Here is a 144,179-nt window from a genome sequence, read left to right as displayed (position 1 = left end):
TATACACAGGGTGATTCAAAAGTCACAGTACACCCTTTTATTTCAGAAACTCTACAGGAAATTGGGAAACCTGAATACTCCAGTAAGGTATGGGTGACGTGGTCTATCTTTTACGGTATGTACCAAACATGGGCGCCATCTTGAAATCGGCCCAATCCCTGTAGAGTTTTTGAAATAAAAGGGTGTACTGCGACTTTTGAATCACCGTGTGTGTGTGTGTGTGTGTGTGTATGTATATATATATATATATATAGTGAAATAAGCATGAGCATATGCAAAGCCAAGCATGCATATATGTACCGAGGTAACCCTATAGTAACGACATTAATAAATCCTGTGCTTTTAAGTTCTGCCTATAAATTAAAGCAGCAATTAGCAAATGAATAAAAAAAATTAGGTGTTTTGTAACATAAATCTTTGTGGCGGGCTATAAGAATCATCTTGCTTGATTTATTTCTTCAGCTGCTATTAATCATTGATATTCTTCAGATTTTCTACAGTGTTTTGTGACTGCCATGGCAACCACAGTCACATGGCACATGATGTATGAGTAGAAAGGCTTTGGAATGCCCCTCTGTCTGTTTTCACTGTTACATCCTCCCAAGCCTTCTCCCCCCCTCTGCCATCACATGACATGGTGATGAGAGCTGTGACCCTGTGGGTGCAATATTTGTTTGCCCTCCAGAGAGGTATTGAAAATAAGATAATGATTTGTAGGAGGATGCAGATGCATGCTTAAAATGTACTGTTTAAATGAAATAAAAACGGTGTTTTGATTGCTGCTTTAGGTAATAAAACATATCTATATATGTACAGTATAGTAAATAAATTTTACTTGTAATCCATCTAGACAAGTGCAGTTGTTGAAGTTCATGTGGTGGTCATATATAGGTGTAATGCAAAGATTAAAGAAAAGTTGTGCTACAATGGATACATTATTCTCAGGAAATATAAAAAAAAGACTTGAATGCTTACCAGTTAAATCCAAGGTTTTGGTTGTTAATAATCTTGGGCCTCCACATTTAGTTAAGGGGCAGGTGAAAAGTAAAACCAAATCATACTTTTAAAAATATGGCAAATATAGTTAAGATAAATATACTTTGTCCATGCAAATCCCAGTCAAATCCATAGTCTTGTTGTTTGAATACACAAATCATTAGAGATCATTTCTCTAATGTAGTAGAAGATTCCAAGCCAAACCCTCGGATTTACAACACTCTAAGGGGTATATTTATCAAGTGTCGGATTCCGAAAAACTGCTGATTCTCAGAAGTTTGCCGTCCTTATTTAAATAGGCAATTTTATTAAAGGCAAAGCCCTTCAGGCGCTAAAAAATTACAGCAAACTGTTTTTTTCAGAACCGCCGCGTGGTAAATATACCTCCTAGATATCAATGCACTGATCCTCATGCCCAATTCAGTATTCCAACAACCACTCTCAGTATCTGCTTGCGTTACTTTTAACCTAGACAAAAAAGTTTTAACCAGACAAAGCTTTCAGTATGAAGTACAATTATAAGTTTACTCTTAATATTCAAAATAGCTTGTTTTAAATGAAAAAATGAATATAGTTGATATGCTTACACACACGTGGTCATGTGTGTGTTTGCTGAAAGTATACAAAGGAACAAGGCGCAGTTACTTTATACTGTAATGTTTGAGGGTTTGGTTTAATCATAAATATGTATACTTAATACCATAATAAAATATATATAATTCATACATTGATATAAAAAACAAGTTAATTTCATTTATAAACTTTTTATCACTACTATAGAATATCCAAATTGTTCTATGATGAGAAATAATTTGCACAAAATTAGTTTTTTTAACAGTGCAGTCTCTTTATTATAATACAATACATTTATTGTCATTGCAACAGTAGTCAGTATAGTAGAAATGTTCATTTTATGCTGGCTTTATTTAATATGGCTACTTTTATGTTTGCTATGTTTGTTTCATTATTGTTTGTTGCATATACTCTTATGTGTTTTCACTCAACATCATCTGTTACAAATTTGTAATTTAATTTTTTTTATTCACATGTTAGTGGTCCTTGTTATCCGGACCCTAGAGGTTACTCTAATATACACTATACTGAATATGCGAAACAGACTGATTTGTCCAGTTTCAAATATTGCCAAGCCAGTCCTACAAGGACACATATCATTTGTTTTTCTACGTGAAATGTGATACATGGAGAGCATTAGATTAAATAACCGTGTATCACTGATAAATCTCAAGCTTTTCCCTTCTAAAAACACTAAAAATCCAGGGTGCACCTAATGGTACACACAACACCTAACTGCAGAGGCCACCATGGACCCCGTAAGGTTTTGTTATGTACACTTCATGCGCCTTTTGACTGTCACGCCCATTTTATATAGGTATATTATATTTCATATAGACGTACTACATATCCGCACTGTCCACTTACATCCCCAGTGTTGAATGTACAGTTTTGTTTTGTTCACTATGCAGGTTGATTTATTATTGTTTAATATTACAGCAGCTAAGGCAAAATAACTAGGAACATTATAGGAAGGCATAGAGTGGTGTGCGAGACTTGTAGTACACGTTATTACAGGGCCGTCCTGTGACATCACACGTTGACTGAACCACTGCAACTTATGCAGGGGAGACTTGAATCCGATTTTCCTTGCAAGACAGTACTAGTAGATTCATGTGAACTGGATCTAAAAGTACCTGGATTATTGATTACTACTGGATCCAGTTTATTCACTTCTGGTGGAGATTTCCTGCTGGCAGTGACCAACTGTTCACTTAACTTGGTAGTGGGTTAGGTGTGGAAAGAGACACACTTGCAGCAATTTAGAGAAAGCTGGATGGAACTATTCTTCTTGTAATCTCCAAACTCAGTGGATACCGGTTATATGATCTTCCCAGGTTCCTTCAAGAACTACTAGGCTGTCTGAAAGCGTCCTAGCAAATTCTAGCTGCTACGTCCAGCAGAAGGACTTGCTACCTGCCACTGCCCATGAAGCAGATTTATATTGCACCAACATATTTTTTTTAGATCTGTACAAATTTTACACAACATAAAAACAACAGAGAAACATGCATTGAACATGAAGTGAGTGTTTACAGTTTTAAGAGTAACTTATTTCAGAAGATCACTACTTTTCATTGCATTAAATAGTACCATTATTTTTCTGTAAAGGGGACACACATAGGCTCTACCTGTCTTCATTGTATGTACTAAACCATTTCTACTTTTTGTAATCATTATTTACTTTTACAATCTATAATTGCTTTTTGTATCTCATGTATAATAGTCTTTTGTTGTTTGACTTGTGCAAAAGTCACAAATATTACAGTTTTAAGAATAACTTATTTCAGAAGATCACTATTTTTCATTGCATTTAATAGTACCATTCTTTTTCTGTAAAGGGGACACACATAGACATCTCTGGTCCTACCTGTTTGTTCTGTTAACTACTAGCCCATTCTCTAAAAATGCTCTATGGTGTCAGCATCTCATGTCTAAACTAAGGAATATGTTTAATGAAATAAAGATTGTATTCAATTCTAAATTGTAGTTTGTCTTTTTTGTTGGACTGTACTATATTTTGGCAGTAAAAATCCAGTGGTATATTCATCATCATCATCATTTATTTATTTAGCGCCAGCAAATTCCGTAGCGCTTTACAATTGGGAAAAAACATTAATAAGACAATACTGGGTAATACATACAGACGGAGAGGTAAGAGAACCCTGCTCGAAAGCTTACAATCTATAGGACAATGGGAGTTAGAACACAAGGGCATGTGCTACATCATATTGGACAATGGACCAGCCAGACTGCATGGTATATTAAAGGAAATCTCCTGCTGTACCTGCCCCATTATTCCACCACTAACAATATGATGTCAGTGTAACCTCTGGATGGTAATGCTGTCTTCTCCAAATCAGCACACTACAATATTTCAAGCAGGGCTGTTGTCCTGCACAGCTGCCCGATTGATAGGACTTTCCAACCTGTGACAACGAGGCGGAAAAAAATACCCTTTGTGACAATGCACAATCAGTATAAAATGTGATTGTAGTTTACAAATAACCAGAAGTTTATTGTTAAGAGCTGGTATGAGCTGAGGTGGAATCTTTTGTTATATATGTTGGGTGGTAATTATGTCAGAGAACATGTGATCCGTTGTAGAAGGGATATGAACAAAGTAGAGATTGTTTTAAGACTTCTCATAAAATCCATCAGTTTCCTCCCTAGATGAACAAACTGATGCATAATCTGTGCTGGGAATTATTGGCTTGGATTCTACTGGCAGCAACCAAAACTTCTATTTTAATAAATAAGAAAAGGTCATGTGTGGGCACAACAAGCCTCCAGCTTCCAGACTATGAAACCATCTACAATAAAATGACTTTCTGTAATACCAGTTCTCATACTTAAAGGATTATGCAAATACCCACCCACAAGGCTGCACCACTCATTCAGTAGAAATATGTGCTATTAGTAGAATTGCATATTGGCTGATTATGATGAAACACAATTTTTGGGGGGAAAAATATATTATCTTTCTATTTAAAATTTCTGTGTAACCCAGATTCTATATCTGGATTCTAGATGCATGTCGCATTAGAAGTAGGTAATTTCGCCTCACATAGCCACTACTCTCCGTACTCTTATTTCAACTGCTTGCTGTTATTTACTGCAGAAAGTATAGACCAGTACACAATGGCTATTTGTATAATTTCCACTGATTACCACTAGGTTAATACTTCTACAATACTAACAATACTTAAGCATATATTGCAGTACAGCTCATTAGAACTCTTACAGAGGACAATGCGCCATCGGACCATTATAACCAATGGGGAAATCTGCAAATGGCGTATCCAAGATAATTACAATTTTTTGAACTCCACTCAAAACTATATATTTAGATTTTTTTACATAACCACAACTGCTAATTTGTGCAGGCCCCACCTTAAATATTTTTTGTGCAAAGCTCACACACTTAAAAAAAATAATAAAAAAATAAGTTGCTTTTTCCTAACGTGGCCCTGGCTGATATGTTTTGGAGAATTGTTTCCAGGCCCGCAACTCTAGAACCCTACAGGAATGTTTAAGAGCTTGTATTATTTGCTTTATATTGCTAAATATCCTGTCTGATTCCCTACATTCTGACTTTGCTGGTTCTGACTAAGTGTGCCTGCCACCAACCCAGACCTCTGCCTTGTCTCTCTGCCCCTTATCTTTGATGTTACATTTTTACCCTGTGCCGTCAGCCCAATACTCGGCTTGTTTTCTGACCACCCTAGTGTTAGGCTACAGATTCCTTCTGAGACTCGCTTCAGTGTCGCAACCTACAGGTTACCTGCGTCAAACCCATCACACATTTGCAGGGCTTCATTGGACTTCACTTTCCAGGTTAGTCAGCGCAAATTGCAAGCGACAGGGCAGGTCCACATCTGGACCAAATGTTACAGTTGCAGAAGCCGTAGTCTATGCTGACTTTCTACTTCCAGCTTTAGCTCTGCAGGATCTATCCGAGCAAGTATAGATACAGGAAAATTACCAGGATCAAGTAATCCGATTTCTGCAAGATATCTAGCCACATGAATATACTTCAGGACCCTTTGGCCACCTTGTGTGGAATTATGTTTCACTTGCAAATTTAGTCCCTGCACTTATTTTGTTTAACCCAGAATTAAATAGGGTTAAATTGTATAGCCCTCCATCTCCTGTAGGGGCTTTTTGAATTAATGTTTTGTTTATTTTGAACTTATGCTTGGAAATTTAATTTTTGACCTTGCCTAATTGGCATTCTCAAACTGCTGTTCAGGCTGTTGCTAAAAAATAAAAATACATTCTCCATAATTCGTTTGCCTTTCAAGGTGGAATTGACAAAACTTTTCAGGTTGCATTTTCTCATACCAGCCTACTACAGCTCAGACCGGTGGTAGACCGTACTGACCAACCCGACAAAGAAGAAGACGACAGGAGGACACCGAATGCCTAGTACAGCGACCTGAAAAAACCCTACCAGGATGCAGATGTCTTCATGGGACGACTCGTTGTGTTGCCGACTTGTCTTAAAGCAGCGATGGACGGACCCAGCTGTCATTGAGGTAATGTAAGTATTATTTTAGGGGTATTAGGGTTAGAATTATTTTAGGGGTTAGGGGTATTAGGGTTAGGGTTAACCCTAATACCCCTAAAATAATACTTACATTACCTCAATTTGCTTTTCTCCACCCATGGTTAATGATTGTTTATTCCTGGATGTATCACAAATGTAGAGATTATCTGCAAAACTTTCAGGTCTCCATAAAATGTGAAGCAGTTTGTCTATACATAAGCTCCATTTTTCAAAATGTCCTAACTTGTTCTTCAAAGATCTTCCAACTACTTCCTTTCTTGCCATCTATTCATCAGATGTTTTTCATTTACATGGTCTACACCTTGAAATTGTATTCAGACCATGGAGTGTAATATGTAGAAATGTCCACTGAACCCCGTGTTGTGGTTTTGGATCTATATTAATATCGTGTTTTTTGGGTTTAGCAAAACCACCCTCTCGTGTTTTGGTTTTGGATCTGTATTTTTTAGAAAAATTGCTAAAATCACATAATTTTGCTCTTTTTTTTTTTTTTGTTCCTACATTATTATTATCTCAATTACACATATTTCCAGTCATTTCCAGTAAATTTTGACCACCTCACAGGTCACAATATTATTTTCATACACTTTCGGACAAAGACTGCAGCGAGCTGGCTGGATGCTAAGTGGCAGAGCAATGACACAAACACAGTTTATAGCACATCTAGGAATCATTGCCACACAGCAGTGGCAGAAAAGAAAAGTGGTGCAAGATGGAATTGTTCTTGGGACCTCCCACCCATATGTTTAAAGCTTTAACAAACACACACAGAAACACACACAGAAACAGGAGGGGTAGCAATTCTAGTTTAACAAAGCAAACACTTCAGCAACAAGGAGTTTCACTTTTGTGGCTGATGTGCTTGTTTTGTTTGGGCCCCCCCACAAAACAAGCTAACAATGGGCTTAAGGCAATTAAGCCAATAAGCCAACAGTTCTGTCAATGAACTCTACAGTGTCATGATGTTGTTGTCATCATCTTCATCCTCACCCTCATCAGTGTGTACATCATCCTCACACAATATTAATTCATCCCCCCAGGAATTCATCATTATAGAAATCTGTAATATAGATGTAAAAAACACAAATGTAAAAAAAAAAGCTTTTACCCTTTTAAAGCAAAAAAACACATCTTTAATAAAGATGAAACGTTACTGTAGAAAAAAACATAAAATTGCCAACATGCCATTATACCCAAAATATTAATAAGCATTCCAGCATCAGCTAGCTTCCTTCTCTCAGCTAGATCCTAGCATCGGCAATCTACACTGTCATCATCCCCACCCCCATCAGTGTGTACATCATCCTCGCACAATTCTAATTCATCCCCACTGGAATCCACCATTTCAGAAGTCTCTATACTTTGATGTAATTGCCGGTAAAGGCCTTCCTCATGGAATTTGTATTTCATTTTGATGAACATCATTTCCTAATTTTTAGGAAGAAGCCTCCTCCGCCAATCGCTGACAAGGTTCCCGTCTGTGCTGAAAACGCTTTCCGAGTACACACTGGACGGTGAGCAGCTTAGGTATTGCAAAAATAATTAGTGCATGGGTCTCCAAATTGCCTTTTTTTTTTCCTCCCAGTATGTAAAGGGACTGTCTGACATGTCCTATTTGTACGCTGTTAATAAAATAATCTTCTACTATTCTTTGGATGTTGATAGTAGGATCCGGTGGAGTTACGGCAGAGGTGCCACGATTTTTGGGAAATTCTTTTAGACCAGACCAAATGTCAAAATATTGTACTGAGTTATCTGCATCACCACTGGGTCTCTTGGAAAAGCTTAGTTTTTTCCTAGCAGCAGTAGCCTGATAAACTGAAGGAGGGCATGACGTCTGTCATGTACCACATCAGCTTTCAACATTGCATCTCTTGTGATCTGGGGCAGTTGGAATGAAAGCAAAGACATAGCTCTTAAACCTAGGTTCAAGCATAGTCGTCAAAATGTAGTTATCCGATTTCAAGATGTTGATAACTCTTCAATCCTGGCAAATCGAATAAAGTACTTCATCTAAAAGTCCGACATACTTAGCGTAATTGCTTTGTTTCATCTCCTCCTTCAATTTCTCAAGCTGCTTTTCCAAAAGTCTAATTAAGGGAATCACTTTGCTTAAGCTAGCAGTGTATGAACTCACTTCACCGGTGACTACTTTGAATCGTTTCAGCACCTTGCATAATACGGAAAGTATTCTCCACTGCGCTGGACTAAAATACATTCCCCCTCCTTTCCCAATTTCATGGCTTGTGGACTAAGCATGCATGGCTTTTTGCTGTTCCTCCATCCTCACAAGAATATACAGGGTGGAATTCCACCTTGTTACCACCTCTTGCCTCAGTTGGAGGCAGGGCAAAATAAATTGTTCTTGCAGCTGCTTCAATTTCCTGCATGCTGTTGCAGAATGCCGGAAATGTCCCAAAATTTTTCGGGCCAGAGACAGCATCTCCTGCACGTCCCTGTCATTTTTCAAAAAGCTCTGTACCACCAAGTTGATTGCGTGAACAAAACAGGGAATGTGATGGATTTCACCCAGCTGTAATGCTCTCACAATATTGGTGGTGTTATCAGAAATTACATATCCTCTGAAGAGTCCAAACGGGATAAGCCATATTGCAATGACATCCCTTAGTTTTTCAAACAGGTTGTAAGCAGTATGCTTCTTAGTGAAGCTGGTAATACAAAGAGTAGCCTGCCTCTGAAAAATCTGGCGTTGGGTACATGCTGTTGCTGTTCCTGCTGTTGAAGGCGATTCACCAGCCCAGTATGCTGTAACAGTCATATAACCTTTACTTTGCTCAGTTGCGCTCCTCCACATATCTGTGGTTAAGTGTACAGTGGGTAGAATGGCATTTTGTAGCCCAATAATTACATTTTATCGAACCTTCTGGTAGAGGTGAGGAATTGCTTTTCTAGTAAAATGTGGTCATGATGGAATTTGGTAAACGGGACAAAGGACCTCAATTAACTGTCTAAAACCAGCTGCATTAATTGTGGATATTGGACGCAGTTCTAATACTAGCATAGCCACCATAGCATCTGTGATCCGCTTTGCAACTGGGTGACAGCTTTCATACTTGCTTCCTCTTGCAAAGGACTGTTTAACAGTCAATTGTTGAAATCTACTACTAGTCTTCTTCTTGGTCTACTTCTGGGTTGAAGATCCACCCCCAGCAGCCGCAGCAGTGGGACTAACGCTCTAGAATTCTTTTCCTGGATAGGGTTGAAGTCATCTAGCCTTAACAACTTGGATGCAGGACTAACTCCGATCACTAGTGAGGATATTGGTGAGGAAGGTGTTGTCGGTGTGGCTTTACAAATGCTAGACAACTGTTGTCAGGATTGGGTAAAAATAATTTCGCACATAAGAGGTGAATTTTTTGGGCTTATGCCTTGGCATGACAATGGCCTTATTATCACTGGCAAGAATTTCTTCCACTGGTGCAGGACTTACACAAACAACATTATCCTCATCAACATCCTCATTAGCGCCGTTGTCAGCTACACAAATACCCACCTCATCCTGTTGCAAATACAAAGTGGTATCCTTCATTTTTGTATTACCGGCTACACTAAGAGGCATACCGCTGACAACCTGTTTGAAAAACTAAGGGATGTCATTGCAACATGGCTTATCCCGCTTCTAATCTCCTGAGGATATGTAATTTGTGATAAGGCCACCAATATTTTGACAGCATTACAGCGGGGAGAATTCCATCACATTCCCTGTTTTGTTCACACAATCAACTTGGTGGTACCGAGCTTTTAAAAAAATGTCAGTGACATGCAGGAGATGCTGCCTGTGTCCAGAAATAATTTGCAGCTGCTGCAAGAAGAATGGAATTTGAAGGGAATGTACTTTAGTCCAGCACAGTGGAGAATACTTTCCGTGTTGTGCATGGTACTGCAACCACTGTAAATAGTCACCTGTTCAGTGAGTTCAGACACTGCTAGCTTGAGTCAAGTGATTCCACTAATTAGACTTTTGGAAAAGCAGCTAGAGAAATTGAAGGAGGAGATGAAACAAAACAGTTCCGCTAACTATGTAGGACTTGTAGATCAATTATTTTATTTGCTTCGCCAGGATCCAAGAGTTATCAACATCTTGAAATCGGATCACTACATTTCGGCAACTGTGCATGATCCTAGGTTTAAGAGCTATGTCTTCTTTTTTTCTGTATGAGTAATGGCACAGAGCAATGTCACTGGAGAGGAGACTGATAAGAACACTGCCTTCCCTCCTGTTTCAGTGTGAGCTATCGCACAGTAAAGTGTCACTGGAGACTGCCAAGAACACTGTCACCCCTCCTCTTCATGCTTTAGCTATGACGCTTTCCAACTACACTGGAGACTGCCAACAGTGCTGCTATCCCTTCTGTGTCTGTCTGTGAAATGTTGCCGGACCTCCGTGGAGGTCAATACTTAAATAATCCAAAACCAGCGAGATCCGACGACGCAACAATGACTTTTTGCCACGTTTTCTATTTCGAAGGCACGCAAAAGTTTTGAGCCGGCTCGGTACTCGGATCTGCTAAGTTCAGGTGGGCTTGGTTTTCGGAAAACCGAGCCCGAGCATCTCTAGTAATATATGTCAGTGTTTTGGAACCATCTAAAAAAAAAATGTATATATCTGCTCATCACAATTACTGGGTGGTTCTGCTTTCCTGACTGAAGTTTGTTCATAAGAAACATATTAATGACTCCATTGACAAACCACTTTCTCTCATGGTATATGGTACTTATCCCAAACTCACCTAATCTGCCGCCACCGCCTTCTTCTTTAGTTCCTGCAGCAGATTTTGTTCTTACTCATCTTCAAACTCTCTAGTTTAAAGTTGAAGCAGCATTCATAAAGCTTTGTCCTGTCAAAAGAGGACATCTGATAAATACCGTAGGAAGTTACCTCTATTTAACTCTGGCAACAGGGTATGGCTTTCAACAAAGAAATTTAAACGAAGAGTGCCTATGTGATCAACCATTTTTCTTCCATAAGTGTCCTCCTAAGACTAATCTTGTGGACAATATAGTGAAATTTGAAATTAATAGTATTCTGGGCTCCAAAATTTCTGATGTGAAGCAGTGCACTGTAGTCTTTCTTTTGAAAAGAAGAGTTATAGTCCTGAACAATGTTACTGGATCATTCATGACCCCATTGTGATTAATAATTCCATTCTGCATATTTTCATAACTCTACTCTTATGTCCATGCCTGTTTCTCAGATACTAAGATACCTCTACAAAACCTCATAACACAGAAGCACGTTTTTAGGTATATGTCTGTGATGTCATTCTCTAGAATGAACTAATGCTGCTTTGACTGACTGTTAAGAATAAATGTGAATTATAGTTACCATTAATTCTTTTAACACGACAGTAACACGATAGATGATGCAACAATAGGATACTGATGGAAGTTCAACCAGTACTACTCTTGGCAGTAGAGAGCATGGAGTATTATAGTGAGCCACAAAGTAATGTGCAAGTTGAAATTCCAGTGTTTGGTTACTTGTCTTTACCTAAGCTGGAAAAGGAACCTACCCATTGTAATTTCTGCCATAAAGAATTGAAGATGAAGAGGGCATTCCAACACTCAGTAATGATTAGTTATCTTCACAGTTCATAGGGAAGCAGCAGGTAATAATAATAATTATCATTCATCTTCTGTCTGAATTACAGTGCCTGAGGAACAGGTTCTATACCCTAACTGGCTTATTCTTACTATGTCTGCCAATGACCCTGACCTCGGCTTTGTTTACCATTTACCAAACTCTGCTGCCTGCCCCTAATCTTTGGTGTGCTTTACTGACGTTACCTTGTTCTGCCAGCCCTGGCCTTGTGTCGTTCTTTGACCATCTTAGCCAAAACAAATTGCTATCAGTATATTAGTATAGTAGGTACATCTGGACCATATGTTACAATTTCTCTGATAGAGGTTTGCAATCTGTAAGATTCACATTTCTTGCTTCCCTCTCCTGCCCAGCAGAGCTTCCTCTCTCTAAGTACCACAATATCCAATTTATATAGCATAAAAAAATGTATCCTTCCGGAAATTAAAGATGATCATGGAATTTGTATCCCTGCAGATGTGTATCACCACACACCTGCTCCCACACTCATAATGAGTAAAATATTGAAGGTCATTTACAAATCCAATACATTTCTATTTGCATAAATGCTCCTAATTGCCTGCCTCATACAGAATAAAAAATACTCACACAGAACACCTTAATTGCAGATATTGGAACTGCACCTGTAAACACACTCTCTGTGACCTTTTTACATTCTGAGAGTCTGTCTGGAAATGTGCACTCTACAAATATCATCCATTTAGTTGAAACTTGCCACTCAGTTCATCCTTTTTATATTTCAAATTAATTATAAGAGCAAGGGACACGGGGGGGGGCGGGGGTTAGAACCAATCCTATTCTAGTGATCATTTATTTAGTGCATTCTACAAAATGACAGCTAGAATCTGATTGGTTGCTATAGGCAACATCTCTACTTTTTCAAACCCGCTGCTTGATAAATTTACCCCCGGGACTGTATTTATAACATGGGTTACTTTTGTGTGTTTGAATGTTTTATTACTGGTCAGAATGTGCTTAGAAGTGCACTTTCCTGGTGTTCAAATGGTACCATACTTATGGGTTTGACATCTCCACCCCAATCCCAATAGGACAGTTACGTCTTCCTAGCTATATACAAAAGAAAAACTCCTCTGTCCTTAGCCGTTCTTTTTTCTGTCCTAAGATTTTAGAACAACCTCCCTCTTTTGGGGGGAATATTTTATTTTCATCTTACCTGACAAATACACCTTCAAGCAAGGTTCAGCCTCTTCTGGCTTGATGTCTCTGGTGTAAAAACAAGCTTTTTCCAGGGAGAACAAAATGTAACTAGGGGCTTATTGATAGGCATAAATGGTGCCTTCTCTTGTTATCCTTGTAGGAAATCGAGCAGTCTTTTCTTTTTTCTGGTGCCTAGCTGGTGTTGTGTAGTGGATTTCAGTGCAGAAATCCGTGAAGTTGTGTTCTGGTTACATTATTACATTATTGTGAATAGCTTCTCTTTAGGTTATGCCTATTCAGTTAAGAGCCTTGTAGTGGGAAGTGTATCTACCTCCACTAGTAAATGGATCCTTTAACTAAAGTCACTCAAGACAAAGAAATGTAATCCTACTCTCAAAAAAGACTGAGGTACGTAAGCATCTTGCTTACATGTTCTCCCTATGGAGGAATAATTAAAAAGCCTGAATGTAGACAGAAGATCAGAATTCTGATAAAACCACTGTTTAGGGAAACCAGACTTAGGGGAAGAGATTCCAGGAGATGAAGATGATTTTATTTTCTGAGTGGAAAAAGACCATAGCCTGAGTTCTGTTAATGTTTAGATTTCTGCATCATCAGTCATTGCTGGTACTGAATGAGATGGAAAATACCAATTTAAATACAATTTATTAAAGCAGTAACAAAGATCAGATCACCCATCAAGCCTGATTTGCTTCTAGTGTTGGAAGACTTAACGATGGCTCCTTTCAGCTGATTTGGGAAATGTCATCATTGCACTAATCCTAGGGGGGGAATTCAGTTAACCGCAAAGTGTCTCTGGAACATCCGTGAACGCACCCCATAGAGGTGCAAGGAAAAATTAGCATGATTCTTAGCGTAATTGCCGGCAATCTGTGCTGCGCGATGTCCACAAGCCACATTGCCGGCAATGGAATTGCCCTCTCAAAGTAAAATATCTGGTGACTACAGCCTTAACATGCAGGGTCTCAGAATTACATTGTTTGTGCTATAAAGTCCCTTCTCATTTTTATTTTAATATACATTAGTCATAAAAAACAACAGAGGAATGTATTCCCAAGGTGACAACTTATTGTTTTCATCAAACATAAGTAGTTTTTTTTGCAACATTCTTCCAAAATCTCCTTGAGAAAATTTGGATTGATAGTGTTTTTTAATGTTATGTGGTTAAAACTCAATATTTTAGGCTCCTGAAAAGGTCATGAAGCTCCTGCTTAGGCCATTTTTATTGGAAAGTAAAGTTAATCCAGTCAAGTTCCCATATGAGACGATCTCTGATTCCACAGGGAATACAAACACATTCCACAAAAGGCATATTAGCCTCTTTGGAGTCATCTCCAACCTGTCTGCAGAGGTAATTTTTGAGACATCTAACTGGGTATTTTTTAAACATTTCATCCACCACTACAAGGTTGAAGTGGCATCCTTATCAATGGTGTAGTTTGGGAAAGAAGATTGTCATGCTGCAAATAATTCCAAATAAAATATCTTTCTTTTTGCATAACTGTGCTACTTATCTAGAAGTTGTCTGGATGATGGCTCCCTGGATTCATAACCATATAAGGTAATAACATAAATGCACATATATAATTTGCTCAGCACGGCTTTCAAGTGAATGGTTATTTCATCAAAGCAGAAACAATAGCTTATAGTAAACATGGCATTATATTTACATGATCACACGAAAAGCACAATATTTTAATTACCCTTACAGTCATATAAAAATGCAAATAGGTGTTTGTGATATAAGTAGTAGTATTAGCTTGGTATGGCTTACAGGAACTCTGTTTCCAGTTGTAAAAATTAAGAGCAAGAGTCTAAATTACCTTGTTATCGCTTTGATTGTCTTTAAATTCTTCTGCTCTACTCATCAGATATTTATGGATAAAGATATTTATGGAGAGAGTTGTAGCTACAGATGAGGGTCCAATACAAGTCTATGGCATGATTGTTAAAAGCTAAAACCTCTTGGAACCTCTCTTTAAGGTTACATCATTATCCTCAATAATATCCAAATACAAACCCCATCACATTCTTCATGGTTCTGTGAAATCTCAGGACATCGGAACTGGGTGACAGGAGCCTGGGCAGCTGGGATAAGTTTGAATGAAAGGAAATAAGGTCAAGGGAAAATGACTTATTTTCTTAAATATCATACTTACAGGAGTCATATCTGGTATGTAAATGAAGGGAAACATGACTTATTGTGTGAAGGTAATATCATCATTCTAGGACATTCCAATAAGAAGTTAGGCCAGTGTAAAAATAACCTGACTTGAAAGGTGTTTGAAACTCATAAAATACTTTTTTTTCATTTACACAAACTTTCTAGTTCTGAAGGCGGGCTATGAGCACCTGAAGCTTGTTTAAAATGTCCTTTAAATCTAACAGTTTTTGTTGACTTTTGGATACCAATTTCATGTTGAGAAGTGTTCCAGTGAAATTCATACTCTTTTAGCAGACAGAAATCTGATCATTATTGAGTTTGCCATTATTCTGTAGTTATCTCCCTTTTCTTTTAAAATAAACTATTGTACAATACCTTTGTTACACCAGTTTAGTTAATTGTTTTCATCTTAAACATTGTGGATTTATTCTCCATATTTTATCACACTTATAACTGAATAAGTTCATGTCTTACAAATTCACTTGTCAGACTTATCTTGGTATTAGAACGCTACATAGCTGAATCAGATGAGATCATTTGTTTTATGATAACTCTGATTAAAGTAAGTTGTGGGAAATTAGTTTACATGACCTGAGAAACGAAGGCTTCCAGAGTAAGATTGTCAGCTCCATACAAACCTACCTTGGTGGTGGCATAATTGGTAAGGCAAAAGTCAGTGTGTGGGATAGAGAGGAAGACATTGGCCTTTATAACTCCATCCTTTCATGGTTCACCTCCTACTTCGCAAACTAGTCTTTTTCTGTTTCTACCTCTTGTTCCTCCTCCTTCCCCCATCCATTTTTCACACAGGAGTCCCACAGAGTTCTGTACTTAGGCCTCTGCTCTTTTCTCCACTGGTGAACTCATCAGTTCCTTCTGCCACCAGTACCACCTTTATGCAGATGACACTTAACTCTACCTCTCAACTCCTGATCTCTCCCTTCCCTCCTCTTTCTTTCCAGTTGCCTCTCTACCATCTCCACTTGGATGTTCAAACTTAACATGGCCAAAACTGAACTTATTGTCTTCCCTCCCGACCTCTTTATCACTGTTGACAACACTGCTATCTCCTATGTTCCCCAACTCCGCTGTCTGCAGTGGCGCACGCAGGGGGGGTTTCTGAGTCTCCAGAAACCCCCCCCCCTGCGCTAACTCAGTGCCCACCATATCGGCACTGTACTATACAGCAGCCGCGGCGCTGTCAAAGAAGCGTCCGCGCCGGTGCTGTATTGTATACAGCACCGCCGCGAACGCTTCTTTGGCAGCACCGCCGCTGCTGTATAGGACAGCGCTGCCAAAAAGGAGCTGCGCAGCAGCTCTCTCGTTTTTTTTTTATGTTTGTTTTTTTTCTTTGGTCAATCCTGCTTGCACCCCTAGTCTGGGTGTCATTTTTGATTCCTCTCTCTCCTTTGCCCCTCACATCAATCTCTTGCCCTTTCCTGTCCTTTCCAGCTCCTCAACTTCATATGTATTAGACCCTTCTCTCCCACTATGCCACCAAAACTATTATCCACGTACCGATCATTTCTCGTCTTGACTACTGCTACCTTCTCTTTACTAGCCTCCCCCGCTCCAATCTCGCTCCTCTTCAATCTATAGTTAATGTTTCAGCTAGACTTATTGTTCTCTCTCGCCGCACTACATATCTGCCTCCCCTCTCTGCCAAACTTTACAATGGCTTCCCTGCCTATACAGAATCCTCTTCAAACTTCTCACTCTCACATACAAGTTCCTCTCCAACTTATGTATATACATAAGGAAATGTTATTTATCTCTCACTGCCTAATTTAATGTAACCACATTAGACACAATAATAAACTGAAGCAGTTGCATATATGAATGTTCTTTTCATCACTATACTAGAGTGTTATATTTTGTCTGAGTCTCATTTTCTCTAAAATGAAAATGTCTCTCCTGTGCTGCTCCCCACTTATGGAAATCCCTACCACGCCCAATCAGACTTTCCCACAGACTTCAAATCTTTATATGCTCTTCGAAAACCCATCTCTTTTTTTTAGAGGTGACCTTATCCCCAATAACACTATTTACACTAATGCACCCTCACAACTGTCCCAAGCTCCATTGTGAGCCACATTTGCTCCTCTTGTTTCAGATGTGCCCTCTTACACTTATAATGTATGCTCTCTAATGAGCAGGGTCCTTCATACCCTTTGTTTTCATGTCTGGGTTTATTTTATCTACTTTCTATGTCCCTGTTTTATGTATGTACTCTTTTCCCTACTGTACGGCGCTGTGGTGCCTTACAAATCTACGATATAATAATAATACTAATAATAATAATTAAAATGGAATGTCTACTGACAATTCTTCCAGCTGATTGAGCTGAACTTGACTTGTTGCTTACACTGTGGTCAGACATGTCACCTGACATCTCATTTCCCTTGTCGATGTCATGTCATTTTGTTCCATCTGTTTGTTTATTCCATCCAACAATTGGATGACTGTGACCCAGAAAGCCCAGCATTGGAGCCTCTGGATGGTGAAGTAAGATGTCCTTCAGAACTGCAATCCACTTTAGATTTTCAGGTGATACAGACCACCACCCGACAGAAGGAACTGGAACTTCATTAGACGTAGCTTGAAGGAGGCCCTTGTTCCTAGGCAGACCCTGAAATGGATCACAGGAAGTTTCTACGAAGGGTGCATAGTACTGTGTTATTATATACCCATAATAGTTCTTGAATATGTCCTGACCAATTTTTCTCTTGTTTCTTAAAGTGATATCAACATACTTGTTTGCAGTAACATTGCTATCAAGTGACATTTCTTTTAAGTAGTGTGCGTTACCTCTTCATTTGGTGTAATTGACACAATTTGACCACCAGTGTTGATTCAGAGTTCACTCCTGATAAAAGTGAAATCTCTTAGGGATAAATACATTTCTCTCACAATGACTTAATTGTCGTAAGTGCAGCCTGAGTATCACCTTCGTAAAGTCGTCTGCTATCTCAAGAGTTTATTTGTAGCCATGGTTTAAATCTTCCAGGATCAGATAGCTGATAGCTATTTCATTGGTTTCTTGTGCTGTATATATTGAATGGAAGTCTTTGGCTCTAGTCTGCTTACTTTCTTTCTCCACATCTAGGTGTAGATTAGGTGAGTGGAAATAACATCTTATTTGTTCCATTGTCTTTTCTTGACTAAAGTGTCTTCACAAACTTAGTTGACAATGCCATTGTCTGAGCTGACACATGTCTCTTCCTTCTGGAGCTTCGTAAATCAATACAACACCTGTTTGTGTAGTTCCAAGCCATCCCACTGATTTAGGATAGCCTTTTGGACTACTGAAGGGCCTGCCCTCTCATATATTTGCAAACAAGCTTATATGACTGGTTTCCATATATTAAGAAGCCCAGGCAATCAAGTATTTAATCCTTCTCTCCATTCAGACGGCTAACAGGATTCATAGCACGACATCCACATTTGCTTGATTTTTTTACTGGATAAAATTGGATGGTGAAATTGAGACAAGCTAGACAAGCTGTCCATCTTTGTTGTAATGCTCTAAGCTTGGCTGTCTATACATGGGCCAGTGGATTATTGTTAGTCACCAATTCAAAAAGTAGAGGCAAACGTTTTGGTCACTTCTTAAAGGAGGGCAAAAGTTCCAGCTTGAAGGAGGTGTAATTCTCAGCGTTCCACTTTGTTGTAGACTCCTGCTAGTGCAGGCAATGACATCCTCCTCCTTCCTGTGCCAAGGCCGTGCAAGGGGCAATGTGACTTTAACTTCCAACTGTATTAACTATAGACCTAAGCTGCTTAACTCCAAAGTTTGTCTGCAATGACCTGCAAGCTGACTTCAACACATTTCAAATACAACTCTTTAGAATAAAAAAATAATTGTTTGATGGCAGTGATACAAAGGTGATTCTAATTTCACTTATTAAATATGTAGCCTACGCTGCTCTAGCTTATAGGACTCTCCTTATAGGAGAAACACTGGGATTTCTACCACAATTCAAATACCTGGGAGGTTGGCTTGACTTCAAACTCTGCTTTGCAGACCACTACGAGGATTTGTTAAAATATTTGAGGCAGAGAATAGGTCTGTCTATCTACTGAGGCCAGGAGACATCTAGTCAGTCTACGTTCCTTTCCCTAATCTACTACAACAATTTTACGCACAGCCCATGTGCTAATTCATACCTTAATAAATCGTCATACTTACATACCACATAGACCTCCACTTCATTACTGCTCTTTACATATGGCTATAAACTGGACCTCCCTACATTAGACAAAAATAAAAAATGCAGCTCTGGACATAAAGAGCTGTCAGTGGCAGTATATTGTTGATTGTCTCCTAATATCCTTGGAACCTCTGCCCTCACAAGCTGTCCACTGATTATCTGAAAGTATCCCAACGCATGTTGGAACTGGGATTCGTCCTACCGTCACTCTGGAATGTGCCGCAGAAATAACGGAATCCCAGAACTCTGTTTAAAAACTTTAATACTTAAAATACATGATGGAGGCCTGCTTGTGCTTTCAATGATTTTAGCATATTGCACTCCTCTTCCACTTGTTTTTTTTTTCCCACATCCTCCTTCCTTCAGTGCAGAACATGCCTCTGAGTTACCTACTTATCAATTGCCCTAAACCGTCTCCTTACTTACCTACCTATTTCTTGTATACTTGTAGCACCTCATTTCCACCTTCTTATATTCTAGAAGTTCCAGATTCCGAGGACGCAAATAAATTCTATATTAAAAATTCTCTATATCTTGTTAGCATGAGGGTATGGATCTCCTCTGCCCAACCTTCCCTGACTGGCAGCATCACACCCAAGAAGTACAGATTACCTGTCTTCTGTTTGAAAGTTCCAGATGCCCCCCACCTGTTCCCATGTCTCCCCCATGATACGCCTGAGTACCTTATATACTATATACATCACTTCATGTGCAGCATCAACTTTAACGAATCGCCTCATTGGACTATAATGCTTTTTACTTTACAGGAATACTAAATAATGTATGTTGTATTTAATTTCAATGTTATTGACTTGCTACCCCATTATTTTGCATACCCTACTGACTGTATGTTAGCTGAACCCAAATGTATTTTTTATTGATCCTGTCTATTGCAGGTGTAAGTTACTGTGTGTGCTTGTCTCTAAATAAACATATTGTTACTTGACTTAATGAGAGTCTACCTCAATGGATAAAGGAATTGATTGATTGAAAGTGTCTGATTACCTTGCTCATCTAAATCATCTCATTTGTGCACTTTATTTCTACTGGTGAGGTATATCTCGTGCATAATGTCTTAAACAGTGGATAATAAATAGTTGTGTGTAAAAGATTATAGACTATATTTTTGACATCTGTATTTGTTGTTAGTAATTACACATATGAAAGTCTAATTTTTTACTTTAGAATTTGTAGTGTTTTGTGACATTAGTCATGCACATTGTACAGTAAATTACTGGAAATATTAATAGATGGAGGACACTGAATAGACCTTTGTTATAAGCCCACGTCAGAGAGGCTCAGAGGGAATATTTAACACGCTCCGGGGCCGCGTGAAAGGAGGTTTTGTTGAGAGCGATATAAATAATCTGCCCAAAAGAAATGCTGAATTTGTGAACTGTTATAAATAGACCTGGAATTGTTTCCACTCTGAATTGGCCTTTTAGAATACTTCAAAACACTTGTTTTTTATGTAATGTCTGCTGAGTTCAAAAGTACACACATTCAGTGTTAAATAACCGGTAAATCTAAAATGCACATCACTTTGTATGACATTGCAATTAATTATATTAAATGTACATTTTCAGTAACTGAAAGAGTTGAAGGTATTCAATTCATGGAGGTACTACTTTTTCTAATGCACATCAGACTTTCTTCCTGTAATTCTAAAATGGAAATATACAAGTGATTTAGCTTGCACGCAGCATTGTGTGGAAAGATTTACATATATTTAGGATTTTTGTATTCTCATATTAAGATAACCTGTTTTTGTTTGGCTTTATTGCCTGGCCCACCTTAAACCCCACTGCACATTGCAGATCTAAGGGAAGGGTTTTTCAAACCTTTTCTGTTTGATCTTCTTGTTGCTTTGTATTGTACAGGGTGTGATAGGTATTTTGCAGTTTTGTTAATGTAGCATTTTAAACAGATCAGCCACAACATTAAAACCACCTGCCTAATATTGTGTAGGTCCCCTTTGTGCCACCAAAACAGATCTAACTTGTCCTGGCTCGGACTCCACAAGACCTCTGAAGGGATACTGTGGTATCTGGCACCAAGATGTTAGCAGCAGATCCTTTAAGTTGCGAGGTGAGGGATCCATGGCTCGGACTTGTTTTTCCAGCACATCAAACAGATGATCAATCGTATTGATATCTGGTGAGTTTGGAGATCAAATCAACACCTTGAACTCTTTGTCATGTTTCTCAAACGATTCCTGAACAATTGTTCCCTGACACACTGCAACATTATCCTGCTGTAAAAGGTCACTGCCATCAGGGAACACTGTTGCCATGAAATGGTCTACTTGGGCTGCAACAATGTTGAGGCAGCTGGTATATGTCAAAGTAATATCCACATGAATGCCAGGACCCAGGGTTTCTCAGCAGAACATTGCTTAGAGCATCACACTGCCTCCGCCGGCGTCCCTTCTTCGCATAGCACATCCTGGTGCCATCTCTTCCCCAGTTAAACAATACACACGGACCCGGCTGTCCACATGATGTAAAAGAAAACGTGACCAGGCCACCACCTTCCATTGCTCCATGGTCTAGTTCTGGCATTCACGTGTAGGCACTTTACGTGGTGGACAGGGGTCAGCATGGGTACTTTGACAGGTCTGCGGCTTTACAGCATCTGCGATGCACAGTGTGTTCTGGACACCCTTCTATAATAGCCCAGATTTAACTTTTTCAGCAATTTGTGCTACAGTAGCAATTCTGTGGGATTGGAACAGACGGACTAGCCTTCGCTCACGCGCATCAATGAGCCTTGGGCGCCCAAGACCCTGTCTTCAGTTCACCGATTGTCCTTCCTTGGACCACTTTTTTGCAGGTACTAACCACTGCATACTGGGATCACCCCACAAGACCTGCCATATTTGGAGATGCTCTGACCCAGTTGTTTAGCGATCACAATTTAGCCATTGTCAAAGTTACTCAGATCCCTACCCTTGCCCATTTTTCCTTCTTCCAACACATCAGCTTCAAGAACGGATTGTTCACTTGCTGCCTAATATATCCCACTTCTTAACAGGTGCTATTGTAACAAGATAATGTTATTCACTTCACTTGTCAGTGATTTTAATGTTGTGACTGATCGGTGTATATGAGATCATGCATTGCGTACTATAAATTCTAAGGGTATTAAGAGTCACCAAGGAGTTCTAGGACCAAAGCTGTAGCCACAGGGCTTTTATATACGGCAAGAAATCAGAGATTACTTATGACTAATCATAATACACATTTTCCTAATGACCACTTAAGTGGGGACATTAGAATTCACTGTTTGTACAGATATTAGTTACTTGCGTTTATACATTATTTGTACAGTATATTATATAAGTACACTATATGGACAAAAATATTTGGCCACACCTGTTAATTATTGAATTGAGGCGTTTCAAGCAGACCCATTGCCAGAAGTGTATAAAATCAAACACCTAGCGATGCAGTCGCCATTTGCAAACATTTGTGATACAAAATGGGTCGTTCTGAAGAGCTCAGTGACTTCAGGCGTGGTACTGTGATAGGATGCCATCTTTGCAATAAGACTGTTCGTAAAATTTCATCACTTCTGGATATTCCACAGTCAACTGTAAGTGATATTATTAGAAAGTGAAAACGTTTAGGAACAACAGCAACTCAGCGGTAGACCACGTAAAATCACAGAGCAGGGTCAACAACTGCTAAGGCACATGGTGCGTAAAAGTCGCCAACGCTCTACTGATTCCATAGCTGAAGAGTAAGCACAAAAACCGTGTGGAGGGAGCTTAATGGAATGGGTTTCGATGGCCGAGCAGCTGCATGCAAGACTTACTTCACCAAGACCAATGCCAAGCGTCGGATGGATTTGTGTAAAGCACACAGACACTGGGCTGTAGAGCAGTGGAAACATGTTCTGTGGAGTGACGAATCACGCTTCTGTTTGGCAGTCAGATGTGCGAGTTTGGGCTTAGCAGATGGTAGAACGTTACCTGCCTGACTGCATTATGCCACCTGTGGAGAAGGGATAATGAAATGGGCCTGTTTTTCAGGGTGTGAGCTAGGCCCCTTATCTCCAGTGAAAGGCAATCTTAATGCTTCAGCATACCAAGTCAATTTGGACAATGCTATGCTTCCAACTTTGTGGCAACAGTTTAGGGAAGGCCCTTCTCTATTCCAACATGACTGTGCCGCAGTGCATAAAGCAAGGGCTACAAAGACATGGTTTGATGAGGTCAGTGTGGAAGAACTTGAGTGGCCAGCACAGAGCCCTGACCTCAACACCTTTGGGATGAACTGGAACAGAGATTGCAAGCCAGGCCTTCTCGCCCAACATCAGTGCCCGACTTCATAAATGCTCTATAGAATGAATAGTCACACACTCCCACAGAAACACTCCAACATCTTGTGGAAAGACTTCCAAGAAAAGTGGAAGCTGTTATCGCTGCAAAAGGGGGACAAACTCTATATTAAAGTATATATATTTGAATGCAATGACCATTACACCAACAGCCACTGTAATGGCAAGTGTCTGAATACTTTTGTCCATATAGTGTATGTTCTATAACTGGCATAAAGTTTGACTTGTGTTAGAATAGAAGTACTAGACCAGTGCTCTTACTACTTACCTGCACAGCCAAAGCCAATAGAGAAGAGGGCATGGACCTCACTAACTGCGTCCTGTGCTGTATTACCTCCCTGTTTGCAGAGAAAAAGTAAGATCAGGAGCAGCAGGCTGGAGCCTGCAGGTGAAGGCTTGGAGGGCAACTTTTTGCCCACCACTAGACTAGCTTTGCCACATGTAGCATTTAAAGGGATGTTGATCAAGTTACACATTTAGAAATATTATCTGAATAAAACTTTTGTATGGTTATGCCCCTACTTTGCAGTAGACAGCTGCAGAGATATTGGAGTATCCCCATCACTATTTTAAATGTTGCTCTGTGGCTCTTCCTGCATCTGTCTCTGTTCTCCCCTAAACAGGCATTTCTTCATAAAGACCAAGTAACAGAAACCATGTTATTCATGGCATATCATTAGGTTGATGTAAATGTTGATAAAATTACTTACAAAGTGTAAATAATTAAATGACAGCACGGTGCAGAGGAAAGTCCTGTAGTTTTGGGACAAAGAGGTTCAGCTTAATGACAAATTAGGGTAATCGATTGGACCAAGGAAAGATTAGAACACAGCGGACCTCAATTTTTGAAGCACATCACACAATGCCTTGTTATCCACCAGTATGAATAGATGGTCCACTCAGCTCACTTCATGGTACACGCCTACTCCCTGCAGTTGGGAAGAAATAGCCGAGCTCTTGGACTTGCATGAAGACAGACAAGTCTGAATATGGACACTGTGCAAAAGTCTAAATGTCACACCAACGTCCAACCTCCTTCGTATTTCATTAAATTAATTACCCCATGCATCTAAACTCTGTCTGCAGAGTGCCTCCAGAACAGCCGCGGGGGCACTCCTCAGTGATGTAACATTTAGTATTTCTCCTCGCACCCCTCCATCGCAGACACGTTATTTAGCGGCACATTGCACACAGTTGAATGTGCCCCCTCATAAATGGCTTTTAACTATTGCATCCCATGAAAGGTGTATGGGCAAAACCTGATCTCTGCAGGCTGAGAGCTGGCGCACAATTAAAGATCTTTTGCGGAGTGGCAGTAACTGTACCTTTCCACAGACAAAGGAACGCCCATAAATACCCTGTGACTTTTGGTGAAAATCTAGGCTCACACTGTGCTAATTAAGGTGCACAACATTTAATGCCTCAGGCATTTTGACTTCTAGTGGAGGCATCATTGGCACAAGAGACTTCAGGTACGGGAGGTCCACAAAAATTATGTTCTATTTTACATAAGATATTTAAAATCAGATATTATATAGGGGAGCTTTGAGGGTTTCTGTATATCTGAAGCACTACCTAACTTTACAGGAAGTCAGAGTGATATTACCACTTCCTCAGCCTGTGCACATAGAAAAGTGCATGTTCTATTTTCCAACCACATCCCACAAACTGCACATTAATACAGCAAGGGGCATGCACCTATCCCAATGCAAACTTATAAATCTATTTCCATGTGGGCAAATAAAGAAGCACGGTGTCTGGTATTGACATTTCGTGGAGAGCACTTCATTTAGAAAACAAAGATTTACTTAATTCCTGACATCTGCAGTTAAGCTCGGTTACTGCAAATATTTTCTTACAAGAACTGTCTGTAAAGTCCATTGAGCAACCTAGTAGAAATTGTTGCCAACACCCTAAAGCTTGTAGATAAAAACAACCGTAGGACGCATGATTTTAAACACTTGGGGGTATATTTACTAAACTGCGGGTTTGAAAATGTGGTGATGTTGCCTATAGCAACCAATCAGATTCTAGCTGTCATCTTGTAGAATGTACTAAATAAATGACAACTAGAATCTGATTGGTTGCTGTAGGCAACATCTCCACCTTTTCAATACTGCAGCTTATCTCCTTGGCAATTTTTATAATTTAAGATATAACCGTAAAAGAAACAAGGAAGGGGACTGCGTGTGTGTGTGTATGTGTATATATATATATATTTTTTTTTTTATAGACTTTCATGCTTCTCCATTTATTCTCACTAAACACCTGTGAATACTGAAAGGTGGTTGGTTATCGGAATCAATGACGACACTAGTGTGTGTACTAAGAAAGGAGCACGAATGGCAAGGAGAGGGCAATGGATTAAAGGAAAGTGGGTGCGGGATAGTTTAATATAGAATGTCCATCTTCTGCTTAGTTAAAACATGAGGAGGAGGACAGACAGTTCCAAGGGACTTTTTCTAGGGGTTAAAATATGCAAAAAGCAACCCCAAAAGGGGTTTATTTACTCCTATGCTATGACCACTAGTGCTAAAGTATATCTAAGCAAATTATTAAATGCATATAGCAATTGCCTTGCTTGCATACTCTAACTTTGATAGGCCATACACATGCAGTCCACAAACCAGACATCAGTCGTGAAAAGCTTTTTTTGTCTATTCAGCCCCAACCTAACATCTGCTTGTGACACTGGTGGGGACTAGGCATAGACACCCCCCCAGATGATGGAGACTGCAGGTAAGGTTAGTGCTAGACAAGCTCTGCTACACCTATCAGACAAGTAGACATACTTTAGGGGTTATATTATGAAATACATTTTTGGGTGTACTGTACAACGTCTATAAAAATTAAACTTCTTCTTAAGAAAAGTAGGAGTGTGGTAAGGAATAGAGGGATAAAAAGTGTAAGATAGAAGGGGAGAGGGTATGAATTTTAGTAGTAGGGACAGCTGGGTTAAGGCAGAATGAATTTGCTTTATAGGGGAAGTTTCACAATAATGACATTAAAATAAACACACAAACACATAGTGTGGTTTAAGAGCACTTTATTGTTCTTTAAGGCTACTTTTAAGTACAAAAAAAAGATGGCCTGCCAAACTTTTTTTTTTTATTCTGTTTCCAGACGAAACAAAGGCCACAACAGAATACTATATTACAGATTTACAAACATGGAAATGTTGGAAAAAGTCCTGCGGATTGTTCCCCTTTGGGAAACACAAACCTTTGTATTTTATTTGTCTATCGCTGGTTTCAAGTACACATTGATCTTAGAGCCCAAAAGTCTTGTTTTTCTTTGTTCATTACAAAATAATTGCTGAAAAGTGGAATTTAAAGTGAACCTGTCATCTGTACACAATGGAGGCAGCCATTTTGTAGGCGGGATTAACATTCATATCCCACAGCTGTCCTCATTTCTCAGTGAAATCAATAGTCTATATTGCTGTTATTCCATACACAAAATGACTGCCTCCTCTGCACATGGGTGAAAAGTGGACTTTAAAAATAGATTGTACATTTAATGAGTGGGAGTGGAGGGGCTAAAACATTGGCATCTTTCCTTCTCTGTGCTAAAGCACCTCCAGTTTTACAGCCAATATTTAAAGTAATTTATCCAAATGCAAACAACTAAATCCATAACCTCACTCTTCCCATTATAAAAATATTCAGGATGTTACTTAGTTGACATTTTAGCCATGCGAGTTTCATTTTACACAACTACCAGTGTAGTAGTCTTATACTCTGCTACCTAGAGCAGAGTGTGTCTGTGTATTAGAACCAGTGATGTTACACAATACATTATCAACAGTTAATAAAGACCAACTGACATGGTGTGCAGTTAGACGGTACATATAACCAGCGCACATCAATACAATGCGTTATGGGTTAATAAACAACACAACAACAAAAATTGTCAGCTGAGTGCTTGTGTTTATTTAAGTGTATTGTTTGGCCACCTGTGCTGTACAAGCACCCATCTAAGACAGGGCAACAGAATCAAGCAAGATTAGAAAACCTTCCTCGTATACACACACAAATAGGAGATGGTTTCAATGAAAGTCACATTTTCTGCACAACTGGAGTGGCCAGATTGCCCTTTTTACACAGGACATTTACAAAAAAAAACACTGCAAATCAGTCCGTGGGGGTCGACGTGAACATGGAATAAGTACTTTTTTTTTTTCAGACATACTTCCAGGACAACAAACATCAATGTGTTCACTTTACAGAAGAGTCCACCTCCGTATCCCAGATCCCTGCAACAGTCAGTAGAATGCAGTAACAACACACTAGTGGCTATCCAATATTAATGCAGCGTTTCCATAGAATACAAGTGTACCTGCACATCACTGTATTACAGACACATCTAAACAAGGATAAGAAAAAGGATTAAAAAAAAAAAAAACTTTTATTCCAGACAACCATAAAATAAAAAACTCGACAAAAAAACCCCCCAAAAAAACCAAACAAAAAAAACAGTATGATTACAATTAAAGAGCAAATTAAATAGCTACATATCATTAACAAATTAATTGTTCTTCAAAAAAAAAAAAAAAAAACTACAAATTTTTCTGTACATTCTTTACGCACAGCGCAACGATGGTCTTAAAGTTACCTATATAAAAAAAAAAAGTGTTCATTTAAAAGTTTGTTTTGCCTTCTCATTTTTTTCTACACTGAATGCTAAACACTTAAGCGTTGGCTACCCAGTAACATAGTAGTGAAATGTCTGAATTGGGGCTAGTATAGAATGTAGGACACCCACATGATGACCGTATAGTCTATAGGATTCAATGGAGCAGCTTGGGTGAGAGGGGCAGGGGGCCACATACTGAGAGAGGGCCCACTAACTATTTAACTTTTCTACCAATAAGTTCACTCCTGCACTCTGAATACATGCCAGTAATGTGTGTATATATTAAAAAATAATATATATACACACACTTGTATATAAACAATCTTTACATTTTCACTGGGAGGCTGGAATGTATGGATGTTACACATAGGGGAGAAAAGACAAGCAAGTTATATATATTAAACAAAAGCAATAGTTTGCTTTTTACTTTCAGGTTCGGAGCGATTTTACAACTAGCAAAAAAAAATAATAATTGATTTTGTTATGAAACCCAAGATAGGTTCTCGAACAAGAGGAATGTAAATAACTTATAAGTTTATACGAAGCTTCAAACGCGATCCGAAATCTCAAACAGCAGATTAGTCTGACAGTGACAGGGGGACACGTCCTTAACTAATCTGATGTCATTCCTCTGTCAAACTGGAGACATAACACAGAAACAAAAAACGGGAACTACAGCAATTGCTTACCATAGACACACAGCATCCTGTACCACACATTTATCAGAATTAATTAACCGATTTACCAACGCCTGTCCTGAGGCTCTAGCTGGTCACCGCTAATAGTGAACACCAAATAAAATATTACATGAGTACAACTGTACCAGCAGTAGGTATGTCAAAGGACTATACTGAAAAATAAACTAAATCTGAAGAGGATAATAAGTATTCTGATCTTTACTTGTCTCAAAATTAATAGTTACCAGCTATTTTATTTTCATGAAACATGCACTTAACGCACTATTACTCTCTCCGACCTCTACACCTGCAAACTGCAGAGATGGTAGACTGCCGGTGTCTTGTCTTCAATGATTTGCAGTCCAGTTGCAAGAGACACACCAGCCTGATCTATACTTCCTGTTCCAGACCTACCTTTCTAAAAAGGATGTCTTGCCTAAAGATGACCAGTCACTTACACACAAGGTAAGCGGCCATTTTGTGAGCTAAACAAATATTCTTGAGAACGCAGCTCATCAGTTCCATTAGAACCAGCGACAGCACTGCGGAACGCCCGCAACGGCACTGGCTCCTAGTGAACTCAAACTGAGTAAAAATCGGTTTAACCCACAAAGAAGCTTCCTCCATTACATGCACTAGTTGAGCTCACAAAATGGCTGCCTCCACTATAGGTAGGTGACCGATATACTTTAATCCCTACATGGTCGCAGTTTGCCCTCTAAATTGTAGCATCTCAAGAAGTCTTAATCCTCTGTAAATAGTGCAAATCAGACATGACAATTCTTTTCAAGTAAATACATACAATATTACTCAGAAGGGAAAAAAAGAAAACAAAAAGACAAAGCGCTCTCTAGTTCTACAAGATGGTAAGCAAAAAGCATTTGGATCAACCAACTGGTGTAATGCAATGTGAATGGGTTTGTAAGGTGGGTCAGTCAGTGGGTAGCAGGCTTGCATTAGAGGTTCTTTGGTAACAGAGGCAGGAAGTTAAGATGCTACATTACAATACAAAATAAAAAAAGAAATAGTTCCTGCTATAGGGTTTTTGTTTTTTTAGAGGCATCCACTTTGTGCCAAACAAGTAAAAAAAAAAAAAATGAAATAATAATTCTCCTCATGACATTAATCTTTAGCATTTTTCAAAGCCCAGTGAAAGCAGCTGCTCCTGATCTCGCAGAGATTCTCTATGACAGTACAGATGGGGAGTGATTATGGTTGACCATGTGGGAGGAAGGCGAGGACTGGCCCCTTCGAGAGGCGGATTCTGGGCTGCTGGACACTCCGTCCTTGGCTGCTTTGATCTGGAGCCAGGTGTCCCCCAGCGCCTTGGCAAAATGATCATCCACCGAGCCGGTGATGGACACAGAGTTTGCCACTGGCTCTGGCTCTTTGTAGTTCTTGCCGAGGCTCCGGCGAAAATGTTCTTCTACCACAGGGTCACAGGCAGTTGTAGCTAAGGGGGGAAATAAAAACATTGATGAATGGTTAGAACATTGTCTTTGTTGCCAAGTAGTAATCACAATTGTGCTTTTACTACGGTAACAGTGATTCAGGAAACAATTTGGTTTAAAGAATCTGAAAAATAAAAAAAAAAAGGCCACAAACTACATATAGGCCAATTTATTTAATATATTGAACTCTGAGAAACTAGCACATTTTCTAAAACTGAAAACAAACCAAGGTCGATCTTCTCTAGTCATGTTTCCATGTTCATCCCTGCTAATGACGACCTCACTAAATATTATGCATGGCTGTACAACCAGTGGTGCTCCCTTATTTACTGTACAATATAACAGTAATAGGAAGTTTCCTGTGCACACATACAGCCCTGATGGATCTATACGTCTGACATGACAAAGTACAATGCTACGGTATACAAAGGCAGGAAGTCAAGCTGTTAGTCTATAGTACAGACGCTAAAGTCATAACAGGTAATGACTCACTTTTTACCATCAAAAACAAAATATTTTCAGTAAACTGCATTTGCTTAAAGTATTTTAGAATCTACACCCAATTATAACTTACTGTTTGACGGCCGTCTGAAGTTTGCTGGCATAGCCGAGACACACCCACTGTGGGCGACCGGGCAGTGAGACAGGTTGCAGTTCCGGTTGCTGGCTGGTGCACAGGTGATCACCGATGGTCGGTTCTAAGTTGAGAGAATAGAGTTAAGATTACTTGTAGCAAATGCAACCACTCAATATCTATATATTCTATCTATACTGAGACTTGTATATTAATACTATAACTCCTAAGTTAACTAAGGACACCTCAGAGTTCCATGACTTGTATAAAGCACGTCCAATATCCTTAGATCATACAATAGAGGTAAATTCTTTATATAACATACCAGTCGCTGATTTTATCCCAACTTTCAGATTTCTATAACTTCTGTAAACACCCTCAAATCGTAACTACAAGAATCAGTCAAAAGATAAATTCTCTCATCTTATAAGTTAGAAATGAGCCGATTTCCTTATTAGAAGGTTTGTTGTATCAAACATTAAGCGTACAGTACACTCCAGGAAAAGTGGAGATGTTGCCCATAGCAACCGGACTGTAGCTTTTAACTTGTACACTCTGGAAAATAGCTAGAATCTGATTGGTTGCTATGGGCAACATCTCCGTTATTCCTTTTTAGAAGGTTTGCTACATCTACCCCTTAGAGTTCACCACCATTATAAATCGTTCTTTTACAGAAATGTAATTTGATCGGAAAACATACCAGGATTGTTTTCGCTGCTTAAAAGTACAGGCTAAAAATAGAGCTGTAATCCCTAAAACACAAAGTTAATTTCACTGCGCTCCTTATACGAGAAAAAACAACAATTAAAAAGTAAAACATCTCAGACGCAAGCTCCAAAATTCAGAGCCAGCAATGGGAAAGGTGTGTGGAAGTCACCTGCCTTACATTCTATTGTACAGACTGGACAAACAGCTAGGAGTCTAAAGGGTAAATACATGCAGATACTCTCTGGCAGTAACCCCCTCCGTTTAATATTGGGTGTAACATTGATTTAAAAATGGAAAATGCCATCCTGTCTGCCCTGCAGCTGTACAATTGTGTATCGTCTATATGTAAAGTGCCACCTTATATCCAAATTATCATGGAGTGGTAACATGCTTCCATGGCTTTATCTGGTCATAACCTTTGAAAGGAGTATTTTCCATACACAGAAGTACCCATACGTCCTTTACAAACACCAGCACTTTATTCAGTAATATCACTTTTATATATAGACAGGTGCAGATTTGTTACCTGCTGCCGTTCCACAGGGCCCATGTTAGGTGTAATTCCCAAGCTCCGGGAAAGGTCGCTGTTTTTGGTGAGTGCGAGAGGTTGATCCATACCAATGGTTGGAATGGAGGCATACATATGACTTGCATGTAAGCTCATGGTTGGAGCTGCCGCGCGTTCTATTGGACTGCGACTTTGGTCTCGTGGATCTTTTCTGTAATCGCCATTGAGAGCCTTGGTTCTAAACAGTAGGAGAAAAAAATATTTTAGCCATGTTGCTCTACAATTGCAGGGTTATTATATTTTTTCTTTTATGATGTTATTGTCAAAATAACTTAATTTACTAAATAACCATTTGATTTCTATGGGTTGATCAAGAGACTAGTCTGAAGCAAGAATACAGAGGCACTGTAATACTAATGACCAGTAAACCTGTCACCTAAGACGCAATGAAGGCCGAACCAGTATTAAGAATGCAGCAGGAACTATTGACATGACTGGGGCATAAGCTACAACTCGTCTGACTCTGCTGTACCACTACCATTGTCAAACATTTATGTGAATTGAAGATATAGGCAGTAGTCATAGGGAACTGCACACCGCTGGGAGCCAGTCTGTACTGAAAGAGCCATTTAAAGTGGATTAAAACTTGCGTTCAGGACCAACAGATAACGTTTATCAAGCATGTTATAGTAGAGAATGAGAACACTGGATGAAGGTTGTTTCTATAAAAAGACAATCAATCTATGGGCGATATTGTAGAACTCATGTAGGTCAGTAACCGTGGATCTTTGGGAGCGGATATGATTATCCGTTAGCTGTTATCAGCGCAGTACCACCATCTAAGAAAATTCCATCATGGATTATTTTCACACCCCAAGTCAGCAATTTGGGATGTGGGATGGATCATTACAGAATTATAGCTGTGTTTAATGACCAACCAATAAATTAAGTGTAAAGTATAATCAGCTGTTCTGACAAACGAGAGGTGAAACAATAGAATACATGGTCTTTTATGAGCGGAGTCAATATTCATGGAATGCAGCCTATCCATTCCCCTGGAACCAGTGCCTCGTGGAGTTAAAAGGCCAACAGAACAGAGTACAAGACCTTGGGCATCCCCAGAAACACTGAGGCACCATTATGTGCAGTTTAGTAAATATATAAAGCACAGCATTTTGATGTGAATTCAAAACCAGAAAGCCTCCTATATATGCCAAGCAGGCAGTGCTGGTCACAAAGAGGGGACAAGAACCAACCAACCTTGATCCCATGCAGCATCCACCCCCCAAAAATGGTACCACTGCTACTCCTATTGCCACCAGCCTCATTACAAGCCCCCATGAAGTGCCTCAGTAATGTCACAGAAGTAACACTATTCTTGTGAATATTGGTTTGGTCACAAAATAGCAGCCTCTACTGACTAGGTGACAAGTGAAGCAAACAAAATGGCGGCCTCAACTCAGGTGCCTCTCCAGTGCTCAAAGAAATGTCATGTAAAACCACGTCTTCATGCCATGGCATTCATGTGAAAGCTGCCACATTTATAATGAACAAACAAACCTCACGTCGGACAAGAATGCATGCTGTAGATTAAGCCCGAATCAGATAATTACAAATCACATACAACTGAAAAGTCATAAACACCAAACGCTTAATCTCTTCCAAAACTAATGGTGCGGTCTATTAATGAGACATCTACCTGCTCTCCCATGCCATAATCACAGCTCTCTATGGCCAGCCTGGCTGTACACAGACTCGGTACCTATTTGATGACTTCAGACCACATTTTCCCCCTGCAGAGCCCCAGTAACCTCTGACTGGTTCACAGTATTCAAACTGTTCCTAAGGGAGAGGACAGCAACGCAAACTGCTAAGAGCTTCCAGAGTTGGACTTGCTGCATGGGGTAACACCATAACATAAGTAATGGGTGCAGTCTCTGCCCTTTATAGTATAAATCTCGGGCACTAGCTCACATTCTGTTTTATAGACACAGTGTCTTTTGCCTCAATGTGTAGTATGAACACACCCACACTCCAGGACTAAATGTTAGTGGTTATGACCTTCTGCACATACCACACATCCACTGTAGTACACACTGTGCTTTATAAGCGACTAAAGATAATGACGTAAAAAAGTTGCAAGGAGACATTCTCTAAGGCCCCTTATTAAAACCGATTCAGCATTTCTTCATTACTGTACTGCCATCACCATGCTTTACTTTCTGAAGCTGTAACCCTTCCACTCCTGGAGATAAGGCCGACACTGCCTACCTCTCCCCTATAACAGGACATCATTCCCTGCTTGTTGTCTCTCGGGTTTAAAATTAACAGCAGCTGAAAATATGAAATTGCCATCTGTGGCGAAAAAAAGAATATAGGATAAGGGAATGAAATGAAAGGTTTTTCCCTTGTTTCATTTGTTGTTTTTTTTTGTGTTTTTTTTTTTTTATAATACTAACCTCACTTTAATCATTGCCACAGAGCATGAAGACAGGCCAGCATCCTCCCACCAGAGAGCCTTGGGCCTCATAAACTTGGCAAGCTGTCTGCTCTGCACAAAGCGGGCTGGCAAGCACCCTGTCAAACTAAAAGTCCTCTCTGAAGTAGCATCAGACCATTAAAAACACAGAAGAAAGGAGACCAGAGTAAAGTAACAGCAATATAATGCAACTCTGAGATGTGAGTATTATGCAGCAATGCACAATGTTTATGCCTTTCTTTAAAATAAATAAATATGGTGATAAAGCAGCAATAGAAAGCTTTCATCACAAGGCTAGAGCAAATTTAATATAAAAAGGAGGGTAGTTTATAAAATACACTGCTTAACGTTAACTTTGCTGTGAATATAAGACATATTGCTACATTTGTTTAAACTGAAAGATTTACAGTTATTTTATTTTTAAAACAGGAAATATTCTGTTTCTTTTTCCACCATGAACCTGACACAAGTACAAACCTGATATAACATATTGTAATAGCTGGCCCACACCATTGCTCCACCCCTAATGACATCACACAAATGTGGTATTTATGTGCCCCGCCCCATTCCTACTGAATAGTCTTTAGGGCTATTTGTGTAAACATGTGCATGTACATGAGAAGTATTTCTACTACTACATTGTTAACATTCTGTTTTCTATGGATTTTTTTTTTTTTTTATGGAGCCAAAACAAAACCAATGCATATAAGGCGTTTAAATACTTTACAGATGGCTGTATTGGGAGCTACGATCTCCAGTTTGACATTGCATAGCTCAATAGAGTATTCTGTATGGGCCTATTTTATAGAGCTCCACAATAAAACGTTTATAGTCACTTTAATTTCATAAACTTTGTCTAGTATATGCACCTGCCCAGTACCAGATATAAGATCACAAATAAAAGGTTTCCCTCTATACAGGCTGTGCGCCAAAATAAGTTATGTGTATGCCACCTTGGCACGATCCCTGTTGAGCTACGAGGATCATGGGGCACAGACACACAAACAATGCAGGTGCTCTACAGTTCTATCTTATGAATATAATGTATTCCCTTCTAAATGTTCCCAATAAAAAGGATAACTTCACACAAAACGGCTGAATGGAAAGAGGATGATGGGAGGGGGGGGAACCATTGACCCTGACAGATCCAGAGAGAAATTGGTTTTTAGGCCCCTCTCCACCCCAAAAACATTTTGCATTTACCGTATATACTCGTGTATAAGCCGAGTTTTGCAGTACATTTTTTTATGCTGAAAAAGCCCCCCCTCGGCTTATACTCGAGTCAATTAGTTTTCCCAGTTTTTTTGTGTTAAAATTAGGTGCCTCTGCTTATATTCAGGTCGGCTTATACTAGAGTGTATACGGTATATTTTTAGTTACCTAACAAATGTAATATTTTTAATTATATTTATAAAGTACCTCTTGAATCTATACTTTGGCATAGATGTACGACAGGTTGAGAATCTAGGGCTAGGCCACGTTTATCAAATGTAGAAAAAGAAAAAAACATACCCCCAGCAACTCCACATTTTGGCTTATAGTTTGAGCATGGGGCAGGATCAGTACTCAGACATTTTCACTAATATTTACAGGTTTTCATAACAGGCTAAAATTTCTTGATGACATCCAGGCCAGTCTAAGACCGGTCGACTCTACCAAGAGCTCCATACACAGATCTGTCATTTAACTGAATCCATGCAATATGGATCCAGTCTATGAGAACTCTGCAACATGCCATCAGTCTGACCAAACAAAAGAAAGTCTGTACCAGCAATCTGGAACGTCGCTTTCGTTTACCTAATCTGCACTAGCTAGATAGACAAAAGCACAAATCTGACTGTAGTCTTGTTTTACAAACACAGAATTCTTAGTCTCTTATAACCGGGATTCACACCATGTCCGGACTTGTCCAGGACAGACTGCAGCATTTTAGAGAGGTGTCTCCTAGTAACAGCCGAGAGAGGCAGTGACCATTTTCTTGGCACATTAATAATGAAAGTGGGTCATGGTAAAGATTACCTCTTCTGCAGCCTGACTCCTTAGAACTGTTAGTGCGTGCAAGGCAAAAATTATTAAAAGCACAGACTGGAGTATACGTTGTTTTAAAACCTTCCCGAGAATGAATGTCTGTAGCAACAGTCTCCACAACAACCGTCCTCCCAGGAGTCCAACTTTCTAGTAAATGTTACATCTGACAAATCTCAGGAAACATCTGGGAAATCTGCTAAATGAAAGTTACAATTTATGGGGTCTTTCATTAAAGCCTGAAATACAGGTTGCTCCTAGACCATTTCAGATATTTATCGAATGTTTGATTTGTCCAACAACTAACCACCTGTTTTAAAAAACAAACAAACAAACAAACAAACACACACATTAGATGCAGGTAAGTGACCGTTACCAGCAATAACACATACAATGTTGACGGAAGGATATTGTTCTCTGGTACGACAGGTTCACATCCTAATTTGTGGGTTTAAATCAGCCATTGAATTAGGAGTATTCCCAGTAAAGCATCTCCTTAGTTACAGTATTGGTGGTGCTTACATCAGCGGTTTTATGTTCAGCTGCATTAAATGTGCTTTGTGACATGAACAAGCCTGTAGACAGTGCAATGTTTGCACGCTTTGGATATCACAATATTAGGAGCAATGCTACAATAAAGCCCATCCAATCTGCTGGGGTTTGTAGTTCAGGAACAGCTCTACCTATTATACAGCAACCTCCTTTTTTTATATACTTAGTTTTGTGGAAAGGACAACATGGGCTTGGTTGCACTGTTGCTCTTGGCAGCCGCTCTATACAAGGAACTGCCAGGAGAAGAGGCTGCGTGACCCATTCCCTGATCTGCAGGAGGACTCTTAATTTTGTAACACTGCCTGCTGGGAAAAGGCTGATGTCAGCCCTAAGAGCAGAGCGTTTGGAGAGGATAAGGGGCCCTTTGTTTTCAGCTGAACTGTGAAAATAAGAAAATGGCTCCAGTCTGACAAACAAGAAAACCACACAACTGCAGGTCAGGCCTCAGTCCTCTATTTAAAGCGACAACATTTCATTAGTGTTGCTCTTGTGTCTACACAGCTAGAAACTAAGAAGAAAGGAGCTGTGCATCAACATTAAAGATTTCTGGGTAGCTGAGGGGTGTGTTGTGGTTGTAACAGAATAAATAGTATTAATTATTAATAAATATTAATTGTAGGCTCTATGAAAATATATTATTATTACTATTATTAATTATAAACAGTAATTAAAATTGCAATCCTGTTTTCTAGGTATATCCCATCATTTATATAGCACCACCAATTTTGCAGCGATGTACAGAGAATGTCATTCACATCAGTCTCTGCCCCACTAGAGCTTACAGCCTATATTTCCTTACACATATTAGGGTTAATTTTGCCAGCAGCCACTTAACCTACCAGAATGTCTTCTTATCCCAGAATTCATCCAGTATAATAGGGTTTCCTATCCCAAAACCTACAGATGTTGGATAGTGCTGTAGTGATACAGGAGGAACTGAACAATCCTGCTCAGCCTGGCCCTGGTTGTCACAACAGAAACCTAATGTCCAGCCCTGCACACCCCAAAACAGTAGAACTGACGGTTATTGAAGCCGACCGGACAGAGGTGGGGTTTATCCAATCAGGCTGCATTCTCACAAACACAAAATGGCTGCCACCACTGAGTTTATGCAAAAGGTCAGACTACATTAATGCGGTGTGAAGCACACTGATTCATGTCCACTATGCTAGCCACTATATCAATTTCTATACATATTTAACACAAATACTGTCAAGTACGTAAACATTGTAAAAATTTCAAACAGGACCATATTCTCAGAGTCATTTTGCAATAAAATATCCACATTCACCAAGATATATGGATACCCAGGAGATATGCTAGACGTAAACATCGTATGCAAGATGGATACTTTCACTATTTCACAAGGATTTAAAAAAAGGACAGCATACAAATCCTTTACTATAAAGACCACAAGGAATTAGTGTACTTATCATATACAATAAAATATGCAGCCTGTGTTTGTAGGATATTTACTATAAAACCAGCAAATACAAAAACTGCTAGAGTTATGTAGTGGAAGTGCACGGGATATCAACATTTCCTGTAATAGAATAGGGCTCTGTATTACATCCCTAATACATAGTAGGATTTACTTACTGCAGTCCTAGCATACACTCAAAGCACAGCCACTATCAGAACACCATCAGAAACCATCATAGATTGCCTATTAGGCGATTCATAAATTTAATACATACATCCTTAACTTATTGGTTCCTACAGAGATGTTTGCATAGATAAGGGATAGGAAATCTGGGAAACCCCACAGAGGTCTTCTATTATGGTGGCTGATGTTGGAGCAGACCGCAACTTAGGCAGAATTAATGGTTTGTTTGCGTTTTTGTTTTTTTTAATTACACCTAGGTCTACAGGTAATGTAAATATTTTTCAAAAGAAGTTATAATATACAACAAGGTCCGATCTAGTAATACAATTAATGAACAGGGAACACAGCAGGTAAAAAACAGAAATAAAAAAGTGTTATATGCTTTATGGACAAGTAGACAGTGTCCAATATATTCCTGGTCACATTAGAGTTCCCCCATTGTGTGTATGGAACCAACAATCTACCAGGAACCAGTAACATTCTATGCCTCAGTGATGTCACAGTTTCATAGTGATATGGTGCATTTAGTGAATGCAAAATGGCTGCCTCCACTGTGTGTAGCTTGTGGGTGTACATTAAAACAATTGTAAAATTGATTTCTGTCTTAATAACCAATAAGGAATAGAGAAAATGTGGTATTTTTTTTTTATTTTTTTTTACAGATAACTAGGCTGACATAATACAGATTTTAAACTGTCATATTTGTAGCCTATTTTCATTGTGCTTATCCAAATAAGAGTATTTTTCTTTTCTCGCGTCAGGTCAAACTTCCCATTTTACTCCACAATGCAGTCACAAGGTGATACATTTACAATTCCTCTCAGCAGACTAGAGTATATATAATGGACAGATTGACAGAACAGACCTCTCTATACAAACCAAGTATTACTATTCAGTAACACAAACACTCAAATATTTGGGTTCTAGATTAGGTTAGAGGAGAGATTGTGGCATTAGCTTAATGAAAAAGAGACTCGTCCTTCACATAAAACCATTTCGAACAGCAGAATATCTCTTTATAAAAAAAAAAAAAAAAAATTAAAAACATGGTGTAAATAGCAAAAGTGTGCTGTACATAATAGCAAACAATTAGACAAATTGATCAGAACTCTATTATGTTGAATGAATGGGGAAAACACATTAAGAAAAAAATAAATAAATGAAAAATGTAGTGTTGGGAAAAGGCCATAATGTATTTTACTGTTAACAAAAAGATGTAAATGGGGCCATGGAAAGGTGTGTGTGTAGAACATGAAAATCTGATGAGAACGGCATAGATGTGCATAAGTCTTTATAGTGGAAGCACTTATTTCAATATGTACTCATGATTCCTATATATATATATATATATATATATATATATATATATATATATATATATATATATATATATATATATATATATATATATATATATATATATATGTGTGATATCACTCTGAAATGTACAAACTGCATTTTTAATATATTTAGAGGGGTGCTAGAATATCCTGTTAAAATATGAAATTTGGGCAACATGGCTGCATGGCTGCAGAGACACGCTTGCAGTAGTTACTGTACAAACATGTAACGTACATATGAACTGCACACAATTCAGCATCAGGATTTCATAATTCAGTGCACAACAACATTGCCTAAATTGCTTATCCCGCTACCAGAATCCCCTACATCATTATTTTATTTGAAAAAAAAATAGGTGGCAAGTTAAGACCAAGACGACAGAATTTTAATGGAAAAGGAAGAAAAAAAAAATTGGGTCAGATAAATGGATAAAATACACAATTATTGTGCATTTTCTAGTCTCCAGCATCTGCAGCTATAAACCTGTGCACAGTGAATATACTGGGTTCCAATATAAACCTTTCCAAGGATCAGCGATGATCCATAAACTTGTGCAAGAACTACTGTATGAAAACAAACCTCCAATAAGGGCCAAAGAAAGGACAAAGTTCTGTAAAAGTCACTTAAGGCGTTAACGACTGTAGGGCCCACATAGATCAGGCTGCCTTGCAGGACTATAAGGAGTTACTGTTCCATTAACCCTCTTCCTCACCGGTTCAGTTTACAGAGTGTTTCCTTCGTTGGAGACACATGGTGGAAGAATGTCAACAGTTGCGTAAAACAGAAAATATAAATAAGACTCTCTTGGTTCTGAGCCCTTATTGTTTCACTACCTTGGGCTCTGGCTGGCCAATTTGTAACACATTCCTGGGCTGCAGACTGCAGGCCCAGCCTGTGACTAATACTGCCATGATTTATTGGAGGATAAATAAAACATTGCCTGTCTTCTGATGGATGTGAGCAGGCCAGAAGCGAAGGAATGCCTGGAATGTAACTAGCTGCTTGAAACTCAGACAGCCAAACACAGTTCTCCCTTATCAAATAACCTCTGATCGCTTCCTTCACAAAGGAATGAGAAGCATCCTGACATCCAGCTCTTTGCCAGGAAGACAAAGAAACAAAAACATTCACAGGCAACGCTCCTGAGCCGGCCATTTGTCGTGTGGTTTTATTCATCTACACTACAGTTCTGTAAGAGAACACACGTCCCAATTAAACCTAGTGACAACTGCAGTGTCTCCTTAGTGTCAGCTAAGCAGCTGTACTCCCACCCTGGCCAGGTCTCCTCAAAGCAGACTAGGCTGACATTTGGTGCAGGATACACTTACTGGGTAACCGATACCAGCGACAGGACTAAGTCATAAGAACTGAAAGGTAGAGTGCATTTGTCACATCTGTTGTGCTTATTTGTTTCAATTAAATTGTATTTGCCACCTCTGGGTGGAGGCATCCATGTTGTGGGTTGAACAAAAAAAACAAAAAAGCAAAAAAGCAAAAAAAAAAGCTTTTTTTGTTTTTATATCATTAGCACAACAGACAGAACATTAGTCACAGCATGTAGCGAGAGCCACTGAATCCTACTATACCTCATCTCATGGATACCACATGGGTACCCATGTTGCCACTTCCCCCATCTCTCTAAGCACCTGAACCCACACTTTAAATTGACACCACAAGCAACCGATTCCACGAGCCAGCAACACCATCAACAGTCTACCAAAAAAAGCGGTGGCCTTGTCTTACTAGTAGGGAAAATGTTTTAAACTCTCCTGGCATTAAAAGTGTAATATATCATCTATTCAGAGATCTGTTTAATGTTTAACAGATGCAGTTTAAACGGAGGGTAGACTGGTTTATAACTACATTATGATGCCTGATGTTTACGCATGTTGTACAGCAACTAATCTAAAACAGCAGACCAATGTCCCCAAACAAAGTCAGTCAGCACCTCAAAAGGTCCATTCATCACTAACGGACGTTAATAAAACTAGCAATATTAAAGCAGTTTCATTTTAATAGAGGTCTCTAGTTTTAAGACCAGCTGCCCACTGGTAAAAGCTTAAAAACCAGGTATGAGGATGGAACACATTGGTTCCAAGGACCACAGTATCCCCTTCCGCTTGCGGTTGGGAGCCTCTGACATGTTGTGTCATGGAAATTTTCTTAATGCTGCTGGGCAAATGAACTTACTTTGAACAAGTTTCACACAAAATGTTCCGGCCCGTCAGCAGAAATGTCCATAAACTGCACATATTTAAACTGCCACAGGCACTACTACACTGTTAACCATAAACGTGGCACGTCACAGCTCAGTCACACCCCCTGTGGCATCACAAGTGTAATGAATGCATTGTCTGAACTTTTATCCCAGGTCACAGATATTTATGAAGCAATGTAACAGGAACACACAGGATCCCCGCTCGGATGTTCTGGATTAAACGTTCAGATTTAACCAATTGCAAACCAACGTCCTTCTAAAGACACAATTACTTTTGTTTATACAATTAAATCAGATATTGCAGGAAAGCATCATCTTCTAGAAACAGCAGACACAGCAACATTTTATTTTAAAAAATAAAATAAAAATACTCAATACAAAGAATTTCAAGCCCCTTAATCTGTGTGGTAAGTAAACTTACTATATATCTGTGGATGTTCCAAAACCCCTTTCCCATTGGATCAACTTCTATTTTAGATTTAGTCATAATTCATACCACAGTACAGCACATTTGTAAGTGGCATAATCATCGAAGACTGGTTGACAATGAACCAAATGCAGCTCTTAACTTTACTGTATGGCATTTTAATGGTATTCAACCCACAAGTACATAGTACAGTATAATTCCTCTTTATAGGAATACTTGGAAAGCTCCGCTCTAAGAGAAATGACGGCGTACCAGTATTATTACAGAAAGCACTTACAAGTGAGGTGGAAACATTCGACTCATTTTGGAGACATGGTCATTTTCACAGTCTAGTTCATCATCTCCTTGGTCCATACTGTACTTCCTCTTGCTGGGGCTGATAGGCGGGGGGCCCGTCCGATGATTGGTGAGCGCAGCAGACATCGGAAGAGGCTGCATTCTGGGTTCACTCCGCAATGCCGCTTCTCCTGCAGATAGGATAGACAGGTATATTAGTTTTAGGCAGGAAGGAGTGGTTTAAAGTCAACAGTACCAAACCCCACAGTAAACCAGAGAGGCAGTCCGACAAGTACCAAGAGCGGTACAATAATACTGATGCTGCTCAGTCTCTCTCCTCCGCCACCAACCTTCTACCTACTCTATCTTCTCATGGGGCTCTAGACCTTGTGCACAGTTGGTGGATGGTGTGTGTGTGTGGCCTTATTGTTTTGGTTTGCTTCTTCACATTTATGTACATATTCAATCAGGTTTGTGCGTTTTCGTGAAAAGTGCGCAGTGTTCACGGTAATACGGTACCGCAATAACGCAGATTTTCCTTCACAGCCCTATGGGGTGCGCACGAAAATCCACATTATTGCGGTACCTTGGATTGCCTTCACGGTCCGTTCCGTTACCGCGGACTGGAAACCTAATTGAATATGCCCCTTTATGTTTAACATTTAATGTGACTGTCTAGTACATTTGTTTCTTACACTGGTAGTTCTCCACAAACTGCCTGCAGGACGGTGTTTGGCACTCAATTATTTCAAGTAATTGAAGGGACCCAGAACACACCACAGGGCCGGGGATCTGGCACAGAGAACACATTGGAACTTTCCATTTCAGGAGACCGGAACAGTGAATGATCAAACCTTGTACAGCCAGATGCTCCATAGAGCTTTCCTCGCTTATTATGCTTCACCAAGAATACTGAATGTTTGCAAAAAATTTATTGTGAAAGCTGCTGTTACAGAAAGCAACTATGTATATGCAGAACACAACCGAAGCAGAGCTGCAACCTCCCAGGTCACACTGCCTCTCGTCACTGCTCACTTGCAGCAGGGTACGTACACTTCCAGGTTAGTAAAGGGTGGAGGGCGCCATTGTCTGCATTTACAGAAAGAGTGGAGGGGAAAGGATTGGGAGCTCAGCTTTCCTGTACGATGCTTACACTCCCTTAGGAAACATCCTCAATGACCAAGTTCCCAGCTGTTGTCACACCCTTTACCTGCAGATTACAAGACAGCATATAACAGCCAGCAGCACATGCTCTTAAATGTAGTCTCCCAGAATGGCTCCACGGCAGGGGCCAAGGGTACGCAAACCCAAAGATGGAAATTTCCAGATATGAACCAGTCGGATAAGATACATTGTTCAGCATTAAGATAACATTCCGCTGTAGTTCTGTTAAAAAAAGCAAAGTACTACCGTACCACTACATTACAGACAACTGAACGCCTCCCACATATTTTAGGACAGCGGCTTAATGAGATAGGAGACAGATAAACACAAAAAACAGACTAACACCAATTCAGTTGCTCATCACTGGACTAGTCACTGTGAATGAAGCAACCAATCCACACACTGCATTAATGTAAAGCAAGTTCTGCTTAGCCACCAGGTATAGTCTGCTCAGCCACCAGGTATAGTCTGCTCAGCCACCAGGTATAGTCTGCTTAGCAAATTAGAAAAGCACCTCCCCCTTAACATGGAACCTACTGACATGAGAGCTCCTGGTGGTCATATTTAATTATACAGTAAATTTATGTATATTACTCGGATCCATAATATACAGTCTTTGATGTACATTAGTGTCAAGCACCGGCTTAATTGTGGGATGTAATCTACTGCATTGTACAGCAACAGCTCCATGTCCAAATTATATTATTAGTGGTATATAAAAAAGGTATCACTGCTTACACTCAGATGAGGCCGTTAATGGTGCATGGCGACTTGTTATGCAATTTCAAATCGCTCAATTGCAGTAGTAGCTCATTGTAGTATTGGTGTGAGCTGTGAGAAGACAGCATCTTAATGAACATTAGATTGTAAAAGCCAAATGTGTTTTTTAGAGCATAACAAAAGTCCACGTCACTCTTTGTTCACGAGTTTGGGCTTTGTAAAGCCAACCAAGTAATTATACAATTTGTATGTTCTGAAAGCAATGGGCGCTGCCGCATTGCAATCTATAAAGGATCAGTTCTCACCCCATGGCTTTGATGGTGCTCATTTCACTGCAGAGTGAGCAGTACGAATATGTAGAGTCCTTAAGGTGCCAACACAGGAATACATTCATTTCATAGGATTCCTTTAGTGCTCTTAACAGGACCAGCACACAAAAGATCTTAATAGACAAATATATTGAAGATATTCCAAAAAGTGTTGTAAGGCTCTGTGTGTGGGTAGATAATTTGCTTAATTATGGTGAGTGGGCAGGGTATATTGTTTAATTAATTATGCTGGCTTAATTGTTTGTGTGCATACATACTCCCTACCATCAAGTTGATGAGCATTCGATTGTTTACGTGTGTGCACAAGCCAATCGAATAAAAAAGGTTATTGGTTATCATATATCTTTCAATCATAATTTCTAGAGTGTTGGCACTATCCAACAGAATGACTAGATATACAACAGATATGGTTTTTCAAAATAGATCGATAATCTTAAAAGATCATTGGACGCTTACACATGGGAAGCTAGACCAATCTTCATAACAATTCAGCCCATCAATTTGCTAGTAAGCCTTCCACTATGTGCAGTACTTTAACACTGCAGAGTGCCAGGCCAATGGGTGACTGACATTTGTGAAATAAGAAAGTCTATATTTAGCAAGATTCTCTGGTTGTCTATCCAAAATGCAACACAACAGATAACCTGCCGCTTTAATAAAAGGAGTGCACTGGTAACATGTCCATAATCAAAACATAGGTGAAACGAAAAACAAAAACTGGCATCTATGAAGCAAAAGATTTGCCTAGATGTAAATACCTGCGAATACTCCACCTAAAAACAGTAAGAGAGAATTATCTTTTTATTCTATCCCTAAGTTGATCTACACGGACCATACACTGTGCAATATCTACAGAGATAATTGGGCGATTGGCCAACATCAAACCAACCCTTATGCCTTATAAGCCAATTGAAATCCATCAGATCGCATTTGTGAACGTGTGCAATAATGAACAGAAAACGACTGATATTGGCTTGTGTGTGCAGTCATCTTCTAATCACACAAAATAGATCCCAGTAACAACCAGGAGAGATCCAGATGTTTGCCACTCACCCAACCTGGCCCCTTAGGTGTGTTGTATGAGCCAACTGCTCAGGCCGAGAAATAGGCGCATATCATGCTTGGCAAAGTTTTAAAAACTACAGTCATTACAGCTGTGTTATATTACTGTCCCTGCCCCTCTTAATGAACCCCCTAATGCACACTGTGCATTCAGCAATGCAAGATTAGAAGACTGTCAGTCACTGTCTACCCATTACCTAACAACCTGTACTCTGCTCCAGTGGATTGAAGGGAGTACGACGAATATAAATTTAGTTAAGTGTAAACCTTCAATTACTCCATTTATATCATTCAACTCATTCATACACAGCTTTTAATATATAGTAAAAGTAAAATAAGTTTTACTTGCTCCTTAATTGAAATGAGAGGAAGCAGACATTAAGCACTTCATGTAAATCACATATTTCCAGTAGCAAATAACTGAATAGTTCACCAGCCCAGCTTTAAATATTGTCCATATACACAGATTGAGAAAACCTGTTGTGTTTGAGCCAATTTATCTGTACAAAGCAGAGAGCAAGCTTCCACTCCAATTTGCTACATTAAGAGGCCCTAGTAAAACAAATCCCTGCAATTCACTTATACATGCTGTATTCTCTTCATATCTAGAGCCATACAAGTGTAAAATACATTATGTAAGTTATGACACCGTTATAGGACCTAGAAATGAAATACTTTTCATACTGCAGGAGAGGCATGGTTTACATTCAACAGTTTGCTTTCACCCAGGAAAGTCCTTGGCGCAATTATTGTACCACCAGACAGAATCCTTTTAGAGAACACAGTATTTACTTTGTACTCTGTATAAAGAAAAAACAAAAAATGCCCCAATTCTAAACTGTAGCTCATTAGAGTAGGTTATTTGACATAATACAAAACCAATAGGTTTATATAGAGCTGCATTTAATGCATTAAACCAGGCCTGTCCAACCTGCGGCCCTCCAGGTGTTGTGAAACTACAAGCCCCAGTATGCTTTGCCAGTAGACAACCTGTTGATAGCTGGAAGGGCATGCTGGGACTTGTAGTTTCACAAACAACTAGAGGGCTGCAGGTTGGACAGGCCTGCATTAAACTCTCAGGATCATCTACAGCAGAATGATTGGTAACTTTCTTCTATACTGGGTAGATGGATAGTTTTCTTTCCCTTGTTTTTCCACATCCAGGAAAAACTGGTGTTTGAGTGTCTTTATTTGCAGTTAATCTAAAACCCATTCTAGTGAATGGAGAATTACTACAAAGAGTGTTACTGAAGCATCAAATCATGTCAAACATTCAAATACCTTCTTAAAACCAACCAGGTAACACATACTTATATTTTCTGTTTCAAAAGCATATTAAACAAGCAAAAACCATCCTCACCTTCGTGTGAAAATGTCTCAGTACAACTGGCACATGTTAAAATGTAAAAAAATAAATAAATTTGGGCCCTGCCACTATACTTTGGAGACCACACTGTAAATGTAATTACAATGATCCTTTTTTCAGTTTTAAATAGACATCTAGAAAAACGCTTTGCAGATTATTTTTATTTCGTTTTTTTTTTAAAATTCATTTATAGGACTATGACCGCTAATAAATAAGACAGTAGCTCAGATGACCCACAACAATGCAGGGTCCCTGCAGTCCTGTAACCTCTATATCTGAAGCCTAGAGCCAGCTTGTGCTATCATAGCACAAGATTATGTGTGGTGCAGTATCCGGCTTCTGGTAAGGGGATGAGCCCTAATCGCTGAACAGAGGAGGCATCATGCGTAAAGATACCACACCATATAGGCCCAAACATATTGTTTTTAATACAGTGTGAACCACTTGAATAATAATCAGATTTGTTTTCATATAATTTCCTAAGCTAGACATTTTTAGCTTGTTGTTACAGGTTTAAGAACTGTGTAGAAGACAAATGCATTTACCACATTCTGCAGCTATGTGGGAGGAATTATTGTCACATTTGCAACATATATATTAATAAAAAGAAAAAAAATTCTATATACTCCAATAACATACTGGTAGGTTAATTGGCTGTTAACAAATTGACCCAAGTCTGTGTCGTCTGTGTCTGTGTGTGTTAGGGAATTTAGACTCTAAGCCCCAATGGGGCAGGGACTGATGTGAGAGAGTTCTCTGTGCAGCGCTGCGGAATTAGTGGCGCTATATAAATAAATGATGAATATATCTCATTGTCCAAATGTTAAAATATAATCAGACTTGGGATATGGGTTATCCTTATTAACTTTTCTGCTGTCGTCTGGTAGAAAAGTAGCCCTATACTAAAAGTAATTCAATCTTGAAATAATATCCCCAGGAATTAATTTCTTGTTATGAGCTTGTGCGAGTTTTTGAATCCTGCTTGCACAGATCCATCAGTTGCGAATAAAGTAATACAAAATGACATTTGAGATGATAGGGAGGGGCAGGTCTGACAGTCACCAAGGCTGCATAACGGTGCGTTACCAAGAGCAACCAAATTAAAACCGGATTACCCCACAGGGTGCCATGCAGTGCTCGATCTTCTAAACTAGAAGGTCACATGTACTAAGTTGTACTAGAAGGCAAAGGTTTCCTTTATGGCAATTACCCACTTTTTTACTAAATACATACGAGAATGGGACCCCTTAGTGCTAATGACCTTATACTACAGTACAGCAATTGCACTTGTGCTTGAAGTGCGCATTTCAGAAGCGGTAGGTAATGAAATATGTTTGCACAGTTTATTTTAGATTTAGCAATAAAAATATATACAATGTTTTTTTTATTTATTTGAGAACATTTAAATCAAGAATATTACAAGAGATGGGACCCATAGTCCATCCCGAGATGGGGTAATCTTTCTAAATTCCCAGGAACTTAAGGCTTTCAAATTAAAAAACCAAGCAAGACATTAATGGCCAAGAGAATGGATAACCTAAATACAGGATTAATAGACGTTCTATACAGTATCAGTAATTCACACCTAGATCTTCTACTCAGGGATACATACATGGATGTTACAGAGAGAGTCAGCACGGGTTAACATAATTTATTAAAGCACAAAAAAAACAAAAAACCAACTTCTTGTAAAATGAGCCACTCTCTATACATCATCAACTCCTCCAGCTTCTCTTTTGTGACAATAGAAGTGGTACAAATTTGTTCCACAATTATTTTGTTTTGAAGCTAGAATGCAGACAATAGCTTTCAATCTGTAAAAGTTCAAATGTTGTCTTTTTCTGCTTTGTGACATTTTTCTCCCCAAATGGCAATACGTTTGGAGTAGGAATAAAAGCTGTATGTACAATTCTTACTAACTTCTTAGAGGGCTAAAACATTTACTACAGTTTCAGACCCAGGATTTAGCTATAATCACCAACAAAATAAAAGGTTTGCCAACCCAAAAGGTCAAATCTAAACGACAGCTTGAAAAAAAAAAAAAAAAAAAAAAAAAGGAGTGCTTTAAAATTTCGCTAAAAGCAGCCTCAGAGTGAAATATCTGACTGGCCATATCAGGCTTGTGGGATATGCAGAGTCTGAGGTGTCCAAAAAGGGCAGTAAGGGTTAATACACCTACATGCTTGTACTTTCAAGTTTACATCTGAGTGCTGAGCCATAAAATGTTTCTAAACAATTAGTTGTGTAAACAAGTCTCACCCTATTTAACTCTATGATGTCATATAGAATGTACAATCGTTGTGGTGTAATCCCCGATGTACTACACAGCCCAGATCTGAGGACACGCTGTTTTTTGACTTCCATCATTCAGGCCTTCAACCTTAGTGAACCACATACGTACAACTCCAACAACTTGTAACATGTATTCCATATTCTTTTAGTCAGCAAGACAGAGCTATCTAAGCATGTCCAGGCGCGGGGCTTCTTCAAGAAGGATCTGGTGCAGAACAGTGTCCAAAGTTTATTGAAGTGTGTGGTGTGTGGTCTGTTCGAACTTGTTAGAAATACCTGAAAATCATATGCATTGCAGGGGATTCTGGGTATGTTCACACAGATAAAACATCTAATGAACCGGAAGGCATTGCTCCTCCAAAAATAATTAGATTAATAGCCAAACTATCATATCTACTGGTAAAATGCAGCACACCAACAGGAATAGCAATCTGCATAGTTAACCAATCCAGAACAGATATGATCGCAGCAGTGCAAAACTGCATTCACAAAATACCAAATCAGTACAAAATGCAGTCACATTCCTTGTTTAGCACAGGTAAAGCACCGAGGTATTTTTTTAGACTGGGAACACTATTCTAAATTGAATACAAATAGCATAAAATTTGCTTAGAATGATTGGTTTTACGCACAGGGAAAGATACCTGTAATTTGGTCAGACTTTAAGCATCTCCAGAATACACAAGAAAAGTGAACAACAAAAAGGTATCAATTTTCTGTAAATAAAATACCATGTATAAAGGGTAAGTTCTGATGTAATTGCTTATAATCAGTGAGTTCGCCTCAGATTTTTGTGACCTGTAGAATAGAACCTTGTGCCTTTATATGGTCCTTGGTCACTCGTATACAGTTTTCTGTGAAGTATAAATTTCATAAATATATTACGGTATATTATTTCCTAGTGTGAACATACGGGAATGGAAATTTGTCAGATACTAGCCTTTTAAATTTCACAATTTCTGTAAAAATCAAAATCTATACATTCTACAAAATTATATGGAAAATGTAGACCGAAGATATCTACATTAAAAATATATTTATTATTTTTTCAATGTTCTCTAGAGGAAATTAATCAATCTTCTCCAAATGCCAGTATCAGATGCATCCCTGTGCTTTTGTGCTTCTGTTTCTCTCAAGTTTGACCCTTTACAAGGGAGCCTCTCTGTCACCTATATACAGAGACTTGGTGTGAAACGTAAGACATCACAAAGTGGTGGAGATGAAAAGGAAGACTTGTTGTTAGGAGAAATGATCAAAGCCAACAAACTGTTATTCCTCTCGACTTCAAACATTAATGCCGTGATGGGGTTGTGTTTCCAGGGTAGAGTTCTAGATCAAAAGTTTAAAGTACTTCTCAGCTAAAATAATTACTGGTATTTTTACACTCCATTTAATTTGTGCCTTTGAAGGAGGAACTCTGCTAGACGGGGTCCAGAGATTTGATTTTTTTTTACCTTACCATATTTGCTTAGTAATTTTTCTTTGAGAGCACCCACCCCACACACAAAAAATATTTTTAGACTTTTTTTTGGCCTTTACTGTGTATAACCAAATAATTATAAATCGCAAATTGGTCAAGCCTCTTGTAAAGGGTGCCCATAAATGGCTGTATTGGTAACAACTTGGAACAAACTCAGTAAAGCTGGGTACACACTACAGAAATTTCGACCAACTTTTTATGCCGAGCGCTTTTACATGCGATCGATGTTCCGATCGCTCGGTCCATGGACTGCATACACACTAGCCTTGTTTAGGACGATAAAGGGAAGAGCGGACGTCCCTTTAGCGACTTTTTACAGCTATGTTGTCGTGAGCAATGACTAATTTCGTATTCACTGTTGTGGATCGGTCGGAAGTTTATACACACTACAAACGAGATTGGAACGAAAATATTAAACGGTACGACCAACCAAATGAGGCGACAATCGTCCATTTGGGTAGACTTTCGACCATCGTGTCACTGCACATACTGACCCGACTTTTGAACGAGCGGTCGTATGTCGGCTGTTTGAGCCAATTATTGGACGAAAACAGTGTAGTGTGTACCCAGCTTAAAACATAAGACTAGGTTTTAAACCGGCAAAGAGGTAAGTGGGCCATGCTTGCAAGTTTCTAATCTATAGTGATTGCAACCTAAGGAGAAGAAATATTCCAGAGAATCAATAGTAAAACTGGCTGCATTTTCATTAATATAGGATCAGGTGTCAAAATGTCCTCCTCATAGGCAAGTTTATAGAAAAAAAAACAAACAAAAAAACAAAAAACATAATGCAAACATTACAGCTGCTTCCAGAGGTTTACATTTGAAATGCCCACAAACTGATTTATGCATCTGTAAGTATACATTCATATTACCCATAGCTGTTGTATAATCTGGTCATCGCAAATGTTATTACAAAATGTCTCCAGCACTTGGACAAAAACAAACTAAACTTCTTAGTAGCTCAGTAGCACAGAATACACATATATACACACACACACATACATAAAACACGACAGGAGTTGGAGCGGTTTGCCTAGGGCTCACAAAACTCCTGTCTCCTTTACTGACAGATACAGACTGTATCAGCAAATTCCTAACACTTTTTTCATAGTGTTCATGTCTCTGCCAGAAAACCAATTTACAGGGGATCCCACTTATTTTAGTAAGCGTTCAGTAAGACACAAGCTTATTCAACAGAAAACCTATGAGATCTGTACATTTATACATTACTAAGCTGCCATGGTTCTATTTGAGATAAATGAAGTATCAGTTAAGCTTTAATGAAACAGTGCCTCATGTGGCCAATCATGGAATGAAGAGATACTTCTGCTTTTACCAATAATAGGTACCTTTGTTTTCTGATAGTTATTTTTGCAAGCTGTGTTCCAACCTACACATGCATTTATGTGTTGTCTATTTATAAAGTACCAATTCTATTACGCAGAGCTGTACACAACAGTTCCTGCCCCATTGAAATTTACAGCCCCCAACACACACACACACACGCTAGGGTCCTTTTGTCAGAGGCCAATTAATTTACCTGCAAGTTTTTGGACTGTGGGAGAAAACTGGAGCACTCAGAGGAAACCCAGCAAATGCAAGGGAAGAATATACAGATAGACCCCAAGTTGGAATTGAACCCATGACCTCAGCACTTTGATTATGGTCCGCACAGTGGTTAGCATTGTTACCTCAAAAACTACAAAATGTGCCATTCTTGTGCAACCGGTCACACTAAAAGGGTGGTCACATTCAAATCCAGCCACTAAAGACATTAAAAGAAAATAAACTGGTGGATTCATATTAAAATCGTAAAGTGTACAGTGACACACAGTACAGACAGCCATTTTGTGGCCTAAACCAACAATGAAGAGGATGGGAGGTATCAATTCTATAGGAACCAGTGACATCATTGAAGTACTGCATGCTCATATTGGGTCAGGCCACAAAATGGCTGCCTTTATGACCTTTGATGTGACAACACAACAACTGGAGAGCATACATTTAACTGGGCTTTTCCCAAAAGCATAGAATAAAAAGTCAGCAACTTGCAAAAAGCTTAGTGTAATGTAGACCAAGGTACCGATTGTGCCTTTTTTGCTGGATGCACTGTGTATTATGCACTTTGCATGGCCTAGGAGAGTTCCTTGTGATCACACAGATTGCCAGCAGAATATAAACACTTCAGATCAGCCCTAACATCCTTTGCTGGAGGGAGCGTTCTGACAACAGGAACTGTTCTTCAGCAGCTGTCACGATACATAGCTAGACACATCAAAGATTGATGATGTGAGAGGAAAGACAGGCGTTCATTACAGTTCACGGCTGTTCATCATAATCGTCTGTGCTTTTAAAAAAAAAAAAAAAAAAAAAAAAAGTTGTGCAAAAAAGTAATATTGCAATACAAAGTTTGAAAGCGAGCCCACCATCATTAGTTACAAAATCAGGAGAAGGGATAGACTTGGCAGTCATTCTAGTATTGTGAAAAGGAAACTCTTAGTTTGGGGTTTTTATGGGCGCATGGTAACCCTATTTTGTTGAAAGCCGCACACTGCCGGGCACTGCAGGTGAATATAATATGATCTTCGCTGACTGAGGTTACTGGGGGTGCCTGTGTTTAGGTTACTATTCCCATGACCACTCTCCACACTCATATAGCAAGTTATTCTATTCATAATAAAACTAGTACGTCTTTCAAACAGTCGTGACTAAAAAGGGTGTGGTCTATTTTGTACCTTTTTCTTACTCCTGTCAAATATGGTAACCATAGCAACAGCTGATCTTTTTCCCAAGTTCTAAGTAAATAAAAAAAAAATTCTGATCTGGTACCACAATTACCATTTAAGAGAATTAAAAAATTAGTGACTTAGGGACTGATACGAGGGTATGGACATACGTCCACTTGCGTGGCATAAATTGCGTGAATTTGCTCTGCGAATGACCACAAAAAAAAAAAAACACATGTAGCTACCTACAACTACGCAGAGTTGCATGCATCCACATCAGCTGGTCCCTGGCAGGACAGGAGAGAGAAGGGGCGTTCTAATGTAGATAAGATAATGTAAGGACGTGCTCACAGAATTGAGAGCTGGGGCAGACTAACTTAGACACAGACGCATCTTTTACTGAAGTATTATTTACACCAGCCATAGGGACTGGTGAAAATACAAGTCGATCAGGACTATGGCCAACGCCAACAGCTTCTGATTGGTGAAATGCAAATACCTGCCGTAATCTTGGCATATATGCTACAGATGTAGAGCTGCAGGCATCTTAAAATGTGTACGGTATATGGGCTGCATTACTCTATTTTATGTGCGCAATTACGCCCAAATGTAGTTCAACTCTGCATCAGGTCCTTCGTGAATAGTCTTAGGGGGTAAATTTATCAAGATGCGAGTTTCTGGCGGGTTTGAAAGTGGAGAGGTTGCCTATAGCAACCAATCAGATTCTAGCTGTCATTTATTTAGTACATTCTACAAAATGATAGCAAGAAACGGATTGGTTGCAATACGCAACACCTCTACTTTTCAAACCCAGAGCTTGATAAATATACCCCTTAGTGTACCAATATAAATCATATACACCTACTAGGAACTATTGCCATTACCGAGACGAGAGGCATATGGTAGCTTAAGTCGTAGTGCCGTCCTAGTTACTAATCGGTAACATTCTCACAAGTCTTAGGCGATTTTTACTTTTTGTTCAGTCATGTTTGAAAGTGTAAGACATACCACTGGCATCCCCAAGTCTGGATAAGACAAGCCAATGGTCCCAATTGTCATGGACAGTTCCAAGTTTTGTCTTTGGAAATGTTCCTAGGTTTCAATATTGACCTAGTGGGTAGTAGCAGATAGATATAGATATATATATATAGAGATATATATATATATATATATATATATATATATATATATATATATATATATATATATATATATATATATATATATATATATATATATATACACACACACACACATACATATATACATACATACATATATATACACATATAATTTAATTTTCTCTGCATTGTATTTTACGAACTTTATAGGTTAATATTTAGTGATAATTTAGAATGATATTATAACCATGATTAGTGAACATGTCATAGCGATGATGCAGATTCTCTTTTCTTCCAAGGTAAGGATAGAAATGAAAACCGTATGATCAGACACAGTATTGTCATGCTATGAACAGACATCCTGTTTGTAGACTCCAGTTACAGGTTTTTGCTCGGGTGGAAGGAGACGCTGTTTCTGAAAGATATCAAGTATCAGGAAACTGCGATAAAAATGATCTAAAACTTTCATCAGGAAGTGAGAAACTGCTGCAGATTTGGTAATAAAAAAAATATAAAAAAAAAATTTGCACTTTTCACCCCTATTCTAGTTTGAGGACAGGAAAACTTTCCGGCCTCACTAGGATTAAACTGAATAGTAGCCGTCCAATCCAACACATTCAATGTATGCCATTCCTGGTAAAACACCATTGCAGGTTCTACTAACTGACCTCACCAGTATCAATAGTGTTCTGGGAGTAATTTGTTTGTGATTCTTCGTGTCTGAGTCACTTACACACAATCTGGGAACCAAATACATAGGAAGTAAAAAAAAAAACAAAAAAAAAAAAAAAAAACTTAGCTTACAGGCTGTGTACATGGTTACAATTTCCATAATGGAAAAAACTACAGAGCGTTACTTTATTTAAAAAAAAAAAAAAAAAAAAGTTTATTTTACACAAGTTGTTTTAATCGTATTTAAGTGAAGCTATAGTTTTTATCATACATATTTATAATGGCGTTCTTCCTCTTCGGTGAACTGTTATAGGCTTAGTCCAGGTACTATTTTATGGCTACTAAAACATGTGCTGTCCTGGTGCGGATGCATTGGTCAGCGCTTCTGGATGGACACCCAAGCAGAGCTCCAATGAAGAGGTTTAGATTACTGGCTCCTGAGAGCCTTTAGTAAGAACCTAAGAGCGAGCATCCGAACACCCCCAAAAAAAACGCCAAAATTATGGAAGTTTAAAGAAATAAATTGTGCTGTCCAATTGGATTTCATTTTGCATAACAAATTTCAACATTTATTTAGATTAGATTTTTCCTTAAGGCTTACTTAACATAACACATCTGCAGCCACCCAATCAGAGATGCGCTTTGATCAGACTAGCTTTCATTTGTGAAGCTTGCACTAATCTCAGTGCACATTTAGGCAGTATAATCCTGATTGGAGGAGTCTACTCCACCTTTCTGAAAGTCTGCACACTTATTCTAATTGTCAGGAACTGGGATGGTATGCCCCACTCACAATGGTGAGTGAGTGTTGGGCACACCTGCCACTAGTGTGTGGAAGTTCAAAGGTGTTGCAAAGAAGGGGTAGGGTGGGTAAGGGTAGCCCAACTCTTTGAAGCATTAGGCACATCCTCAACATCGCATGACCAAGCCCTCAACATCGCATGACCAAGCCCTCAACATGCTGGAGCCACAGCCATCCCACCTTGTGCCGATTTGCTGCAGGCCGAAGTCGGGAGGTATGTGTAATCTCTGAGCTTCAGACCACAAACAAGAAAGTACCTACATCCACAGCACCCCATCTGGTAGGAGGTCTAACATATCAAAACTACTGATTTATTAAAGCTACAACTGCAGTCACCTATTGCCAGTAACCAGACGTGTGTGTTCATTGAAAGTTCCTTACTAACACTGCTCAAAAAGTTCAAATCCACACTAACGCCACAACAACCAGACGCTTACATTGTGTGACATGTACTAGACAGATAAAAGCCAATTGGCTGCACTTAATCAATAACACCATGTTGATGTTAACGATAAAATTACATTGTTTTTCTTTCTAGATAAGTGCGCCAGATTGGTAAAGATATACTTAGGGATGGATTTACTAAGCTGCGGGTTTGAAGAAGGGGGGATGTTGCCTATAGCAGCCAATCAGATTCTAGCCTTCATCTATTTAGTACTTTCTACAGAATGACAGCTAGAATCTGATTGGTTGCTATAGGCAACATCCCCACTTTTTCAAACCCGCAGCTTAGTAAATCTAACCCTTAGTGTGTTGCAGTACAGGGCAATGTTTGGAAGCAAAGCTGTCAGTGGAAGTTATGTGATGGAACCTTTGAAGATACTTGCCATGTGAAGAGACTAATCAGAATTTATCTGCAGCTTCTAACAATTTCTAGACCATTTTTCAACAATCAAATACCTTTGACAAGGCCGAGCTATTAGTAAAGAATTTATGTTCTGTCAATGTTCCTGGAAAGTGCAGCAGACACATGGTAATGGCTTAGGAAGCAACTATAGAAGGGTCTATCCATATTCTGTTCCAATAATCATCTATTGTAAGCACAATTAATAACAGCAATAAACTCGGGTTTTTGCCAGTTCTCAAGTGTCAACCAAACTACATGGCCCAAGTAGCGTGAAGGTCTTTCTATTAGGTCTTCCTATTAAGAAACGGTCCGTCAATGGAGAAGAGAATGTACGATCCAATGTAGCCTGTAGCACGATACTGCTGGGTTAATATTGTATTGTCAATCACAACAGCTTTGACATTTCTATAAAACATATACCTAGCACATTTTGTTTGAGATGTCAAACTACAGAGCCCACATTGCGTAGGACTAAGAACACAGAATACCAAAGAGATATTGTTTCTACAACAAGTTTTCTAGGAAGCTGCCTGCACACAGCATTCTGATTGTGTCAAATGTAAATGAGTAAAAAAGGTCAGCAAAGACCAATTCTCCGCTCAGTGTTCCACTCTGCATTTCATACAACAAATTAATTGTTTCAACACTTCATTACAAGGTTATAAAAATGATGAACTCTGCGTTTTATACAGCACTGTCCTCTCCTACACTGGAGCCAGTACAATAGAGTATCACATGAAACTAATACATATAGTTGGACATTACACATTATAGTGAACTGTACACCTACAAGGCTATCATACAGATTCCTCTTATCCCCTATACATTCTGAAATGGTGAAACCAGGGCTGTCAAAACAGTCCTCCGCTAATCTTCGTGGACAGTGTAAGCAACAGTAACGCCTGCTAGTTAGTATCAATTATACTAGTAGGTTAATTGTCTGCTATAAAATTGACCCTAGTCTCTGTATGTTAAGGAATTTAGACTAAGCCCCAATGGGGCAGGGACTGGTGTGAATAGGTTGTCTGTACAACGCTGCGGAACTAGCGGTGCTGTATAAATATATGAAGATCATCTAGTCAGTAAGTCCCTCACTCCACCCAACGCTGACTTGGGCAACATGAATATCCATGGTATAGTTACTAGTCCTGCGACAAGGAATCCATCTGCTCCCAGATTCCAAACAGAGAGGGCACAAATATGCTCACGGTAATAAAATAATAACTATTTCTGAAGCAGATTTTATATAACGAAGAGATCTGGTATATGCATCAACCACCATGACCGATACATTTTCTGAAACCCTGCATCACAGGGTTATAGTCCACGATAGGACTATACCCCGTCTCAAATACTAGGGCTTGTTTAATGTAGCCGGTAGGTCAGCATCCCTCTGAGGGTTGGGGTGCGAATGAAATCTAAATTAGCATTCATGTTTAAACACAGTTCATTTTACCTAAAAGATAATTTTTCAATGTTCTTTGATGGCACGGACCTTTAAAACAGGACTAGATGTGAGAATTAAAAAGACATCGCTATAACTCTGAAAAGCCTTCTAATCTGAGAAGCCCGTGAGCAGCTGATAAAACTGGAAACAGAAAAGCAGTCTACGGATGGCATAACACGGGCACAATCTGAGCAGACACGGTCAAAGATCATTGTAAGTGTTCCATATAAGATGTAATGTTTCATGCACTATTTTTTTATTGCAGTTGGAAATATAAAGAAAATATATAAAACAAACACAAGAGCCCTCCTGAAGCAGGAAGAAGCTAGTTATAAAAGTGCCCATGTGACACCTCCCTACACAATTGTGCTATATAGTGGGTGGGTGTGTGTGTATATATATATATATATATATATATATATATATATATATATATATATATATATATATATATATATATATATATATATATACACATACACATATGTATGTATGTATGTATGTATATCTCACACATATAAATACATATACACACACATATGTACACACACTCTAACTATTAATGTGTTGCATATAACAAATGTGTCTGATCCAGTAGTGTTCAGCAATAATTAATAACTAAATTGCACTACCATTTCCTTCTCAGAAACTATAGAGAAAAAAAACAAAAAAATCAAAACACATTTAAAAACAATAGTGATGGCATTACTAGAGCAAGATATTTGCCAAAAGATAAACATTAACTAACAGCAGCAATGTCCATTGGGATTCTAGACTTTCCTGCAATCACAAACTAGAATTAGGGAGAACAAAAAGTGCGAAGCTCAGCGATCCGTATGAATAAGTTTTCTATTACAAATGTCATGTTACATTGACTCACAATCTGCCTTCCTCAAACCCTCTATCAATAACTATACACGGAGGAGTAGAGAGGGAGGGGAAAGTGTGTGGGGTGAGGGGGGTGAATCTAACAAACTAAACTTCCCTGAAAAACAAGTTACAGATGTTGGGCTTCAGATTCCGCCCCTAGATCAAATGTCTGATCACGTGACACCAGGCTGGGAGCTGCCTCTTCCTGCTCCAACTCTTTACATTATTATTAAGCAAGTCTAGGATCAGACAGAATGTTTGTATTCGGTTCTACAGCTGCTTACTATCAGTAAAAACTGTCAATGAATATTTTCCAAAAACAAAAAATTGTAATACATAATCACACATAACAAACGGCTATAAAACATGTTATAAATGTGCTGCATATATAAAGTTACATACAAATGATATGAAACAAAGGTAAAAATTATCCCATGCAAGTGGGCTTACAATCTAAGGTGTGGGGAAACGCATGATACAACGGATATTCAACTAACTTATGTATTTGCTGGTGGGTAAAGTGTGGGTGGCTATAGTTAGATAACAAAAGCACTGGTGAATGGCATGTCTGTGCCGCTAGCGGTGGTGTAGTACAGGGAAAAGGCTGCGGAAGGCTGACACAAAACATGATTCAGTCGCTGAGAAATATGGCATAAAGTGAGAAATATATAGGAGAACTCATTACAGCTTAGGAGCACTTATGAAGAAGGTTACAAAAATAAATTATGTTAATGTTTTTCACATTTTATCGAATTCACACTTCCGGTGTACAGAACCACTGTGCCTATAAGAGTCGTGTGTGCAGACTGACTAAGGCTCACAGGTCATATCAATTTGCTTGACTGCCAAACTACCAGACTTGTAACCAATATGGCCGCACAGAGTCCATCTACACAAAGTGGGTAAATCAGCAGTCAGAACAGGGGGTCAGCAGGAAACCTGAGCATTGTGTGTGTCAGATGACTGCACATATAAGCTGCTGCAGACATTAGTTGATATAATTTACCAAAATCCAAATCAATTGAGATTATTCAGTCAATTCAGTCAGAGCAAATCCAACATGTTGCCAGCATTAGGACCCTTACCCTCTGGTGTCAAGAGTCATGTTTTTACTACGTTTTAATGATAGAAAAGCATGGGGAGGGAAGCTACTGATTCCGAGGACCCAGTACCCATTTGTACTGGCATCTGTGGTCAGAACGGCTGCATTTGTTGGACACTACCTGCTTTATTTACTAATCTTCAAGTGAACACCAGGGGGTCAATGGATTGTCCTTTATTGTCTCCCCAAACACACAAGTGCCAGTTTGCACTGCTTGCCCAACATGATTGCTGGCAAAAATTATAGTGGGATTGTAAAACACGGTCATTTGACATGTGGTGGTACTGGTGTTTATCCAATGCCAGTGGGTAACCAGTGCTAGACTACCTGAGCTATTGATGACCCAGCGGTAGCTGTACTGCATTATCAGTAACAAGTCTGGGATTAAGGGATAAAAGCTACAGTAGTAGCAATTGCAGCACTATCATGTAGTGCCATTTAAACAGTAATTTGTGAATATTTTGTGCAAAAATGTTATCAACACAAATACATGGCACTTGCTCAAACCTCTGTTCAATGTTGATGTTTGTGTCCCAATAAAAATCTATATATGAAAATAAAGTATGATGATATTAACATTTACAGAATGTACAATGCATGGTCTACACCAAATAAAGGGCCACAGAACTCACAGCAGTGGTAAAAGTCGTGCTAAATACTGAATCACCCGTTCCATTCATCTGCATGCGTTTAATCAATATACCAGAGGCTGTTACAAAGCCAGCCAAATGTCGATAGTAAATATGCCGTAATGAGGAAATCCTAATATTTGAGGACACAAACCTTCCAAAACAAACATGTTGTGCGATTGCTGCAAGTGTGTAAGTGTCAGACTTCTCTGCCCCCTTTAAGCCCACGAGTGACAGCGAGGCACATGGGGAAATGTGCTTCCTGGTAACAAGCAGCGCTAGGAATGCACAAGGTTTGCAAAATTCCTCCCAACTGCATTGTTTACATTTGTGGAATGTGAAGAAACAGCAGAGAGAACGCAGAACATTCCAGAAAGGCGGGAAACCATCGCCTCACTTTTATTATGAAATGTCTGACATGTCAAAATGACTTTGTTACGGAGAAGTTTTTATAAACATTTTTACACTTCAATAGTACTTGTGAACTCATAGCGGCCTATCAATATCCCTATATTTAGAAAAAAAATGGTTCCTGGGATGAATAACCAAGCCCTAAAGCTATGCAACTGAACTCTGTATTTACTGCTGAGCTATTGATTGACTTACAAACTAAGTAAAATACAATGTATTTCCAAAAGTGCTCAGTTTATGTCATAGTGTAGAAATGGACACATTTCCTGACCTGTATTCTATCTCCTACATTACTGATCTTGTGTCCACAGTGAAAGTCTTTTAGTGTATATGTGTAGAAATCCAAGCTCTGTTTCCATATGCTCACAGCATGAAGCCCCGACTGCCAAACTAGCTGGTGCCTGTCTTGTTTCCCCCTCCATACCAGGCCATTGCCCAGCTCCAAAACTGCACGTACAGCAAAAAAATTAACTGTTTGCAAACCCTACACAATGTAAACTATGGAACATATTCAATTTAAATACCCCAAGAACTGTTATTTTTAGGTTCAGGACAATAATAATAATAAATAATAATAAATATTAATATTTGTAATATAAAATGTATGTTATGGACTGAACTAAGAATTATGCTTAGAATATCTAAATGTTTTCCATTCAATGTATTTAGAATGCAAGTTCTTTGAGGTAGAAATCTTTTTCCTTTTTGTTGACTGTGATCACTAATATCCTTGTATTCTACACTCATTCCCCTGAGCTATACTATTATAAATGCAACGTGTGTACAACAGAACTTTAACCACTTAAAAAGACCATTTAGCAACCATTCAATTGCATGAAAAACAAAAATAAACTTAAAAAAAACAAAATGCCAACATGTTTCCAACTTAAACCCTTAAAGTTGACTGTGCAGTTTAAACAAAAACACACTTATTTCAGATTGTTACAACTCAAAATATTTTTGGAGCTGAAAAAACTCCAAAGGAACAATTACGTGATCTGGGATTAACAAAATCTAATCACTTTGCGACGAGGGGAAAAAAAAAAAAAAAAAAAAGAAACCACGACGCACAAAGAAAATCTCTTGTAAAATAACAGAAAAATACCCAGATCAGCAAAAAAAAAATAAAATGGCAGTCTGGTATTGTGCAGTACTTTCCACAAGGGACTTTGTGTGGGACACATCCTTCAATGGCAGATCTTGGACAGGAAGTAGGAATGCAAACAAAGAGTAGATTGTGATTAGTACTGTGATCTGTGACCCCCCTCACAGTGTAGACAGAAATCCTCTTGCCTACATTACAGAATACAGTACACATGCTGAATAATTGCAGAAATGAATAATTCAGTTGCGGCCAACTAAAGACAAAACGCCATAGGGTTAAAACTGAAGTATAGCACCCAGGTAAACTGCTGACCTTGGGCCTGATTCATTAAGGATCTTAACTTGAGACACTTCTTATTTCAGCCTCCTGTACAAAACCAATGTACAATGCAAGTGGTGCAAATTAGTTTTCTGTTTTACACATAAGTTAAATACTGACTGTTTTTTCATGTAGCACACAAATACTTGATAGCTTATTTGTACACTAAAATTTAAAGTTGATATTTGTGTGCTACATGAAAAAACAGTCAGTATTTAACTTATGTGCAAAACAGAATACTAATTTGCACCCCTTGCATTGTAACATGGTTTTTTTGTCCAGGAGGCTGAAATAAGAAGTTTCTCAAGTTAAGATCCTTAATGAATAAGGCCCCTTATCCTTTAATATGATCCATATAATCCTATTACACATTGATATATAGAGCAGAATAAATGTTTATATACTATTCACCCCCCCACAAAGACTGAAGTACTCCACTAAAACACTGCATACATACTGTATAAAAAGAAGAAAAGACAAACCAAAATAAACAACGCACAAACGCAATAGACAAAACACTTCTCAAAACTGCAGCTGTAAAAAAACTTTTGAGGTCCGAATAAAAAGTTAAATAAATAAAAGTAAAACTGTCCGGCAGGCAGAGAGAGGATGAATAGAGGAGGGTGGAGGGGATCACTACAAGCAGTCTGGGGTAGTTACCTTCGTAGCACAGAATGCCGATGTTGTTGTTCATCTTGTCCAGGTACTGGTAGTTCAACAGATCCATCTTCATAAACAGCATTTATCGGGCTGGCAGGAAAGACCAGCTTTCTCGCTTCACCCACAGAAAGACACAGGCGGCTCCGGCACAGCTCCCGGCTCTCCCTACGAGCTCACACGACAGACGGGCCCGGCAGCCTCCGACAACAAAAGCGGAGAAGAGTGCATGAAAGACCCGGGGAATCCTGTCAGAGGAGGCGATGACAGCTCTGCCGCAGCGATGGTACAGAGGTCTCCGGCTACACCAGACCGTGTTCTTGCGATTGTTTGGTTTTAAAAAAAAAAAGGATAAAAAGAAAAGTAACAAAGGGGAAAGCAAAAAAAAGTGTTGAAGACAAAAGGCAGCGAGTTCTCACAGCCCCGCTGCAAGTTCCCTGCTCTGACACGCTGCCTGTGCTTGGTATGACTCCAGTGTCAGTCAGCTTCCTCCCTCCAGCAGGCGAGGAGGGGGTGGGCATGCTCAGTGAGGCCCTGGAGCAGCTCACATGTCACGGGGGATTTTCAGCACAAGACCGGCCTCCAAAATTGCTCAGAGTATTTGAAAAGAGGAGAGACTGAGACAGAGCAGAGCTGCCCCCAGCCCAGACACAAGACACAGGTATACAAATGTCAGGGATTACTGCAACCAGCCTGACAGGATGCCAGCATCCACTCTGTGCTAACCAATACTGAATAATCATTTATTTATATAGTGCCACAGCGCTGTACAGAGAACTCACATCAGTCCCTGCCCCATTGGAGCTTACAATCTAAATTCCATACTATAGACACACACACACACACACAGACAGAGAGGGAGAGCACAGTGGGCTAGTGGTTAGCACTTCTGCCTCACAGCCCTGGGGTCATGAGTTCAATTCCCGACCATGGCCTTATCTGTGTGGAGTTTTTATGTTCTCCCCGTGTTTGCGTGTGTTTCCTCCGGGTGCTCCAGTTTCCTCCCACACTCCAAAAACATACTGGTAGGTTAATTGGCTGCTATCAAAATTGACCCTAGTCGCTCCCTCCGTCTGTCTGTGTATGAGTGTATGTCTATATTAGGGAATTTAGACTGTAAGCTCCAATGGGGCAGGGACTGATGTGAATGAGTTCTCTGTACAGCGCTGCGGAATTAGTGGCCCTATATAAATAAATGATGATGACGACTAGGGTCAATTTTGATAGCAGTCACTTAACCTACCAGTATGTTTTTGGAGTGTGGGATAATACCCACGCAAACACAGGGAGATCATACAAACTCCACACAGATAAGGCCATGATTGGGAATCGAACTCATGACCCCAGTGCTGTGAGGCGCACACACACACGGCGTATTCAATTATCGGCGCAAACGCCGAAAAATCCCGCGGTCCGCGCACCAACGGTAATAGTGTGCGGGGAAAAACCGTTAAAACGGTAATTTTCTCACTGAATTTCAGCTCGCAGCTCCCTGAGCCGCGAGCTGAAATCCAGCTAACGGTAGTTTTTTTGCGGCGCGGAAAACAATTGAATATGCCCCATATATAAAGACTAAGGTCAATTTTGATAACAGCCAATTAACCTACTAGTACTAGTAGGTCTTTGGAGTGTGGGATAATACCCACGCAAACACAGGGAGAACAAAATGCTAGGCTTAAGCGGCCTGGGACTTTTAGTTCACCAGCAGCTGCCTAGTCATGGGCTCCATACCTGCTGTACAAGATTATCAGATATAATGGGCACAGAGAACTTGGAGATCCACACAAAATTTTTTTCAGGACTTTTATGTAAAGGTAAGGACACATGTAGCATTGTAAAGAGAAGATATGCCAAGTCAGTAACCTTTTTCACTCATTCCCTTTTTTTAAAGCACTTTTCACACATTAGATACATAAAAAGTGCAGTAAAAAAAATAAAAGAATCAATGTTGCCATTCCCACAATCGCATTATAAAATATTAACACTGTCTTTAAAATTTTAGAACATAGCACACAGTATTTCTCCACATAATAATGCACACTGCCAGTACAATAGATTGTATTAGTAGAAGTGCAACACAAGATAAGTGCTTGAAAAATCATCATATCGCTGCTATTCAAGAATACGTACATGCCGTGCAATCCTCGGTGAAAATCCCTCTGCAACAAAACGCGTTTCGTTGCGAAAGGGACTGGCTCCATTGAAGAATTAGAGTTGACTTTACTGCACATGCATGACGAAACATCGTTAGATTTACAGTAGAGTTTACTCCTGCCTAAGGAGCATGCAGCCTGCGAAGACCACGCTCCATTGGAAGAGGGACGCAACGCAACCCTGACATGGAGTTATGTTTTTAGTGCTGGTGGTGAAAAGCAAAGCTTTGATGAATGGATACAGTTCATCCTATAGAAGTCTATGGGCACAACAGCGCTGAACAACGGAAGGATGCTAAAGCCTTGAGAAATCTGATTTTTCCAATATTAAGCCTTTGTTAAATGGGACAAAGCTGTGAAGGAGCCTTTTTCCTGAACTTTGGACAGATTTTAAGCTCTTCATCACTTCATAAATAGACCCCAAAGTGTTAAAAAAAACCTACTAAAGAGCAACTTCATTTTCATGCATTATGATCCATTTAACCAGCCCATTTGTGTAAGAGAGAATACTGTAGGTCATGTTCCCCTTCAGTACCAAAGCAATTGCTGCATTCCTATCCCCTTAAATATTATGCAGAGTGAGCACCACACTTTAAAACATGGCCCGGACAGAACATTCAGGGGGAGAGTCAATTCCCTACATTCTTTAGAACAATGTGGGCTGCACATCATTACCATTGGTATAGTAATTTTAACACCGATTTCTGCTTGCGGCTCAGGGGGCTTGATTTATAGCAACATTAAAAAATTCAGCTATATATCCCCCCCACCCACCAATATATATTTACAAAACCAAATCCAGGACACCAAGCCAAACATTTTGAACTGTTATTTGGATAGTGGCTGTCCACTACTAGTTGATTTGTGGACTTTTTTTTTTTTTAGTAATCATCTTGGCAATATCCTCTTTATATATTACCCAGTTACTGTAGTTAATAAATAGAGTCAAATAGTATTTTGTTTTTTCCCTATATTTGCAAAAAATTTGCAAATAAACCAGGTTAAATCTTCAAATGTTTTCTATCCTCTTTCCCTTAAACTTGTACGTACAAATCAGGGAATAGCTCTGAAAAAGGTAAAGCAACATGAAAATCCAAATTTTGTTGTTCTTGCAAATTAAGATATTCACCATTGTTTAGATCTCATGCGCAAAGAAACTTTGCTTTGTAGCATGTTTACAATCAGAGAAACAACTTTTATATGGAAGGAGAATGGAATATACATACTTTGCTCTAGACCTATAAAAACTCCCTGTACTGAAACTTCAATATAGTTCCAAGCTGTACAGAGTTCAAGTTACAATGTATTGAGGTCGCTGGGTGCATGACATAATGCTAAATGGATAGCTGGTTCAGAAACAATTACTTGGCCAAGGGCATAGCAAGAGTCCAATAATCAGCTTTGAGACCATAGTCCAGTCTTGGAAATAATGAAGTGTGCTGCATAGTGGCAGATACTGAGTGCGCGGAAAGGAGAAAGGAGTGCACACTCATTTATTTATATAGCACCAGCAGATTCTGTAGCGCTATACAATTGGGAACAAACGAATAAAATACTGGGACATACATACGGACAGCGGTAAGAAGGTTCTGCTCGGAAGCTTACAATCTATGGGACAACGGTTTGATACACAAGGGGATACACTAGCATAACTACACTGTGCATTGTATTCAACATAACCAGCTAATCTCTATTAAAGTAGAGATTGCACAGACCAATGTGGAGTAAAGTGCATCTTGCATAGTAACAGTAGACATAGGACTGAGTAGAGAGACACACACGGAGACATGTATTAGTATAAGAGTGTGAGGCCAGAGCTGGGCAAGAAGTACAGGGGATTTTTATTGTGTCTGTTCACACACCAGGATGTGGTTTGTTACAACAAGACCTCACTGAGAGATTGCAGATGTTTATACAGATGCAACTGAGTCATCACATGGAAGATCTAAATCAGCAATCACAGTGGTGGGAATTAGCACATGTATGTAGATATACACACACTATCTACATACATTACACTCAGAAGTGCAATACACATATAGAACGATCCTTTTGTAGTCACTCACACAATTAGCACAGATTGGAAATATCAGTATAGCTGTCTATTAGGGCTTAGAATTGTGGGACATGAAGGTTAATGTTGTGGCGACTGATTCTGTCCCACCGCCTCGCCTCAGTCTAAAAAAGTTCATCCCAAGAGCCACATATTTGTAATTTTGGAATGTGCCCTCAAGATTCAATGGTTTACTAGTCTCAAAAAAAAAAAACTAGAATTACATTAGAAAAATTTCTGCAAAACTTGGAAACCACATTAATACAACCTCATAGGGTCAGTTATTTAAGGAACTAAGATCACATTTGCTAACGCAACACCTGTTAAAACAATGCTATACTTTTCAGAATAATGTACTGCTTTGCAAAACTGTTCCGACACTTTAAAGAACATAGACACCCATAGATATCAATTGACTATTCACTGGAATAACAAAAAGATACCCACTTCCAGTACAGCAGCTCCCCCTGGAGTTCATCTCTGGAATCTCTACTTACAGTCATGTATGTGAACTAAAATTTAGTAGCCTCATGAAACATTCCAGAAACACTCACTAGTGAAACTTCATTTATGTCGCATTGAAATCTGTGTATGTCATTTACATGGCAGCTTTTTGAGTTAATTCCCTATGCACAAGGCATTTAAACCATAGCACAGGCCAGTACTAAAAACAGAATCCCACCTGCAGACAGGTTGTTACACTTTTGCTGGAGCTCATTAGTGTAGAATACAAGTTTATGCTCAGCACGTGGTGCTAAAGAGGCATCCTCACGAAAACAGTTACAAACAGTAAAGAAGAGTTGTATGTGACTTCATAAAGGACCAATCAGGCAAATCCCTTATTTCTTTTTACAAGAAAATAAAATTGGTGATATCATGATGGAACTGACCAATAAAAAAAACGGAAACCCTAGTGTCCCATACAAATACAGAAGAAATGGGAGCAATACATTTAGAATGCTGGTGTGCCTAGTGGTGGGTGTAGCTGTGATTTGTTCACAAAACATTACAGATTAATAGAAAGAAAAAACATTTTTTTTTTTTTTATCCAACTTGAAATGGACATAAAAATCAGACAAATAAAAAGCATATACCTTGATGCCTTCCCACAGGAAGGCTAAAAAGGACACAAACAATGGATTTAGGTGGAGTATAAGGGAAGGGAAACAGAAGATCCTTTAGAACAGGGGTCTTCGTTCCAGTATACTGAGCAGAACTTTACAATTGGGAGCAAAAATAAAACAAACCTGGGTATTAAACTGACAACACAACAAAAGGATCATGCTTACAAGCTTACAGTCATACAGTCTATAGGAAATGTTAAAGTATAGCAACTGAAAAAATAAATATAAGATTTAGTTTTGGGTGGAATTCACCAAGATCTCATTAGATACATTTTAATTTAGAGATGTTGCATTGATCCTCCAATCCACAAGAATCTCTGAAGTTCCAAATGGCTTTAGTACTCTCTCCAAACCACCTGCTTCAGTACAGTCAGCAGTGTCACAAAACACCCCGTCCCTTTAAACTTCCCATTTGGTGGGCACCGGCTGCACCAAGAGGCAAGTACAGTTTTATTTCAACTAAACTAAGTTTTAGGTGAAGTTTATCTTTAAGCACTCGCTAGAAAGCAAGATTATGTCTAGGAGTCAGCTTCAAGAAACATGGCTCCGTTTTACATGAACATTTTTCCATTGAATGAATTTCTTGTTGGTTACAAGTATATTCATTTATTAAAATAAATATGTGTTAGTAAATCGGATGTGCATAGAAAAGAGATTACTAAAATAGTATGACGTAGGAGGTGCAGCAGGGTGGCTTAGTGGTTAACACTTCTGCCTCACAGCACTGGGATCATGAGTTTAATTCCCCACCATGGCCTTATCTGTGAGGCGTTTGTATGTTCTCCCCGTGTTTGCGTGTAGCTCCTCCCACTATGCAGCCATTGAAAGCAGCAGTTGTCTTCTTGCTTGTTGGATAATGTGACCACTGGAGGTCAGCGACAGACCATTCCCTTAACTCTTTAAATGGACATCAACCTTTAATGGGGCACTTCGTTACTTACAAATGCCACCCATTATTACCTAAAGGGAAAGTTGCAGATGGATCAAAGTCCATACATAGCACTATCATCAACATTTATTTATATAGCGCCAGCAAATTCCGTAGCGCTTTACAATTGGGTTTACAACCTTAACACTATAATAAAGCCCATTGGGAAGCTGTTCCCTAGAGCATTATTGAGAGCCGAGTGTGGCCCGGTGCTGTATAGTAAAACCCCCAATTTGTTGTACTGCTTTAATTAGCAAAAACTCTGAGACATCCATAAAATATCCTCAAAAATGGATATTCCTCCCAATAGAGGAGAAAATTATCTAAGTATATTCAGCACAATGAATGCAATCTTAAAGAGTTGAATGAATATATGATACCCAGTGTAAAATTACGAACCAGTGCGAAAAGAGAAAAAAAAAAAAAAAAAAAAAGTCTTCTTATAAACATTCACAAATTATATGGTAAATGTTACCATACCATGATAGTAAGTGTAGATACAATAGGAAACCTCTCCACGTCTACGTGAAGAAATGCAAGCAGTTCTTTGTTAGGATAAGAAAGCGGACGTGCTTAGAAAACAAATTTCCCCACAAACACTGCTGTACTGATGACACCAATGCTGATTATCCAGCCACCGCTATTTAAAATCAGGTGGTTCATAAAGTTAAGGGAAACAAAAAAAAAAAAACACCACTTTTCAAACAAATTAAGTGCAACTTTAACAGAAATTGATAACATTACATGTTTTGCTACACAATAAAAAAAAAAAGTGTAGCAAAACACATGAGGTAGGATTAAATTTTTGTCACAAAAACAAAAATAAAAAAATATTCCTCAAACAAAAATATTTGTTCATGTGTTTATTGCGCCACCTAGTGTATGATATTATAGCAGGAATTCCTGAAATATTTTAACAGTCTGTCTCGTAACCTGCAATAAACTGAGGAATTGAATGCAAATATTTATATTCATGCAGACACTGGATAGTTTATAACTCAGGAAATGATCTAGAATAGAAAGTCTTATCCCAAACACACAACTCAAAGTCCATAAGCATTTCATAAATAGACTGTAAATCAGAGCATGTACTCTGCTCTCCTTCACTGTTAAAGAAAATTAGTAAACACTGTATTATTGAACAGCCCTTTGATTCAAGAACCACCCAATGATTTAATAGTAACAAATAAATCCCTAATAATGTAAATGGATATTATACTGTAAAGTTCCATTAAAATAATAAAATAAAAAAAGATAAATATCTTTATTTATAAACACAGCGGTTACAATACAAACTTGTTGTACACAGTATTACAGAAAATACACAGGTGGGGAACAGTATAGGGGAGAACAGTTTGAAGGAGAAAAACAACTTGACTGATTATAGGATCATTTGGTCAAACAAGTAAAGCCATTAATAAACTAGAATGACTATATTCTCAACTCCAGTTCACAGGCAAATGTGTGTGAACAAACCAATTAGTATGCGCCAAGTCGCATAGTTGCATATTTAAAGTGAACCTAATTTTGTTAAAAATTTTTAATACATTGTAAATCTATTACTTTTTACATGTCAAAACAGCTCTAATTATTTAAAGGTTACTCACCGTATGTTGCTGTGTGCTAGCTAGTTCCGTGAAAGCCTATAAAACATCCTTACTAGCCAAGAGTCATTTGTAAGAGTGCAAAACTAATGGCAGCCGCGCAAGTAGCATTTTATACAGTGGAGCGCGAGAGTCTGCAACAAAGATGGCAGCACCCACATTTTCTGTTCCTGATGATAGGAGGTGGGCAGTTTGGGAGCATTAACAACACAGACACTTATTTTTTTATGCCCACATGCAAAAACTAGATTGTGTGTCTGGGCAGGGATATTTAAATGAGGGGTGGAAAAATGTTTAAGGAACTGCACCATTCGTGTTTAGAGAGCCCATAATTACAGCTCCCAGTCAAGTGAGGTGAGCCTACTTCCCCACATATAGAAGGGATGCCTCATACACAAAGTTTAAAAGTGCTTTCATTTTTCTAACTTCAGTCCTACTTTAAAAAAACATAATGGGCCTGATTCATTAAGGAAAGTAAAGCAAATAAAATGACTTTGCACTTTGTCAAATCCATGCTGCATTGGAGGGGGAGGCAACTTTAAAATGTGGGGACAGATTTATAGTTTGGGTAGGGAGTGTCCTAAATCAACTTTAAATTTCAGTGTACAAATAAAGCTATCAAGTGTTGTGTACTACATGAAAAAACAGGCAATATTTATCTTATGCAAAATAAAAAGCCAATATGCACCCCTTGCATTGTAACATGGTTTTGTCCAGGAGAAAACATACTCTTTTTGCCTTGCCTTCCTTAATGAATCAGGCCCAATATGTAGACCAAAACATCTTCGAGAGGGGTTTATGTTTGAATATTTTACTGTAAAGCTGGGAAAATATTTAAAACTTCATAACACCAGGTCACTTGGTTCCATTTTGTAGGCCATATTTAAAGAGGAACTAAACTCTCCCTTTAAGCAAAAAACGAAAACCCAGCCGATGGTAGCAGGAGAAAGAGGGATTACAAGGAAAATAAAAGTGACACTGCAAGCCTTACCTCCCCACCAAACGCCTGCCTGCAAAACAAACAAAGTGTTACTGAATGCTGCAGGTGGCCACTAGTGACGAGGGATTATGAAGTGTCTGGCTGAACACAAGGGGGACTGATGCAGTGTGGTGTATACAACAGTGTGTGCCGTATCTTGCGTGAAATCGCTCGGCGTATCCAGAAAGTGGCCACGAGAATAGTTGCCTACGTAGACCTGTGCGTATCTGGCACCGATGCCAGCGTCTGGAGCGCAGGACGGGGGAGGGAAGGGGCGATCCAACGTTGGCAGAGTACAGGAAAGGTGTATTTATGTTAGTAGGCATATATATTGCTCTCAAATAAAAAGTGCAATAGTGTATGTTATACCAAATCAAATATATAGTCTGCGGTATCAATAGTAATATTTATTCATAAAATTCCATAACATAAAACATTAGCAATGGAATAAACCACTGAAAAACAGATAAAACTAAATGCGCTCAGAACAAATATTCAACTAATGCTGCAATATTGAATCATACTAAAAAAAAAAAAAAAAAAAAAAATATATATATCGTCAATAGATGGAATATCAGTCCAAATCTGTTACTGGGGCTGAGCACTTTCACTGATATTCGACCAAAATTTTGTATCCAAAATGAGGACCAAAAAAAAAAAAAAAAAAGAAAAAAAAAGTACTGTAACAAATATTCTGGGACCAACCTGACCGCCAAATGTCCAAACTCAATTGAATATAAATACATGAGCCAATGATCTGACCCAGAAAACTTGAGGGGACCCGAAATGTTAATCAGCACAGCTCAGTGTGTATACCTGTGCGGCTCACCCAAAATGCTGTAGATGTGGGCGGTGAATAAACTTCTCTTCCTCCGTGCACAGGAGATCACTTTGTAATTTAGCACAACTCCGTGCGCATTACTATAAAGCAAGAATCAGCAATGTTCAGACTCCTCCTCTCCCGTACACAGGGGATACCCTATGGATGATCCTGAAGCTATCTGGACGGCAAGCAAGTCATTCATACACTGCAGGCGTAGGTCCCAATAAAAGATTTGAGTTCATGGACGACAGTGATAGTAGATCTTTAGTGCTTCACGCTCCCAATTGCAAAAACATCCACATAAGGACCGATGCGTTTCATCGCCTAAAGGGCGATTTCATCAGAGACGAAAGTCAGTGCACAGGATATAGACAGAGTCTGGCCCATCTAGTGAACTAGATTTACACACAACCAAAGGTAATGTCAAAATAGGTGTTTTAGGAATATTTGGACCAGGAAACTGTACTGTCCTAAAGTGTTAGACTCTTCCAGCAGCTCCTCTTTCACTCCATAACAATTCCTCTGCCAAAATGCTACATACAGCGCTATGGTGCGACAATGGGACAGTGCTTCCTATTCGCTTTCATGACATGTTAACAGAGCCAATTATTGCTTTATACTGCTGCAGTTTCCTGGTCAGAAAACGGTGGTGTTCTAAAACTAACTGTGTGGCATTGCCCTACATCAGTAGTGTACAAAACAAGGCCTATGAAATGCAGAACAGATACAGGGAACCCAAGGACCCAGAGACCTTAACTTCAGTAGTATTTCTGTCCTGGGTCCCGCTATATCTGTCCCACATTGTACAAGTTGTGCACCCTCTGTCCTATTTTAAAAAAAAAAAAAAAAAATGCAGGAGACTATTTGCATAAGTGTAACAAGTCCCAGCACGTAATGTCTTCCGATGACAGGTAATTATTAGATTAAACCTGATGTGGAGAACAGGTTTGGTGCAGTCCACACCTAACCTTAACTGCATTTTTTTCCTATAATTATAAGAGACCCTTACACTTTCCTCATATAAGTAGTGGCTGAGTGCTTACCAAAATGATCGTCTGACCCAAGAGCTCACTATCAATATCTATCCCGTAGCAGAAGGTTTGCTTTAAGTATACGGTGTAAATGTTGAACATTTAGCTGGAATATTTACAAGAATGTGGAGGAACAAGCATAATTATTAATTTAAGGGACATCACTTCATCTGTTGCTTAACTACAAGCAACAGGATAAGATTTGTAGTTGAACAACATTCGAGCTAGCCTCAGGTTGCTTACCTCTGTCATATAGACATTACCCAGACATGTCACAAATACTCATTTCTGTCCCATCACAAAAGAGGACAGGTGCAAGTAGAACATAAGAGGTGAGTAACTTCAACAGAACAAAGTCACATGGTACTTCATAAAAACAAGTAGTTGTGATGCCTTGAGGTAGTGCCTGCGACCAAACACAGAAAATCATTATGAACATGCTTGACTATTGTGCTTTGTTAACCTCGAAACAGGATTAACCAACTACCAACACATTCTTCCAATCCACCTACATTCTTTGGAATGAAAATGCGGCTGCATCTCACCTGATCTGCTGACATTCTGCCACAATGAATGTGTGAACAGAACAAGACAGCTGCTGTGACATTACAAACATACCGGCACATTTGGAAATATAAAAGGCACAGCTTGAATGTAAACAATGGTAAAAACAGCAAAACAATTCATAATAGCAGAATGAGTTTCTCCCACTACAACCTGTTCAAATAAAGTGGTAGTTTCAGGCCGACCACTACACAGTCGGCCTGCATCAAGCAAGGATTCTCTGCTATGGAGCAATCCAAAATAAATCCAAGTAAAAAGGTAGCTAAACTGAAAAATCAGAGTACCTACCTTCTCCAAACCAGAGATTTACAGAATGTCAAAAGCAATAAAGTAGATGGATTTTGGAGTTCTAGTTTCAAACGATAGCAAGTAGTGGGAAAAACAAAGTAGAATAGTTGTGTAGGGAGTATTCGTATCAGGAAAAAGGTTGTACGGCCAATTTATAAGTCACCGATAAGACCTTGAGTACCGTGTATGGTTCTGGTGGCCCGATCGCCAAAATTACATTACTAAAATGGTCACTAAAATAGTGCATGGGCTGCATAACAAAACTCATCAGGAAAGACCTGAGCTGAACATGCACATGTTAGATGGGAAGAGGGACAGAGGTGATATGACAAACCTTTAAATATATCACAAGGATTTAATGGAGTTCAGACAACCACACTCATAAAAAGTGCAGACTTTGATGGCACAGAACCTTACGGTCCATCTAATTCTATGCTTACCACATACTGTACACTGGATATTTTCCATTAGAGTTAATTACTGGATAGGATAGACTGATGCTTAATGTTATGTCATTTTTTTCCCTATATAAAAGAATCGGGTCTGTAACTTACTGGGTCATTTGTGACTCAGATTGCTTTCCAGGAATTCCAAGGCTGTACTCGGTGTCCACTTCACAGCTTTAATTAAGTTAAATTCTATTAATTTAATACAAGTTCGCTCTTTGTCCTGTTTTTGTGATCTCCATACATAAAATAAAAAACTCTAAGCTTGAAAAACCTTTGGCTTTATGCCTTGCATGTCCAAATTGCCCAGAAGTACTTAAATTTTAAACGAATTCCAAGAAAGCTAAAAATATCTTGGTATTGATAGGACTGCTAAAGTGATTTCCGTAGGTAGTGTTTTTTTCTGTATGCACCATTCTTAAATAACTGATGCATTGGGTGCTATAGTATGTTCTCCGTATAGTTGTTCCTTCTCATGTATGCATTTGCCTATTCTGTTATTAGGATTACTAAAAACCTTAAAATAATCAAAGTGAAACTTATTTGCCAGGTGAAAGAAAATAAAACAAAAAAAACAAAACAGTTTTCTTGCCAATATTACAATAATACGGTAATGTTGTCAAGATCTATAGCCAAAGATCTGAAGTTACTTTAATCAACATAGTTTCCAACAAATCACTGTGTGTAAGCAAACGAGTTCATATTTTAATGAAGGAAATGGACATACATCATGGTTCTGCTTTGTCACCTTAGCTTGATTATTTACTCAGATGCCCTGTTATCACAGAAGAGCAATCAACCCTTTTTTACTGTCCAGTTAAGAGTGCCAAGGAAAAATGTGTCTGGCTAAATATCTATTTATATATCACTCCAAGTTCACTGCATAGTGCTTATCGGAAACAAAATGGATCAAAGCAATACTTTCCATAATCAAAGTGTGAGAAAACTCTGTATTAATTTGCAACATAACACATGTTAATGATATATACATGTCCATTAAGGAATCTATGGGGGAATATGAATATCTCCTAGAAATCCATATAACTTACTCATGTTTCATATGTATATACATAGAAATTCTAGCAGGTTTAACAGAATTAATGCCATATCTCCGCTATAGTGCAGAAGAGAGTTTGGTTCTAAAAATCAATCCTATTACTAAAACTGTTCTTGGACAAGAGGGCAATGAGCCTGTGCTAGATAATGGTCAAGGATTAATACAGCAGTGGATTAATACAGCAGTATATTTAGAATTGTAATATTAATTTTAATATCAAATATATTCTCTTTACAAATTGTAATACATTATTTTTCAGTGAGATATACTGAGCGTTGCTACTTTCAACAGAAGGAGCTTGACCAAGCTGATGGGACAGAAATTCAAGTGAATGGACGCCCACATGTGCAAGTGAACAGATAGCTTATTGTGATATACAGCAATAGGTCTCCTTGTCAGATTTGTAGACAAACCTTGTAATATCTATTGAAACTTTGTGAATAGGATTATTGCAAAATTATATGAAGAAATATGCCGATTCTCCGTAAATGCTGAATTTGCCCTTTATTTAGACGCTGTGTCATGTATGTTATAACCTTAAAGGGGCCCGAATTAGCATCTGTATAAAGGTTCACTGATATTGAAACAGTATAAATATAGAAGTTGATGGTTTCAGGTTGAAAAAAAATATAAATAGATAACTGAGAAAAGAACAGACCAGCTTTATAATACGCTAAAGGCCTGTATTAGGCTGGGTACACTACAGAATGTTCCGACCAATGTGTCATCTATAACAATTTTATTAACGACTGACAAAAAAAATTAAGAGTTCCAATCAGCATGTGTACACACTATACATGTTTGAAAAGATTTACCCTCTGATCTGTGCTCAATAATGGTCAGCTGAAAAGATCATGACTCGGTAAACCCTATGGAGATCCTGATAGTGAGTTCACACATTGCAGAATTGGAAGGATGTTATTCCAAAGCTGAATGAGATTTATAGTTCTGCTGAACAATCAAAGCAAATGATGGTCGGTGCTTTGGAACGCCTTAAGTGTACACTAATGGGATATCGGGTGATTGGCCAAATAACTGGCTGAAAACACTGTAGTGTGTACCCAGCCTTATACTCCATTTGCTTTGCCATCACTGCCTCAGGGAAATAAAGTCTACAGAAACAGATTCCTTTGTGTTATCCAGTCACTACCTTGGAGGTGATTAAAAAAAAAAAAAAAAAAAAAAAGGCAAGAGGTCCCAAGAATCTGTTGTAAAATAGATAAGCATACCAGCACAGCTGTTTTACAACTGACACAAGAGGTTTGGGCAAGGAAGTTTTAAAACAGTAAATTGATTTTAGACATTGACATCTTTTGGCCATCTGTTTGCCACTGACAATATTGTCCATACTTTCTAGCCTTTCCCAAGCTGCATATTACAACATAATCATCATCTATTTATATAGCGCCAACATATTACACGTCAGTATGGTTCTATTTGTCAGTTTTATTTTGAATAGTTTTGTATTTATATACATTTTTATTTCATCATACAAACATTATTTGTCATATTCAATTCCATTAAAGGCATTCTGTCTGTGTTCTTAAATTCATGATCAAATATGCTTGGTTCATGCACATATTTGTTTTACAGCGTATCTGATTAAATTATCTTGCGATAGTGGTTTGGGATAAGTCAGGGAGTAAGTGAAGACTTCATAAGAAACTCTTGAACTAAATCTTAGTGGTGTCAGTACTTTGGGGGTTAATACTGAGTGAAAGATATATTCATGCGTCATTTAACTAGATAGACTTGTTACCCAGAGAGTTTACTCTACAACCTGTATAATTTAATAACTCACACAATGAAAGATCACATTTCTGTTTGTTGTTTGTGTATTCAAAGCGATGAAGCAGGATTTTCTAATATATTGTTAGACTTGAAGTACAGGTATATTTTGCTTTAAATAACCAGTGGACAAAAATGAAGCAGAATATAGGATATATGTCCCCAAATTAAAGAGAAAGTAGTACTAGAAAGTATAATTAGCCCCACTCCAGAGTGTACCTGCAAATCACTAGCTTACAGTTAATATAAAAAAAAGATAAAAAAAAAAAGTTTTTTTAAATAGTGCACCCGTCACCCACAGACAGTGAAGGCCACCATCATTAGCTATTTAAAGCTTATATAAAGCGCCACTAATTCCGCAGCGCTGTACAGAGAACTCACATCAGTCCCGGCCCCATTGGCGCTTACAGTCTAAATTCCCCAACATACACACACAACCATCAGAATGCAGCCTATGAATTAACTTGGAATTAGTGACATTACTGTGCACAAGCTAGAAGTGCAGAAATAAGATGAAATTTCAGAAATATTGACTCAGCCCACAAATAGCTGTCTGCACTGTGTAGAGGTAACTGATATACAACGTATAATTACATTCCACTTTTATAAAATAGTTTCCTATATGACTGAAGATAAAGGTGGAAATCTTCAGACCCGTAGCAAAACTCCAGTTTTCAGCTGACAAGGAAGAAAAAAAAAATAAAAAAGGGTCCCTGGTTGGGTACCAGTCTTTGTCATTATAAAGCACAGTCCTACACCAGCACTTCCCCAGAAATGCTGCTGATGGATGGTCCATTCCCACTGCTCACATTGAAATCTTCCACTGAAGTCTGACAGTATTAGTCAACATGTGCCATGCCAGAGCAAACAGAGGTGGCGAGTGCTCAGCCCCGGGGGCTGGGAGGTTGGGAATGAGAAAGTACATAAAAGCAGCCTTGGAGTGCATATGTGTAACAATGAACAAGCAACATCCTGTCTGCAATGTTTCACTTCCTGCTCAAAGATTCAGATTATAGAGTGTATGAGACACAGGAATATACCAGACACAACAAAAACAATGCTCATTACAGTCACAAATATATATATGCAATCATCCCAGGGTTTTGTAAGCACTGAAGTTATTTGAGGTAAGGGTGTTAATGTAGGAGAAGCATCTTGTCTAATCAAAACAGTCTGTCTATACAAGTCTAAGTCTATGCAGAGACCACGCAGAGCCCTCAGGAGAAGAGACCTGAATATCGGCTAAGGATTAGTTAGTTAGATACAGCATTAGACAGTTCAAAGAAACATTCTACATTTTAAAACAATGAATAATGATACTGAAGAATGAAAGGTCAGACTTATGTTAGAGAGGTGTCCAAGTGTTATTAATTAGTAAAAAAAAAAAAAAAAAAAAGTCTTTGGTATGTCGATATATATTTAATTTGCAGTGTACCAGTCCCCTATACACAGTATAGGCAGCCATTTTGTTGGACAAATATTGACTATTGTTTAATCCACCAGAAGCCAACGATGATCAAAACTCACTAGATCCTAGTGAATTGATGCAGATCGTTCTTGAGAACACTGACAGACAATAAATTGTCTGCCTCCACTTCATGCCTCAGTTTTGTCCCTGGTTTCTAGTTGATTCAGGCCAAACTCATTAATGTTTATAACAAAATGGCTTCCTTCATTGTGTGTGTGTGTACAAAACTTTAAGTTGCTTGATTGCTTGTTGAATATTTATTACATTCAGTAGCAGAAAAGGCTTATGCTGTAGGTGGACTATGTGCAGAACATTTATATAAGGGGTTATTAGGAGCTACAGTTTAACATTCACTGTTCTAATTGAGGGTGCAGGAAGTCACAGCAGAGCAGAGCTTTGTTTTTGTGTCAAAACTTGTGCCCATTCCAATGTACTGAAATGAGCCCTTAAGTGGTGCAGGAACTAGGTGCAAATTCCATCCTGTGAAATATGAGCAAAGGAGTCATAATATTGGCATTATTGGGATTACCATATGGGCCAAGAAAAGCAGGAATGGATTTTTATAAAAAATATGAAGGATGGATGATATTGAAGAAACAGACAAAGCCGTTCAAGAGAGTACAAAACACAGATTTTGATCGGGTAGCTGGAACAGGCAGCCAAGTGACAGAGGAAGGCAGGGATAGACAGGTTACTAGACAGCAACAAGTATCTCTTGGCATTAGCTAGTTTAGGACAAGGGTGACTGGCAAAATAATGACAGTTAAGTTCTGTTACCCACTGCAAAAGAGCCACCAACAGGTGCATCTCTTCCACATTGGGTGGCATTTGAAAATGAATCTTCATTATTCAACTGGAAAGATGGCCTAGACTTTGGGGGAAATACAGTGGAATAGTAACAAAGTTTTGTTTGTGTTTTATTTTTTGAAAAAGTTATTGTTTTCACAATAAAAATAAATACCAATGGTTTTGTTTGGGGGCTTGGACGCTTGTTTATGTGTCCAGACTTTGTAACAGGTCCACTTTAAGTCAGTATTTCATACCTACTTATTACATGAGTAACTCAGGACGAGTCATCAGTAAGGAACCTAATCTGTAGCAAGTAGACTGCTTAAGGCAAATTTGGCTGTATCTGGTTCCCTGCGTGGCATTGTATTACTCCTATTATGAAAATGTTTTACTATTGCATCACTCCGCTCCACAAAGGGAGATTATGTGCCGTGAAGAAAGCAGTCTGGATCTCAACTAACCTGTAGAAGATTAGCAAGAGACGACAGAGCAGAGGCCAGAAATGTGAAATAAGTATCCTCTTTATTGGGTAAATCTGTACACCTGCTTACTTATGTGAATATCTAATGAGCCAATCATGTGGCAGCAAATTGATGCATAAAAGCATGTAGATATGGTGAAGAGGTTTAGTTGTTGTTCAGCCCAAACGCCAGAATGTGGAAGAAATGTGGTCTAAGCGACATTGACCGTGGTATGATTGTTGGTGCAAGACGTGGTGGTTTGAGAACAGAAAATACTGAACTGCGCAAAACAAAAATCAAGTGAGCGGTCATTCTGTGGCTGAAAAATAATTGTAAACAGAGGTCAGAGGACAATGGCCAGACTGATTCAAGCTGACAGGAAGGCGATCGTTACGTAAACAACAGTAGTATGCAAAATAGCATCTCAGAATCGCACAGCATGTCAAACTTTAAAGTGGATGGGCTACAACAAAAAGCCACTCTGGGTTCCACTTCTGTCAGCCAAGAACAGGGAGCTACAGTGGACATATGGTCACAAAGACTGGACAGTTGAAGATTGGAAATACGTTGCAGTCTGACGAATCTCAATTTCTGCTGCAACATGCAGATGGTAGAATCAGAGTTTGGCTAAACACCATGAATCCATCCTCTCGTGTCAACAGTGTAGGCTAGTGGTGATCTAATTGTGTGGGGAAGTTCTTTGCCCCAAATACAAATTTACCATATATACTTGAGTATAAGTCGACCCGAATATAAGCCGAGGCACCTAATTTTACCACAAAAAAAACTGGAAAAAAAAAAACTTATTGACTCTAGTATAAGCCTAGGGTGGGAAATGCAGCAGCTACTGGTAAATTCCAAAAATAAAAATAGATACCAATAAAATTACATTAATTAAAAAATAAAATGTATTGGCTAATATATTGTATCAGTGCATAGATGGATCATAGGCTGAATAGGAACACATGTACTTTAATCTAACATAACCGTAATTAAAAATAATGATATGAAGCTATAGCACAGTCCGCTTGTGCACAATAATAAACAGTATTAGTGTTGATGGTGGTGTTAATGTCCAGAAATCTAACAATAATGTCCAGTATTCTAAAGAATAATTAAATTAGATGTCCGTATAGGTAATGGCAATAACGGGATCCAGGGATCCAGTGAGATGTTCAATATTGGACTATCAAAAGGAGTCACAATACTTGCGATTGATCCTTAATATACAGAAAGAAGCGGCCAGTGGATGAGCGGTGAAGTTCCACTAGTCCCAGACGTTGCACAGCGGCTGTAATCCATATGGTCTCACTCAGAATGGCGTGCGTTCCACAGTGGAACGCATGTGACGATATCCGGAAACGGGCGTGGTGTTATTGGTTGGTTCTTTTCATTGTGGTCCTGGAGCATCACTTGAGTATAAGCCGAGGGGGGGCTTTTCCAGCACAAAAAATGTGCTGAAAAACTCGGCTTATACTAGAGTATATACGGTATCAACAATATACAGGTAGGATGTGCCGTTTAATTTTTGTTAACTGCGTGCATCCCTTTATGGCCACAGTCTACCCCATCTTCTAATTGCCATTTCCAGCTGGAGAACGTGCCATTTCGCAAAGCACACCATCTTATGAACCAGAAAATTAGTTCAGTGTACTGCACTGGACTCCAGTCACCAGATCTCTAACCAATAGAGCATCTTTGGGATGTGGTGGGACGGGAGATTAACAACCTGAATATGCAATTGAAAAATCTGTAAAAAAATTGGGACCAGAATCTCCAACTAATGTTTCCAGCACCTTGTCGAGTACATGGCACAAGGTATTCAGGTTGTTCTAGTGGCAAATTGAGCATCCTATCCAGTACTAGAAAGGTGTAGCTAATAAAGCTGCCGCTAACTGTATATCCTCAGACACACAAGCTTCGCAGGCCACCAACAGTTTACAAAATGCTCAAAACACCATTCCAAAGACTGGTTTTCTAGGAAAAGATTAGTGAAGTGACCCATTTCTATGTTGCATCAAAAACTTACCCCATGCAGTTGTGGTCCATTTATACCCTTCCATAGTCTTCCTTTATGTACAATTATGGGTTACCAGTAGATACCATTTTGAATTTTATGGTCAACAAGGATGGCTATCTATGCAGAAACTAGTTATCAGCTATTCTTATTGCCAGGTGTCCAATGCTAAAAAGCCTCAAATTCAACTCATTTCTACCAGAGACGGAAGAACAATGTCAAATATTTCAAGGTTACTGCAGCTAGGAATGAACAACTTACTAGTTTATCAGACATTTGATATATAGGTGTATATGGAGAAACTACTACGCAAACGAGTGATCCACCGACAGTGCAATAAGCATGGATGACACATGAAACGGGCCCATGTTACCAGCCCCACCTTTTACTATTAAAAGCTGATAGCACCTAGGGCTACAAGAGTGTTTGTTGATGCAACTGTTGTCACAGCAAATATGAACCACCTGGAGTAAACTGAACCAACGGGCTCAATCACCACTTTTAAAAAGACCAGTGTGATTAGTGCTCTGACCAACAAACTTGTGCTGGGACAGAGACAAAATCCAACAAAGACATTTACACAACACAGTAGAATAAACACCAAAGAGAATGATTCTCTGAGAGGTTTAATGCCTCATCCTGTACCAGTCATATTTACACACATTGCGTCATAAGTGGAAAATGAAATACAGATTGTAATTTATGAATTTTTTTTCTGGCTTCTAATGTCTGTGGAAATTTGTTTAGTGGTTCAACACGTGTGGGCTTACAGGATTAAGCAAACCAATTACTTCCTTCATTTCCAAAAATCATAATACAAACAGCATCCAATAACACGCTATGTGGACAAAAGTATTCGGACGCTTGACCATTGTACCAACAGGGACTGTAATGACATTGTATTCAAATACATATACTTTCATATGGAGTTGGTTTCCCTTTTGCAGCTTCCACAAGATGTTGGAGTGTTTCCGTGGGAGTTTGTGCCCATTCATTATGTAGAGCATATACAAGGTCAGGCACGGATGTTGGACAAGGCCTGGCTCGCAATCTCCGTTCCAGTTCATACCAAAAGTTGTTTAATGGGGTTGAGGTCAGAGCTCAAGTTCTTCCACACTGAACTCAAACCATGTCTTTGTAGTCCTTGCTTTGTGCACTGGGGCACAGTCATGTTGGAATAGAAAAGGGCCTTCCCCAAACAGTTGCCACAAAGTTGGAAGCATAGTATTGTCCCAAATGACTTGGTATGCTGAAGCATTAAGATTACCTTTCACTGGAAATAAGGGGCCTATCTCAAACCCTGAAAAACAGCCCCATACAATTATCCTTCCTCTACCAAACTTTACAGTTGGCATAATGCAGTCAGGCAACGTTATCCTGGCATCTGCCAAACCCAGACTTGCCCATCTGACTTCCAGAGAAGCGCGATTCGTCACTCACAGAACACATTTCCACTGCTCCACAGTCTAGTGTGTGCTTTACACCACTCCATACGTTTGGTATTTGTCTTGGTGATGGGAGGCTTGCATGCAGCTGCTCGGCCATGGAAACCTATTCCATTAAGCTCCCGTCGCACAGTTTTTGTGCTTACATTAATGCCAGTGGAAGTTCAGAACTCTCCAGCTATTTATTCAGCAGTGTTGGCGACTTATGCACACTGCACCTTAGCAGTCGCTGACCCCGCTCTAATTTTACGTGGTCTTTTGCTTTGTGGCCGAGTTGCAGTTGTTCCTAAACGCTTCCACTTTCTAATAATATCACTTACAGTTGACCATGAAATATCCAGCAGGGATGAAATTTCATGAACCATCTTATTGCAAAGGTGGCATCCTTTCACAGTACCACGTTTGAAGTCACTGAGCTCTTCAGAACAACTCATTTTGTATCACAAGTGGTTGCAAATGGAGACTGCATGGCTCCGTGCTTGATTTTATACACCTCTGGCAATGGGTCTGATTGAAACACCTCAACTCAATAATCAACAGGTGTGGCCAAATACTTCTGTCCATATACGTGTGTGTTGTCAGCAGCCTCATGCACCAGCTGTATCATATACGACTCATTCGTTCAGCCCACCCACTAAATTGCAATATACAATCCAATATGACCACCTACGTGTGGACAAACACCAAAAATATAAAATATATGATCTTTCAGTAATCAGATTGAATAATTGGAGCACAAGGCATCACTTTTGGGCCTTGTACTACCATTTTAACGCCAGTACAACGCATGAAATCAAGTTTAAAAAATGGAAACCATTGTCACTAAAGCTTATATAACCGCCAATGACCTTCAGAAGGTGAGTAAAAATGCCAAGGTCCACATGTCAAATGCAGGGGTGTAAAGTATTTCATGTGTAACCTGTGCCCTGGCATCCTTGAATAGGCCACAAGGAATAAACATGGAGTTTAAACAAAAAAAAAAACCCCCATGTAGAATTTTTGACTGCCTGTTTCTCAGCAATATTCTGCAACCCTTATCACCTACAACATTACAGACATGACAAGGTTTAGTGAACTGAAATAAAAAAAGTTAGAGGGGAAAACTCATAACATTTTTTTAATTTATGCCAATATGTTCTTGCTTATAGTTGCACATATGTGCTCAAAACTTATGAAATGTATTACTGTACCACAGTCATGGAAAATGCAAAAACAAACATTTAATAAATCAAAAATACCACAACATGGGGGGATGCTATAAAACCATAGTAAAAAAAATATTTTGTAAGGAAAGTAAACAATTAACAACCATGTTTTCAAGTGCATAATATGTCAAATAATAATATTTTTAAGTAACAAATGCTCTTTACAAACAGTAATGCAAAATTCTAAGATCTAAACAAGGGGTAATTTGTTAACAAAATACCTACAAGTGACTTGCAGAAGCAGCAAGTGGGTGGAGGCAACTTTAAAGTGTGGGGACAGATTTATAATTGGGGTAGGGCATGTCCTAGATCAAGTTTAAATTGCAGTGTAAAAATAAAGCTACCAAGTATTTCTGTGTCAAGTTAATACTGGCTGCTTTTTTATCTATGTGCAAAATAATAAGGTAATTTGCACTCCTTGCATTGTAATATGTACCGGAGAACATTTACGCCTTTTTTTTTTTGCCTTACTTTCCTTAATGACTCAGGCCCACATTGTCTAAGCCTGCTCTAAACAGCCATTCTTTATAAGTTACATACATGTACACGAGCCAGCTTTGTAGGTGGGGGTAACGAGAGCACCCCAATCATGATATGCCCATGTACATAAAATATGACTACAGCAAGACAAACACAGTAGATCTTCCAGTGTTTAATCAGCAGGAATACCTTGAGAGCTGTAGAATTTTGGAGCAGGGGTGAAGGTCACATTTAAGTCAATAAGCAGAAAGCCAGTAATGAGGTCTTTTGCATATAAAGCCTGCAACAGCAGCATAAACAGTGTACCAGCTGCCAGGATATTTAGTCTAGATAAAGAGCAATGTCATTTGTAAAATAAGTGCAAACAGGCAGAACAAACAAGTCACCAGAAAGTTCAGGTGTTATTGACATAGGTGCAGCTGTGAAAAAAAAGAAATAAAATAAATATATGACACCTGAAGTTGGTTTGTTTAAACAAAACTAGTAACTGCCTTGGGAAACAAATATATAGTCACACATAACGAACCCTTAACAGCAAAAAGGGTGTTGCAGCCCTACACGCGGGGTATATATTATACAAACAGATATCTGATTATGTACCGCCTACTGTAAAATTATAAGGGTATTAGAAGTCAGTTTCATGACCAGCAGATCCCTAGCTGGTGATCTTCTACTGACAGTATACAAAATCTTGGTTAGGTACAACCAGGCCAAACAGCCACTTTCCAATAGCCCGAACACACACAACCAAATTCTAAGGGATACCATCTTGGCCCACCCTGCACAGTGTATGCTATATTATCTATGTAGACATCCGACTTTTTTTTTTTTCTTTTCAATAAAAACTTGCCCAGTGGCGGATCCAGGGGGGGCGATCGCCCCCCCCCCCCCCCCTAGCAGACACTTGCTGCTGACGGCTGCACAGTATGTACAGGTCCGTCAAGCCGTGACAGGCAGGGACAGTGTGCTGCCCGCCTGCTCTGACTGTGTTTAAAACACAATCAGAGCAGCCGGGCAGCACACTGTCCCTGCCTCTCACGGCTGGACGGACCTGCACATACTGTGCAGCCGTCGGCAGCCTAAGATGTTAGAAAGGGGCTCGCCTAGACTTCATGGGAATACGTGTATTGTACCTTTAGGATATATAATATTACAACACAATGCCTGCACATCAGCAAGTTCTCCCAGTAAAAAAAACAAAAAAAAAAACACAGGCATATTAATCACTTACGTTTTTCATCGTCTGCATGTACCAAGGACGCCGCTCTTGACAAAACATCTAATGGAGTTTCCATTCCTGGGAAGACCCTATGAAGCAAAGACATGTTCTAAGAATATATATATGCAAGGGTAACACATAAATATAGATTACCTCAGCCAGGTGTGTTTTATTTGTATTAGCAATCATGAAAGGTGCACTGAAGAGACGAATGACAGATGCTTGGATATTATTATCAGCTTTTATTTTTCATGAGGCGCCACAAATGGTCCACAGCATTGTACATAGAGGCTGGCATAACAGTACAGGGTTACAATACATAGCATACAAGGTAGTACAAAACAAAGATGAAAAAATAAATAGGGCCTGTTATGTTCTATCTGGTTTTATGGGGTTGGGGGGAGGGGGGGGGGGGAAGGGGGGTCAACCCAAGATAGCGTGCGAGTTATTTACCAAGGAGACAGACAGACCTGGATGCCTAAGAGCCAGATGGCCATGCACCTACAAATGTCTACCAAAATTCAGGTTCCAGCAGTCATGTCTATTGATACACATCTTTCCTGGCTGCTTAAAATATGCTGCTGGCTCCTAGATTTCACTGTCTCCTGAAATGTACATTTTGTTTGTCCATGCCCACTCTACCCACCAGACAGTGCTGTCATTTCAGTTCTAATGTTTGTACATGTAGCTTGTGGGCACAAAAATAATGGCACTTTCAATTAATATTTACAATAGCATTACTACTACATAACATGTACTACACCACAGGTGTAAAAATAATTAGTCATCATAATGCAATGGGTGTGACAGAAATGGCCAAAACACAATAATTAGATGTGGGTGTCCACGTAGAACAAATGAAAAAAAGAAATAAAAATCAGAAAACAAAAAAAAAAAAAAAAGGTCTGAATTATTTTGCTTGTATTCAAATACTGAGCCCAAAAATTAGACATGTAAAGAACACCCCACAATGTCACGCCATGAAGGGGGCCATTTTTAATTTTTTTAAATGCAGTGGTATCATTACATATAGAAGAAAACCATAATTAAAACACTTCTGAAACAAGTGCTCCGACTGCTTAGTAGACACACATAAGATAATTAAAATTGAGAGATGCAAACAACTAAAATGACCGTTTTCTAAAGAAATATCCAAATGTACAAACTTGTGTTATGTGATCTCGAAAGCTTCTCTTTTTACTCCACATAACATCCTATTCAATGGTTAAAATTGTAAAGCGGCACATTTGTTCCCCCCCTCGCTGCTGAACAAGAACTGCACCTGTGACGTTGTGTCAGGAGGATTAAACAAAGTGCAGGCCTATTGTATTGGCCACAGAAGAACTAGAACAGGTATTGTTACAAGATTAAGAACCATCCAGAAAGATCCCAACAGCTCTCAAAGTCAGTCAACCAGAGCAAAAGACTGCTGAACGACAGAGTTAACCGTTTCCCATCAATGTGTATACAGAATAGTGTGTGTGAGAGTTCAAAACTGGTGAGGGGTGGGGGTGGAGAAAACCCAAAAAGTAAATTTCTGCTGCTCAGGGCTATCTTAACAACATTATGGGCCCCCGGGCAAAGCAGTGCACCGGGGCCCCTAGATATAGATATATAGATGTATACAGATACAGATATAGATATATATCTCTATCTCTAGATATACTTGCTCAGTGACCCTTGTAGGTTTTTTTTGCAGGTTTTTTTCTTTTGCAGGATTATTTATTCTCATTAAGAGCCGTGCCTATGGGGCCCCCTTACCCGTGGGGCCCCCGGGCAGCTGCCCATCGCACCCAATGGAAAAGATGGCCCTGCTGCTGCTCCATGATAATGGCATATGCACGGAGATTAGCAATTAGCACCTCTCAAGTCACTGTGAGAAGCACTGCTATATAAAGTAAGGTAGAATTTTTTTTAAAATAAATTTTAAATATAATATAATAATAAAAAAAATTATATATGTGTGTGGGGAGGGGGGGGGGATTATTGGATGAATTACACAGATTGATTGGAACTTTGTTTTTCCCCCATAGCTTGAAGCATGATGCCCCCAAAATACACATGGGGACATTGAAAAACTGTACTACCTGCATACCTCCCAACATTTAAGTGAAAAAGGGTGCATGGCCATGTCACATCATAAGGGCGATAGTCATATCAGATTGCAGATAATACAAAGCTTCAGGTGCTCTGGGGGAGTGTCTAGGCCACCCCCAGCTCTGCTCCCCTCCCCTAAAAACCACCATTAAATTGTATCACAGTCTAGTGCAGATTCCAAATACATAATATAGATTTCTTAAACCTTGTCCCATATAGGAGCTTGTGCCCAGTACACCACTGCTCTCCCAATATGATAACCATATTATCCATATATGCACCACTAAATCTATATGCTCACCACTTAATTTGCCACACACAATGGAGATGTGCATGCGCTGTATGTACATGTGCAGATTAGGTGCAACAGAGCGTGTGACGTTTCTGGAATTTTCTTGTAGTCATCGAGGGGAGTGGGCAGGGGCGAGAGGTGGCTCCTGCCAACTGTGTAAAGTACCAGTATATCTAGTGATTTTTGAACTGATGGAGATAGGATCTTATCCTATACTTTTAATGGGACAAGTTACACTTTTCAGTTGTACTGTGACAGAGGCAGATTTCTAAACGCATTTTGACCAATGTAAAAAAAGAAAAGAAAAAAAAAAAATAGATAAAGTCTACCCAATTTTGAAGCGTATACACATAAGATGGTGGGAAAACACCATAATTACCCTGTGGCAAGTGTACCATGAGGGCAGCAGATGTATATGGCTACAGTTTAGATCAGCTCTGGGTTGACCTCCCACATGGTCATGTCCCTACAAAATAAAAAATAAACATCCAAACATTTGTGAAGGCAGTGGGAAGTTATTGCAGTGGTTCCAATGAGTCATCAGACCAAGGACAGGGTTTAGAACATCTTCTGAATTCATTTCAGCTCAGCTAATGGGCCCACAGAGTATAAATGACATTGCTACTTCCCAACAATAGCCACCTGCACCTTCCCCACCAGCAAATATAATTGTTATTCCGCTACCTAAAGTATCATGTGTTCCTCACACCGCTTAGATTGTAAGCTCATTTTCGCAGGATCTTTACTTCCCGTTTCAAGTCACTGTATGCAATTTGTTTGGGTCATGTCATGATCCCCTCAATGTACAGTGCTCCATAATATGTCAGCACTTTATAAATAAAAATATACTCAAAGAGGCAGAAAAAGTTTTACCAGAAACTATATACACACAAAGTATATATTCAGTGGTGAAAGTAGGAGTGTATATGGCGATATGTCATACTGCTGCGTCTCCACTGCTTGGATTGTGAAACTATTAAAATTTCACTTATAATTTTCCATAACATATAAATCTCTCAGAATATAATCACTAGTTATTAAATATGAGAGAAAAAAAAAAAAAGGAAAATTTCCAGGACAAGAGGCTGCAGTCTTACAAGACTAATGTCTCCAAGAGTAGCAGATGCTTGGGGCAGAGGGGAGTGTGGACGGTCAACACCATTAATACATAAAATGGGCAGACCAGTCTGTCCACCACGAACATGCCATGTAGTTTGTCTATTTTAAATACATGGGCCATTAAGTTATCAGCCAATAGGTGCACTGCATACAAATTATATCCTCTCTTAATCCTTTGAGGGCTCCAGGCTGGGTTACCTTTTTTGTAAAGGGAATGAAATGGTTTAAATCGAGAATTTGAGGTTAGGAAAACTAGGTTTATTACAAAAAATAAACACCCACACACAAACACACCCTACACACAATAAAAGGGTGGAGTAAATAATGTAAAAATATTGATTGCAAATTGTACACACACATCACATAAGGCCCAAGAACTTCATAAGTAGGGTTTTCAGCATTTGTTGGAACCCTATTACTCATTTTTTTTCCCCACATGGAAACCCTTGGCTAATATTTTATATATAAAAATTTTTACGAGCAAAACATTGATTGAGCAAAAGATAACAAACTGACAGGAATACCACTGAAAGCACCTACTTTGAAAGGATTACCCTGAAGACTTCTTTCAAACAAGCAAAATTTGATGAAACAATCGCTACTTATCAAGTTATTTTTAAACTGATCCAACTTTCAACTTGTAGCACTTAACAAAAATTACAGAGAAATTAATGTCTGTGGCTAACAAAATAGATCAGACAAATGTAGTTTATGGATACTAAAGAGCTCCATAAAAGCTTTGAAATTACATATTGAAACCCTTCTTTATTAACCAATGCGGATATGAAGCCTATTTCCACATTTTTTTTGTGATGCAAATGGCTAACTGGGAAAACTTAACAGACCCATTTGGGCAGGGTGTGTTTTGTCTTTATAATAGATACATTCTCTTAAATAAATCACAAATGTGGCTCATTTAAAAGCAGCAATCCCATAGAGAAGATTAAGTACCTTGTAAGCACAAGGTCATTTTTCTTAGCCATCCTCCTACAGATTTCTTTATCAAATGCTCTCTGGTTAGGAGGAGGAAGAAAAAAAAAAAAAATGCTGCCAGACACATACACAATTACAGCTCTCAGCATGTCATAGGATTGAAAAGGAGGATGTACCAGTACAGACAGAGCTCAGAGGGGCGTTCCAAAGCCTCTATGCTCACTACATGTGCCATGTGACTGTGGTTGCTATGGGAGTGTTGAAGTCAAATAATTTGACGAAGTCTGCTAAAGTGATTAATATTTTTTTAGTGTGCAATTATGATTAGTATAATACGTTTAATGGCACAATCACCCACTTACATTTGTAAATAGTACACACTTTCTAAAGTTCCAATCCACACTCAATTATTTAATAAATGAATCAGACTTTTTATACATAGATAATATTACGGTAAAGGTATTTATGGTTCAGGTCCTCTAAAATATATGAAGTTTGGTCTCCTATTAATCCATATTTTCCCAGCAGAAATGCTACTGCACCTAGCAGTCGCTAGTTATGAGCAATATGAGAATAAACTGACCCATCAACAGAGTGCTTGTGAGTATTAAACAGTTTTTTTTCCGCAGTAAGACATGTATGCAACAGTTGGAGTGAGTTGACCCCTCCTTTAGAGGAAGATGCACTAACTGACAGGATGCCACCCTGTCTGTTGTTGCTGCTAACGGGCTGGGCTTATTTTACCACCGTTCCTTTTCGGTATGCCAAATGCACCCTCTAACCGCAGTAGGAGGGGCTTACAAATGCTGCCACCACTGGACTCCTTACCGGCTTCCAGTGCCGGGTTTCATCTGGGTAACTGACGCTGCAAGTGTACCCAGTTACTGGTGTACCTGGGGCTGGTACTCCTGACCTCTTCCTATGGATCAGGTTGACTGTGGATGGATCCCCGTTGGCCTATCACACTGGCCAGAGCTGCTGGGTAGTGGGCAGAGCGGTGGTACCAGAAAGCTGGGTCCAAAGCTCAGCAACAGCTGGAAACGGATCAGAGTTGGGTCTAATCTGTGGGTCACAGGGATAGAGACGTTTTCAAGCAGATCTTTGAAGCAAGTGATGTTCATTTGCTCACCCTGGTTGAAGGTACCAGTGAGCAGGTCAGATGAAACTAGAAGAATTTTCAATTTTTTTTTATACAGTTTTGGACACAGCCTCACAGGGTAAGCCAGCCCCCTGAGGTCTGAGTTATTTTTAGTATCAGGATGCAATGTTTACCAAAACATGGATTTACATGCAATGCAAAGCTAACAATATTTACACTTATCTGTGATATCCTAAAACTTGCTGTGATTTCCAAAATCTTGATTTAGACACAGGAAATCTAACAGCAAGTCTGATTAAACTTTCCTGTGCCTCCAGGTGTGTTTGGACATCATACATCAAAATGTCTAATTAACATGGGTCCTTTCTTCAGACAGTTGCAGAATACACGTTTCCTCTACTTGAGAATTCCCAAAGAAAAAAAAGTTACAAAACCCTAAACAAGTCATTTCCCTACACCAAAATACACAAGAGACTTCTCAACAAATGCTCATTGTATCATATACCTCAGAAATAATGCATTTCCTCTAGCAAAGTCAAAATAAATTTCCTCCCCTGGTCTCAGAAATAAAAAGATATTTCCTTTACCAAAATACACACAATATCAAAAATAAGTACATTTGCAATTATATAAATACACGCCCTGTGCCATTCCCTTTACATAAATTTATACTATAAGTTATTTATAAGTGATCCAGTCACACTGACCTATGACCAGCAGTCTACTGGAACATTGTAAACCCTGGACCAATGAAGAACTTAGTGTTATCTGTATATATTTGTGACAGCGTTTTGTTTCTAAACCGAACAGCATATAAGGTGGCCTCCGTTAAGGAACGGTCTCTTTGCCAACGGGCATCAGCTCTGACGGACTGTCCCTGGATCCAGGGCACGCAGCGTATGTGTCAGTTGTACTTTGTATTATTGTATTCTGGAATTCAATCTCTTTTGTGCTTTGGAACCACATTAGACTATATTTATTGGTGACAATAGAAACAGACATAACAGGAGTCCAGAATCATAAGTCAGTCTGCCACAGTGACTTGTTATTTTCAGGGACACCGATGGTGGACAGGTACAAGCAGACCCTAGTCCACTCAGTCATTAGTCTAACCTCTGAGACTTTTTGCTCACCTGTGTGCCGAGACTATGACCAGCCGAAAAAGTGATAAATTAAGCTAACATCAATGTTAATCATTTTTCTGTGCAGTACCCACAGGAATCAGGCTTTATTTATTTTTTTTAGAATACACTGCATTTTCCAAAAATAGCTTTTATATTACACCGGACATTGCAAAGAAATTCTACCCAAACATGCTTTACTATTAAAGTTTCAAGAAGATGAACCGAAAAACGTGTTTTGTGGATTTCATTTTTTTGAACTCCTGCATATAAGATGTAAGAACAAGACATTCTATTTAAGAAATCTAAAAATCCTAATGCATTAAATTATGGGTCACTAACCTTTATAACCCAAGACTTAAATGCACAGGAGTTTTTTTTTTGAAGGTAGCGTAATACCAGTAAACAAAGACTGTATATGCATCTAGCAAGTTTGGAAAATGTTTACAGGGATTGCTGAAAGAGCTAAAAAGTTCTTCTGGAGAATATGGGGGGGGGAAACACACCTACATTATTTTTTTCTTTTCTTGCATGCACATTTGTATGTATTGGCTCTTTTGTTTTCTGTAGTGTATATGGTCTATTGATCACATGATCAACACCCAACATCTGCTATAGGGGGCGGGGGGGGGGGGGGGGGGGGGACGACTCATCACTTTTAGTATGCAAGTAGAAGCCAGGATGGAGGCAGACAGAAGCTCTTTTAGAGCCTCTGCCATCCATGGAGTCTCTTTTTGTTGTCTGTAGATTAGTGCATGACTAATACGCCATAATGTGCTGGGGACAATTGGAACATATCTACAGGGCTAGCAGTGAGAGAGTTAAATGAGCCGTTTGCTCAATATTCTGTGACACTAATCTCATGATCATTCACAGAATCGGCAGCATGTTGTGAAAGCCGAAATACTTCCTGGAGTCTCATGACGTCACAGGAGGTTTCTAAAGAGCACAAATAGCATGCTCCTACCGGTACATGGAATGTTCACACGCTAATTCACATTCATTTTTATATCTGTCAACTGGGGAGGGATGGCAATTTTGGGCCTGCGAGACAAATACAAAATCATTTATATAGCGCCACAAATTAGGCAGCGCTGTACAGAGAGTATTTGTCATAACAGTGAAGCTTACAGTCTAAATTTACCAACACAATGGACGGGAAGCAAACTCATGACCCCAGCACTGTTAGGCCGAAGTGTTAATCACTGAGCCATCGAGCCACCGTGCTGCCCAAGAACATGGCACAGACTCTTCTACAAAAAAGTACATAAACACTGTTGTAGTGGTTAGCACTTCTGCCTTACAGCACTGGGGTCATGAGTTCAATTCCCGACCATGGCCTTATCTGTGTGGAGTTTGTATGTTCTCCCTGTGTTTGCGTGGGTTTCCTCCGGGTGCTCCGGTTTCCTCCCACTCTTTAAAAACATACTGGTAGGTTAATTGGCTGCCAACAAATTGACGTGTGTGTGTGTGTGTGTATATGTTAGGGAATTTAGACTGTAAGCTCCAATGGGGCAGGGACTGATATGAATGAGTTCTCTGTACAGCGCTGCGAAATTAGTGGCGCTATATAAATAAATGGTGATGAACAATGAAATACATGTAAAATTATCTTCTAGAACTATGAGCAACTACAACACCATAACCAATTACTACTATTGAATGCAGAGACTATTATAGTGACATCTATACTATAGAGACAGTCTAGTGACTGATGTACAAGCTAGTCGTGATCTCCATACAATACAGAGAACATTCTAATGACCAATATATGTGGCCTTCACATCACTACTAGTGAAAACAATGTATACTAGTGGCTACTATTCAAAGACAGCTTTGTTTCAAAGACCACCATAAAATGCAGACCACCATATACATATGGTGGTTTTGCTATGTAGAATGTTCCCAATGTCCGTTTGTAATCAAATGCAGACCTTAGATCTCTGGTGGCAACCCAAAGAATACCACGCAGCCCACCAAACCCTCATAGTCTCTTAACATGCTGGAGTGGACATTTGGCTGGGCTGAGATAATGTCATTCCCAGAAGTGTGCAAGCCAAATGCAAAGCCATAAAAACAAAAACATTTTAGCTATATCTTCGTCCTAACTAGCAGAATGTTCTTCTAGTTGGATGGAGAGAGAAAGTATTATCATCATCATCTATCTATATATATATATATATATATATATATATATATATATATATATATATATATATATATATATATATATATATATATATATATATATATATATATAGTGCCACAAAGGGTCTGCAGTGCCGTACATAACGCATGGGATAACAGTACGTGGCATACAGGGTAGTACAAAACAAAGTGCAGTAAATGTGAATGTTTTGTTAAGCCAAAAAGAGCAATGGTTTTAATTCTGACAGTCATGAGTAAAATGAGTCATTCGCAGTAAATTGACAGAACAAATATAGTTATCACTAAGGTATGCGAGAGTAAAAGAGAATATATACAGTACCGTGCAAAAGTTTTAGGCAGGTGTGGAAAAAATGCTGCGACGTAAGAATGCTTTCCCAAAAAAAAACAAAAAAAAACAAAAACACGTTAATAGCTTATTCTTATCAATTAACAAAATGCAAAGTGAATAAACAGAATAGAAATCTAAATCAAAATTTGCCGTGACCACCATTTGCATCAATTCTCCTAGATAATGTGCATAGCTTTTGAAGGACCTTGGCAGGGAGGTTATTACACACATCTTGGAGAACTAATCACAGATCTTCTGCAGATGTAGCTCAAATCCTTCTGTCTCTTCATGTAATCCCAGACAGACTCGATGATGTTGAGATCAGGGCACTGTGGGGGCCACATCATTACTTCCAGGACTCCTTGTTCTTCTTTACACTACAGATAGTTCTTAATGACATTGGTTGTATGTTTGGGGTCCATGTCCTGCTGCAGAATAAAGTTGGAGCCAATCAGACCCGTCCCTGGTGGTATTACATGATGGTTAAGTACCTGCCTGTATTTCTCAGCATTGAGGACACCATTAATCCTGACCAAATCCCCAACTGCATTTGCTGAAATACAGCAAACTCACATGGAACCTCCACCATGCTCCACTGTTGCCTGCAGACACTCATTGTACCGCTCTCCAGGACTGCTCGGTAGCAGGCAGAGCGTTGACACGGACGCTGGATTCAACACAAGACAGCCAGGTAACAGATTAGAGTGTAAGCTCTTATCTGTTGGTCACAGTATACAGTAATGGTAATAGTTGCAGGCAAAATCTTCAAGCAGTGATGTTTTATTGCTCAAGAGCCCTGACAAGAACTTTTACACTCTAGTTTGAGGTACTAGCGATTCTCCAGAAGTTAGATGGTATGATACATTACATGGTCAAACAGTGTTCTTTTTGTACAGTTTCTGCCTCCTATGTTGGCAGGGAGTAAACCAGCCCCCTTTTCCACCCAGGCACCAAGAGTCTGAAATATTACATTCAAAGATTAGCATCAGGATGTAATATGTTCTCTAAACTTAGATGTTAAATGCAATTTATACCAATCTGTTATTTCCCCCAATTCACTTGCTGTCTACATTGTTCAGTGTTTGTCTAGCGTTTTAAGACAGGATACAGGTAACTACCCCCTGCTGGTTATTAGAGTGTTGGTTACTCACAGATGAAAAAAGTCTAATTAGCCTAATTGGGATTTCCTCTAGAGAAGTTACAAAACAAAAATTTCCTCTAACATTTGCCTGTTGTATGAGAAGTCAGTACATTTCTAATACAGAAATACAACACCGTAATAAATAAAAAAACAGTCAGTACATTTGCAATGATATAAATTGGTGCCTGTGTCATCTGAAATAAGTTATTTCTAAGTGTTCCAGCCATAGTACATAGTAAATGGGTCTCTGCCTGTCGTCAACAGCCTTACAATAGCAAATAATTTTGCCTTTTACGTGTCAGTTAAACTCTAATAAAATATACTAAAAGTAAGATTAGTTACCTGGAAAGTTTGACAGAAGAGGAAGATATGAAGGATGTCAGTCTGGTGGTCCAGGTCAAATTACCATCAGCAGACAACTTGGGAATCAATAGATTGAGAGATTTTTCCAAGAGAGATGAGAACAGTTCAAAATAGTTGGGCCCATCTGCCTTAAAATTGCGGTTTTCTTTGTTTTCATTGTGGAGGGGCACATGTATGAATCGCAACTGAATAAATTTTACATAGATTGTGCAGCACTGCACACAGCAGAGATAATACGTCTACAACTCTGAAAAGATTCCTGTGTGCAGAGAAGCCTCCGCCTCTTGGTTTTCCATAATAAACAGAGGAAAGCACTGGGACACTGCAGCTAATTATTGCTTCACTTCCCACATGCTACATTCCAGAGACACATCTGACGCAGAAGCAGCCGTCTCATCTGTTACTGGAAGAAAGTTCTGTCACTGAACTTCCAGAAATTGTTTCCAAAGGGAATGTGAAAAATGTAAAGCATTTTATACACTCCACAGAACCAAAACAGAGCGAGCACAACACAGCATGATAGACTTTAACTAATACTTTAAAGTGTCAGAGAAATATACATGGAATATAACAAATACAAAAGTAGAGACACTGAACACCAGCAAGATAAATGTCTATATTATATGGTTTGGTACAGCTTAAAATAATAATAAGATAAAAAGCAAACCATCAGCACCATACCCAAAGGGGACAGCTACGCTAAACCAGTGTCAAGGAATGCATGTAAAATTCACTCAATACCAGCAATTAGAAGTAGAAGCATTGTCCATCTGCTGATCTTTTGATTACCTTTCTGAGGGGGTATTTGGAGATGTAGGTGTGTATATATTTATTTATTTTACACATACATCATTTAGCATAAATGAAAGGGTACTTTTAAACAACCAATCCCCCCTCCATGTAGCAAATAAACAATCTCTCCACCCTTGTTACCCAACAATGGGCACAGACCAGACGCAGAATTACTAAGTCCATCCAGGCCTATAAAAACAAAGCAGAATAAAATGCTTATTTTCTTCTTGTATTGCATAGGAAGGAAAAGATTTAATCCGGCTACGTTGTGAACTGTACAATGTATATTCAAATTGCTTATTGTTTTAAAGTTAAAAAAAAAAAAAAAAAAAAAAAAAGAAAAAAAAAAGACTCAATCCTACAAACAAGGTTTTGTTTTATTCTTTGAATAGGAAGCCAAGTACCCTTTAAGCATGCATCTGATATTGCTTTGTAAGAGGACAGATAAGAAAAGGGACTTGCCCTTTTCAAAATCTCTTCAAGGGGGCAGACAAGTATTGCTGCCAGTCACACACAGGCCAGATTCATTTAAGCACATAAAATGCCAAGGCGTGCCATATTTTGCATAAAATCTCACTGCGCATGCCCAAAAACTAACTACATGCCAGAAAACTATGACATTAATGGAAAAGTTTGGGGGGGGGGGGGGGGGGGGCACTCTTTTGGGACTTTATATTCAACATATGTATTAGACATATCCTGCAGTGTATTGTCTGTTACAACATCCTCATTGAATACGGACATGTGTATACCTGTAAAAACATCCCCTACATGAGATTACCGCTTTACAGACCAATTTTGGAATCATGCTGTTGTATCTTTAACCACACTTATCTGAATGGAAGCAGAAATACAACAATATGCCTTTAGAGCAAATAAGCTGCTATTGAACATGCACATATACATGAGCCTCTGTATTACTTTGTTTCAATGCCCAGAATTAACTGAAGCTTTTATTCTTTACTAAATACATCCAAGACACCATCTGTTCCATCCCTTTGACGAAAGCTGCTGCATTTAAACTACTACTTTGAAGGACAGAGTTGCATCACTTAGCAGCAGTCCTGAAGTCATAAGCAACAAGCTTGTAAACAGTATTGGACAACAGAAATTACTCTGTACAAATTGCAAGTTGGTGGCAGAACACAAGGACATTACCAGTGATGTCACCATAAATATCACTGAATAATTATGTTTTCCAAAATTATAATATCAACACATTTATCCAGCGTCCCATGAACGTAGTCATCTGTAATGACTGGCAAAGAAATAAATCACACATTAACTTTTAAACACAGATGCAATGGCAAGTCAAGGTAAGGTTAAACAGAATTTATCTTTATAATACAGTATAAAGATTTTAGTCGTCACCTAGTCACAGTGGTAGCAGCCATATATTTATCCAGACAATAAAAACGAAGTTGACCTATGTGTAAAAACAAAACACCCTTTAGGGATCTATGCAAAGGTTTATAATACAATACAGACCAACACAAGCTTTTTTTGGGGGGGATATTTCATCACATCCACAATGCAAACTCAACTACTATAGAAAACCATACGATGTAAGGTTCAACAAGTCAGACCAATTAAAATTCTTCAGATGTTCTCTTTTAAGTATTGACTTTATTTTAGTAAGAATTTTGGAATGGTGGAAAAAAAAAAAAAAGTTCAAAACTAGTTAAAAGATTTATTTAAGTGGCTTAGTGAAAAGTAATCCCGCTTTTTTGCAGTAAACTGTAGTTCGTTTACACGCTTGTTCTGCCGATTTAATATTGAATCCGTTCCATAGGCCACAATAGACGAGACACCAAATGGAAAAGTTACAATGAAAAAGAAAAGGGTTTTTTTTTTTGTTTTTTTTAAATGCTTGTTATCAAGCGATAGTTAATTAATAAAAACAAGTCTCAGACAGAGGTGTATCCTCCTTTCATTCAGCAACAGGACTACTAGAAAATATAATTGGCTAGCTGCAAGGGTAGGGTTTCTCAAACCCACTCCCCAGGGCTTCCCAATTGTGCAGGTTTTCCGGATCACATGTGACATAATTAGGAGCACCTGTGGATCTGTTACAATGTATCAGTCAGTAATGAATACACCTGTGCTCCAGCAAGGAGATGCGGAAAACCTGCACTATTAGGGAGCCCTGAGGACTGGGTTTGGGAAACTCTGTAAAGGGATCTCCTCTGCACAGCCCTCTTTAATTCATTCCCCAGGTTCAGCAGAATTGAGGTCTGGGTTCTGACTTGGATGTTCCAATACTTTGATCTTCCTTTTCTGAAGCCATTCCCTGGTTGACTTCAATGTGTGCTTTGGATTGTTATGTTGGAAGATGAAATGCCTCTTCAGCTTTGACAGATAACAGCAAGTTTCTTAACAAAATATTGATATTTGAAGCTATTCATTTGGACTTGAATTTATGTCCCAGCTCAACAGATCAAGAAGACCCAAAGCATGATGCAAATATTTAGATGGACTTTGATGTTTAGTTTGTTTCTTGTGAGACGTGGCTTCCGTCTTGTCACAGTCTCCCATAGCCCAATACGGGAGATTGTAGTCACAATGCAGTGAGTGGCCAGCTCCTGACAGAAATTCCTGGAGTTCCTTTAATGTTGCCATAGTCTTCCTGATAGATTCTCTCCTTATCCAGTCATCAACTTTTGAGGGATGCTCTGATCTTGACAATGCCCCAGTTGACTACTTACGGATGATAGACTTTACAGTCTTCCATGGCACACCCCTCTGTACAATAAGGACCCCCCCACCTTGATATTTTGAAAGAGTCTTGAGTACTATGGCTATCCCAGTAGGATGCAACTAAGAAAACTTCAAGGTACTCCTACAAGAACAGGTGATCATTATTTGGGGTTAATCATAATCACATTCATTGCTGGCAGTTATATGCTAAGTTACCCTTGAACAGGATTTTGTATTTTATTGAACAACTCTGGACACAGCTACAGCTCCATTCTGAACAGGTGTGCACACTTATCCAAACCAGGGCATTTACACTTGAATATTTTTGGTTGCTATGTCTCATTAAAAGGTCTGTATATATGAAATACCTCTAACAAATCTTTGGGCACTGGGTATAGGCAATCTAGAAGCATTCTTTAGTTATATGGATTAGAAATGAAAGCCATAGAAAAGAGTGTGTGCTCTTGTTAAATGATATAGAAAATAAAGCAGTGAACTACCACGCCAAGGTAAACTTTCCTTTCAATTCCACTAATCATAAATGCAATTATAAATCAATGTAAAATTTAAATAAGTTAATAAAACTATATTTTAATAAAAACAACCTACATGGGTATGTTATACCACCAATAAACAACCGTAAGTAAATATTATTAAAATATATTCATACCATTACAGGGATATTAAAAGTCCCAAAAAACATAAGTCTTTAAAAGCACTTAATGGATGTTCTTCTCCTTTTATATAGGCTCAACATTTGCACAAGTTATAGATGTTGTATGGACTTTTATTTAGCAGTTAAAGGATGTGACCGCTAAATAAGATCCCATTTAACATCTATAAGTTTGTGTGTAGACTTATATCCACTGTGTACATGGTAAATGGCGAGGGGGGAAATATATCACACACTCTTGTGAAACCCATCTCATCACTGAACAACCTCTACCAATGCCAGTTTGTTATTTCGTTATTCTGGTGACACACCCAGAAACAATTTTGTTCACTTCCTGCCCTGACTATCACTGAGAAAAAACAAAAAAAAACAAAAAACACATTAAGATTGATTGGAGCATCTGGTAACTATTCAAAGGTCTCACCTTTAATAAATACATAAATCCACCTCCAGTAGTATAAAGAGATTATATACATGGCTATACCCATGGAAATGGAAATTTTTCTGAAACCAACTTTTTTCATCTAACCCCATTCCAATTTACATCTCGTCCACCCCCCCCCACAAACAAAATTAAATATAAAAAGATACTTGCCATGTTGGAGATGATGCTTTTTTGCACGATACCTAGTGCACAGTAAGACAGATAGCAGTTGTGTGCATGCTGGACTGATGAGCAAGACCAATACGGAGCCGATGATCCTCAAGCATGGCGACCACATAAGATTATATATTCGGATAATGCCAGTGATAATGGTGCATGTGGCAAGCATTAGGTTTTAAGTACTTTTTGATGCCTTACATAAGGCCCCTTTAGTCTGCAGGAACACATTGTAAAATTAGGTTGGATCAATGTGGGGACAAGCTCCAGAATCGGGGTTCTCCCAGATGCACAGCCTCACAGCTTCTGCTGCCTAAAGGAGTGTGTCAAAGTAATGATTCTCCTACAACAACACACAGTCACCTGGTCATCCTCATAGGTGTAAAAGAAAATGGGATACACGAGACCAGGCCACCTTTTCCATTGCTCCATGGTTCTTGTGCTCACATGTCCATTGTAGGCACTTTCAGCTGTGGACAGGGGTCTGCATGGGCACTCAGACTGTTCCGCGGTTATGCAGCAAACTGCGATGCACGGTGTGCTCCATCAGAGTCAGCATTAACATTTTCAGCAACTTGCGATACAGTAGCTTTTTTTGTGGGAATCAAACCCGACGGGCTAGTCTATGCGCCCCACACACATCAATGAGCCTTAGGCACCCAGCGGTTCACTGGTTGTACTTCCTTGGATCACTTTTTGTATGTACTAACCACTGCATACCGGGAACACTCCACAAGACCTGCTGTTTTGGATATTCTCTGACCCAGTCATCTAGCTATCACAATTTGGCCCTTTTAATAGTAACTCAGATCCTTGCGCTTGTCCATTTATCCTGCTTCCAACACATCAACTTCAAAAATGGACTGTTCACTTGCTGCCTAATATATCCCACTCCTTGACAGGTGCCATTGTAACAAGTGAAGTGAACAACATTGATGATCTTGTCAGTGGTTTTAATGTTGTGGTGTATATTTCTTTTTTACATAAAAAAAATAAAATAACTTAAAGTGTATAGGCATTTTACATTGCTAGCAAAAAAACAAAGTGTCTTTTCACATTTAGTCATCTTTACTTGTTTTAATGATTTAAACAACCTACTTTGCATAGGACCACAATCCTTTTTGTCATGAATGCCTGGCTTGAAAGACAGGCCCCAGCCATGCAAATCACAAACGACTTTTGAATAGAGAAAGCAAACGAAAATGCCCAGGCTTGTATAATTGCATCAGTATTTCTTGTGTGATATTATCACGCATCTATATTTGATATACGATAATAGTGTTTTCCCCAAGTTGTATTCAGGCTGAAACAAGTAGTAAATGTATTATTCAAAGTTTTGTTGTTGAATGTGTACATGGACTAAATGTGGCCCTATGCACAGATGTTGTTAACAACACATAGCACAGGTTAAAGAGTCATTTTCATATGGGGAGATGGGGGTGAGCACAGGCAGATCTTACCCAAGACCATGGGAAAGAACTTTATCACACCAGGCTTTGTTCACAGAACTCCTGCTGATTAATATGAATAACCCCACAAATCCTCAGTGCTTCTCCCCAGTACATGCATGGACAGACAACACACACAAGAGACTTACCAGGACATACAGCAGCACAGACAAAAAAAACAAACAACTTCTCTCCAACTTCCTTCAATCAGAGCCAAAGATCCCAGCAGCCCTCCCCCCATATGTGAGAGACAGGAGAGTGACTGCTGCCTCCCCCCCTCCTTTTCCTCCTCCAGTGACATGTGAAAACCTCAGGCAGCCTTTAACTTCAGACTCAGGGGCTGTAGTGTAACCCTCTCCTGGCCAGCTGACCTCTAGTCTAGACAAATAGGACACTGAGCATATGCTCCCTCCCACCTTCTCCTGGCTGCAGGTATGGATCTAGGGAGGTTCCTTAGTGAATCACAAGACATTGCACATGCCTGGAAGTAGTAGAATATGAAAGAAGAGACAGCATGCATAACATACTTTTTTTCTGCAGTAAGGACAAATATAAACTGACCCATATATAATTCAATAGATGACTGCAAGCACTATGAAATGTTGCATTGCTATGCATGGATGCATTAGATCATGAATGCAGATGACTGCATTATTTAACATACACTAAAATGTTTTACAAGGGAAATTAGTAACTAAGGGCTGAGAAGAGAAACGATTTAAAGGAAAATTATTGAAGATAAAGTTCAGTGTTTTCTACCAGCTCTTGGAATTTGACTAGTGGAAATTTCCAGCCCTGGTTATACCTTAAATATAAGTAAAATAAAACACATTGGGCAGAAACAGTAACATTGTAGCCAGCACACTGTATGCACACACAATAAGGGCGGTCTGTATACACAAATCAATAATACACACAATACAGACACGTTCAGCAGACATAACTCACCAGAGTAGCAACTTTATATCAATCCAACGTGCCGGAGCCTCTAATGCAGGGCTGTTCTGGGGGAGAGCCAGTGCACTCTGCAGTTAGGGCTTGTAATCCAGGGGTAATCTGGGGATCCGCAAGGTTGATAATCCAGTGCTGATTTAGGGGTGACCCCTGTCAGTGCTATTGGAAGGGGCACAGATCCCGTGGCGCTGTAGGAGGATCCGGGCTGGTGATATGAGGGGAAGGACTTGCAGGGAACCCCGGTGACTTATTAGATGGGGGGCAGCGGGGGACCCCGGGAAAGCTCCTCGCACAGCGCAGCTCTCCGCAGCAGGAATGTGAGGAATGATGGAATTCTCTTCCTGGCAGGTGGGCAGCTCACTCAGCGCTCATTGGCGGAGAGGCCTGGTGAGCTCAGCTTATATTAGCATAATATGGGCGTGACGTCACAGGCCAGGCAGCAGCAGGTAGAAGAGATACTCAGCAGAGGCAGATACAGGACAATGAGACACTGAGCAATGAGACAGAGACTGCAAACATTGAATGGCGAGACAGTGCAGAATGAGAGAGATGCAGCAATGAGAACAACATTAGTTAACTGTTAATTAACAATTATCGATACCTTGTATTAAGAGTATCTGCAGAACTGTAAATCAACATTAATAGATATTTTTTACTACAGGGGAAAAACTGACTATGTGCAGAACTGTAAATTAACATTTATAGATACTCCCAATACAGGGATAGACTGACAATTTGCTATGTCTGGTATTAGAGAAACAGAGATAAGAGAACATACAATAACTGAGCAAAGAGATTGCTACTGAGCAATGAAACAAACACAGGAGGATATTTACAAAATGCAAAATCTCCACTTCTCAGTACAAATATAAATTTGGACCCCCGAGCACCTTGATTTCTGCCAAGGAGCATGGCTTTACAGACCAAGATGGTGGTGTTTTTATTATTTTTTTAATTGAAACCCGAGGTGCGCTTCCCCAAATCACCCAGTGCTGTGAAAAAAACAGTGCTGGGGACTTGGGCCTTTGGACCCTTCCCAAAAGGGAAAGGGCCTCATTCCTCCACCGGAGCCAAAAGGCCCTGTAGGGGGGAAGGGTCTTCAGGACTACCTCTGACAAAAGTCTCGGGCAGCACCCTTTACCCCAAGGTCGGCCAAAGCTTTCCTCAGGGGACTGGTTCTTTAACTCCACCCAGAAGGAGGGAGCCTCAGACAACTTAGTGGGGTGTCCATAAGGGTCGTACCCAAACCCAAACTGTGCAAATGAAAATCAAACTAAATGAAATCCGTGCAAAAAAGTGCATAAGTCCTATATGTTCAATAAATAAAAAAAATAAAAGTGCCCATAGGCCCCAGCCTCATGGCCGGAGGGTGTACAAATGATTCTGGCCGGGACCAAGAAATAAAAGTGTTGGGTTCACTCAAGTGCATTGTGCTATGTGCCTTACTCTGTGCAACGCGATATTGGGTCGCAACAATCCGGGCATTTTCAGGTCACCTCTGGGCCCAGTCCCCCAGAGGCACAGACATCTCAAGCCGCCAAGACACCACCATCCCTCTGGCATCAGACCTAGGTTACCTACACCTTTCAGGGTGGCTGGATTCCACCCCTACTAGAGCAGGCACTACATTTGATCTTAGCCAAAGGGCCAAGAAGCAACAGCTGCCTTCATGCTTCCTTCCTATTGCATGACCAATTTTGACTTAAAGGCACGCTAATCCCATTTCTTTTCTTTACTTGTATTTTGGGCTGTCATAGCGTGTAAAAATCCTCTTTATTTTTTGTTCTGTGTCTAGCCAACAAGCTTTGTGTTGACAGCATTTCATTAACTCAGTAAGGCTGTAGTCAAGTGGTATCTTCACCTTATCCTTTTTTATTCATACAGCTTCATATTATATATTGTAGTCCTGATCCTGAAACCACTTTTTGCATGTATCATTGTGTGCGGATATAGATCTCTGAGTAGAGAATAGCTGTGTTTGCATTATCTTGTTAGGTGGAGGAGGGAGAACAGATTAAGGCTGGGTACACACTACAGAAAATTTCTCCTGATGCAATATAATTAACAATTTTACCAACGACCAAAAGTCCCGGTCAGCATGCCGATTCATGTGTATACATTATACACGTATTACAAGATTTACCTTCAGACCTGTGCTCTTCATTTGTCATAACCATCGGCTGAAAAGATTGTGACTCTGTAAACTCTACGGGGATCTGGTCATGAGTGCATACACACTGCAGAATTGGAACGACATTGTTCCATCATTGAACGTGGTTTTTAATTTATTTATAAAATCAAATCAAACAATACAATGAGCTTTGGAACGATAGTCGTTCATCGTTGGAGCGTACATCCTAATGCGATATCAGGCCAAACAGTTGTTTATCGTGTGATTGGCCTGATAATCAGAAGAAAACCCTGTAGTAAAAACCCTGTAGTGTAGCCTAGGGAGTTTGGATTAGACACATTGGGCCTGATTCATTAAGGAATGTTAAGTAAAAAAATGAGTAAGTAGTCTCCTGGACAAAACCATGTTACAATGCAAGGGGTGCAAATTAGTTTTCTATTTTGTACATAAGTTAATTACTGTCTGTTTTTTCATGTTTTTTCATGAAAGGTAGGTCTTTGGTAATAATGCAAGTTGTTCAACTGGCTAAGGAGCAGAATAGTATGGCTGACAATATTAGAAAAGGGACTGGGAATGAATAGGGATAGTGCACACTTTTGAAGGGCTGCTTTACCATTGTCCCTCTACAGTGCCATACCTCCCAATGGTCTCAATTTTGGAGGCACATTCCGGTTTGCGGCCTGCAAATTGGGTGGAGATTAAAAGTAAAGTGGGTGTAGTTTATGCTAAGTTATCCAATTGTGGGCTATTTTTGGTTTAAATGGAGGTAGGGCTTATTTTGTCCTGCTTTTGGGATATTAAAAATGTTGGGAGTTATGACCTCTACACAACTATACCCATAGCAGTCTATGCAACTGCTATGGAGTCCATCAGCATAAGGGGGGGAAGGGGCTGTCCCAGAGGAAAATATGTACCTTAAAGTACAAAGTTAATGGCTTCTTAACAAATTGATCCAGGCAGTTATAGGATTTGGAAAATGATGAGGATAAATTACTGTATATATAACTGAGACTAATGTGTCAGATTGCTACTAATGCAATTAGTCCTCTGCAGTATTGTATGCTGACTAGAGATGGAGAAGAAATCACTGTAGATATAATTTATAATAATAATAAATGGAATAAAAATGTCTGAAAAGAATAAGAACTTTTCTGTAAGTCCTAAAGCCCTTTTCATCGTCCATATGTCCATATATAGCCCACACTTTTCCTCATGTGTTCTCCCTATAGTCTTATATGCCAGGACATAGTTCTTTCTGAGGGTACTCACCCCATGGCTCCAACAATCCATCTGTTCTCCATACTCTTCTCATTGCGACACCTGTCATTATAATTTATTCTACTAGTGACGCGTGATAAGCTCCTCATTCCGTGTAGCACAGTCCAGACAATGGGGCATATTTATGTACCAACACATTTGATGAAAGATAGTTTTCAATCCTTATCGCATGTAAGTAAATGATACTTGTAAAACTAATTTGTAAGTGTGGGTAACAAATGGAAACCTGCATTTTTTCCAGAATGTAGTGCAAACTACAAACGCCATACTGTACATAATTTCTAAAAATGTTGCACCACCTATACATTTTTTTACTGTGGTATCTAAAATTGCCTCTTGTAACTGTATAAGATCTGTATAATACCTCTTGCAGTGGCAAAACTACTGCCATTGTAGGGGTGGGGTGGCTAATGTGCCCAAAGGTGAGTGGCACAGACAATGCCAGTCCACTTGTTTCATAGGCTTCCACTCTTGCTAGGCCTCCACTCTGCTCCTCTGAGCAAGCTTGGAGGCCGGTACATAAGCAGTGAAGCCCAGTTTGTACTCAGTTATGGGCCTTAAGGCCTGAATGAGGCACAAGAGTACTAAGGGGGCTTCTGGAGAATGACCCGACATCACCCCTCACATTGTAGTCGAAGAATGCCTACCAAGACTGTACTACACATGACATGCTAAGAGGCACTTGCTCAAAGTCTCCTTAGAAATGATTTGGAAGTGTTGGCAACTATGCAACATCAATACTATAGCTTACAGGACAGAACGGCTTCTTGAACTCACATAATTAGGCTAAGATTATATATTAGAGTGCTAACTCTGATTGGAAGGCACCACATTATATTTTTAAAAATAAAAATTGGAATTCATTTTGAAACCACACTGTCACTCACCGGACCATGAGTGCCTCTTCCCGGACATTTAGGAACCGTGGCCGTCCACCTTCCTGAGGGTCTGCGCATGCGCAGCCCTTTTCTATACTTCAGTGTATACCCCTTTAACTTAATTGGCAGATCAGGCAACCTCCCTATATTAAGCACCTGTGGTCACTACCACGTTGCCTGATCTTGGAGTCTCATTCCTCATGAGTCTCTGAAGGTGTTCCTGTATTACTTGTGTATTCAGTGCTGCTGATTCCTGTGGTTTCCAAACCACTTCTACTACTGTGGTTCCATACCACTTCTACCATCAACTTTATCATCATGACTGTTTGCTGATTCCTATCCGCTGCCTCCGTGCACTACAGTCTTCTACACCACTTCAACGTTATTTTATATCAATGTGACTGTTTGCTCATTGCTATCCGCTGCCTCCGTGCACTCCAGCTTTTACCTCACTCACCTGCTTCTCATCAAGTCTGTTTGCTGATTTCTATCCGCTGCCTCTGTGCACTACAGTCTCCTGCTTGCAACTCGCCTGTGTTCAACATCGTGACTGCCAGCTGACTACTATCCGCTGCCTCTGTGCACTACAGTCTCCTGCTTGCAAATCGCCTGTGTTCAACATCGTGACTGCCAGCTGATTACTATCCGCTGCCTCCGTGCACTACATTCTCATCTCATCTTTGCTGTGGCTTCCTCGAGACTGCCGCTTTTCATTACCATCTGCTACACTTCGTGATCTACAGCTCCTGCCCTGCGCTGCACTCCTGGTTCCCATCGCTGTTGGTTCCTGTGGTTGCTACTGGTTACCTCCGTGTGCCGCTGAGTCCTGCCGCTGTGGTCAGCGCTATCGTCCACCTCCTGCTGATCCACTCTCCACGCCTTCACGTGTTCCACTGGTCTCTACCCTCCTGTCAGCATTGGATTTGTATCTCTTCTACTACCCTCTGCTGGATCATCTCCATTCTCCTGGGTTTCCTATGAGTCCAGTTCCACGTGTTGCTGACTCCTGTGGATTCGTGTCCCTGTCGGTCTACTCACCTGTGCGCTGCACCTGCTAGACCGCTGCTTCTCCTATCCAGGGACTTCCTATCCAGTCGGCCTCCAGCCGCTCAGGTACCGCTGCAATCCCATCTGACTGCTACTGCTGAACCACGGTATGCATACTTCTCATTGACTGTGCTGTGTATTGCATATCTTGCTGGACTGTGTTTGGTTCTCTCTGGAGTCTGCTATCCGCTGAGTCTATTGCCATCATTGACTGTGTTATCATTGTGCTGGACTACTTCAAGAGACTTTCTAGATTGCAGACCTAATCGGTCATTTACATATATATATATCTATATTGTGCATATTACTGTGGATCGTGTATAAGGTGCCTGTGTATATCCTGTGTTGCAGTCTTCCCCCGTGCACCTCCTCACATATATATGCAGTGGTACAACTTGCTGATGTCAGACCACTGATCCCTGTTTCCGGTATCACCTGTTCCATTATCCTCTCACATAGCAGTGGTACAACTTGCTACCGCAGACCACTGACTACCTGGATACCTCCACTTGGATTCCATTCCTTCACTCAGACAGCGGTACAACTTGCTACCCGCAGACCGCTGACTCTCATCACCTCCTTGTTTCTGTTGGACATTCCTCCTCACTATAGCAGTGGTACAACTTGCTATCGCAGACCACTGACTACCTTCACGTGTCCTTGTCCATACAGTTCCTTGTGTATCATTACCTCATTATTACCAGTGTTGCTAGTCATAGACTTTCCTGAGCATCTCATCGGCCATCATTTCATGTTCCGTGATCACCCAGCTACCAGAGTACCCTATTACCATCTACATTGCTCTGGTAAGCCTACCATCTGGTGATCCCTGGGTAAAGACTCCTAGTGCCCGTGACAGTAAGATCAGGCCATGACAGACCCAGATGTGGAACCTACCGCCAAAGAGATGCTGCAACATCTGGTTAGCCGTGTGGAGCAACAGGATGCCCGCCAACAGCTGTTACTTCAGTGTTATCAGTCATTAACCTCCCAAGGAACATCTGGACAGACTGTGACAGCTACTACTGAAGCTCCTGTGCTTTCCTCCGTTTCCCCATTGCCATCCCAGGTGTCTATAGCTTCCACGCTTCACCTGCCTACTCCGTCAAAGTACGATGGAGACCCCAAAACTTGTAGGGGTTTCCTTAACCAATGTTCAGTCCATTTTGAGCTCCAACCTCAAAATTTTTCTACCCATCGTTCCAGAGTGGCCTATCTTATCTCTTTGTTTTCAGGACAAGCCCTGGCTTGGGCCTCCCCTCTGTGGGAGAGGAACGATCCAATATTACAAGATAGTGCCAAATTCATTTCTACATTCCGAAGTGTGTTCGATGAACCAGGTCGTGTGACCTCCGCTGCTTCCAGCATCCTCCGTCTGCGACAAGGATCTCATACTGTAGGCCAGTACGTCATTCAATTTAGGATCTTAGCCTCTGAACTTCAGTGGAACACTGAAGCCCTAGTTGCCGCCTTCTGGCAGGGGCTTTCCGATAAAATTAAAGATGCACTGACTACCCAAGAGCTTCCTTCGTCACTTGAAGATTTGATCTCTCTATGCCATCGTGTTGATATGAGATTTCGTGAAAGAGAGGCTGAGAAAACGACTTCTGCTAAAGCACCTTTTCGCTCTAACCCTCAATTTCGTCCAGTGTCACCCGCTGTGATTCCCATGGAGATTGGACGTTCCAAGTTATCTTCTGAGGAGAGGAAACGAAGAGTCAAGAATAGACTCTGTATCTATTGTGCTGATTCCACTCATGTCCTCAGCTCCTGCCCTAAGAGATCGGGAAATGCCAGGCCCTAACTAGTTCTGGAGAGGTGAAGTTAGGGTCCCTGGAGTCCTCTCCATCGTCTATGAAATCTAAAGTCTGCGCTTTTGATGTGACTATTTCCTTTGCTACCAAGACCTTTGAGTCACAGGCATTGATTGATTCCGGAGCAGCAGGAAATTTTATTTCCAAATCGTTAGTTAATCAATGGTCTCTACCAATGATTACCTTAAAAACTCCCATTACTGTGACGGCTATCGATGGATCACGTCTCATCAACGGTCTCATCACCCAGAGTACGTCTCCAGTAACCCTTCAGATTGGTGCTCTGCATCATGAAGAGATATCGTTTTTAATTCTTCCTGTTACGACAAGTCCGATTGTCCTAGGCCTTCCATGGCTTCAGTGTCATTCTCCCCAGATTGACTGGCGCACCCCTCAAGTCACGTCTTGGGGGCCTGAATGTCACCATCATTGCCTTTCCCAAGTCATTCCTCTCAAGGTACAGCAAGCTTCCATTTCAGCTATTTCACCGGGACTCCCTCCTCAATATGCTTCATTTACCGATGTTTTTGATAAAGCTCAGTCTGAACGTCTTCCTCCTCATCGTTCTTGGGATTGTCCGATTGATCTTCTTCCTGGCAAGACTCCTCCCAGAGGCCGGGTCTATCCACTCTCGTTACCTGAAACTCAAGCTACATCTGAATATATACGGGAGAACCTCCAGCGTGGGTTCATTCGACCTTCCACCTCGCCCGCTGGAGCTGGGTTCTTCTTTGTCAAAAAGAAGGATGGATCATTACGCCCTTGTATAGATTTTCGTGGACTCAATGCCATTACTATCAAGAACCGGTATCCCATTCCGTTGATCACTGAGCTATTTGACCGCATTAAGGGAGCCCGTATTTTTACTAAGTTGGATCTTCGTGGTGCTTACAATTTAATCAGAATCCGTTCCGGTGACGAATGGAAGACGGCGTTTAACACCAGAGACGGGCATTACGAATATCTGGTAATGCCTTTCGGGCTATGTAATGCCCCCGCTGTTTTTCAGGGCTTCATCAATGAGATTTTTCGGGACTTATTATATGTATGTGTCGTCGTCTACCTGGACGACATATTGATTTTTTCACAGGACCTGCCTTCTCACCACCAACATGTGGCAGAAGTCCTCTCCAGGCTACGAAAAAATTCATTGTTCTGTAAATTAGAAAAATGTTCATTCGAATTACCCCAGATTCCATTCTTGGGGTATATTGTTTCCGGAGTTGGTCTGAAGATGGATCCTGACAAAGTAAATGCTGTACTACATTGGCCCCAGCCAACTACTCTTCGTGCCATCCAGCGTTTTTTAGGTTTTGCCAATTACTATAGACGCTTCATTCAAGACTTTTCTTCCATTGCATCTCCTATTGTGGCCCTGACTCGTAAAGGGGCTAATCCTAAGCAATGGTCTACTGAGGCTATTCAAGCCTTTCAAACATTAAAAGAGTCCTTCTCTTCGGCTCCAATCCTTCGTCAGCCTGATGTGACACTCCCTTTTTTCCTAGAAGTAGATGCCTCTAATGTGGGCTTAGGAGCTATTCTCTCCCAACGCTCGGAACAGCAAAAATTCCATCCTTGTGCCTTCTATTCTCGGGGTCTCCTACCCGCAGAGAAGAATTATACCATCGGAGACAAGGAATTACTGGCTATCAAAGCCGCATTAGAGGAATGGAGATACTTGTTGGAGGGAGCTCGCCATCCGGTGACGATCTTCACGGATCATAAGAACTTGTCATATCTCCAGTCTGCCCAATGCTTGAACCCTCGTCAAGCAAGATGGTCTCTTTTCTTTTCCCGTTTTGAATTAATAATTACCTTCAAACCAGCTGCCAAGAACAAAAAAGCTGATGCCTTATCTAGAGCCTTTGCTACGTCCTCTGATATAGAAGAGGTTTCCAACCATACCATTCTAGACCCCAAATGTATCTCACTGGCTGCTTCATCCACCAAAACGCTACCATTTGGGAAGACCCTCGTGCCTCCTACTCTAAGGAGAAAAATCCTTTCGTGGTTCCATGCCTCTCGTTTTTCTGGACACGCCGGTGAACACAAGACTTTTGAGATCCTCTCTCGAAGTTACTGGTGGCCTTCAATGAGGAGAGACGTCAAAGAGTTCATTGCTTCCTGTGAATTATGTTCGCAATTCAAATCCTCCCGCAGAACCCCAGCAGGGTTGCTGCGACCACTACCCATTCCGTCCAAACCATGGACCCATATTAGTATGGATTTCGTTACTGACTTACCACCTAGTAAGAACCATAACACTATTTGGGTCGTAGTGGACAGATTTTCGAAGATGGCTCATTTCATCCCTCTGTCTGGTTTGCCTTCCTCGTCTATCCTGGCTGAACATTTCATTAAAGAGATCTTCCGTATCCATGGATGTCCATCTGAGATTGTGTCTGATAGAGGAGTACAATTCGTGTCCAGATTCTGGCGAGCCCTTTGTAAAACCTTGGGCATACGATTAGCACTCTCATCTTCTTACCATCCACAATCCAATGGACAAACCGAACGTGTCAATCAAGATCTTGAGACTTTTATAAGGATATTTTCATCAGCCAATCAAGACAACTGGGTAGAGTTACTCCCTTGGGCTGAGTTCGCCCATAACAACATGTACCATGAGTCATCATCCAAAACTCCATTCTTTGTGGTCTACGGTCACCATCCGTCTTTTCCGGAATTTCCTGCCCTCCCGCCCACCCAAGTTCCTGCGGTGGAGACTGTTTGTCAGACCTTTAAAAATATCTGGTCTCAGGTTAGAACCTGTTTGAAGAAGACATCTGTCAAATATAAATCTTTCGCTGATAAGAAGAGGCGGGCTATTCCACCACTAAAAATTGGAGATCGTGTCTGGTTATCCACAAAAAATATTCGTTTGAAGGTTCCATCCATGAAATTCGCCCCTCGTTTTATTGGTCCATATAGGATCATTCAAGTTATCAATCCAGTATGTGTGAAACTCCTTCTTCCTAAGAGTCTTCGGATTTCTAATGCCTTCCATGTATCTTTGCTCAAACCTCTTATTATCAACCGTTTTTCAACTCCTCCCTCAGCTCCGCAGCCAGTTCAAGTCCATCAGGAGGAGGATTTTGAGATTACCGAGGTACTAGATGCAAAAATTTCGCGAGGAGTCCTCCACTTCCTCGTTCATTGGAAGGGCTTTGGTCCTGAGGAGCGCTCTTGGATCAAAGCTGAAGATCTTAATGCTCCTGCCCTTTTGAAGAAGTTTTACTCCAAAAATCCGGACAAGCCCGGTTCCAGGCGTTCTGTGCCCACCTTTAAAAGGGGGGGTACTGTCACTCACCGGACCATGAGTGCCTCTTCCCGGACATTTAGGAACCGTGGCCGTCCACCTTCCTGAGGGTCTGCGCATGCGCAGCCCTTTTCTATACTTCAGTGTATACCCCTTTAACTTAATTGGCAGATCAGGCAACCTCCCTATATTAAGCACCTGTGGTCACTACCACGTTGCCTGATCTTGGAGTCTCATTCCTCATGAGTCTCTGAAGGTGTTCCTGTATTACTTGTGTATTCAGTGCTGCTGATTCCTGTGGTTTCCAAACCACTTCTACTACTGTGGTTCCATACCACTTCTACCATCAACTTTATCATCATGACTGTTTGCTGATTCCTATCCGCTGCCTCCGTGCACTACAGTCTTCTACACCACTTCAACGTTATTTTATATCAATGTGACTGTTTGCTCATTGCTATCCGCTGCCTCCGTGCACTCCAGCTTTTACCTCACTCACCTGCTTCTCATCAAGTCTGTTTGCTGATTTCTATCCGCTGCCTCTGTGCACTACAGTCTCCTGCTTGCAACTCGCCTGTGTTCAACATCGTGACTGCCAGCTGACTACTATCCGCTGCCTCTGTGCACTACAGTCTCCTGCTTGCAACTCGCCTGTGTTCAACATCGTGACTGCCAGCTGATTACTATCCGCTGCCTCCGTGCACTACATTCTCATCTCATCTTTGCTGTGGCTTCCTCGAGACTGCCGCTTTTCATTACCATCTGCTACACTTCGTGATCTACAGCTCCTGCCCTGCGCTGCACTCCTGGTTCCCATCGCTGTTGGTTCCTGTGGTTGCTACTGGTTACCTCCGTGTGCCGCTGAGTCCTGCCGCTGTGGTCAGCGCTATCGTCCACCTCCTGCTGATCCACTCTCCACGCCTTCACGTGTTCCACTGGTCTCTACCCTCCTGTCAGCATTGGATTTGTATCTCTTCTACTACCCTCTGCTGGATCATCTCCATTCTCCTGGGTTTCCTATGAGTCCAGTTCCACGTGTTGCTGACTCCTGTGGATTCGTGTCCCTGTCGGTCTACTCACCTGTGCGCTGCACCTGCTAGACCGCTGCTTCTCCTATCCAGGGACTTCCTATCCAGTCGGCCTCCAGCCGCTCAGGTACCGCTGCAATCCCATCTGACTGCTACTGCTGAACCACGGTATGCATACTTCTCATTGACTGTGCTGTGTATTGCATATCTTGCTGGACTGTGTTTGGTTCTCTCTGGAGTCTGCTATCCGCTGAGTCTATTGCCATCATTGACTGTGTTATCATTGTGCTGGACTACTTCAAGAGACTTTCTAGATTGCAGACCTAATCGGTCATTTACATATATATATATCTATATTGTGCATATTACTGTGGATCGTGTATAAGGTGCCTGTGTATATCCTGTGTTGCAGTCTTCCCCCGTGCACCTCCTCACATATATATGCAGTGGTACAACTTGCTGATGTCAGACCACTGATCCCTGTTTCCGGTATCACCTGTTCCATTATCCTCTCACATAGCAGTGGTACAACTTGCTACCGCAGACCACTGACTACCTGGATACCTCCACTTGGATTCCATTCCTTCACTCAGACAGCGGTACAACTTGCTACCCGCAGACCGCTGACTCTCATCACCTCCTTGTTTCTGTTGGACATTCCTCCTCACTATAGCAGTGGTACAACTTGCTATCGCAGACCACTGACTACCTTCACGTGTCCTTGTCCATACAGTTCCTTGTGTATCATTACCTCATTATTACCAGTGTTGCTAGTCATAGACTTTCCTGAGCATCTCATCGGCCATCATTTCATGTTCCGTGATCACCCAGCTACCAGAGTACCCTATTACCATCTACATTGCTCTGGTAAGCCTACCATCTGGTGATCCCTGGGTAAAGACTCCTAGTGCCCGTGACACACACACATATAATGACCTGCATTATTAATAGACACACATAACAGGGATTTCTGAGATTAGAGGCTTTAACTGATCATAACAAGTTTTAAATCACCTATCATCTTCCAACAGGCAATGGACATGCCTAACAACGATCTGAATGATTACAAAGGGATCACTATCTGGCATTGTGTTCCTTTAGGGAACACACATGCCGGTCAGGGGAGAACTGACAAATTTTAGCCCTGGGGTTAAGACTCGACTCAGCATCCTATTAGGAACATTTTAAAGGAAATAAATGCAGGTGGCCCAGTGACCCAGCCCAAGGTAGCCCACTATGGGACCGGCCCGGGGAACAGATGCCCTCCTTCCCCCCAGCCCAGCCTGGACCTGATGCCGGTGATATCTCCTCATTTGTGTGCCCGGTGATCCAGAAATGTTCTGTGCTGATTTCTGGATTCATAAACAACAGGCAGGACCAGTGATGCTACAACAGCTTAAATGACAACCCCAAGGGCTAGATTTACTAAACTGGGGGTTTCAAAAAGTGGAGATGTTGCCTATAGCAACCAATCAGACTCTAGCTATCATTTGTTTAGTACATTCTACAAAATGAGAGCTGGAATCTGATTGGTTGCTATAGGCAACATCTCTACTTTTTCAAACCTGCAGCTTAGAAAATACACTCCCAAATTTAGTTTCTGGATCCAGAAATCAGAGGATACAAGTGAAAATGTGTGTTTTAACTCTTTGTACACCACCTAAATATATTTAGTTTTATGTGAAGTTGTTCTTTAACGTCTGAAATATCTGAGGGAGGGTAATACCATTTTAGACTTTACATATATGAAATTTTCAATTATGTGATTTAGAAGACCTTTAAGAAGAAATGTCCAATAAATATGCATCCACCTCACAGGATTGCAATAAAGAAAATTTAATTTGTTACAGCAGAAAGACCCGTAGACAGTTCCATAAACATTATTTCCATAACACTGATACGTTTGTTTTTTTTCCAGCTCAGTAGGTTTGGGGATGTTTATATATGACAAGTGTATTTGTTAGTTGGTCATGTTTCAGCTTGTCTGTTTCTTGTTTTCTGTGTTCCAACCCACTTTTATGAAAACAGGTTTTCCTGGCAGAGAGGCAAATTAGTAAACTCCTAACTTCCTAAGAAGAAGTGCTACTAAAATTGGCAGCTTTCTCAGTAGGTCAAATATGTTACTTTCTCAGACCAGATATACCTGCTTATATCAGCAACACTGAATGTGCTGGTTAATCACAATATAAAAATAAGCAAGAGAAAGCGCTTAGCTGCAGAGACCTGTCAGTATGAATCAACTTTATAAGCTGTTTCTTACACTGCAGCCATGCATAGCTCATACATAGCTCACCAACTGTCACTTTATAGTTTCCTGTCTCTTTTTTTTTTTTTTTACTTTATTAGCAACATAACAAAACCACACACCAACATGTCACAATAAGCTTATAAATAAACATTATACTGACAGGTATGCTTAGGAATAAGGTTTAAGCAAGTAGTGTGTTGTCCAATAACTTTTATTGATATTTTTGAATTTAGTCTGAAATAAAAATTTGCCCAGGACATTATTTCCTACGCTATGGGACGCATGGGCCAATCCTGCTGCTCAAGCCAACAGCAGCAACATTCTAATTTGGTGACATGAGTGGATGGTTAAATTGAACAGATCCTAATGTTCAGCACTTGGGACAAGCTGTGGGACCACATTTGGGTCATCACTGACGTCAGCACACACAGGCTGATTTAGACTGAATCATTCTTAGGCATGGCGACCAATCTGCCGCCAGTTTGCTGATATTGGTTCTGATATAGCTGCAGCTTTACTTTTCTCCATTGTCAGTGGTCAAGTTAGTTTATTTACTTTGATAAAATGTCCAAAGACATGCAGGCTGCATTGCTTTCTATATCTTAATTAACCTAGTTTGACTATATATATATATATATATATATATATATATATATATATATATATATATATATATATATATATATATATATATGGAAATTGGCAGGTATATATGTTCCAGGCTGTCTGTCTTATATGCTTTTAAACCCCAGGGAGATTGCTTATATTCGGGAAAAGCTTCAGAGAGTGGTAAGGGTCCCTGGGGTGTAAATGGAGAGAGAAGGGTGGGCTCCATTCATAAGGCCCATTCTGGGTCTTTCAAGTTACCAAGACAATCTACTGGTAATCAGAAGTTGCACCTGCATGATGCTGGTAAAAGGCTGAAAGGCAGCTCAATCATTCTCTCATCACCTGGGGAGAAGGTCGGATGCTTTCTGAGAGACACTGCAATGTATGACTAGAAAGTGCTGTTATTTTGTGTGTATGACACAAGATCCAATACTTGAGAGACGGTGTTCCTGTGAACTAGTTAGAAGCCAGACAGGCTAGGTTTTTGTTTCTATTTGTTTATTTTTATGCCTGGAGAATAAATCTAGCTAAGGCTAGTTAATCGAAGACACTGGACTGGTGTAATTTATCTGGCTGAAGTGTGTGAAGTACAGCTCTCTAAGCCCAGGAGAAGGTACCCCCATACCCGATTATATATATATATATATATATATATATATATATATATATATATATATATAATTGTTTTCATTTTTTTGTGTGTGTATATGGAGAGTTTTTTTTTGTGATATTCCATTTTAGTGTTTCATACACAATAAATTGCCTGAGGTCAGTCAGGTCGACACGAACAATTACTCTACAATAAACTAATTTTTAACTTTAGCAGGTCTGGACAACATACTGAATTCTCTGCTAATAGATTTTGGGCCCAGGACAACAGTATTTTATCAGAACAATGTAACAAACTAAACTAATTAAGGCCCAGCATATGTAGACCTGCCTAAGAAATAGCTTAGAACTGCCGGAGCACCTATGTGCTATTGGGAAAGAAATAAAAGAATTCTATATAGTGCCATTGCCTCTCAGTAGTCTCCAAAACAGCTATGAAACACTTCTGACTGCACTTGATGCTTGATTAGATAACAACCTCAGTTAGAATATGTCAAACACAAGCTTAATGGATATATACAAGTGGAAAACAGAGATGGCAAGCAGTGACAATATGCCCTGAATAGAATCAGCAATACAGACTTAAGATTGAGGTAAGCACTAGTCAGATTTGTGGAACATTAATGAATTGTATGCAAGATAGTTGGTCACCTAAAGATTGACTGCCCTGTATGGAAAGCTAGAATTAATCAGCTAAACAAGCAAAATAACAGAAAGCTATAGAAGAGTATGACAACACTTTGTGGCATATTCAAATAGCTTTCCTGTTCGTGGTAACGTACGTTACCGTGATAAGAGCGCAGTATTGACGATAATACGGTACCACAATAATGCGGATTTTCCTTTGCAACCCTATGGGGTGTGCACGAAAATCGATGTTATTACGCTAACATTTTTAATGATATTTTTGGATTTACAAGGTAAAAGAGAATCAAAATCAAACAATTTAACATGAAATGAGGGGGTAAAGACAACAATGGGAGGGGATGAAACACACTCTATGGCTTACAGAAGAAATTAATGAAACAATCACAGAGAAGAGGAAGGTGATGGAGCCAAGTGCTCAGTTTAATAAGTGCTCAAATCAAGCCATTTGATTAAGGGAGATGAAGCTAATGCTCCCATAGATTGTAAGCTTGCGAGCAGGGTTCTCTTACCTCTCTGTCTGTATGTATTACCCAGTATTGTTTTATTAATGTTTGTTCCCAATAGTAAAGCGCTACGGAATTTCCCTGCGCTATATAAATGATGATGATGACTATGGGAAACCTCTGGGGGTAAATGTATTATGCTCCGGTTTTTTCATCTCGTGGGAGTTTGGCGACTTTGCATGTAAAATTTAAACCGGCGCTGGCTTGTAAAGGTAACCTCTCATTAGAAGATTCACAAGAAGGAACAAGACTATTCCAGGAAATCAACTATCCTACATGCAGGGCCGGTGCTAGGGTCCACGGCGGCCTAGGCATTTTTAAAAAATCGCCGCCCTCCTCCCTCCTCTACTTACCTTGTCTCACCACCGCCGCCTCTCTGCTCCGTCTCCTCCACTCACTGACACTAGTAAGTGGAGGGGAGGAGACGGAGCAGAGAGGCGGCGGTGGTGACAAAATAGCCTCTTCCCCCCCTCCCCGTCCATCTGAATGCTGTGCGCCGGCCGTGACAGGTATGGTCAGCGGTCGCCGCACAGTTTTAAAGTATTTTAGAATACTGTGGCGCCCTCCAGAGCCCGGCGCCCTAGGCAAGTGCCTAACCTTGCCTAATGGGAGCGCCGGGCCTGCCTACATGGTTAGAACAGAACCACAACCTGAGCCAAAGTTGTGGTAGGAGATTCAAAGACTGCCTGTACACAAAAAAACAAAGTTAATTAAAACTGTTGATGAAGTGATTAAATCTCTCTCTTCCCAGACCTGGGAATTCAAATCCAAGATGGAACCAACATAATAAACACCTTTTTGAGTTGGAGTGTTAATGTTTATATGCTTATTGCAACAACTACTTTACTGTATATGTTTTGTTAAGTTACTAATAAATAAACCCATAGAAGACAGGTAACGACTAAGTGACCGCTGGTGGAATGTACTTTACTGTATATGTTTTGTTAAGTTACTAATAAATAAATCCATAGAAGACAGGTAACGACAAAGGGACCGTTGGTGGAATGTGTATTTGTGCAGTGTAAGAAGCAGTGTCTAAAAATTGCTCTACAATAAAAGTATATTTTACTTCAATATGCCTGAATGATGTCTGGAATTGTCTGCTGCTAACAATACCAAATAGGTATAAGCGTCTCATATTGCTTTTTTTGCCACATTTTAACTAAATATGTCTATAGCTTGCAATACGCTAACTTTTGCAGAACAATAAGTGTAATTCAGTGCTTTGCGGCTCTTTGGTTCAGGTAATTGTGGGCTTCCCGGTGCAGGGAGACCCTTTATTTACTATGCGTAGGGGGAAGATTAGATCAGAGGCTGTCCAAAACCAGACAACACCTGTAAAGATTAATAGTAATTTTAAATTCCTGGAAAACCTGATGCAACTGCACTCAGTGTAACACTAAAACACAGCAATGCCATTGGCATCACTTATCACTTGGCATGTGTGATCAGCAACCAGGGGGTAAATGTATCAAGCTGAGAGTTTTCCAGTGGGTTTGAAAAGTGGAGATGTTGCCTAACGCAACCAATCATATTCTAGCTATCATTTTGTAGAATGTACTAAATAAATGATAGCTAGAATCTGATTGGTTTTTCAAACACGCCGGAAAACTCTCAGCGCGATACATTTACCCCCAGATCTGTATACAATTTCGGGCACTGGGTCTCAATTAGTGCAGTTGAATGATAAATTTACACTCTGGCAAGACACAGTCATTGGCCATTTGGATTTTTAACCAATCTTATTTGATATCTAATCAAATATTTAATTGTTTTTAAAGGTCATTTTGGACCCACACACATGCAATGATTTTATGGCCAATTTGGTAAAATACTAGCATATAGGCAATTCTAAATGACTTTATTTATGGGCAGCTTAAGATCAGACCTGGTAGGGACTTAACTTTGTATAATTCACCCCATAAAAGTTCAAGTGTGACTATCATTGGATAGATTTTCACATCCAGATGCATTTAACTTATTGGCATGTACATGCCTTTCAGCAATTTTAACTAAATACATTTTTAGTTCCTATTGTACTTTCTAGCTATGTATTAATATTAACAGTTGTTTATATTTAATGCTCTGAGATACTACATAGCTGTGCTAAGCTTTCTGCATTGGATACAGGGAGCAGCTCTCTGCCATTTACCAGTGCAACAAAATAAAAATTCTTTTGGTTAATATTAACACATTGAACAGATGGAAGTCACAAACATAAAGTAATATTTTTGTTAAAAGTTGCAGTGGGACACATAAAAGACAATAAATGAAATTCAACTGATGGTGGAAACCTACTTTAAAGTCTTTCCATACTACAGTGACTGCAATGGATATTTCACTGGTATATAGCATATTGTAAGATGGATTTATTAGAGAGTTTACCATCCTTATAGCAGAAAATAAAATTTCCCCCCAAAACTATTGTTTGGTAAACCAAGCAACATTTTTTATGACGTTTCAGCCACAGGGGGCACTGTTTGCCAGAGACTGTGTATAATATATCACTGTTACATGCCAAAGCAATCAATATTGCAGTTATAGCTCATATTAATAATTACAATTTGCAGACAAATTAGATTCTCTGTACATTTGTTTTCTAAATATTTATAGGCAAATAAGATGAAAATAAGCTCTCCTGATACATACAGTATTTCCATAGATGGCGGGTAAGTTATGAAAAAAACACTTTAAAACAACAATAACTAGAATGCAGAGTAAAATAATAAAAATGACCGATTCTCTGTGAAGGTGTCAGGAGAAATCCAGCTCCCAGGCTGAGACACACATGCAACGTATTAATGTCAGCAGCCTCAGTGTTCCGAGAACAATGATTACAATGCAGCCATTGTCACTCCAGCATTCATTAAAACCCAACACCAAGCGGCTGGGCGGGGGTTACTTCTGGGTGAATTGTTCCTGGTGAAGAAATGGCAGCTCTTAAGACCTCCCTACTTGTCACCTGAATTAAACCATATGGTTAACCCTGTCAGTACCATTTATCAATTTGTGAGTCTGAGATGAGAGATGTTATGTAGATCAAATGTAAATGATTTTTGCTTTAAAAAAAAGAAGCAAAAAGTATACCTGTATAATTTTATGGGGAACTCCACGTGCAGAGTGTTATATTGTCCAGACAGGTTTGTTTTTTTCATTGCCATTAGAAAAGGTGACAGATCACTTGTGTATATACATATACACAGACCTGTGATTAGCAAAAGAATCAAATCTGTCTGGACAAGAGAATTCTAGACTCACAGAGTTCCCCTTTAAAGTCCCAACTGACTGTTTTGTTTCTGGCTCATTGTGCGCCATATTCTCATTGTCTCACTTGTCATTATTCTTTCTAGATTAGAGTTAGAAAAAAGCTGTGGCTCTCTAGCTATTGTTGAACTATCACACAGCATGCCCACTACCATATGCGGCATATAGATTTTGAAGGGAATTTACCAGTTTAAATTATTTTAACACTGCCTCCCTACCTTCCATTAATTATCCGGCGGGGGCTCCACAGCACAGTTCCTCCTACTTACTATTACTGGAGACCACTACATGCTAGATTCTCTAATTACTTCTGAATGCCAAAGGAGGGAGGGAGCCAGCACAGGGCTAAAAATGACAGCTGGCCACCGATACAAAGGGGCACAGCAGCCATCCATTCAGGAGCCAGTTATAATTTGTAGGACTGAGTCAGATCCTCCAGCTATCAAGAATGATTACAAAGGCTGGCCAGCAGAGGTCCCAGTAATTTTAAGTATTGGGACACTGTTTAATTGAACAAAAGTTGGTAGTCTCACGGGAGGGACCCCCACTAAAGTACTAGTAGGAATAAGTGGGATGCTTTAAAATTGCTTCATTTAATCGTTTAGTTAAGTAATTCCAGAGTGTAACATCTGATGAGTATGCCCCTCGTTGTTCTGGCATATATCATATATCACCATCATTTTTATCTCTTGTGTGCACTAGCTCTTTATAAAGATCAGCTTGATGAACTTGCATTTTTTTCTCCAACTCAATATAGTATTGTGGATGGTATACTGTAAGGGAGGCAGTGGCTATAGGCAGGGCCGCCATCAGGGGGGTATGGCCAGTACTGCTGTGAGGGGCCCGGACAGACTAGGGGGCCCGGACAGACCTCTCCGTCTGTCCGGACTCCCTGGACTGTCCGGGCCCCGCAGTCACCGACCGTGCTGCCACTTTTTTTTTTTTTTTTTTACTTTATCCGCGATGCTGCAGCTCTGCCTCCCAGATTCTGTTAGGCTGGGAGAGTTGGCGTCATCACTGTGCGCTCTGGGGGGGTGGAAGGGGACATTAACTGTGGGGGGGGGGGGGAGAGGGGGACATTTACTGTGATTGTGGGGAGGGGAAAGGGGGACATTTACTTTAGGGGGGAACATTTACTGTGATGAGGGAGTGGGGGGGATATACTGTGATGAGGGATAGGGGGCGCATGTATGGCGAAGATGGAGGGGTGCACATGTATGGGGAGGGGGGCCCCGCCAGATTAAATAGTACTGGATCCAGGGAGGGGGAGGGAGGGGGGGGTGGAGATTAATTAGTACTGTGCCCCACAGTTTCTGATGGCAGCCCTAGCTATAGGGCCCAGAAGTGAGGGGGGACCAGCCATGCAGGGCTATCTGCTTCTGAAGCACAGTACTGAAAGCTCACATTGATCTTCACTATGCATGCGCCGGTCCAAGCACAGAAATGTAGATTGAGGGCCTTTGCAATGGAATGCAGAACAATCATTTGTGCTTGTTTGATTCTCTCCATGCAGAGCTAAGAAGTGCCTCCAACATGTGTCACATGACTCAAAACGAAAGTGATGTATGTTTCAAAAAGTTATGCAGTGTTATTTTATCGGTAAACCTGTTTTCAATGTGTGTTAGAACAGTTTTTCTCAAACCCAGTGCTCAGGACCCCAACAGTGCAGGTTTTCCAGGTATCAAGTGAAATAATTAGTACCACCTGTGAATCTGTTATATGTGTCAGTCAGTAATGAATACACCTGGAGATGTGGAAAACATGCACTGCTAGGGGTCCCAGGGGCGCACGCAGGATTGTTAGGGGCGGTTCTCCCCAACCGACAAACAAAACACAGCGAGAGAGCTGCTGCGCATGCAGCAGCAGCGGCGCTGTCGAAGAAGCGTCCGCGGCGGTGCTGTATAAAATACAGCACCGCCGCGGACGCTTCTTTGACAGCGCCGCGGCTGCTGTATAGTACAGTGCCGTACGTAGGAGCACTTTGTTAGCGGAGGGGAGGGGTTTCTGGAGACCCAGAAACCCTCCTTGCGTGCGCCACTGGGTCCTGAGGACCAGGTGTAAGACACTGTGTTAGAAGAACCAACAGCTGTATCCTTCCCATCTGGAAAATGAAGGGAAGCTGTGAAAAAGGAAGGATTTAATACAAGTAATTGTTACATTCTTTGTACATTTTTCCAACTATAGTTTACTGATTCCCATTTTCTGAACAAGTATAATTCAGAATGTATAGCTGTCAGTAAAGAGAGATGCTCAACTATAGGAACCATTTTGAAATTAGATGGAATTTGGCTGGTTCGAGGGCCTTATATGGATTTTTGGGCTGCAATGATTTGGGTTGCAAGTTCAGGTTTGCAACTCACGGTTAAAACAAAACATGTTTAAAGTAAACTATATGGATGAGCTTACAGGGAGGGCCCGATTTATTAAGGAAAGTAAAGCAAAAAAAGGAGTAACTTTTCATCTTGGCAAAACCATGTTGCATTGGAGGGGGAGGTAAATTTAAAATGAGGCCAGATTTATAATTGGGGTAAAGCATGTCCTAGATCAATGTTTAATGTCAGTGTAAAAATAGAGCTATCAAGTATTTGCATCCTACATGAAAAAACAGCCCGTATTTTCCTTATGTATAAAATTATAAACTCATTTGTACCCCTTGCATTGCAACATGGTTTTGCAGAGGTTCAAAGTTACTAATTTTTATGCTTTACTTTCCTTAATGAATCAGGCCCATGGTATTCTTAACGGTTTTCTAACTTGAACTGCAAACATTACTATGTTCAATTTGAAGATTGAGCTTACATGGAAAACTGTTAAAAATATTACACAATGTAGCCATTTAACAAGATCAAACTGACTTGAACACAGTCAATCCTGCTTGTCTGGGTGGGGTACGGTAGCCCGATGCTTGGGATACCAACAAGCAGTATTTCTAAAAAAAACCAAAAAAAAACCTGCCTTGATAAAAAACCACATGATGACAATATACACTTACTTTCACAGCGAAGGCGTGGATTTCCAAAGACTATGGTGTGCGACACGTGGTAATTGTGAAGATGCGGCATCTCGGCGCTGGATTGTGATGTCAGGTAAGTATCGGAAGTTTAGCCCTAATGTACCTCTTTAAATGTGTTTCGTGATGTCACAATCCAGCGCCGGGATGCAGCATCTTCGGGCAATGCCCGACTTTCAGTGAGGAGCGCCACAGAGAGGAGTCTGCAATCAAGAAAACAGAAGAGAAAAAAAGAGAAGAGAAGAAAGAAAAGGTAAGTGAAGGAACGGAAGGAAGGGGGGAGCATGGCAGAGTGAGGGGGGAGCATGGCAGAGTGAGGGGGGAGCATGGCAGAGTGAGGGGGGAGCATGGCAGAGTGAGGGAGGAGCATGGCAGAGTGAGGGAGGAGCATGGCAGAGTGAAAAGGGGGAGCACGGCAGAGAGTGTAAAGGGGGAGAACAGACAGCATGGCAGAGAGTGAAAAGGGGGCGCACAGACAGCATGACAGAGAGTGAAAAGGGGGAGCACAGACAGCAGTGTTTGAAAGGGGGGCCAAAGCAGCAAGGCAGAGTGTGAAGGGGGGCACAAGCAGCATGGAGGACGCAATAGGATCATAAGGAGGCACAGTATGGTGATGAAGGGGCACAGTAATGTGTGTGTGATGGCACAACAGGCTTCTGGCAATGTAATGTGTGTGTGTTAGGTGGTGGCTAAATAATGGGTGCTATTTTGTTTGTAGGATGAAGGTGGGGCAATTTAATTTTATAGTGGGGACTATTCATTTAAGATGGGGTGGTTTGGGGGCTATTAATTGAATGTGGGGCTGAGTTTAAGGAGTATGAGGTCTATTTATTAAATGTGAATATGAATTATTTAATGGCAGTGACGGTTGCGGGAAATAGCTATATTTATTATGCGTTAATGCGATTAATTTCTTTCAGGGGCTGTCTGGAAGGAGGGAAATAGGTTTATTAAATGGGAATACTATTACTTTAATGTTTGGTGCTGGAGGAAGGCCTAAGTATTAATTGTGGGTCCTATTGATTTAACGCCGGGGCTGGTTGGAATTTTCTAAATGTACCCATTATTTTTTGCAAATAGGGCCCCCAACATTCCAGGATCCAGACAAGCCGCAACTAAAGAAACCATCAGCCACAGGTGGTAAAAGTGACAAGAACAGGTAGGACAGTCTGTCAAATGTTCTAAGTCTAGTGCAGGCTTGGCTAACCTGTGGCACTCCAGGTGATGTGAAACTACAAGTCCCAGCTTACCCTTCCAGCAATAAGCTGCTCTATATTGGCAAAGCATGCTGGGGCTTGTAGTTTCAAAACACCTGAAATTCCACAGGTTAGCCAAGCCTGGTCTAGTGGGACAATCCTGATTTTTGGTGACTGTTCTGCCCAATCAAAGGGGCAGGTCAAGACTGTGTACTCTTTATATACACACTGCATTCTTTATATACTACACTATGGTGCTAGCTGTCCTTCGTGGGCTGACCACTCCCCCTCTAGTGTCTGGTCTCGCCTCTATAATGGCTGACCACACCCCCTCTGGTGGGCCCCTAGCTTTGCAGTTCCCCGGTGGGCCCTTCATGCCCCAGTCCTACACTGCATACCTCCCAACTGTCCTTCCAGTCAGACCAAATCCTGACTAACCGAGACAGTCAACCCAAATTCAGGACTACTCCTACAGATTCAGAACAGTTGGTAGACTGTCTTGCTCTTTCCTACCTGTTCTTGTCACTTTCACCACCTGTGGCTGCTAGTGTCTTTAAATTAGTTGCTGCTTGTCTAGATCCTGGAATGTTGGGGGCCCTATTTGGAAAACAATGTGTACATGAAATTTAGAAAACGCCAACCTGCCTTGATGTTAAATCAAAATAGCACCCACGTTTTATAATTAGGCCTCCCTCCAGCCCCAATATTAAAATAATTGTATTCATATTTGATAAATAGATCTATTTCCATCTAACTAGCCCCGACGTTAAATCAATAGCATACACATTTAATAAATAAACCTATTTCCCTCCCTCCAAACAGCCCCAGCAATAATTTAAATAGCATTTACATTTAGAAAATAGAACCCTTTCCCTCAACAATAACAGGCATTAAATAATACATAATCACATTTAATAAATAGACCTAATTTTCCCTAAACAGCCCACAATTAATAAATAGCTCCCAAACCACCTCAGCATTAAATTAAAGGTCCAATTACCCCATCATAAATTCATAGGTCCCACTATTAGGTTAAATTGCCCCACCATCACCCCACGAATAAAATTGCACTCAATAATTAGCCCCCACCTGTACTCCACAATTAAATAAACAGCCTACCTTCCACATTATATTAAGACCCCCCTCCCTCACACACACACTACATTCATTTACTGACCCCCTCACACACACTACATTCATTTACTGGCCCCCTTCACACACACACTACATTCATTTTCTGGCCCCCTCATACACACTACATTCATTTGCTAGCCCACGCACACACTACATTCATTTGCTGGCCCCCTCACACACACTACATTCATATGCTGACCACAAACGCACACTACACACGGCCCATATGTTGACACACACTCACACACATACTACTACCACACACCCCTCACTTACCTGGTTCCATCCGCGCCCGCCGTGCAGTTTCTTCCTCTCTTCTTCACACATGGGATGGCACCAGTCACATGGTGCGTGTCTCATGTGACTACAATAGAACACACAGAGTTGGAAGGAGGGGGGATGGATCTAAGGATTCGTAGCTAACGGGAGAATGTAGCTAGTCCCGGGGGAGGGGCCAGCCACCTAGTCTGACTGTTGGGAACAGCCCAAAATAATCTTTTTTGTCAGGCCTGGGGGGCATATGCCCCCCGGCCCAGCCTGCCCCTGTTCAACACCTTCATGTCTTATAATTTACCAAATAAAAACACGGACACCAAATTATGATTTGGAAGAAGAACGCAGTTTATTGCATTATAAATTGTAGCTCAAAAGTGGTGGTGGTAAGAGCAGGGCAGTCAGCCAAATCTTTTGCAAAACCAATAACGGTGGAAAGGTCAGTCCTTTGTACCACCAACCCTGGATATACCTTATATATTGGCCGGTGGTAACTTCCATCAACGGAGTGACTACGCGACCTCTGGACTCCATATTGGCATGCCTCCTATCGTTAGCCAAGTTGTCCTCCACACAGGAGGACCAAGAGTCTGGTGACTTCAAAAGGGACAATGACTTGTGCCCAATCCTTACCAGTACCATATGCTATCTGACTGCTGTCTGCGATGCTCTCCTACCGGAAACTGTGCCTCGTCTGTGTGGGAGAAAAAAGGTTAGTGCAAAACACAAATCACAATCGCTGGGCGGGAGGGGGGTAATACAGATACATGAAAATAATGCTCAACTACCAGTGCTGGTGACTTATATACAGAAAAACCTGGACACTCCCAGTGGATGTTATTGGATGTTTACACTATGGAGACTTAACCCCGAACAGTAAGTGCTATGACAGACACAAACGCATCATTTTAAATCCGTTTGACTTATGGTCTCTCTTTTTATTCACCTTGGGCCTGATTCATTAAGGATCTTAAATGAAGAAGATTTTTATTTCAGTCTCCTGGACAAAACCATGTTACAATGCAAGGGGTGCAAAGGAGTGTTCTGTTTTGCACATAAGTTAAATACTGACTGTTTTTTGGAAAGGGTCAAACCTTGTAACAGGTTAGGGAGTGATACTGTGGATCTGTCAGGATCCTTAATGAATAAGGCCCCTTGAGAGGATATGAAGAGTAGGTGAATACTTTTAGTTGAAATTACAAGCATCACTGGGTCAAGAAGTGTTGGTCCTGGCCATGGTTGTCCCTAAATTTCTCTGGTATTGAAGTTTCAGGAGATACAATCAGGGGGCTTTCAGGCAAGGAGTCAAAAGTTGACTGTAAGCCAGGCGCAATGTTCTGCAGTTTTTCCAATTGTTCCTGCAGTTGGTTTATCTGGGCTTGCACCTGCTGATAAACCTGTACCTTTAAGTTCTGTGGACAGCAGTGCCTGCAGAATCCATTGTTATGGGACGGTGTAGCCTGTTGGTACATTGGGACTTGCAGCAGGACCTATTAGGATTTCAGCATGGACATTAGTGGATTGCAATGATAGAGAGCTTCAGACCAAGATTAATGGATAGCCAAGACAGCAGCTAAATGATTAGAAACAGGGATAAAGCAAATTGGCATGGAAAAATCAGAGACTGGAACCAGGATACAGTATAGTCCTGATTAAGTTCAGGAAACATAATAGTCTGGCAATTATAACTGACACAAGTCATATTAAATACCCTCTTGACAAATAAATCACTAGCAATACATCACCGACTGCTGGAAGAGGGTGGAGTAAAGTATTAGCACTAAGCATGCCCAGTGGGAAGTCCGATTTCATCCCAAAAGTTGTTCTGATCATGTTGGAGGATTTGGGTTGAATCCAAGATCCTGACAGATCCACAGTATCACTCCCTAACCTGTTGCAAGGTTTGACCCTTTCCAAAAATGCTCCAACATCAAAATAAAGTATTCTAAATCAGGGGCTCTAACTGCTGGAAACTCAACTCACCAACTTAATTACCTCTCCCTCCTATATATTGCCAAGAAAAGCCATCAAATAGTTTGGAACACAGATCTTGCATGATCTCTCTTAACTATATGCATTAAACTCCTCTACTAAGACACATCCAACGTGATTTGGCCATGTGAGACATCCCTTCATTTTCATGGTTCTGATGCTGATATATCTTGAATATCTTGACTTTAAAAACAGTGATGTCACTTTCTCTGGCTTTCAGTCAAAATTCTGAAACATGTCAAATCTTCTTCATTTTTAGGCCCTGCCGTCCAGCAATGTCTCTCTATAGTCTGGTATCTTCTCACCTATCTTTGTGTCACCTTTTTTTCATTGTTTCCAGGGGCGGGTTGGACCAGGGGGCAGGGGGGCAGCGCTCTGTCTAACGGCTGTTCGGGCCGAATACTACCGTCGGCCGCATCACTTGTCTCATTATGACGCAACCGTAACACGCGTGTCATGTGATGCGACCGCCTGTGCGCCCCCGGGGCTGAAACCTGCCAGCCCGCGCCTGATTGTTTCTATGTTTCTATCTAGATGCAGAGAAGCATTTTAAGCGATTATTATTAAAGTAAAATTTTTATAGTTGAAGAAACCCAGAGACCTTTAAAAAGATCTTTTCTATATGTTTGAGATCTGGTGAGGAAAGAGGAATACTTATCTTTTTACGCTTTTGCGGGCAAGTATTACCTTATCATTCTGTCTTGTTCTTTTCCTATCTCTTTTATTTCTACTCAACACTTGTCCTCCCCCCTCCCCTGTACTCGAGATCCCCTGACCGTTCTTGGGTGGGGACATCTAGTTCTATGATCTGTTCTGATAAAAGTAAAAATAATAAACAAACGTCATAGCAATGCATTTTTATCTGTTTTATATTAAACTAATTTCAACAATGTAAATGTGTCTTGACTCTAAAGAAATAAAAACTTAAAAAAATAATATAGTTTACATTCGATGTTTAAAGGAGCATTAATATCTCATTGTGGCTCATGGTCACCTCAATAATTAAATTACTTTCTTGCAATGCCCTAAATCGCTATGAACTGAACAGTTTACATTCTACATCAGTTTACATCAATGTAGCATGAAAACAAACTATGAAATACATACTGCATGTTCATGGTCATTGATACATAATAATCATTGTGTAGATAATAAGATGCTACATTTAACTTCACTATTAAGGGTATATTTTCTAAACTGTGGGTTTGAAAAAGTGGAGATGTTGTCTATAGCAACCAATGAGATTCTAGCTATCATTTATTTAGTACATTCTACAAAATGTCAGCTAGAATTTGATTGGATGCTACAGGTATCTCCACTTTTTCCAAACCCGCAGTTTAGTAAATCTAGCCCCTAGTGTGCTCTGTGCCTCAGGTTCACTGTGTTGTGTTTTAGACAGGTTATATGCAGCATTTTGAATCTGTGGATCGTGGAGTTTGCTAAAAAAAAAATGTGCTTTTTAAGCAATGAACTCTTCTGCTTCACAGCTCTGAGGTCATAAGTTCGATTCCCGACCAAGGTCCTATCTGCTCAGTTTTCCTCCCACACTCCAAAAACATACTGGTAGGTTAATTGGCTGCTGTCAAAATTAACACTAGTCTGTGTGTGTTAGGGAATTTAGATTGTAAGCTCCAATGGGGGCAGAGACTGATGTGAATAACAAATATTCTTTGTACAGTGTTGTGGAATTGGTGGTGTTTTATAAATAAAAATAATGGTGATTTTAAGAACATTTCACTTTAGGGGCTTTAGTATATCCATACCCTTATCAGACAGGAGCAGGACATGGCATGGTAGGGACTAAAATAACTGATCTGGACCTGCCTGAAGACCCAGAAAGTAGATCCAGGAAGCAGAATAGCAAAACAAGTCAGGTACTGGAGAATGTAGAGGTCAGGGATTGGAGAAAGTAGAGGTCAGGGATTGGAGAATGTAGAGGTCAGGGATTAGAGAATGTAGGATAATTGAGGTCACAAACCGAGGTCAGTATTGCAGAGGGCAGCATGGCAGAGCACTATATGAAGTGAAGGGTTTGAGAAAACAAAGAGGTTATGGGGACAAAAGTTCAGCAACAGAGTACCAGCAGGCAAATCATTTTTCCCAGCAAATGATCAGAACTAATAATATGTTCAGGCTTTGAAAGGGCTGAGAAAAGGTCGATTAAAACTGCACTACCACCTAAAAGTTTGAACCTTACAGGTTCACCAGTTTGAAATGGCTGTGGTCGGGGTGTGCGAGAGCAAGGGCAAATCAGATGCCACAATATCCATGATTGCTGCATCTGATTGGTCCTCTCACACCACCCTCAATCCTCTATTTCTCAGCATTACACAATCCTGCATTTCAGACAGAATGTAAGACTATCCATGAGGAGCCAGGGAAGGGAAGGGCTGGATCATTCATAGGTGGTAAGGGTGCTTTAAATCAGACTCACTTACTTTTTGGACCTCCCATATGGGAGATCCTAGAATGAAGTTCGAGAGAGGAATGGTGACGCGCACTGCATAATCATGGCCCCACCTCCAATGCACAATGGAGAGAATTGCATAATCTCGCAGCAGGTGGTAGGGTCACAATGACAGGACTCTCTTTAACAAGCCCTGCCCACTGCTGCATAATGATGCAAATTGAAGTTTCATAATTGCAACCTCATGTGGCAAAGGAGTGGCCTGATGATACATAATCTCATCATCAAGGCCTCACACCGCATACTTCACAAGAAAGAAATCCTGGAGTCTCTCTGACATTTCGAAAGAGTAGGCAACTATACTTTAAATAGGAATAATGTAGATGCATTCACTAATGAAGCCTGATGTCATAATCCTGTGCGAGATACAAAAACTCAGTATAACTGTTACAGCAGTGGTGGGCATCAGGCAACCTTCATTATTTACATTTGTATTTTCAATTGCATGTATATTTTTTAAAAACAAACTAACATATTTCATTGTTTCAAATGTACTGTGACACATAGTTCCTCTGACCACAGAAATGTTTAAACAGAGAAGAGTTACAACGTTCACATATTTTGAGTACACATAACAATAAATCTTACATTCGCATATGTATAATCAGCCTGCTCATTTCCAGAATAAAGAGTTATTTTAAGAATTGCAACCCATTAATCCATAAAATACATTTCAGTATGCCAGAGAGTCACAACTCCTATATCAAGCCATATTATATTTTATATAAATTAAGGTTGATGCTGCCTGGGGGCGTCCCCCCCCTTCCTGTATATAGATTGGGGGATCGTGAACAAGGATTTGCTCCTTGTCCCACTAAGTGCCATGGAAGTATTTGTGAACCCGTGCTGGTATTCCCAGGGAGTGTATTGATGTAGCATTCCCACATTTTAAAAACATTCTGGACACTACTTTCCTAGATAACAGCGTGAGCGACAGGATTTCATGTTGAACCCAACTTTATATTTTTTGTCCTTGTGGACAGTGGCGGAACTACCATTGGTACAGCAGGTGCGGTGCACCGGGGCCCATGGAGATAATGGGGCCCACTTAATGGGGAACCAGCGAGCTGTGGGCCCCCGTTCCCTTTTCCACGCTAGTTCCGCCTCTGCCTGTGGGATAGTTCCCAGGATAGCCCACTCAGGTGTTGTAGTAATATTAGTAGTATTAGTATTCCAAAGAAGAGGGTTCTCCTTCATTTGTGTGGAATTTCTGGTTCATGGAGATGCAAAAAAGTTTAAGTTGTCATTTAAAAAAATCCCTTTTCTAGGGAGGTATAAGTATAGATGTCTGACTCACTTAACTAATCCCTTAAATATTGTAGTGTTGAAGCAAGGTTGTAGTAGGTAATATAGGGAAAATTAATCCCCCCATTAAACTTATGATTGTTGCAGTTTAAGGAGGCTAAGCCAGATAAAATTCCTAAAGATGGAATAAATAAGTTTAGTGTCAGCCTTCATGACAAGTAGGGGGTAAGGATTGTAGGAGATACATTAATGTAGGGAAGGAGATCATCTTTTTGAGACTTGCCCCTCCCCCATTCACCACACCCCAATTTTTCTCAATAAAGCATGGATCATTTTAGCTATATTCAAGTGATATAAACTGGTAGGATTTTTTAAATTATTTTTTTTTAGTAAAGACCAATTTATTTTGCACTTGACATAGCAAAAATGAGTGGCCGGCCTATTTGTAAGCCCTAAGGGAGTTGTCACTTGGGTGCCATAGCTTTCTGAAGTGCCCTTCTGCTCCTTGGGAGGTTTCTGTCCTCCCTGAGCTCGCCTTGGGACACCTGCGTTACGGTTTGACAGGTGTACCGCCCCAGTCAAAATCCCCACCTGCCACTGTCCTCGGAGCCGGCTGCTGCTTCATGTCTCTGCAATAGTCGCCTCCAAGAAATCTACTGGACCATCCCAATCAACATTGTCATCAAAATAATCCTATCCACCTTGCATTAAGAAAAGTGCAGAAGTCTTCTGAATTAGATATGCTGGGAAATGTCAAGGGTGACCAGAAGTTGCTGGAGATGGATGTTATATTGAGACATATACCGGACATGATTCAAGATCACAATATCTCATCATCATGAATATGTGAAAACAAGGCATCAGCTACCAGAACATAGCCTATGCTAGACTCGATCTAGGGAATGGTAGGTGTATGATCTGTCTGTAGGTGTTAGGAGACATCAAGGGTCTGATGTTGAGATTTCATCCCGTCTATGCATTCCCAGTGGTAAGAATGAGGTGGGGAAAAAGGGGCTTTTGTCTAGCATTGATTCAAATCCCCTCAAATAATTAAATGAGTGTTTCCCTCTGGGCCAAAAAGTAGGAGATATTCCCAAAAAAAGACTTGCACTGAATTGTTAAGGGAATATCTATGTAGCAGAGTATATCTTGTGTGCAAAATAAGAATATCCAATAGAATGAAGCATCCCTCTGGATCAATAACTTTATCCTACATAGTATATTGCGCATTACGCCCCCACAGAATTTCTCCAAGACTTTGTGTGATAAGGTGCTGACAGACATTCACTAATCGACCTATCCCTGTGAGTGGAATCATCCCCCGCCCTCCAATGAGTCTCCTGCAATAATATAATATTATAACGTGTTTTTTTTTTAAAATGTATTATTTTTTTCATTTTATAGGGGGGTTCAGGGTAGAGTATGTTGTTGGGGGATTGTCATGTGAGTGTAATATGATCAACCTGCCTCCTCAAGTGGCAAATCAATTGAAAAGGAAAGCAGATGAAGGTAAATGATGGCCTCCCTGTCCCAGACATCAGAGAAAGAGGGGATACATGGCAGCAAATTACATAGCAGCCCTGTGACAATAAAAAGAGACAATGAGTATCAATATATCATGACAAAATTATCAGCAAACTCAATAAGTAACACAATGCAATGGCAATCAACTTTTTATTATTTTTCCAACCAAACATTGAGATTTGTATGGGTTTAGTTTCTAAGGAAAATATCTTTGGTCTTGAGGAGTTCCGTAAAGAAGAGGGTATGGCTGTTTTCCACCACTCTTTTGCTGGAAAAATGACGACCTGAAATTCCACTGTATTTTGAAGTGTGAAATTGAAATCTCTGTCACTGAAATGCTTTCTCACTTAGGTCCCAGGCCAAGTCTAAATGAGTGGTCTGTGTCTCACAAAATGGACGCCTGGTGAACTTTCCCCAAGATGGTGGATTAATGCCATTTTTACAATGAGGAGAGAGCAATTTGTATCTGAGCAGGCCAGGTAATACCCCACAGTGGTCTGTGATGCAGTCTCAAGGTCTTATTTGGCAGTCAGTGGAAAAATTTTGGGTGAGAGACTCCTCAGTCAATTGTACCTCAAAATAGTTGCCATGAGCACTCTCCATGAGATGATGGGCTAAGCTGTCCGATTTCCACCAATGTGTGTGTGTTGAGCTAACCAAGGTCAACTGGAGGCTACTGTCTCCCATAGTCAGACTTAGCTGGACTGAGGATAGGTACCTACATGATGGGTGTTGGAGGGCTCACAACAACCCAGACTCCTCTGTTTGTGTCTTTATAGACTGGCTGCAATGTGTTTTCTCCAAGGCTGAGCAGCGGCCTCTCCCACTCCTCATATAAGTGTTCTGTCTTGTCAGATACTAATAAGATGGTTGGCTGAATTGGTTCCCTCAAGATGGCGGACTGAGTTGACCATTGTTTATCAGGTGAAGATCAGGTATAGTAATCTTAGCAAGTCCTACCCTCAGAAGTCTGACACTTGGAATGTCCATGGATGCCCAGTTTCTTGTAATTGGGCATACCGGGCAGGGGGATGTTCTCCTACTTGTCTGAAGGGGAGATTACTGTTACTTCTTCCACTTCCTCACCATGATCCCTCCACAAACAACTCTTGGCAAGGGATCACCAAAGATCACTTGATGACAATAGGCAACTAGAACAATTATTTCCTTGTTGTTTTTTTTTTTTATTTAAAGAGGAACAACTGGAAAAATGCAAGCATCATACTAAACATAATAATATTAATAAACAAGATGTCTGCTCTATGTTTTATGCTTTATATCCATGGAGAAAGGTGAGGGAGAAAGAGGGAAGTATAAAAGGCACAAAGACTACCAGAGATATTGCTAATAAGTATACATGGAACTTGGCTAGGAACAACTAAATATTATTTCCTTGTTTTAAGGAACACAATATTCTACAATTTGGAAGTTGCTCAATCAATTTATAGGCTCATAGCAGGTTGCTGAGAGGGTGGGGTTATCCAGCAAGGAACAAACACAAAGAAAAATCCCCCAGCACACTGCTGTAGCCAGCAAAGGAGCTGCCATTTCTACTTGTACATAAAAATGCAAAAGTTTCAGTTGCACACATTGCAAATATATGTTTAAGCCACCCCCCATTCCATGGCGCTTTTGCTAATAGGGTGGTCCTAACTCTAAACAGGCCATACATTTATGTGTTTTTAAATTGAGAGCTAATTTACCAAGAGGTACCCCAGAAGCCTCCAAATAACAATACAGCGCCAGCACTCCCCCTCAGCTACTGACACCAACATGCCCAGTCAACCGTCACTCCATGGTGCTGGTCCTAACTATGCAACTTCCATTTCCAACTTCCACTTCTGAATTTGTCTGAGAGGCATGTTGGTGTCAGTAGCTGAGGGGGAGTGCTGGCGCTGTATTGTTATTTGGAGGCTTCTGGGGTACCTCTTGGTAAATTAGCTCTCAATTTAAAAACACATATATGTATGGCCCAAATATATGGGACTCTCACTGTTTAGAGTTAGGACCACCCTATTAGCAAAATCAACGTGGAGTGGCGGGTGGCTTGAACATACATTTGCAAATGTGTGCAACTGAGACTTTTGCATTTTTATGTACAAGTAGAAATGGCAGCTCCTTTGCTGGCTATAGCAGTGTGCTGGGGGACTTTTCTCCTCATTCTGCAATTTGTGCCTAGTTCAAAGACCAGACAGTCATACGGGACACAGTTTGAGTAGCCAAAATCCGGTGCAATTACAAAAAAAAAGAATCTTAAGAGAGACTTGGTCCCACTAAGTGCACAGTAGTGTTTTGAATAACCCCAGCTGTTTATTGGGGTAATATTGGCACAAATTAGACAGATGAGTTTGGATTTATAAATTTCTATCATAAACCCAGCTATAATGCAACAATGCTAGGTGGCCCGCCCACTGGAAGTCTCGAATTGCACGTATATATTAAGATACGAGCAACAAAAAATAGAGCGCAAAGATGTGTCTACAGCAAAGATATGGCAGTCATCATCATCATCAATTTCTTTCCCAGGTCAATCTGTTTTACTGGCCCACTATACATTTTATCATTTTAAATAAATATATATTAGAGATGAGTGGTTTGGATTTGGAGAAATCTGACAGATCTGAGTTTCGTGGTTCCAAGTAAAACCGGGTCATGACTCTGATTCATGCGGCAATTTCGGATCTCAAAACAAGGCAAAACGTTATGTCCGGGGAAATTTCAATGTACAGTTCGCGAGAGGTTTGGATCAATATCTTCAATATATACATAGCCCTACCTCGTTTTCTCAGATGTCATTTTAGAACAGACATCATGTAGGAACGAGGTTAACTGTAGTGCTCAGTTCTGAAAATAGCATTCAGGGTGAAAGAGGGACATAAGAAGCAATAGAATTGTATGATTGTTTTAAAGCAGTTCTGTAGCAATCTGTCAACTAGAATAGTTTGCTGGTCAATTCGTTTTAATTTCAATTTTTCAGAGAGTTTAGATGGACTAGTGGCTACTGGTTGTTATTAATGCATAAATAATAGTACTACTATATAGACTGAGTTAAAGATCATTCTGAACTAATTAGTTTATTTAGTGGAGAAAAACAGTGTGCTTTTGCTATATGACTATTAGCAGCGGAATCCAAAAAAACTGATTTATTTACTTTATTTCTTGTATATATTTATGGGAGGGCTGAAGAATCAGTCCCCCGGGGGAAGCTTCATTGAACCCTGAGGTAAAGGGGACTGCCTGAGACTTTCAGTGAAGGTTGCTCCCAGACCCATGTAAATAAATATGGAATGTATATAAATAATATTTATATGTTTTGGGGTTTAGAGCTAGGACCACCCTATTAGCAGAAGCGCTTTGACCGGGCGGATGATCTGCAATTTTATGTACAAGTAGAAATAGCAGCTCCTTTACTGATTATAGCAATGTGCTGGGGGATTTTTCTCTCTATTTGTTACTTTCATTCTGAGTTATGCCTGCAGTACCTCATTGCTACCAGAGGTGCTCTTGTTGTACCTGGACAGTTTCTCCTTGCCTGCAAGGGGTTAAGCCCTCATGGTCTGAGCTGGATTGTGGTCACCTGTGTTTGGCCTTTATTAGACTGCATTTTTACTACAGACTGGTGCCAGGCCTGTTGTGTTTGCTACTCCTGGCATCTCTGTGAAACTCCTGTTTGGATCCCATTCTTCTCCCTGGCTTTTGACTCCTGCTGTGTTCCATTGTCCTGCACCATTTCTAGTGACCCAGACCTCGGCTATGTTTGATCTTGCTCCTGCTTACTTCTTGGTATATTGTGTCTCTCCCAACTTCTGACCCCTGACTTGCCTGACCCTCCATTTCCCTGATTCTCCTGTGGATCAACCTGTGCTTCATGCCTCCTGACTAAACCTGGTAACCTGAATGTGAAATTCCCCATTTGTACCTGGTAATGCAGTGTCTCCTGCTTCATCTGTTATACCTGGATATCAGTCTTTTCTGCTCCTGCTTCCCAGCAAACCTGATTATCCGAACAAATCTTTGTTACCATTGTACTCTGCAATTGCTAGCTGTTTAGCCATTGACTGCACCTAGTTATACATGTGTGATCCTTGTTCAATAATAAAGACATTCTGTTTTCACTACAACAACTCTCTGTAGTATTCATACTGGGAATCCTTAACAGCAGCAAACTTATGGACACACAAAATATACTCCTCCTAAAAGGTGCATGTAAAGATACTTTTAACTATAAGTAGGATGTTTCTCTAAGGGTTGTGCTAACTTGTGTGTGTATGGACTTACTGTACTGCACTTACACTCAAGGCACAAGGGACCACAAGTACAAGATATGTGTAGCTCTAAATACAGATGCAATTGTTGGTGCAAGAACACTGTGTCAATGCCCATTCTTACAATGTGCAAATGGACTTACACCTAACTGTAAATAAGACAAATAGTGACTTATTTCTGCCTTATTTTGCCTTATTTTTGTATATATGAGAAGAGTGAACCACAGCCACCAAGACAGAACAATGGTATAATCTTAAAGCAGCCTAAATACATAAAGGGAGCACAATATAGCAAACCCCATCTCTAGTTTAACGGAATGGCCATATGGGTCTAAGGTGGTAGGAGTGTAGGGATAGCGCTCCATTCAATTTGCACATCATTGTTCTTTTATATTAGTAATATATTATGTAAATAATACAAAAATGTAAAATAATTATTTCCATGTATTTAAGTTATACAGATGGTGGGTGGGCTCATGAAGAGCGTGTGGGGGGGGGGGGGAATTTGGACAGGAAATGCAACTGGAGGGGTGGGAGGCAAAATATAAATCAGGATCTAGGTAAATTCCTCCTCAGGGATAGCGATCTCACTACATTTATGAGAGAGCAACTTGTATTTCTAAAATGAATATTGCAGCTTTGTTAGTTAGGCATTATTAAAGTAGACCTGTCAAGTACACACAGTGCAGACAGTCATTTTCTGGGCTGAACTAATATCTATGAGGATGAAACAGTCAACTGACTAGGAAGCAGTATCTCATGAACATCAGGCCTCATGAGCCAGGTAGATTCTCTGTGATGTAACTGGTTTCTAGAAAATTGGATGTCTCCACTTTAAACACATAGGAGCTCGTGCTAAGTTGCTTAACATAAAATAAGCAAATTTGTACTTCGTATGTCCACAAAAAGAGGCGTACGCCCTTCACCGTTTGCAGATTCTGTACTTGCACCTTCTTACGCCTGGTATAAAAACACGCTAATGATGATGATGATTTCCAGCACTAGCTAGTCCCTTCTGATTGGCTGAATGCAGATTCACCTCTGAAGTGCTTTTTTCATTGCCCGTAACCTATGTTATATGGTTCGCGAGCATATATTTGAATTCATTTTTTCTACTTTTCATTTGTACCTGAAAAGGAAGATTATACCTCCTAATAGCGAATACTTTGTCTGCTATCAAAACAAATGTTAACAAAAACCTTTCCTAAGACCTGGTTGGGTGTAAGTGTGTCTGGGTGTATGTATGCCTGATGTAAACTTGGTGCATATGCAACTGTCATAAAGCTGGATGCATCTTCCAATGAGTATGACTTAACACATGGGTGTAATCAGCAACATCTTTTATCCTCTCTAGTATACCAGGATTTTAATCATGAAGGGTTGATTCATTAAGGATCTTAACTTAAGAAACTTCTTATTTCAGTCTCCTGGACAAAACCATGTTACAATGCAAGGGGTGCAAATTAGTATTCTGTTTTGCACATAAGTTAAATACTGACTGTTTTTTTTCATGTAGCACACAAATATCAACTTTAAATTTCAGTGTACAAATAAGCTATCAGATATTTGTGTGCTACATGAAAAAACAGTTAAATACTAACTTATGTGCAAAACAGAATACTAATTTGCACCCCTTGCATTGTAACATGGTTTTGTCCAGGAGACTGAAATAAGAAGTTTCTTAAATTAAGATCCTTAATGAATCAGGCCCAAAGTCCTTAAATTCAATCTAATACTAGCTAGTAGCTGTA

The 144,179-nt window shown here is 39.9% G+C and overlaps 2 protein-coding genes across 7 annotated transcripts in view; one reads left to right on the top strand and one right to left on the bottom strand.

Moving 5' to 3' along the window:
• The window catches only part of ATG7 (autophagy related 7), a 203,472-nt gene extending 199,919 nt beyond the window's left edge, over positions 1 to 3,553 (top strand). For all 3 annotated transcript variants that reach the window (XM_075183176.1, XM_075183177.1, XM_075183178.1), the window contains exon 19: positions 1 to 3,553. This exon is cut by the window's left edge and continues 423 nt beyond it. The gene's annotated coding sequence lies outside the window, so the exon portion shown is untranslated.
• A 23,133-nt stretch (positions 3,554 to 26,686) lies between these two features.
• On the bottom strand, positions 26,687 to 106,319 carry VGLL4 (vestigial like family member 4). 4 transcript variants are annotated; one of them, XM_075183174.1, is made up of 6 exons: positions 106,001 to 106,319; positions 88,192 to 88,268; positions 43,136 to 43,325; positions 32,229 to 32,448; positions 30,995 to 31,118; positions 26,687 to 30,422 (listed from the first exon to the last, which is right to left on the bottom strand). In XM_075183174.1, exons 2-6 carry the CDS (start codon positions 88,253 to 88,255, stop codon positions 30,154 to 30,156), a joined length of 867 nt encoding a protein of 288 aa, XP_075039275.1. In that variant the 5' UTR covers positions 88,256 to 88,268; positions 106,001 to 106,319; the 3' UTR covers positions 26,687 to 30,153. The 4 variants fall into 4 exon arrangements, with proteins under 4 accessions (XP_075039275.1, XP_075039272.1, XP_075039276.1 ...); XM_075183171.1 differs by lacking the exon at positions 106,001 to 106,319 and adding an exon at positions 105,202 to 105,219; XM_075183175.1 differs by lacking the exon at positions 88,192 to 88,268.
• Positions 106,320 to 144,179: the final 37,860 nt, after the last annotated feature.

This window comes from Mixophyes fleayi, chromosome 8 (assembly GCF_038048845.1).
Source record: "Mixophyes fleayi isolate aMixFle1 chromosome 8, aMixFle1.hap1, whole genome shotgun sequence".
In the NCBI taxonomy this organism is placed as follows: domain Eukaryota; kingdom Metazoa; phylum Chordata; class Amphibia; order Anura; family Limnodynastidae; genus Mixophyes; species Mixophyes fleayi.
The sequence above is the reverse complement of the archived record's forward strand: the minus strand, read 5'-3'. Positions and strand labels throughout refer to the sequence as shown.

Excerpts from the sequence above, each read along its gene's own strand:
- VGLL4 (XM_075183171.1), bottom strand. Across the intron at positions 31,119-32,228 it reads GCCCTGTGGAACGGCAGCAG|AACCGACCATCGGTGATCAC; the intron begins GTAACAAATCTG and ends CTCTCAACTTAG. Across the intron at positions 30,423-30,994 it reads CTTCAGACGGCCGTCAAACA|CTACAACTGCCTGTGACCCT; the intron begins GTAAGTTATAAT and ends TTCCCCCCTTAG.